This window comes from Vidua chalybeata, chromosome 2 (genome assembly GCF_026979565.1).
Source record: "Vidua chalybeata isolate OUT-0048 chromosome 2, bVidCha1 merged haplotype, whole genome shotgun sequence".
Taxonomy (NCBI): domain Eukaryota; kingdom Metazoa; phylum Chordata; class Aves; order Passeriformes; family Viduidae; genus Vidua; species Vidua chalybeata.
In genome coordinates, this window is record NC_071531.1 from 22,528,056 (window position 1) to 22,672,234 (window position 144,179).

The window sequence follows — 144,179 nt, forward strand, 5'->3', positions numbered from 1 at the left end:
AGTATTCGATACCTCATTTGTTGCTTTGTATTATCCCCCTCCCCTGCTCTATAGGTTTATAGAATGTTAGTCCTACCCTAGATTCCTCGCCTGCCATGCCCTCATTGGTTGGTTGCCCTATACCACTCCCCCTATAAAAACCTCTGCAGACCCCTTAACTTTTGTCTTGGGGTCCCAAGTTGTGGACCTAATAAATCCATCCAGTTTTACCCCAAGTCCTGTGTCGTCATTATCTGTTCCTGCTCCGGACCAAGAGATAACTGGCAATAACAGAGCTCTTGGGGGGAAGGTTGCGCCCCTGCTGTCGCTGCCCAGCATGATACGACAGCACACTGCGACAATACCACATTGTCTATTTATTTGTTAGCACATTCAAATTCTTTGCACTATTGACATTTCCATTTCTTGACTCAATAACTTACAGCTGATGTCTCAGAAAAAGGTTTTTTTACCAAAAGTAGCTTATCATAGAACTGGATCTACAGGGTTCACATATCTCAATATACCAACAATTGTTCCCTTATTCACTAAAATTCCTGTTATTTAAAGCTGTTTTCTGAATACCGAGATATGACTGTCAAAGAAAACTTAATTTTTATTTTTTGAAAATATTTTCCTACCAACAGAATGACATTTGGGAAGTGTTGGGAGTGGGGCAGTGGTGTGTCCCATTTCTTTTTTCTTTCTTTTTTTTTTTTCCCTGCATTTATAAAAGGACCATCCTTACCCCTTTATATTATTATTACAGAGACATTGAATCTTGGTGGAATATTGCAACCACACTGACAGAAATGGGATCAAATTTGTTACCAGGTTATCTTACTCTAATACTCATTTCTTTATCAAAATTCGTTTGACAGTTCCTTTAAGCATAGTGTAAAACTACACTTAAAAATTTAATGAACTAAAAGTATCTTCTGGCTTACATATAGCTACACTTAAATGGAAAACCCTGTTCAACAAAATGTGTTATCTGATTATATACCCATGGTCTGTTTGTGCAGTAAAGAAATTAATCAATTTATTTTATTTAGCTAAATCGCATATCATAATGTAATAGGTCACATTTTCATCACTGACACACAGAGAAAAAATTGGCCCTGAAGGAATTTACTTACAAGTAGCATTCTATTTGCAAGTTAAGACTGACTTTCGAAAGACCTGTTTGTAATAGTGGGGTAAAGTGGTCAGAATTGTCCAGTGTTTCTTTAAGAAGCTGAAAAATTGGTGAGGGTGATTTAGAAAAACAGGAGCCTAGCTCCTTGCTTATCTTACACCTGGCTCAAGCAGGGCCTAACAGCTGAGTGATATCTGGAGAGAAGAGGTTGTCTCTCCGCTTGATGTTGTTCAAGTGAGGCTCAGGACAACACTGCATGTCTGTACCAGCCAACAGCTCCCCTCCTTTCACTCTGAAAAGGAAGCCTTAGTATAAATCTGCTTCATTAAGGAGATAAGGGTGTGTACAAAGACCAGCTGATAAGGTGAGAGAGCCTTTACTGCCACCTCAGGACATGAAGGAGGACCTAAGTGCTTATCCTACCTCTGATGTCAACTACAAATTCTGACAGGACCCTCATTAAGCCTCATTAACACATTAACTTCCATATCCCTTGGGATGCAAATGAAGGGGATTTATTTTATGCTAAATTCCAGTAGCCTTAACACAACAGCAAGCTATTAATACAAGCAAGAAGGACTGTTAGAGGCATGCATCTTGCAAACATCATATGAGTAGCATCCCCTAATATTAACACGTAATTGATCTCAACATTGATTTTCATTGCTAAAAAAAATGTTTGCAATCACTGTCATATGTCATATTATTACCAGATAACATCCTTGATAAATTGAATAGGAAAATAAATTCAAATATCATACCTCTTCAGTATGCATATTGTGCATATACATATATTTTCTATGTAAGCTTTTTTTTTTTTTTTCTTTCATTTGTACAACATGCCTTGTCTGGAGTCTGAATCTAAGAAAGAGATTAAGAAATCTAAGAAAGAGATTAAGAAATGGCACTGAAATCTATACAAGGGAATAATTCATCAGCCACATTCTTATTCCAGGAATCTGTAATACAAAGCAGTACTTTCAAAATGGGATGGTAAACTGGACATGCAATCAAATTTTTTCCTTTTTTTTTCAGATTCTCTTATGTATATTCTTATCTATATTTAAAGCATAGTGATGGCCCATAAGCACCTCTTCAGTAGATTTCTGGAACAGAAGCAGAACAAATGTAATAAAAATCAAAATTAACATTGAAAACTGTGTTAATAACATACTTTTAAAAGTCCTATAACACAGGCTGGTAAAATATAGAACAATTTTCCAATTACTGCTTTCTGAAAAAGAAATTACTCCTGCAGCACTCATGGCTGAACTTTGAGAAAATATGTTGAGGTAATAATAACACATTGGACTAGTAAATTCTGCTCCTCTTGATTTATAACACAGCATCCACTTATAGTTAAATGAATGTACATGTTGCCTTAGCTCCATTTCTGTCTTCTGTTTTGTTAGCCAAATGCCAGGTTGGTTTTTAAAATTTTTCAGTGTTTTATAAAAGCTTCAATCTCAGTTTCATAATTGTTTCAGGTACTTTCTTCATCCCCAATCTCAGTAATGGTAAATTTGATCCAGTTATTTGACATTACTCAACTATAAAGCTCTAGAATTCAAAAGCCTCAAAATAACACCTCAAGATCCAAGAAGCTATTATTTGGGACAACCGAAATAGGTACTTGTCAGTAGTGTATTTGTCTTCTGTCTATTCTAGAACAAGTTTAACCTCATTTCACTCAGGGCATATACCACATCATACAGTGTTTTGTTTACTTCAGGGTGAGTATTTTCAAAAAGGCTATTATTTTGGAATAGCTAATACATCATAATTAGTTATTCCAGGGTAACCTGCTCTTGTCCATAACCTCACTCAACCGTTCTACAAATCTAAGTCACGTCTATCTACTTATCATTCTAATGTGAGTAAAGTTCTACAGCCTTTGGGACATATTTGAGTACTCTTGTATAATACTTCATTCTTTGAACAAACCCATTGGATTCACTTTAAAGACTCTCAAAGACTTCAATGAGCTGTGAAATTAAGCTCTACCCTTGTACTCTTTTCAATCTGAATTTCATCATGGACATTTGTACAGCTGTTTTGTTGTATGAATGTTTGTGGAAGAGCTTTTAATTCACCTGAATCCCTGATATTCACAGATGAATGACCATATTCATAATCCCACCATATAAGCATGAAATTACTAGCAGACTTTGACAAGGCAAAGTTGAATGAAGGTTGTGCAGGATAGAGAGCCCTTATGATTAAATTCAGCCTCGAGGCTCCCTACAATCCAGTTTTTGACTGTTTTGTATGTTTGTGTGTTTTAGTTTGTTTTGCTTTTACCCAGGTGAGAATCTGTATGCACTACATACAGCAGAATGTCATGGTTTTGTCCTTACAAATACCCAATATTAATTGTGAAATATTCCTGAAATCCATACAACTCTGTTAGTTTACAGTAGTTTACAATTTTTCCCTTTGGGTTGGGAAAAAAGGTCAAGATTTGAACAGATTTAACCTAAAGACTAAAAAAGCAAGAAAGAAGTAAGGAACGGATTTGGCTGTTGAGGAAATGCCTTATTTTAGGACAGCATTATGATTTTCAGGGAACATAGTTCTGATTTTTGGTGATTCGCCATAACACAGATGTGTTTGAAGGCCACAGACTGGTACTGCATCGCTGTGATGTTTGCCACACCAGCTGAGTGTCCTGCTGAGTCCTAGTCAGAAGCTATGCAGAGAAGACCAGGGATACCTACTTTCAAGAAATACTGGAGTCAAAACTAGTGACTCTAGCAATAGAAACATTCATGAGAGGGAAGAGAAAAGTTGAGTATGCTAATGACAAATGAAAGGGAATAAGCAAGCTTGTGCAATAGCACAGCCACTCCTTCCTTCAGCACCCATTACTCAACAACTATTCTTTACAAAGCCTGCTTGTATTTTGTAGTCTGGAAGGATGGTGAGGTACTGGATTACGGAAAGATAATCGTACCATGTGAATAAATGGCAGCACATACGAGGTGACCCAGCATGATAAGGTAATAACTCCTCTCAGTCTGTCTTAATGCATATTAGAAATCCTTCAAGCAATTAAGCTAATGAGAAAATAATTGCGTCTCACAACTGGTCTGTAAGGAAGATGAACAGGGAGACAAAAAGAAGGGAGCTCCTATAATAAATACATACTTTGATCAGCTCAGAAATGCAGTGCTAGTTGAATGACTTGTCTGTACTGGTTTGAGCTAAAGCAGAGTTATTTTTCTTTGCAGCAGCTGGTATGGGGCTATGTTTTGAATTTGTGCTGAATATAAAGGGATTATAACATAGAGATGTTTTTTGTTATTGTTGGGAAGAACCTACACAGAGTAGAGGCCTTTTCTGCTTTTTGTACTGCCATACTGGCGAGGAGGCTGGGGTGGCAAGGGTGGTTGGGAGGAGACACAGCCAGGACAGATGATCCCAAATGACCAAAGGGATATTCCAGACCATAGAACATCATGCTCAGTATATAAATTGGGGAGAAGAAGGAGGAAGTGGGGGATGTTTGTTTTCCCAAGTCACCATTGCATGTGATGGGTCCCTGACCATCTGCCTGCCAATGGGAAGGGGTAAATTAATTCCTTGCTTTGCTTGTGTGCACAGCTTTAGCTTTCCCTATTAAACTGTCTTTCACTCAATCCACAAGTTTACTAGCTTTTGCCCTTCCCATTCTCTTCTCAACCCTACTGGGAATCCTTCCTTAGCTACTGGTAGGGGACACAGCTGTGTGGTATTTGGTTACTAGCTAAAGTTAAACCACAACACTGTCCCAGCAAAATTCAGTACTTCCTGATGATAAACAAACAAACAAACAAACAAACAAACAACAACAAAAAAATCGAAGATAGAAGCACTTTCACTTGAAAGTCATCCTAAAGGTGGTTTCAGTAGGCAGAAATAGCAAGTTTTGACTCTTTCAGATATATCTTACTCATAATTTTTACCATATTTGCCTGAACAGATAGTAGGTTAAAGTATAAAGATTGATGAAAAAAGTACATAAGTTTGTTTCAGAGAATTTTTGCCTCATTAGAGACAAAGTCCCCAGCCACACACTATAAAGCTTTTCAGAACAAGGTCAGAAGGGATGATATTAATCCTGACAGAAGTGGATGATTCTTACAGTAATGTTTAGAAGAGCATTTTCTTATGGGAAATTGATGATCTTCTAGCACCTTCACAGTCTATGAAAAAGTCTGAGTATGAACAGAATATATTTTGTTACGCTATTTTGTATATTGTTGTACCTTTAATTTGTAATTTTCAGATTCAGTGCTCTTTAATGCATTTTTTTCCATCATCGGATATGCCACAGGTATTCTTAAAGTCATTATAATGGTACTAAAACACTAGGTAACCAGTGTCCCTTTTTATTTTTGAGAAAGTCAGCATATTTGAAAGCATTAGAGTCAACATGGTTTATTTGTATATTAAGCTTTTTTCATGTATTTTATTGACAAACTATGAATGAGAATATTTAGGCTGGTATGAAATAGAACATTAGAGATCTTTGTCCTGGACATTCAGTTTAGTAATATTATAGAGATGTTGGTGATTAATATTTTTCCCATTGCAATATTAAAAAATATTTTTTAACAATTGAGAAATCAATTTATTATAAGCTGAAGAAGTATGGTCTGAAATTACATTTGTTGAACACACACACCCGTCCTTGCAATCTGAAGACCCAGATTGTCACCATATCAAATAATATTGAATTATTTATGGCCTTTCATTCCTAAATACAGATTTGAAGGGGTGATCTTTGAATACCTATATTGATATGTATAACAAGTATAGCTGAATATTATAAAGTTTTTGAAGGCATTTTTTACAAACATTAAATTTAATTACATGATCTCAGAACACTGAGAGATAATACATGCATGTTATTTGTACTGAAATATTGGCTAGCTTTTCATAGCAGCATGTGTTGCTACAGTAGGTATTAGCAACACTACCAGCCTGACACCTGCACTAAGCAACAGACTCACTCTAATATAATTTAATAAGATGTCTTTTGTTATTAAACCAAGAATTGTATGTTGCCAACTGAGGTGGAAAATAGGTCCCAGAGGTTTTTCTCCCTTATTCCATCTGTGGTTATTTTTAGGGGGTTTTAATATTTAAAAGTCTATTACTAATTTCAGCATTGCCCATAGAAACCTGCTTTGTAGTTCTATTGCCAAATTATCCCTTGAAGGCAAGTGCTGTAAATAATTTCTCAGTTCTGTTCCTAGACACTTGCCAAGGTCATTATCTGGCTTTCCCACAGTCCCTGCATTCTGAATTTGATTGTGAGTGGTAACTAAGAAACAGTTATGAGATGCAATCACAAGCTGTGACAGTCTTATCAAAAGCTGAAGATGGTCCCCAAGCACTCTGATGAAGCCAGTGGCTCAGCTGCTCTTGCTTCTTTAATACTTCATTTATCTTTCAAATTGGTCAATGAAGAGAGCACCAAGAGCAAACATAAAACAGGCACTATGAGGCAGGCATGACAGCCAGAGTGAAAGGAGGCTCCAAGAAATGAGTTGTATGGAGCTGATTATAGAATTCCAACAATTAGTTTCTAACCAGCAATAATTTTTTGCTGTGTTCTTATACCTTGTTTCATCTCTCACAATGTCAAAAATCTGATATATCTTTTATAAATGTAGATAATTATTTCCTGACAAGTTTCTCTTGAGTTGAGCTGATGAGGCCCTCTACAGACTGGAACAGCCTCACATTCACAAGGCCTATTCTACATGGAGGATTTCAACTACCCTGAAATCTGTTGGACAGACAAGATAATAGGGCATAAAAAATCCATGAGATTCCTGGAACTGGTTGATGAGAACTTGCTTCTTCAAAAGATACAGGAGCCAACAAGGAAAGTTGTTATGCTGGACCTCGTTTGTACCAAAAAGGAGGCCTGACGGGGAATGGGAAGCTCAAGGGCAGCCTTGGCAGCAATTACCATGAAATGGTGGAGCTCAAGATTCTTAGATTGGTAAGGAGAGCATATAGCAAGCTTCTTACACTGGATTTCAGGAAAGCAGATGTTGGCCTCTTCAGACATTTGCTTGGTGGAGTATCATGTGACCCAAGAAAGCTGGTTAATATTCAAGCATTGTTTCCTTCAAGCTCCAGATCGGTACTTCTCAATGACGCAAGCAAAGGGAAAGAGACTTGTATGAAAGGGCAAGGAGTTTCTGGCTAAATTGAAACAGAATAAGTTTACAGACTGCAAGAAAAGGGACAGGAAACTTGGGAGGAATATAGGAACATTGGCAGAGTACACAGGGATGCAACGAGGAAGGCTAAGGTCAGTTTGGAAACAAATGTGGTAAAGGATGTCAAGAAGAAGGAATTCTTCAAGTATATCAGTAGAAAAGGAAAGACTAGGGAAAATGTGGTTCCACTACTGGATGAGGAGGGTACCTTGTTGATGAATACAGCAAAAGCAGAGTTACTGAATGCCTTCTTAGATTCATTCTTTCATTCCTAAGGCCAGCCCCTAGAGGCAAGAGAGAAAGTCTGGAGAAAGGAAGATGTTCCCTTGGTCAAAGCAGATCAGATTACAGTTCATTTAGACAGATCCATGGGCTTCAATGGGAATCACTTAGGAGTCCTAAGAGAGACCGCAGATGTTATTGCTAAGCTGCTCTCTGTCATCTTTGAAAGGTTGTGCAGAATAGGAGAGGTGCCTGAGGACTGGAAGAAAGCTAATGTTACTCCATTCTTAAAGAAGGTCAAGAAGTATAATTCAGGAAATAGTAGGCCAGTCAGCTTCATCTCATCCCTGGAAAGGTGTTGGAACAACTCATTCTAGGTGAGATCTCTAAGCCTGTGTAGGAAAAGAAGGTTATCAGGTAGTTCACATGAATTCACTAAGGAGAAGTCATGTTTGACTGCTCTGATAGACTTCAGTGATGGAATGTCTGGCAGGGTAGATGACTAGAGAGCAGTGGATGTTGTCTACCTTGACTTCAGCAAGGCTTTTGATGCTCTTTCCCATAACATCCTGAGAGGTAAACTCAGGGATTGTGTTAGATGAGTGAGTAGTGATGGAACTGGTTGATGAGAACTTGCTCAGAGAACTGAATGGAAGAGGTCAGAGGGTTGTGATCAGTGGCAAAAGGTCTAGTTGGATGTCTGTAGGTAATGATGTTTTCCAGGGGTCAGTACTGGGTTAGTTCTTGTTCAATTAATTTATCAATGGCCTGGATGAAGGGGCAGAGTGTACTTTCAGCCACGATGATACAAATTGTGAGGAGTGCCTTATATACCAGAAGGCTGTGGTGCCATTCAGCAATATCAGGACAAACTGAAGACTAGGGCAGAGAGAAGGAACATAATGAAATTAAGCAAAGACAAATATAAAGACCTAGGAAGTAATAACCCCATGAACCAGTACAGGTTAGGGCTTGACCTGCTGGAAGACAGCTTGGGGGAGGACAGTGTGGGAATCCTGGTGGACAAGAAGTTATCCATGAGCACCAATGTACTCTTGTTGCAAAAAGAGTCCAGTAGTATCCTGGGCTGCCTTAGGAAGAGTGTAGCAAACAGGTCTGAGGGAGGTGGTGTCTGAGGGAGGTGGTGAGGCCACTTCAGGAATCCTGTGTCCATTTCTGGGCTCCCCAGCTCACGAAAGACAAGGTGGGTCTAGCAGAGGGCTACAAAGATCATTAGGAGGCTGGAGCACCTCACTTACAAGGAAAGCTAGGCTTATTTGCCCAGAGAAGAGATGACTGAGAGAGGAACTTATCACTATTGTAAAATATACAAATATTTTAAAAAGAGGGTGTCAAGGGGATGTTTCCAGTGATGCCCAGAGACAGGACAAGGGGCAACAGGCACAAACTGAAACACAGGAGATTCCATCTGAATACAAAAAAAAACTTTAATGGTGACTGATCACCAGAACAGGTTCCCCACAGATGGTGTGGAGTCTCCTTCCCTGGAGATGTTTCAAACCCATGTGGATGTGATCCTGTTCAACCAGCTCCAGGTGAATTTCCTTTAGCAGAGGGATTGGACTAGATTAATTCCAGGCATCCGTTCCAACCCCAACCGTTCTGTGAATCTGTGAGGCATGAGTTTCAGGATCAAAGTGATTGTGGTATAAAGCTTTCCTTGTTTTATATAACTTTATGGTGAAAAAGCACACCAAAACTGTAGTATCAAAGGCAGCTTATCTGTGAAAGTCACAGATTTACCTGCCATAAATGTAGGACAAAACCATGTGATGTGGCTGTGCTAAGTCAGATACCTGGTTATACTCTGAAAAGGAACCATAAGTGTGAATGTGTAGTTCAGATCCTTAAGTTTAGGAACACTCAAGGAGATAGAACTGCAGTTATTCAAGTTCACATAATTAAGTATGTGGCAGAATCTTTAGCAGATCCCAGCTTTCAGCACCACATCCTGACATCCTTCAACCCTTCTGACTTTCAGTAATACTGTTTTGTAACTCTGGGTACTTAGCCTCTACAGATTGACAAGTGAAAATTAAAATGCTTTGCAAGCTCCTGACATTAAGGGTGAAATATGGTCCCAGCAGAAAGAAAAGAATGTTTACCCCATTTCAAATGTTCACTTCAAGAAGTGACAAAAGGGAAAAACAAAAGGAAAATCTTAACATCTTTTAAATTTATTTTGATAGATTAAAAAAACATAGTATTATATGAAAAACAAATGCAAATTCATTACATAAAATAAATAACAATTGTATAGAGCAAAATTATATTCAATCCTAAGTAATGAGTTTTTTTGAGAATTTCATTGAAAAAAAAAAATTAAACCATGCAAACCAATACCAGAATCATATCAGCATAAGTTTTCATTTGCATTCACCCATGACTCAGATTGGAGCTGCACAGTAATTACTTCAAGAACCAATGGTTTCAAGAACCATTTTCATTTAACAGGTGTGGATTATTCATTTCATAATTTTAACCAGCCATTAAACCAAAAATAATTTATACAAGGAAAGAAAAATGTTTTGTACCTCTGTGCTTCTTCCTGCATTACTTTGACGCTAATTAGAATTATTTCAGTAAAAGTATATCCAAGCAATTTCATAATACAGTTGGATAATTAGTTCTTTGTGAGTTTAAAGTATCACATTTTCCACATCATATTTATTACACATTATAAAGATATACATTTTAAATATATATAGCATATTTATAATTTGAATATTCATATAGAAAACATACATTCGACATAGTTCAGAGTTTGGGTTAATTTGTTTCTTTCTATTCTTTTCATTTCTTTCCTTTTCTTCTCTTTTTTTTAAAAATTGAAAATACTTTTATTCGCTGAAAAGTACAATTTTAAACCACTTGAATCAATAAATTCACAAAATATTTCTCTCTATAAACAAGCAATGAATAAAAAAAGAACTGAATTAATTGAGTTATATTTAATTTTAAAAAGTGAGTCAGAAATGGTCACACATACAACAGGGAGTCTTTCCTGTTTCAGTACAACACTAAACTCTGTCTTAACTAACATCCCCCTATGAATCTTGGTTCCTTCTTTACCAATTCTGATGTTCCCCCATGACACACACATGCAAAAAAAAAAAAAAAAAGAAAAAAAAAAAGCCACAGGCCAAAAAAAATAGAAAGTAAACAATCAGCAAACAAATCACACACACCTTTGATAATTATTTCTACAGTTGCAAATAAAGAAAGCTGTGTGGTTGATTTCATGTTGTATGCTGTGTATACTGTATTTTAATTTGATTTGTCACTCAGGGTTTCATTGCCCTTGTACCCCTTCTAGTTAGTAAGCACTGATGAAATCATATTACAAAAGGTAGCAAAGAGTAAGAGGATTTTTTATTATCAGTTAGAAATCTCGTGGTTTGGACTAGGTCTAGCCTTTAAAGATTTTCCAGAGTGGTTGTGACAGCTAAAATTATTAATAAAAAAAAAAATACTCCTAATTTAGCGTATCTACTGCCTACAATTAATACCAGCTCCAAGTCCATAACTTTGATGTAAGTTATACCAACATGAACTCTTTTGTATCTTTCCTACAGTGTACCAAAACCACCCACCTCTCTTGGCTGACAGACAGGAGCAGCCTTTCTCCAAACAGGCTTAGCTGGCATAAGTAGACAGTGTGAAACACCTAATTTTTGTAGAATCACAAAATCCTTCAGTTTGGAAAAGACCTCTAAGATCATTGAGTCCAACTATTAACCCAGCACCTCCATGTTAACCTCTAAACCATGTCCCCAGGTACCACATAAACATGCCTTTCTCATCCTTACAGGAATGATAATTCCACCATTTCCCTTGATAGTGTAATTAAATGCCAGACCTCCATTGGTTTCAGTGAAGAATTTATTCCTAATACCCAAGCTAAACCTCCTCTGGTGCAACTTGACATCATTTTTTCTTGTTGTATCACTTGTTACCTGGGAAAAAAGACTGACCCTCTCTTGTTACAACTTCCTTTCAGGCTCTTGTAGAGAGTGATAAGGTCCCCCCAAGCCTCCTTGTCTCCAGGCTAAAAATCCCCAGCTCCCTCCGTCACTCCTTATAGGACACCTTATGCTCCAGACCCTTCACCAGCCCTGTTGCCCTTCTCTGGACATGCCCCAGCACCTCAGTGTCTCTGTTTTGGAGTGAGGGACCCAAAACTGAACATAGTATTCAAAGTGTGACCTCAACACTGCTGGCTACAGGGGAACAATTACTGCCCTCACCCTCCTGGCCACACTATTTCTGACACAAGCTAATCTAATACCACTGGTCTTCTTGGCCACCTGGGCACACAGCTGGCTCATGTCCATGTTCAGACAGTTGTTGACCAACACTTCCAGATCTTTTTCTCCTGGGCAGCTTTCCAGCCACAGATAAACACAAAACATGAGTTTGACATGTTCCATCTCTTACTTTCAGTTGAAAATAACAAAGATCAGTCATCGTAAAGAACCCTTTGTGATCCAATAATTTTGGGTTCAAACTTGCTTTTGTGCATTGCATTAATTGCATAGAAACTCAATGTCTCATTTTCATATTTTTCAGAAAATTCAAGAGAGAGCCTTTATACAGCAATTTTCAGGCATTAATTGACATTAGGCTATTCTGTCAGTGAGCTTAAAACAATGTCTCTAGCTAAGGAGAAACTCAAATAATTTTTGACGCAAGTAATTATAGGATTGTTTCACATGCTCATTTAATTTCCCACAGGATATCAGGCCGTAAGCTGAATATCATGCAATAAAGGCTTGCCTATAGACTGAAGAAAACATTTACCATTCATTTCATATTCACTCACTAAAGCATATCATACACCAAAGTAGATTTTTAGAAAACTACAGAAACAACCCTGTGTGTGTGGGAGGACATTGTCACATTTCAACTGAATCATTCTACCTATTTCACAGCAAAATTTTTCCTATTTATATTTTTCTCAACAGTAGCATGTGACATAATACATTCAATTCCTCACAGAAATTCATGAAATTATGTCCCCTTAAAAAATGAGCTTTCATTTTTTCTTTCTTTGTATAGAAAAGAGAGGAAGGTTAGTTTCTCATGGTTTAATTTTCTGTGGGGCTTGGGTGGGAGGAGGTGCTTTTGAATAATTATCCTTGTTACCTCCCTGAATTCTATTAACATTTTTGGTCATGATAATTATTCCTTAAAAATTGTTATGTTTCTTTCAATGACTATTTTTGTTCATTGAAAAAAAAAATAAAATTGACAGGTTGTGTCTGCTTCTTCATGACCTGGGCTCGCACCATTTTATTAGTTTGCAGTTTGCAGTTTTAATTTCATTCAGCATTGTTCAGCAAACATTCAGGCATCTCAGTGGTTGTATCAAGATATAAAATAATGTCTCCTCAACTTTGCTAACTCCAATATATCACTGAAATATCTCTTTCCTAAGCTGTACTAGTGCTTGTGCTGTCCCACAGTATTTAGCCAATAATGCCTCAAACTCATTAATATTGAACAAGATTAATGGTCTGTTTTCACTGAGGATTTACTTCATGAAGAGTTCCTTCTGACATGCTGCACATTTAAACAATTCCTCCTTGCTGTCAGATCTGTGCTAGGGGATCCCATGTCCCATTTTAATATCTGTATGCAAACCTTGACTGAATGATAACTTTGCTCAATGCTCTAAATTCAGAGCTGCTGAAAGAATAGCCTGCTTTTGCTACTCTTTAATAGCATAAAATTAGTGCCTTCAAAAACTCACCTAGCATAAGTCTAACCAGAAAACTGCTTCAATGCATGGACCAAATTTTACCCTGAAGCAAGAAATAACTATGATTTGGGAATTCGCAAAAGGGCTATAGAAGAATATGACACTTAATATCATATGCCAGAGAAATTTATGGCTAATTTTGAGATCAACATGACTGGATATCACTCTAGGAACAAGAAAAAAGCTCCAGTGATTCTATGAAAAGGGGTAAAATCAGGGATGTATACATTGCCATTTTATGAGGAGCAGCCCAGCTTGCCCTGAACAGTTCAATTGATGCAAATGCCTCTATGAAGTGTGCTATTACCCTGATGTCAAAAACAGTAAATTCAATACAAAACTGTATAAGCAGTCTTACCTATCATTCAGCCACAAAAATTATTATAGAAAGCATGACCCACATCATACATAATTTTCTGCACAATTAATAGGCAAAAAGAAGAAATATGATGACACTAGAAATTTACACAGAAAATAAATATTCTATCATGCTAAAGAGTTATGAGGATTTCAGCACTAACCCTGAGAAGTTTTACCAGAAAGATGTCTGATATGTATTGAATGAAACTAACAAGATCTCTCTCCAGAGAATAATGGCTACTCAGTCAGAGATCTTTTTCTTCTTACATTTCTCATGAGTAATAAGACTAAGCTTTCATTTCCTAGAAATGAAAATAGTCTATGAAACTTCTAATCAAGGGAAGTCCACCTGCATTCATTCTTAGACAGTCTATATTCACCTATTATCCACTTTCTGATACATGATACAGAAAGTGTTCTCTTACAGCAAGAAATTTTTCACAGTAATGTCTGAGTAAACCACTCCCTCTGCTAGTCTGGGATAATGTCATTACCTAAAAACAGTACAGTCCACCATCACCCCATTTCTTCAATAGAAGAATAAAATACAATAATTCGGTGACAATTTAGACAAGCATGAAGATTCAAGTAGGTCACCATGATTTCCCTTGGAATATTAGTGAACTAAGGTCATGATCTAACAGAAGCAATATTTGCTTTCTAAAGGGAAGAAATGAGAAGTTTTATATGTAATTTTATTTAATTTCTGGGAAATTAATTGAATGTATTACCAATCAAATCACAGTAAAATAAGAAATCAAAAAATTCTTATATCACCTTCCCCCACACCTCCCTTCTTTCTCAACTCATCTTTACTCCCAAATTCCCTACCTTCCCCTTTCCACCCAGCACTGCAGGGAGATGGGGAATGAGGCTGCAGTCAGCTCCTTCCCCTTCATGGGGAGGACTCCTCATAGTTTTCCCCTGCTCCAGTGTGGGCTTCCCAAGAGTTCACATCCTCCCTCACATGTACACAAGTCCTCCATTGTGAGGACCTCCATAGGCTGCAGGTAGATCTCTGCTCCACCACAGACTTCATGGGGCTGCAGGAGAATCTCTGCTCTCACACTTGCAGTACCTGCCCCTCCTTCTTCACCAGCCTCACTATTTGCAGGACTGCCTTTTTCACATGTTCTCAGTCCTCTCTGTTCCTAAATCTGTTATCCCTGAGGCGGTACCACCATCACTGATTGGCTCGGCATTGGCCAGTGGTGGGTCCATTCTGGAGCTGGTTGCCTTTGAATCTGTCAGACATGGGGGAAGCTTCTGGAAGCTTCTCACAGAAGGCACCCTGTACCCAGCCTGTTACCAAAACCTGGCCACACATACACAATTCATTACTCAAGTGTAGAATGTTGACGCCAAGATATACAGAAACCATTGTTTCCTCCTATGAGATGGATGAGTCAAAGCCTATCTACAAACATAGGTAATAATCCCTTCATTTCTTTTTTTTTTTCATGACTTACATGGAAATTGTCAAATTTGCATCTGTATTTGCCATACTCGATGTTTAAGAAAAATATAAAATTCAAACTGAAAACAAAACCTAATCAGTTTTCTGCTCGCAGTGGCATGCCCTCTCAATTTTCTGTTCTACACAAATAACTACGCCTGGCTTTCAACGGCCATGGGATGGAGGTTGGCCGGCTCACTGTCCTGCTTGTGGCTGCAGGGCAGACACGCACGTGGCCACCCCCAAGTCTCTGCCAAGTGTGTCGTGTGTGGCGGTGATTGTTGTGATGTGGGTAGCACAGCAGAGGCACAGGGCATGAGGAAACTGAGGCAAAGGAATAAGGGAGGGACACTTGTCTGAGTCTCCAAACATTTAATGTCGAAGACGGGGCAGAGCAAGTGAACCAAATCTGAACCTGAATGGACTACTTTTATAGGGATGGGGGGAACATGGGGAGGACACAACCTTTGACCAAGAGGAGGGCATTAGGGGAGGGGTGCAGGGTGAGGGCTCCCCAATAGAAGCCAACACAGGAAGGGAGCAAGCCCCACAACCCAATTCAGCCCTGAGGAAGGGATGAAAGACAGGGAACACTCCAGAACCAAAGGAGTGTGCTGTCTTTGACAGACAGGGGTGAGACAAGGGAACAAGGGAGGTATACAGGTGGATTAACATGTGGATTGACATACATTTTGGTGAGGAAAACTGTGGTAAACAACTCAGGACTGAACCATTAGGGAAGCCAAATGGGGTACAGAGACTGAACCATTACAAACTTATAACAAGGAATATTAAAACCTACTACAGAAGAACAAACTGTAAAATAACAGACTACCACAAATAACAAATATTTTATTTTCAGCAGCAGCCTGAGTGACAGTAATCTAAAAACATGTACCTAATATTTTTCTTCCACTACTAAATGGCTTCTGATTTATGCCTGTCTGCCTCTCCATACTCTTTTCCCAGGTTTTCAAGTGTCATGTTCTTATAGAAATTATGTTACCTGCTTAGTGTCCAATTCCAGTGATAGTCATACTAATTACAGTAGGAGCTGGCTACACTACTGCTTTGACATTTCATCCTTGTTGTACTCTTTATTGGTTAATCACATCTGTAAGAGTGTTCTGACATGGACCATTGCCCAATTCATTTTAGCTTTTTATGATTAATTTGTAAAACCATAGAATCACAGAATGTCTTCAGTTGGAAGGAACCTTCTTTCCTAAAAATCTAAAATTACTTATTTTCTATTTGGTGTTTTTTACTTTGACATTTAGCTATAGGTTCATTACCACAGCCCACATATTTCCAGGTTTATTACAAACATGTGGAAGATGTCACACACTTTTAAGGGACCTTAGAAATTTACTTTTTTTGGGTTACTTATTATGTTCTGAGCCTATTTTTTTTTTTTTTTAATTTTATTTCCAGCATTGTGAGATTTTTCATATAGCTGTACTTCTACTCCTGGGCTATCCTAGCAGCATTTGTATCAGTCTTAGAACTTAACAGCTTTGATTTACATTAATCCATAACCAGCAGCTGCCATGCCTACGAGTCTCCCTTTTTTCTTGTACAAGTCTGCAGTATTCTACATCCACTTGTGCTCAGATCATTGATCTGAACATAAATGACTGTGTGGAAAGAGAAATACATAATGATAACACAACTCTGTTCTTGTAAATAAATATTTCTCATCAGTAAATGAGACCTTTCATAATTAAAAAAAAAGTATTGAGTGTCCTGATTCAAAATCTACAGGAATTAGCAAAAATATGAAATTTGAAGAAGGCAATAGGTATACTTTATTTATTGATATATTAGGATAATGATAAGATAAATAATAAAGGAAATATCAGGAAACATCCCCTCTTTGTTCTTTTTCAGTAACACAAAAAAAACAATGAAGAGAAAAAAACAGTTTTCAAAACATAGGTATTTTTCTTAAAGCTATGTAAATAATTTGTGGAATGCATTTATCTGTCTTTCTCTCCATACCTCTGGCAGTATTGCGATCTCTGTCTTTACCATATTTCCACATATTTATATATTAAGGCAGTAAAATAAAAATTAAAATATCACAATCTTTGTGATCATCACACAGAATGATAATTTACAATTTAGATTTAAACAAAGATAAAAAAATTTACTTTTACTTTTTACCATAAAAACGGATCAGTAAATTATTTGGTATTAAGTAAAACTCATATTTTAAATCCTTCTAATTGTGCTTAATGGGTGAAAAACTGGCTGAAGAGCAGAGGCCAAAGTCTTGTAGTAAACAGGTCTACATCTGGCTGGAACCAGCCAGCACTGGTGTCCAAGGTTTGATTTTAGAGACAGTTTTGGTCAGTATTTCTATCAGCAATCTGGATGCAGGAGTTGAACACACCATTAGAACATTTGCATCAAACTGAGAGGTGCTGTATAGATGGGATCACTGAGCAATGATTAATGGGATAACATATAGCCAGTCTAAGGACCAAATTCTGGACTTGGGATGGAATAATGCTGGATATAAGTAGAACTGGGGGAGGAGCAGCTGGAGAGCAATCCTGCAAAAAGGGATCTGGAAGTGCTGGTCGACAGCAAGCTCAGCAGGAGCCAGCAGGGAGCCTGGGCAGCCAAGAGGGGAAACCCCCACCTTGGGTGCATCAAACTCAGCATCACCAGCCACTCAGAAGATGTGATTATCTTGCCACATTCAGCATTCCTGCTGTCTCAGCTTGAGTGCTGTGTGCAGTTCTGGGATGCACAATTTAACCAGGATGTCAGTGTCCTTAAATGCATCCAGAGGAGGGCAACAAAGCTGGTAAAGAGGCTGGCATGTCCTATGAGGACTGAGGACTCTCAGCTTTTGTAGTTTGGAGGAAATGAGGCTGAGGTATGACCTCATTGCTCTCTACAGCTTCCTGGGAAAGGGAAATGGAGAGGGATGTGCTCAGCTCTTCTGCCTGGCATCCAGTGACAGGAGGCATGGGAGTGGCTCAAAACTGTATGAGGGGAGATTTAGACTGGACTTTAGGAAGCATTTATTCACTAAGAGGATGGTCAAACCCTGAAACGATCTTCCTAGAGAGGTGGTTGGTGGCCCAGGAGGGGAATAAAAAATTAGTCCAAGGGCCAATATAGAATAAAATATACATAGACAAGCATAAAAAAATATAGAAAAAATAACCCTTATGTCCTTAGAAAATGGGCTTAAAATGTTTCCCAAAACTGCAACCTTGATTTTAAACTTACACAAATGCTTGTTTACATAAATAGGAGGTGTAGCTGTTTTTAAATCTGACTTCGAAATCTATGAGCTTTTCTTCCTCACGTGTTATGATGTGTAAATAAAGGAGGAAGATATTTAGCTTAAAGGAAAGCTACACAAATTCAAGAATGCCATTTCCCAGAGCAATTTATAGGTGTGGAAACCAAGTTTTTTTCTTGGTTGCACTTTGTCAACCAATTTTAATCTGATGTCATAAAGAGAAATTATAAGTTTTTAAAAATTATTTTCTTTTCTTAAATCTACATTAGCTCTTCTTTTGGTAATAGACCTCAGGGAGACAAATAAGGACTTCACACATCATTAATTAAGAAGTTTCAACCAGCTGCAAATGTAAATATATTTCAGATAAAAATCACTTTAAAATATCACTTGTAAATATTTAAATCAAATCTCTTTTTTTATTATCTTTTTTCCCCCTGGCATTTCCATTTATGATCTCCAGAACTCACTGAGATTTCTACCTGGATATTCTGCAACAGTGAGTGAAACACTTTGTTGTAAAATGAATAGGACTTCCATCAAACACAAGTCAATGCCTTACCTAATCTTCACAGGGACTTGCTGTGCAATTCCTCAGCAGCCAGAAAAAACATACCCAAGTGTGCTGCACTCATACACACACCTCTGATCACCAGCTAGACAAAAGCTATATCTATAGCACAAACCTTATTTTATCCTTATATTGAAAGGTAATTATGAAGTCAGGTTGAGAGATAACTAATAATAAATTTATTTCAGACTATTAGGGCTTGTATACAATTCCAGATCATCATAATATTTCAAAAGAGAAGTTTATAGAAAATTTTCTCAAATTATCTCTATAATTTCAAAACTGTGGACAGCATAATTTTGACAGCATTATTTTCTACTGTATTTTCTACTGTACTAGTGACATTATAAAGCAATGAAGAACAGTAGCATTAATATCTGCCTCTATGAAAATAGATTCATAGTATGTTGTCGTGAGTAACCCAAAACATTATTGTATGCCATTTCTAACTGTGCCCAAAAAATGTTACTCTCTCTTTAAGACCCAACATGGCCAGCTCCAGAGATGAGGGGCAGCTGGGAGGTGGCAGTCCCTTTAAAAGTTTGGGACACCCAAGCTAATTTCCTCTTTTCCCTAGCAGTGTTTGCTGAAGGGGGAGGCTCCACTTTGGTTGATTGATTGTTTTCCTGGCTTACAATAGTATCCAATTGCAAGAACTGCACTTCACATTCAAAACCTGTTCTGGAATGAACTTTGCAACACCTATCAACTTAGGGTTTTAGTGGCTTGGGGTTTTTTTGTTTCATTATTCACTTATTTTTATTGGTCACGTGTATGTTGAGACAAGTGATATGGATCCACATTTCATGGAAAGTAGGCAAAAATGAAAAGACTGATAAAAAAAAAAAAACAACAAACCTATAGAACCATTAAGGTTGGAAAAGACTTCTAATAATATTGAGTCCAGCCATTAGCCTACCAGGGCAGGTTTAGATTGGATGCTAGGAAAAATTTCTTCACTGAAAGGGTGATCAAATATTGGAACAGTCTGCCCAGGGAAGTGGTGGAATCACTGGGAGAGCTCAAAAAATGTGTAGATATGGCACTTAGGGACACAGTTTAGTGGTGGCCTTGGCAGTGTTAGCAGTGCTAGGCTTTAGGTTGGGCTCAACGATCTGAGAGGTGTTTTCCACTGGAAAAAAAACCAAAAACATACACATGATCTCTTCAGAGAAAATGAAATCTGTTTTGAGGACAAAATATCTGTAGAAAAAAAGATGGAACAGTACCTTTGGAGAAAACAAGTTCTTTAACATAGTTTCAGTTTTCTAAAGATGATACACTGCTGCAAATGCTGTTTTGAAAATATCATGGTACTGGCTATAAAGATCACTTTCTCTTGGCAGCTCATAAACTGGGCACAGAAGAGTCAGTGCATAGGTTACTAGAGATCTGGGATGTAAACAGTTTTTAGAAGATGAAAAGCATGAGCTGCTTTGTCAAATGGCGGCAGACTAAGTGTGTATACCAATAGAAAAGGAAGCTCTCTGCAATGGCTGTATCAAAATTAATATTCACTGGAAGAGACAGGAGTTGTGGGCTAAAATGTTATCTAATTCTGTATGCAAAGACTGTATCAAATTGTATTTGTACAGGCAGGAAGATCGAGAATGCTGTCATCCTTAATTCTGAAATCCCTAACTTTTGAACTTTGACATTCTTTTAACATAATTTTTCAATATAGTGTGTAATGTATAATGCATATATGCAGAAAAGGCAGTTCTAGCAGTAACATGTTCTCATTTTATCTGTTGCTAGCTATTTCTTTTCTCAGAAAACTAATCAAACCCAAAAGCTTTTCACAATTCACATCAGAAGGAAATTGACTTTCTTCTATCAGTCTTAATTCTTTGTTACTATTAAAACAGTTATCTGTGCCAGCTAATTTGACTTTGACTTGCATTTATATACTACATTCTTATATTTGATTGTCTGAAAGGAAAAGGAAATCAAGTACATAAAAAGATTCAATCAATCTCTGTCTATTCTGCTCTCACAGGTATGGTAAAAGGGGATACTTTCAAAAGATCTTTTTCTCTTACAAAGATGATTGGGACCAAACTGCATTAAAATAATAAAAAATCCCCTGACTACTAGGAGCAACAATAAGAATTGGCAGTCAGTTTGTATTCCACCAGAACATTTTAGCATGCCATCTTATTTCAGCAAGCAGATGGTGTAGCATTTAGTTCTCAGCTGTTGGGAACATTGATGGACTCATCATCTTTGGCACAGTTTGTGTTGTACTTTTTAAATAATAACACTTTTCAGTAATAGACAGAAATTGCACAATTCAACTATACACCCAATGCACAGCACAGGATGATGCATTATGTGAAGTTAGTGTTTTATTAACTTCAGCTATTAACTTCAGTTTTTTGATAGTCTAAGAGATTTCATGTCAAAAAGCATCAGTCATTTCATGTAATGGATTTACCTGAACTTTGTCTGAGAATAAATATCTGAGATAACTTGTTTTTTGTTTTTAATATTGTCTTGGTTTGGAAAGACAGGTGTCTGCTAAGGAAGCCAGGAACCTCCCCTGAAATGGAAAAAAAATTCCCCTTCCCCCTGAATTGTTATAAATTTGAAATTAAGAGGGGCTCTCAGGCAAAAATATGGGAGCAGGAATAACAGTTCTTTATTAGGGAAGAAAATAAAAAAGAAAAATAAACAATGCAGTGAACCAAAACAACACTGACAGAGTCAGAATACAACCTGACACCCTGTTGGACAGGGTGTTGGTAGCAGTCCAATTGCAATTGTGGCTGCAGTCCTCCTGGAGTGTGAGGTGTGGTTCTGTTGGAGTAGTGATCCTGTAGAAATAGGGTGTAGTCTTCCTCTGAAGAGGCAGTGGAAGAGGCAGCTGTTTCTCTGAGAAAATCCAGCCCAGAAAAAGATGTGCTGGTGGGTCAGAATCTCAAGATTATATGCAGGTGGGAATGCTTGGCTCCTCCCTCTGGGCGGAGCATCTCACAATGAGATGTTATAGTTCTTATCAGTCATGCAGTGACACTCAATGGCCCATTATCAGCAGATGTCTCCCCGGAGGGAGGATTGATTGTGGAAGAGATAAGGAAAAAAGGCCCACTTAACACAAGACAACTGCCATACAGATGGCAAATAGAATACATCTTGCTTTTCAGTCTGGGATAAATATATAAAATATGTAGATTGTCCAGGCACTTTGACAAATTTGCCTTATTTAAGGGAATGATAAAGATTTATATAAATATCAGTAAGAAAATATTGGAGCTGCTGAAAAAGCAGCTTCTGTATTGTTTATGTGATCTTAGAACTTAAAAGTAAGTTACAAATAACTGTTTTGATTTTAACAATACAACTGTTGAAACACTGCATCCCAATTTTTCCTTTTTCTGCTAGGTATTTCCTTGAAATATCAGACTCTTATCTTTTATTAAAAAAAAAAAATCTATTATAGCAGTCAAAGTACAGGATTAACTCACTTCCACTTGGAAAGCCTTCTCAATGATAAAATAGATTCTACTTTCCCCAAAATACATAATGTCTGAGAAAACTAAAGTAGTATAGAACAGGTTCCAATCACGTGTTCAGAAAGAATCATAGCTAAAGTCTGTTTTTAAAATGATTTGCTGATTTTACATACAAGATTTTTGGCCAAGACAAACCATTGTTTAAACAGTGAAACATAAAATATAAAATTGCATTAGACGAAAGAAGAATAAAGTAAGATTATGTTACTGCTTCATAATGCCTTATAATCCAAGAGTTCAAAAAGAGATGGTGTAGCACACTGAGAAATTTATTGTGCAGAAATGACTGTGTTGTTTGGAAAAAAATCCCACAGCAAAACAAAATAACCCCGAACAACTACATCACTTTTCCAGGAGTTGATTCACCTATTAATTAACACAGTAAAATTACCCACAGATAAACATAATTTTTTTCAGACACCAGAATGACATTTTTTTTTCAGAAAGATATTTGGCAGGTTAAAGCTAAATAGACTATAAAAGAGTAGATGTGTGAGCAGACGCAGAGGAGAAAGATGGTGAGAAAGGCAGAAAGAGGAGAAAAAAGTCTTTCAGTGACAAAATGACACAAAACTTTACAGCAAATTTAAAAATGAAAGAAAAAATATTCTCTCTGACTGGGTACACTGCTAGATAGGCCTCCAAGCATGTTTGAAAAGCAAGATTTCTTGCTGAATTCACTATGCAGTTTAAACTCATACTGATTTCAGGAAAAGTGCATGCAACAGAAGCTGAATTACAGCTTCAGGATCAGCAGCCTCTTCCACTGCCTCTTCAGAGGAAGACTACACCCTTTTTCTGCATCAACCAACAACTCCAAAATACAAATTTCTAAACAAAAATTAATATGATGATGGTATGGGTTATGGTTTTAGAGTTTGAACTTTAAATAAATTTCCATGGTAAATTTCCAATTATCCCAAACAATTTCTTAGCAATATCACTTAAAAAATCACAAACATCTGCACCTTGTCCTTTTGAGGATTTCATTGCAAGTCTTCAGAGATTTCATTGGACTCTGAGATAGCAGAACAATGTATTCAGGTTTTAAGAATGCTCAATAAAATGGTATTAGAGGTAAGATAAACAACACTGAAAGAAATTCAGTGTCAGTCTTTCATTGTTTTGTTTATCTTAACAAGATATATGTATCAATCTCTATAGGAATCAAAAGGAAACTAAAATATTTTTAAAGCTTTTTTTCCCTCAAGCTTTTCTAGTCGCAAATTGACATTGTTGTTTGCGGCGTTCTCTCTTTCTCCCTGGTCCGGGGCAGCTCCGATGCCCTCCGGCGCCGCCTCCCCCTGGATTTCCGGGTTGGCTGCTTCTCTCCTGTGTGCTGCTGGCACCGGCACGCCGGTCGGGGTCTGCCGGGTTCTGTTGCCCGCGCTATGGGATCCGAGGTAAAGAGAGAAGGAATTGTCCAAATCACCCATGAGGAAAGCAGGAAGGCTTTATTGTCGCGGAGAGCTGCAGTAGGGGGGTAGTGACCCGCGCTTCCCACTCCACATGGGGGAAATGGCAACGGGACCCAGGAGGGAGCGGGATGATATAGGGGATGTGATAGGGAGGGCAGACGCCGCCCCCCCAATCCGTGCGAGTGATGCGATGATGATGTAGGACAGCGACCAACCAGGGAACCGCAGGGACAGGCACCAAGCCTCGGGCTGAGTGGGATTGTGGGGATGGGGGGGCAGACACGGGGGTTCCACATGGGGGTTCCTGGGGCCGGACGGGGGAGTGGTTACAGGAGCAGCAGAGGGGAAAATCCAACGGCAGGCAGCATGGGGCCAGAAACCACGGCGGGGGGGGGGGGGGGGGGGGGACGGCATGGGGGAAGCGCGGCGGTACACAGGACTCGGCTAGCTGACACAAATAAGAATCCTTAAAACCCAATTCCAGGATGCAGCAATTCCCTCTTTTTCAAAATATAAAAGGAACGGCTGCTTGATCTTCTTCGCTGCCCATCTGACTGCTTCTTCGCTCAACTTCTGCTCTTGGTATTTCAGCTGCTGCAATGGCTGCCCTCTGCAGATGGAGAGGGCCTGCTGCAATGATGCTGGGGTGGTTCTTCCCTGGGTGCTTGGGGATAGGGGAACTGGGACAACTTTATTACAAACATGGGGATTTGGGACACACACAGACTGGGGTGCTGGAAAGTGTTTCTGGGGCTTTGGGGAAAAGCATTTTTTAAGGAGATTGTAGGGTCCTTTTTCTTTTTGCATCGCCTGTGGTTCGATGCAACCCCACGACTGGTGGGGTCATCTGCCACACTCACAGGCACCCTGATGTCTTGAACTACCACCTGCACAATTACTTGATAAATCACAGCTCCCCTTAAGGTGCTATGGCCTGCCTTATTTTTATCTTCACGCGAGGCAGATGCACATTGTTTTTTTAGTTTTTTGGGGGAATGGGGTCTCCCTCCCCACCTCTCCCCCCTCCCACTGTCCCTGGGGGTGCCCTCCCCAAGAATGGACATTGAACGACAAAATGTCCTCTCTGATCGCAGTGGAAACACTGGCATCTTGCTGGAGGCTGCTTCAGACCAGCGTTCTTTGGAGGCACAGCATCCAAGGCAACCACATGGCTTCTAGGCCTTTTAGGGATCTCAAGTTGTGTGTCAGTGTTCATGGATGCTGCTTTCGAGACAGATTTGTCCTGAACCTCCGATCCCTCCACATGCCTCTCAGCTGCCAGTTCGACCCGTTCCACGGAATCTGGAAAATGCTCAGAGACCCACATCGGCTTCCCCCTCCCCCTGCTTCCCTCCTTCCTGGGTCTCCGGGAACCATGGGACTGCAGAGGCGGGGGCTCTTGCTCCCCCCTCCCTCCTCTTCCCTCCCTCCTGGGTCTCCGGGAACCATAGGAATGTGGAGGCAGGGGCTCTGATTCCCCTCCCCATCCTTTTCCCTCCTGCCTGGACGTCCGGGGCCCATGGGAACTTGGAGGTAGGGGTTCCCGTCCCCCCCCCCCCCCTCTTCCCTACCGCCCGGCTCTCTGGGGCCCATGGGAAGATGGGGGTAGGGGTCCCCGCTCCTCCCTCCCCCCTCTTCCTTCCCGCCCAGATCTCCGGGACTCATAGGAAGATGGGGACAGGGTGCGGGGAACAGGACGGGGGCTGCCTCCCTCAGGCAGCGGGGCAGAGACGGCAGAGCTCTCCCCAATGGGGGAGGGCAGGGTCAATGACTCAGCAGGGAGGACATGCAAAGGACTGGAGGGAACGCCCATTCGAGGGAGAACAATGGGTGAGGGAGTAACCTGAACTCCCAAGGGGGTGGCACCCACGCCCACAGGGAAGCAGGTAGGTGTTGGGTTAAAGGTGGGGATACAGGGAACAAAGGACAGAAAGGGGTTGTGGGAAGAAGAGACCCTGCCATGTGGCTGCCCTCCATCTTGGGAAGACAAAGGGATCAAACACATGGCCTCAGCCTCTTCAGGGAGACAAAGAAAGGGGTTTAAAGAAAGAGAGCAGCGTGGGGCGGCTCTAGAAGAGGGATTTTCAGCAGGGAAAAAGGGATTGGAAAAGGGGTTTAGGGTCAGTTCCTCAGTGAAGTAGCCAATTTTGCTAAGGCAGGGGTAACGGGGGAGCTTGGGGGGAGCCAGGAGCACGGCCCACACTTGTGGGGCTGCCTTGCGCCTTAAAACAGCGGAGTACTCCCGCCTGCCCACCCGAGTTAGGGGAAGAAGGGGTAGGAAAGAAAGATGAGGAAACACATTCAGGAGAAACAACATTTTTGTACAATGGCTCTTTCCCCTCCCTGCTCGCTTCTCGTGCGGATTCAGCTTTCACCACTTCTGAAATCCGCAAATGGAGGGTGGAAAAGGAATTTTTCACGGAGGGATCCCTGCATTCGATCTCCTCCGCCAATTTCGCTCCCACCCGCTCCCAGAACTCTTTTTTGTGAGCGTCCCCCACGGTTACATGTGGGAAGGAAAAGTATAACCACCTTACAAACTGTTTAACCGAACTTTTGGAGTAGGGGCCCTTCACCAATAGAGTTCCCTTAAGTAGGGTATAAAATTCCTTCTGGCTGGCAGATAGCACGGTCCCCATGCTACTTCTACCCACACAACCTCACCCCTGGTGCAGAAAAAGAGGGACAAAAACCCAAAAAACCACGAAAGACCCCGGCGACCACCACTCACGCTGCGTGTTCCATACCCTCGGAAGTGCGGTAAAGCCCCCCCAAGTGAAGGAGAGTATAGCCCAGGTACCCTCCTGTCGCTAGTACTCACCAAACCAGGATCTCTGCAAACAAAAGCTGTCACCAGGATCCTCGGTCCCGGGAAGTTTCTCTTCTTTCGCTCTTTGTGGCCGTGAAGAGTTTCATTTCCCCTCCCACGTGGGGAAAAGCATCTGCGTGCTCCCTCGTGGGTGGTGGGGAGTTCACTGACCTACTTCAGTGAGTCTCCTCTCCCGTTTTCAATCTAACACAAAGCACAGTTCCGGTGCAGCTCTGTGCCTGCGCGGCGGTGCTCCGTGTGGACTGCACATGCTTGGCTCGGCAGCGGCACTTGCTGGTCGGTGGCGTGGCCACGCGCCAGCGGTGATGGCTCTCCGCACGGCTCCCAATGCTTTGCGGTGAGTCTCCACCTGCGCAGGGCGACTCTGGCGGCTCAAGCCCCACTGTTAGGCGCCATCTGCAGTGTTCTCTCTTTCTCCCCGGTCTGGGGCAGCTCCGATGCCCTCCGGCGCCGCCTCCCCCCAGACTTCCAGGTTCACCGCTTCTCTCCCGCGTGCCACTGGCACCAGCACTCCAGTCGGGGTCTGCCGGGTTCTGTTGCCCGCACTAGGGGATCCAAGGTAAAGAGGGAAGGAATGTCCAAATCACCCATGAGGAAAGCAGGAAGGCTTTATTGTCGCGGAGAGCTGCAGTAGGGGGGTAGTGACCCGCGCTTCCCACTCCACATGGGGGAAATGGCAACGGGACCCAGTAGGGAGCGGGATGATATTAGGGATGTGATAGGGAGGGCAGATGCCGCCCCCCCAATCCGTGCGAGTGATGCAATGATGACGTAGGACAGCAACAAACCAGAGAACCCCGCAGGGGCAGGCACCGAGCCTCAGGTGCCTGCCTCAGTGGGACCATGGGGATTAGGCAGCAGACCCAGGGCCGGACAGGGGAGTGGTTACAGGAGCAGCAGAGGGGAAAATCCAACGGCAGGCAGCATGGGGCCAGAAACCATGGTGAGGGGGAACGGCACGGGGGAAGCACGGTGGTACAGAGGACTTGGCTAGCTGACACAAATAAGAATCCCTAAAATCCAATTCATGCAACAGTTGTTTTTGGAGGAGTTTTGTGGATTTGTTTTTGTTTGTTTGGTTTGTTGGTTTGGTTTGGTGTTGCATCCCGGGTTTGGGTTTAGATTAAGGGTTCTGATATATGTTAGTTAGCCGGTTCTGTGTACCCCTGTGCACCGTCCATGTTTCCCACCCCCCCGCAGTGGTCCGCTCTGGGTTACTTACTATTGGAGCTCACCATGCCTGTGCTCTAACCACTCCCCTGTCCACTCCAGAAAGTTCGGTGTCTGTCACCCTGCTCCCGCAACCCCATTCGCCCTGGAGTCTGGTCCGCCCTGTCGCGTCCCGGTTGGTTACCCCGATCCACGTCACTCCCCCCTAGCCTGCCCCAACTGGGTGAGGAGGGCTTCCACCTCCTTGGCCTGCCCCCTATAAAACCTCATGCTTTCCTTTGTTCGGGGCCATTTTCATCCACGTGGTGCTGGGAGCGAGTCGCGGTTCTCCACTGCAGCTCTCTGCAGCCATTAAAGCTCTCCAGCCAACCACACAGACAGAGTGGACAATTCCTTTGCCTCTTTTTGTCTCGCCCCTTGCGCCAATGGCAGAACGCGGCCGGCCCACGCTGGTTCAATGCCGGTGCATTGAACGAAGCAGCTCCCGGGAGGAAGCAGCAGCTCCCAGTCCTGCTGAGAAGCAACGCCCTAGCTGGGCTCTCCGGAGCTGCCCGGGACTGGGAAAAACAATGCAATGCCGCAGTTTGGTAGGGGTTTTTTTTGTGTTTTTTTTGTTTGTTTGTTTGTTTGTTTGTTTTGTTTTCTTTTGTTTCTTTTTTTTTTGCTAAGGGTTCTCCAGTGGGATTCAGCGAGCAGCTCAATTACGGTATGTTCTTACCTTAGAGATTATGAATACTATACAAGTCAGTCTGACTAAAGATGCTTCAAAGTAAGTGCTGCTAATGATCCAGTTTTCACAACATTGAATATTTTTAACTATGGAGTTAATTTTGTGTGACAATACAAAGAAATTAAGATGCTTTGGTTGGTAATGTAATATGCAGAAGTTCTTCATGGCCACTTTATATGGCCATCCTGTCAATATATATTCAATCTATTCTTTTATAAATAACTGCATGTCTGAAAACTTGACCTCATTAAGTCTTCTTGAATAATTTGTTAATTGTGTATATTGTTTATATTAATGTGCTTCTCTTCTGTATGTGTTGAATGGACAAATGGTCCAAAAAATAATTAATGTTGAAATTCCATTTATATACTACAGTTTGCATTGCAGCTAGTGTAGTTGAAACATAAAGCTTTTCCTCATTCACTATTTGTTTTCACTTTCTTTTGCCTGAATTAATATTCCAGTTTCCCTCCAAGAACTTCTTTCCTAAGAATAATCTCTCATGTATCTTAATGCTACTTTCTTTTCATGGTGAAGAATACAACAAAAGGAACAATGCGATGTTGCACAGTTGTATCAAAATCTTTACATTTTTCAAAGCACTTTCTTATTGAGGTATTTGGGACATATTATTTCTTTGTATTAGAGTTGGAATAGCTGGAAAGATTAGAATCCAAGTATGATTGAAGTAATTCTATGTACATTTGTACTGATTAATAGCTGTGCATTTTACATCTTGGGAGGAAAAAAATAGATTAAAATTAATTACTGTACATTATATTTCCTAATACCTATCACATATTTCTGTTCTTGCATCTTATTATACATTCTTCCTATAGTTGCATTATAGAAAATATGTCTCAAGATGTTTATATATTTCCTTTGACACTGAAATTTTATCAAATATATGTCTCTACACTTAAAAAAAAAAAAAAAAAAAAAACAACCAAAAAAAACCACATAAGTCCTAGAGGACTTCAGTTTCCTGTGAGGAGAGAGCAGGGCTAAATCATGATCACAGCCCTGGATCTCCTGGATCACAGGAGAGAAGGGACCTCCTTGGAAGAACCCCAAGGAATACAACCATGGAGAGAATAGGGGCTGAGAGACCTAGATGATATGCAAGGATCACCTCCTTCAATCTCAAAAACAGGCTGCCTCAAAGAGCACAAAGTCAAGACAAAGTGGGAAGAGCCCCCAGTGTGTGCACAATGAGTTCCTGACTAAACTCGCACATCATAAGGAAGTATACTGGAAGTAGGCTCAAGTGACCAGCAGCAGGGGCAATAAATGAACACTTTCTGAGGGCAGTAATGGATTTCAGACAGCAAAGCTTACCTGGACCTGAAACTATCAAGGGATATTAAGGGCAACAAGAAAGGGGCATGAAGAGGTACATCATCTGCCAAAACAATTTGGAAAAACACAGGCCTCATGCTGAATGCTATCAGACATTTTCAAATAAGCCTGAAACACTCAGTCACTGTTTCAGGTAACTAATGTAACATGAATTCATTGTGAATTGACAGGCTTGTTTCTTCTAATGTATAATAATTATTATTGCTTTATAATTTATTTGTAGATCACCTGGAAGTTACAAGTGAATATGTTTGGGGGTTTTCTTGTTTTTTTTTTTTTTTTTTTTGTTTTTTTTTTTTTTTTTTGTTTTTTTTTTTTTTTTTTTTTTTTTTTTGTTTTGTTTTTTTTTTTTTTTGTTTTGTTTTGTTTGTTTTTTTGTTGTTGTTGTTGTTTCTGTTTTTGTTTTTTTGGGGGGGAAGGCAGAGGGTAGATGAAATTTGGTTGTTTGGTTGGGTTTTTTAAGGCACAAATTGTTTATTTCTATTTTTTCTATGATCAGTTATTCATATAATACCCATGAGGTTCTTCTTACATTTTCACTGGAACTACTCAGATTACCCACTTCAAGCTTGAAAATATATCAAGAGGTAAGACAGAACATTCTCTTAGCATTAAGATGGAGGGCATCTCACTTAACAGTACATAGAGGTTGAAAGTGATTGTATTTTTGGAGTTTTTTCCCCAGTTTTATGAACAATAATTTAAATCCTGAGGTGCGTTACAGTTTTCATACTCACAAATTCTTCTGGCTTGACATGCCAAGTGATGACAGTATGACATTTTGGATATTCATCTATCTTATTTCAGTGATCTTCAATGTGTGTGGAAATCATAAATCTCTGCTCTGCTCATTTACAAATTTTTCAGGCAGTGTTGCTCAGCCCAGTCTTATTTAATTATTACTCTGAGTTTCATCACAAACCCCATATCTTGAAGCACATATAGTGAAAGAAAAATACCATATTTCTTCTGTACATGTACATTTGGTGTAGTGCATACTGATAGTAATTATGACAATTAAGAGTATAATTCAACTAGTAAATATTGCCATAATTATAATTGGGTTGTATAATTTGACTAATACAGATATTCCAGTCTATCAAATAAATTTTGTGTTCAGTTTTATTCAGGAAAAAAAAACAGATAGGCAGGAGATAGGATGGGGTGAGGGATGAAAATGATAGGCTTTTTATATGGTCTGAAGTAAAATTGGTGAAATATGATCATGTTTTATTGACATAAAATAAATTACATTACATGATAGTCAGGAAAACATAGTAAGTAAAAAGGTCAAAATAAAATAAAAAGTTTTCATTGCTGCCTAACTGAAGTATTTGAATTCATTAGAGCCAAAATTAGCTTTAGCATTTATGTATTCTCCTTTTATGGTTCCTATCTTAAGAGAAATAGTTTTCAAATCACAGAAATGTAGAATATGAAAAAAGAAATCACATTCAATTCTAATCATACTCCATTAGGGTTTCTCCAAAGTTGTGCTGGGGAAAGAGAACCTGTTGCATACTGGGATTGGGTTTTAGGGGTTCTTATTTGTGTTAGCTAGCCAAGTCTTGTGTACCCCCATGCTTCCCCCATGTCGTTCCCCCGCCCCGCACCATCTAGACTCAGGCTGCCTGCTGTTGGGCTTTCCCCCTACCACTCCTGTGACCGCTCCCCCATCTGGCCCCGGGAAACCCCGTGTCCACTGCCCCATCCCCACGATCCCACTCAGCCCGAGGCTCAGTGGCTGCCCCTGCGGTGCCCTGGTTGGTCGCTGTCCTACGTCATTACCACTGCACCCTGCACCGATTGGGCGGGGGGGTGTCTGCCCTCCCTATCACATCCCCTATATCATCCTGCTCCCTCCTGGGTCCCGGCACCATTTCCCCCACGTTGCATGGGAAGCGCAGTCGTTACCCTCCTACTGCAGCTCTCCGCGACAATAAAGCTCTCCTGCCTTCCTCGTGGGTGATCAGGACAATTCCTTCCCTCTTCGCCTTAGACCCTCGTGTGGCTGACAGAACCTGGCAGACCCTGACCGGCGTGCCAGCAGCAGCGGCATGCGGGAGAGAAGCAGCGGACCCGGGTATCCGGGGGGAGGCGGCGCCGAAGGGTGCTGGAGCTGCTCCAGATCTGGGAGAAAGAGTGCAACACCGCAAGAACCCAGAGAAACAATGCCGATATGGTAGTCTGTGCAAACCTAGGTTCTCATGATGACTGCAGCCATGTTGTAATTCTCATAGATATGGGAGACTATTGTCAGCATAGCTGCCTTGTTTCTCAGTACTGAGTAGCTTGTATTTAGTTGTTGTTCCACTATTTTTAGCCAGAAGAGATTGTTCCTCTTCTTCCTTTCATGAGTCCTTATGAAGTAAATAGAGGTTTGGAGAGTGAACCATCTCAAGTACTGCAATGATCGTCTGGGCTGCATTAGCATTAGTTCTCTCCTTGGTTTCTTTGCTAGCTCTAAGCAAGACCTGTGCTAGCCCTAAGGCAACTCTGTTGTGAGAGATGTTGGCCAAGATACTGCTATAACTCTTGGATCCAGAAACGAGTCCTTGACATGAAGGACTTGAATTTTACTTATTTCTCTTATTTAAGGACTGCTACTCCAGGCACTTTCCTTTTTTGGGGGTTATTGGTAGCCATTGTTCATGGGTATCAAAGCTGTAAGGAATTTGGTTCTCTCAAAAAAATAGCAAGATGGTTGCAAGTGCTCAGGTTGTCCCAGATAATTCAGTCAGTATCCTTTTATGTTGAATTATGATAGTGATCCAAGAAAAACTCAGTTTGTTGAAATGAAACTGAGATTTCAACAGTTTTCATAGATAAATATTAATTCTTATAAACAGACATGTGTCTGTGTGCATGTCTGTGTGCCATTGCTTGCCCAAAAAATCAAATATTTGATAAAATAATAAAATATCCTGAGCTGGAAAGGATCCACAAAGATCATCAAAGCTCAGTTCCTAGCCTTGCACAGGATAACCCCAAGAATCACAACATGTTCCTAAGAGCATTTTTTCCAAACACTTCTTGACCTCTGTCAGGTTTGGTGCTGTGACTACTTCCCGGAGGAGCTTGTTCCAGTGCCCAACCACCCTCTGGGTGAAGTTTTCCCTAATATTCAACCTAAACCTCCCCTGACACAATTCAGGCAATTCATTCAGGTCCTGTCACTGGGCACCAGAGAGGAGATCAGTTCTGGCCCTCCTCTTTCCCTAAATAGGAAGTTGTAACTGCAATGAGGTCTCCGTTCAGTCTCCTCCAGGCTGAACAAACCAAGTGACCTTGTTTTGACATTTCATCTGAATGAGAGTGCAAACACTAACATAGTCTCTTAAGTAAACAGTATTTCTTTTAGTCTAAAAATTAGTACAAGTTAGTCTCAATCACTGCATTTGGTCTGCTAGAATGAATGTGACCTCTTCTGTTGTTACATTAATAAGGTTATTTTCTCTAGAGTAATTCTTTGGGATGTACCAATGTAATCTCTTGTCTTCTGGCATTCTTTCCATGCCAAGGAACAATTGTTATGTGAGGACTTTTTTTAACCTCTTTTTTTTTTCCTGTGAGAATGAACTATTCAATCCTGTTAGTTCATCAAGAAAAAATTGGAACATAGGAAATGGACCAGCTCCCAGGTCAATATCTGAATTAATATGGAACATGAGATGTTTCAGGGAAGGTATAATAACAATTTGCATAGAGAATGACAATGATTTATAATTTGAAAGAAAATTAAGAAAAGCAAAAAAGATAAAAAGGAAGAACAAATCCAAGAAAGGGAATGAAAACAGCATTTTGTTGTTGTGCAAAGGTGCTGCTTTAACAGTGACAAACTCTAGTGTAGGGACCTGAGATCAGTCCTGCAAGTCTCTCATGCCAAAAGAGCAAAGTGGAGTAGCAGGCTAAAACCAACACAATCTTGGAAACCTTTCTGATGTTAATTTTAAGAAGTTTTGCCACAGAATCTCTTGCATCACTGGCAATATTGTCAAATGGTCTGACTTCAGTCAGAACAGATCTGCATAATAAATAATTGTTTCCTGACAGACTAATGATACCTCCCTAAATTAAAAGATTTACAAATTTGACTCACAGATGCTTATGTGCTAATTTTAAAATTAAAATGAAATTTTAGCCAAATTTGTAGGAACAGTGGGCAAATTCAATACCATTGTGTGTCTATCCATTTTGTCTACAGATCCCCCTTGTGATAGACTGCAAACAATTGAAACTGTATTTATAAGATATTTCAAAGGCAATTGAGTCCCTATAATCTTATTGAAAATTTGTGTCATCTTGCAGGAGTCTCAGATTTGTGCCTTCACTGAGGAAGAAACCAGAGGAAATGCAATTCATGCATATTTTTTTCTGGCTGTGTCACAAGGACAGCTTATTTTCCTGGCCAGACAAATGCACATAACTCTCACCAAATTGTATCATCTGTTGTCTTTTCTTTGGTGGAGAGAATTTCTGGTGACAGCAGAGAGCAGAAGGGAGAATTAGTGTTACCCTTGCTATGAGGAAAGGGTGGCAGGTAGCAAATCAGGCAAAACTGAAAGTCACCTGCTTCTTGTTGCTGTGCTGCTAATAAAACAAATTACTTCACTGAAATCTTATGAGCACAGAAACATTTTAGAAGTATTTCTAGGATTCATGTCTATTTGCATTAATCTCATTTTCATGTTAGAACAATATAATTTAGTTTCTGTGGTCTTTTAAAGTACTAACCTTTATTATTCAAAATTCCCTCTTACAATTATCACACACATTATTATATCTCTATTAAGAGATATTTTGAAATTAAAATTAAACTGTAGTCCTCTTTCTGCTTCCTGTAGGCTTGCAGTTCATAAAGAGCGGTAGGAGTACATGGAAGGAGATAAATTGTCCTGTCTGTTGTACCATTGCCTATCATGAATAAAACAGAAATTTTCAAACCGATTAAAAAAAAGTCCCTCCAAAAGAAAATCAAACAAAAAAATCTCCATATCCGCCATTGTCCTGTATGTTGAAATCTTTTACCTAAAAAACTCTGCTGCAGCACACTAAGCTTAAATTAAAAAAAAAAGAATTTAATAATTCATATCAGATCATTATGCTTACTTTCAGTCCTTTCTCCAATGAATAAAAGCCTTCTCTGTGGTCTGCACCATTCACAGCTAGCGAAAGGTCTTTCTAATCCCTACATCCTGGCTGTTTTATGCAGAGAGAAAGACCTTTGTTTAGCTTCTAATCACAAATGACTGTCAAAATGAATACATTTATTACTGTGAAACGCTATAATTTCAACACCATGAAAATTGTATTACTTAAAATCAGTAAAAATTTGGCCCATCACTATTTAAGATTTCTTGATCAAATATGAATTGCAGACATTCATATACTGTTGCTGATTTATATCAGGTAACTGTCAAAATCACTCCCACCGTAGGTAATTAACCTTTTGTGAATTTCTTGTAAACTGTTTTCCTGAAATTGCAGTGGTGACAAATGGCTGATGTTCTTTCCACTCTATTCCCTCAAGAAATTGAAATGAACTTTTGTTTTGCAGGGAAAATCTCATTTTGCTTCATAGATCCTTGTTACCCTGCACATGTTCAGTTCTCAAGAGAATGTTTTGATACAGAAATATAACATTTCATATGAAAAAAAAAGCACCACTTTTTCAGACTTCAAAGAAGCCTGAGCTTAGTTGTGGAGGGAATTCTTTTCAGTATTATTGCTTCATAAAATATATTGATTTCAGAGCTCCAATCTGTTCCAAAGAGAATACTTCATGGGATCTTGTTCAGTTCCTGTCCTCCCCAATGCCACTGGCAGAATGTGTTACATTTATTCACAGTACTCACTGAGGGAAAGAAAGAAAAGAGAAACACACAGTTATAAACATTTAGTACAGCTGCAGTTCACTCACTAACAAAGGAAAAATAATGAATGGGGAATGGAGAATGAGTAAACATAAAGTGATTTATAAATAGAATCTAAACAGATGTAACATAACCAAAATCAAAACTGAGACTGCTGAGGAAAACTCCCTCAAAATATCAAGACTATATCTGCTGGAAAAAAATGTATGTTGAGGGATCATATTAGGATACAGTAAAGCAGGATTCATGCTAGCAAGATGAGAGTAAAATACAGCATCATCTCAACCTCCTTCATGGTCTTTTTTTGTTTCTTTGTTTCTTTGTTTGAGGAATATCCTCGGTGTCTAAAATAGAGAAGCCTACATCAAAGTTTCTCCTTTGTGTTTAGCTCAACAGACACCTTCCAGGTATTAATTCTGACCTGTTTTAGACATCTATGCCAGGGTAAGATGAATGAAGCTTTCAAAGTACATAATTTTTCAGAAAAAAGTATCCTAGCAGAAGCAGCTCTGATGTAAGTATGCATATTCAATGAGATTAATTTCCTAGCCCAAGCAACATTCAGCTTTCCTGTTCTGCTGTTCCTCACTTCCATATTACTCTAACCAGCAACCAGACCCTGGTAAAGGTGATCTTAATACACAGGAATACAAAGATGCTTTAAAGAATGATTTCAGTACAATGCATCTTACTGCTTTAGAACTCTGAGGACAGGCATTTGACATTACCACTACTGGCATTTTTCTTTTTCTCTGAAATACTCAGGACATTATAAATTTTGAAATGACACCTTTGGTCAGCAGACTTGCAGCTGAATACTTTCCATGACTGTTAGGGCTTTCTTCTGATGGTTAGGGAGGGCAGAAAGATTTTATTCTTTTTTTTCCTTTTTCATCTCATTATAAGTATAGTTAAACAGGGACTGTTTGAGACAGATGAACTGAACAGATCTGTTGGCTCACTGCCTACAAGAACTGCTAAACTGTTCTGCATAAGCTTAATGGGAGTGAACTTTAGGTAACGATTTTCAAGTGTTCAAAATATCTCATTGTAAACTCAGTTAAATCTGTAAAAACTTCATAGATTTCATACAGAAAATGAAATTATGTCTTCAGAGGATTTTCCTTTCTGATTCAGTCTAATAATAACAGCACTACTGCTGTTCTAAAAAATCTACCTTTAGAAACAAAGGGATGTATTTTTCCAAGCAGCAACTCTTTTTCATTATGTCTATCCAGAATTACAAACTTGGTGATCTTTGTGGGCTACATCTGATGGGAATTCTGGAAGGTGTTAGGAACGACGAGTGACTGAATATCAAGTTTACAGTGTCCTCTCTGGAAAAGATTTTAGTCATGAGGAAAGAATTGCATAAGGACACGATGTCAACAAGCTCATACATTCAGTAAGAACAACTCATTCAACCAATGATAGTATCAAACTGCTGAAGGAAAAATAATCAAATATGTATCTCATTAGAAGAAAACTTGCTTAGTACCAGACCCAAAATTTAGTGAAAATAACGAACCTCTTAATTGCAAAGGCATTTGGTTCTGAAAAAATATATAAAAATGTACTTTAAAATGAGTTTCAAGGTGGCTATAAATAGCTTTTGCTTTCTGCCCAATATCCTCTCATGCAACAATATTTCTTTTACAAAAATGTATTTAGTCATCACCTAGAACTGCAACTAATACGATTATCATATTGTATAACAAGCATCAACTATTCTTTCAAATAATTTATATACTGTAGGAGATCAAGAGATAAAAAGGAAAGTACACATTTTCCTATGCAGAGCCTGTCTCAACATGGGAGCAGGAGAGTGAAGTTCATTCCAGCACTGATTTCTATGAGCATCATGGGTACACTTTGAAAGAAAAGGAAGAATAGTATTGAATATGAAGCTAATGAACAATCTGTCCTCCTTGCAACACATAAAAATGCCATCCTTTGAGGTATCACTTCATTATTTTTTTATGATTTTGTGCTCTGAAAATAACTGATTGTACAAAAGAAAAAAAAGGGAAATCGAAAGATAGGCTTCTGTATCTAAAAAGACAAAAGCAAAAAGAGTCATACTGACAAGGACTGCAAAACATACATTCTTGCATCTGTAAAAATGATACAATTTCTTTTTGTCCTGTTTTTTTTCCTATAACTATACCACAAGGAAGGGATTTTCTGATCCTTCCTACAATCTGACAGTGATGTGACTATTGAGACTATAAACATCAATCTGTTTGTAGGCCATAGAGAAGCTTAATAAGCTGTCTGACAGAAAAGCATTTAAACAAGCCCATGCCTTATTCTAAACACATGCCATATATGTAAGTAGCATAAAAAGACTCCAAATACATTTGCTTCCAAAACAACTGTATTCTTTAATGTAAGAATTAATGTAAGAGAAAAATGTGCCTATTTCAATTAACAGTTTTGTTTGCTTTTTTGTTTCGCTGTGTTGCTTTCCACTATGTTAGGAAATCTAATTTTTAAAAAGTTAACCATCTGTGGAAATATTTAATGAAGTACGGTGTTTCATCATGCCCACAGATTGTTTTGCTTCATATCATATGCATATATTTTGAAAATACGTTTTCTCCCTGAGAGCTTATGATCAAATATGAAACAAGGTATAAATTGTAATGACAGGCAGCTAGATGGTATAGCTCACTAGGAAAACCTCCTACATGAATCTCTCATGGGCAATTATGTACTTATCTTAAGACTTTGCACTTCTTTAATTTGTTTCAGTACATGAAATCTGTAGTTAAGAAGAAGGTTGATTATTCTCTGTTCAATCTTAAAAGAAAATAGAAAAGCTTGAGAGAACTCTGCAGGAAAAAAAATGCATTGAGCATTCATTCCTACAACTTTATTTTTGTTTCAATAATTGAATTTAAAAACACTTTCAAAAAAGCAGGAGTCACTTGTATATCATCTTTTGTATTATTTCTTGTTCTGCTTGTTGTCCATTAAAGAAGTAGTAGCAAAGTATTATAAATATGCTGTTTGATGAATATTGTATTACCTGACAAGGTACTGCATCAGCCTAAACTTTCAGAATGCAATTGCCTAAAAGACCTACCAACGATGGCATGAAACAAAGACAGAAATATGACATATTTCACAATAAGTTCACAAAACTTATCTGGGTGACCAAATAACTTACACCAGCATATAAAAGAAATTACAACACCAATATCTATGTTCTGTTCTTTAGGTTTCCTATGGGTGTCATATATATTGCATGGAGAATTTTATTGAAATGCATGTTAAATAACCACATTATCCACAAGTAATGCTGCTCAGTCAAACTCCTGATGTCAGCTCAAATGACTACCCATAAAACTCTTGACCCCAATCACTTACTGTGTGCCGTAAGTGATGCAGATTTTATAGGAAAATGAGTTAGGAATATTTCAAGAACTTTTTAAGAAATATAACAGTATTTTGTTTTTACTTCTCAGAGTTTAAAAGCAATGTTTTGAAACTGTGGTTTACAGATGGGACAGGAAAAATTTAGCCTTTTAGTAGAGAAGTAATAAAATCATATAAACATAATGTTCCAATTCATTATGACATGAGGGTCTAAAATTTAAAATTTTTCGAAGTTGTATTATTATTAGCAGAGACAATGTGATAGTCATCAGTAACTTGAAACTTTTCTACTCAAAATTACATTTGCAAAAAGAACAAAAAATGGAAATCAAAGGAAAGATTTTGCAAATGGGATTGCAAAGTCACTGTAATTGAAATCCAGCCTGGATATTTATGTCAAAGATGGGTTTACTGTGAATCTAACCTCTATAATTCAGATCTTCTGAAGAACAGAGTTTCCCAGGTGTTTGATTGGATTTTACTCTATCCATGCCCTGTGGGCAATGAAACACAGACTTTAAGCTGTCCTCAGATAATGGCTTAGAATACATTTACACTAAGCAATTGTATTGCGCTTAAAATTCTGTCGCATCACTGATACTACTTTGGTTGGCTTTGTCCTGAAGGGAATTTTATGTACAAAATCAATGTTTTTATCTGAGTGAAGATATGATCAACCATCTTGAAAGTGCAAAGACATTTGTCTACAAAAGTCAATATTTTCAAGAAAAAGAAAAAAGCAGCCCTAAACATTAGTATATAAAGAATAAACTTCTCCTTCTGAAATGAATATGAAAAAAGATACTGAAGGTAGCAAATTATTAATTACTAAAGAAATGGTGAAAGTGTATTAGAGTAGGGGTTTTGTGAATTGTTTTTTAAATAGTGAAATTATACTTTATAGTTCTCACACTGAAAACTAGGTGGTATAAGGGAAGCTGTATACTTAAGTAAAAAAAAGCACTTGAGCTTTTTCCTTTGTGTAAATTTTTGTAGGACTAGAATTCAAGTGAAAAGAGAATGAAATGTGTTTTATCTCTAACTAGTATTCCAAATAACAAAAAAAGCCCTCATATGTCAAATGTATTGGAGACTTAAGCTTAGGTATTCTTGGAATTATTTAATTGGTACTAATATTACAGTTACGGAGATCCATGTTGCCTCCCACTTCCTCAGAAATTTGGATTTGAAAAACAAATATATGAAGGCAACTAATATCATAATACTACTGAGGAAATTCATCCTTTTGTTGCAGAGTAGCTCCTGTTACAAATTTGCTGTACATTCACCCTGATGAATTTAGAAATAGAATTCATGAATGCTTTGAAAACAGTCACCACAATAATAAAAAAAAAGACCAAAAACTGTAAAACATGAGAGAAAAATCCAAGAAAATATGCAGAATGATTCCAGTTCAGACTAGATGGGAACTTTGGTAAAAGAAAACTGAGCCATGTAAATGTTTCAGAGAGTACATCTGTAGTTAAAATGTCATTATAAAGAAGATTTTGTTAGTATATTAACCTTCTCAGAGAGCTATAAATAACTTGGCTTAGAGAGGAATAGCAATTCTGCTTGACTATATACAATGCTATAGTTAATTTATATTTATCTCAAAATAATCCATCTCCACAATAACAGTGATCAGAACACAGCAACTTCTGCAGGTCAGACCCTGTCTTGCAAACAGCTGGATAGCAACAACTGCTCTCTGCATACACATCTCATTATTTGTAAACACATAACCATAACCATCCTGTTCAGAAACAGACTGTACTTATTGAAATACAAATCCAAACAATGGTAATGGGCAAGATCAGACCCTAGAGAAATAACTGTTGCTGAACTTGTAAAAAATGGTTCTGTAGTGTATTATATGAAGGGACTGTAATTTATATCGCTTTATTTAGTTTCATTGCATTAATGCATGAATCCATGATGTTGTTAATGGATGTCACTTAAAAATTTCTCCAGGTTTATAGATATTCAAATATATGAACTCAATTAACAAAATTGTTTCAGATGCAAAGCCACATTTTAGTTGAGAGAACCAATTTTCCAAGCATTAATATTAGGATCTAGTCACAGTTCATTGAAGATTTATAAACTGAGTCTTAACCTCCAGGTTTAAAATACTTTAAAGCTTTAGTAAGCAAGATGTGTCCTTTATTAAAACAGCAACAAAACTAACTCAGAGTTATGGCCTCAGCATATAAAAAGAACCATCAGAGAAAAGTTATAGGAGTTTTTTAATACTAATTGTCAAGTGCTAAATGAATGAAATGTTTTGGTAATATGATCTGAAATGAACAGGGAAGCAAAAATTTCACAAAAATAATGGATGGGTTAAGTACTATTCCAAATTCTTTCCTTCAAAGAAAGCCATATCATGTTTTCCACATATTCTCTCAGTCCACCAATTTAGGAAAATGTCAGAAGTTTAAACTCCATGATGCATTTTCGTTATCTTTATGACCTTTCCTATTTATGGAATTGTAGGAAAAGTACAAGATAACAACTGGGTAACAGTAATATTTAAATTGCCAGGAGAATAGAGTAGGCTCATAGTATTTTCTGTTCTCATTACAGACATTGTCATACAAATGTAGAATTCAGATTTTAATGCCTCATACATTTTAGCAATCACAATTGTAAAATGTTCTTTTGTGACCTTCTCAATGTTTGTTTTCTGATTTATTAGCACCTTTTATAATTCTCTGTCCAGAGCTCTCATAATGTGTAAGGAGAATGTCAAAATGCTCATCCTGTATACATTTAGCACTTTTTGAAAGTTTATATGTTATAAAGAATTTATAGCAGAAGGCAACTTCTAAGTGGACAATATTAAACAATAAGTGAATAAAATAAATATTTAATCAGAAATGGTCATTTATATGCACTTTTGTTTACAAAGACTAGAAAAGCAATTAGAAACTAACTCCAAGATGTAAAACAGCCTGATAAAACCTTTTGACTTTTTTTCCTTTTTAAACTCTTTTAGTATTTTTCAAAAACTCATTTTAAAATAATGATAATAATTTAATGGATTACCACATTACTCACTAATGCATACTATAGCCTAGCTATTGAAATCTACTAATGACTTCAAGAACTAGAAACACATTTCTATTTGCATGTCAAACTACATAGAATTTGCAAGTGAAATTAAACAAGAATTCATAGTGATTGCTGCCTCATCATTATGTCTTGAAAGTAAATAGCAAATGGATACTAAAGCACCACGAGTAATTTAGGTGGAAAAAAAAGTTGCACTTGATTCTTTGAGTATTTCAGGTCACAATTTTAATTTATTTAGATTAAAATAATTTTCATAGCACAGCTTCATGCAAGTAATATGGAAATAAGATATTAATACAATTTTTTAACAAAATAATGCAGGGCAAATGATGCAAATTAGTCAAAGTTACTGATGAATCTATCTATGTTGGAGGAGAAAATGGATGAGCTTAAAACACAGCAGTCACAAATTTTAAAATCTCAAAAGATATTCAGCTTGAATCGTACTTGTAAATGAAAGTACTTATAACTTCTTTTCTGTGTGATGATGATGTCATCGTAACTGCTCTTTTGATGGATAATTTTTTGCTGTGTTTGACCATATTCTGTCTGTATGTTAGACTTAATGGTCAAAATCGTTAGCTTTTTACTGAATTTCTTATGATAGATAGTATCCAGCCAAATTGTTATCACTGTTTTCCTGCTTTTCTGATGCAAACCAGACAATTACATGTAAATATGTACTGTATAAAACTTTTATTTTTTCATGTAAACCTATTATACCCTCAGTGATAAGAAAAAATTTAAGCAACATGGTTGGGTTAGTGGTAACTAAAAACATAAAAAATTACAGGAATGTCAAACTAATCCTTAAAGCAAGTACTAGAAAGACAAGAAATTAAAAGGAAAACAAATTTTGAAAGTAATTTAAATATTTTGTGAAAGCAAATAATAAAGCAAATAAAACAAATCTTTGTACATAGACTTAATTTTATTAGATAACTTCAAAGAGGTAAAAAAAAAAAAAGTAATAGTGAATACTGAGAGAACAGCAGCAATGCCCACACTTTTATTGTTGTCTAAATCATAGAATGATAGCTTGGGGCGACCCTTACGATCATCTTATTCCTACCTCTCAGCCACGAGCAGGGACACCTTCCACTTGACCAGGCTGCTTCATGTTCCATCCAGCCTGGTCTTGAACACTTCCAGGGAAATGGCATCCATAGCTCCTCTGGACAACCTCTTATGGTGCCTCACCAACCTCACAATAAAGAATTTCTTCCTAATATCTAATTTAACCTGCCCTCTTTCAGCTTATAGCCATTGCCTCTTGTCCTGTCACTACATAACCCAGTAAGAAGTCCCTCCCTTGCAACACTGGATCTGCTGCATCATCGCTGGTATAGGGTTGGGGACCCCTTTGGGGGGCCCTTTGATGGGCCATGACACCCCTTTGCAGTGGATAAGCTTTTCCCGGGCTGAAGGGCCTCTCAGCTGGGCTCCTCTGCCCAGCGGAGGATGGGCGGTCACTGCCTCTCACCAGAGGCCTTCCAGTGCACACCCAAAGCCTCTCTCCCCCCATCCTGTGGTGGGAGGGTCTGTGCCAGGCTGGCAGCTGACAGCCCTGAGGCTGTGGTCTCCACCCTGAAGGAGCTAAGCTTGTGCTTTGTGAATGTCCCCAGACCTGAGTTGTTACTTTATTTTATCTTCATCAGTGAGCAGTGTGGGGCCTCAGTCAGGGCATGATGGTCTCCTGTGTAATACAGTTCTGCTATTAACAGAAAAAAGTCTTTCATGAAAATGTGTAAGTCATAAACCATAATATTTCAGTCTCTGGCAGTGAGGTCTCACCAGTGTGGAATAAAGGGGCAGAATAATTTGCCTTGATCAACTGCCCATGCTGCTTCTCGTGCAGCCCAGGACACAGTTGGCTTTCTGGACTGTAAAGTGTGCATTGCTGAGTCATGTTGAGCTTCTTATCAGTCAACACACCCAAGATCTCCTCAGGGCAGCTCTCATTCCATTCTCCGTCCAGCCTGTGTTTATGTATTTGCATCGTGCAAATTCCAGCTATACAAACTGGCCCAAGGTTTTATTGAAGCTGAATTTTGTTACACAGTATGTATGCAACAGAAGAGCTTGGCTGGAGTCATGGGTATTTTTATCCCTCATATTGCTCTCTTCCTTAGTTCTGAAGTTAACATTAGAAGGGCAGTCAAACTATATTTTTTTTCTTCCTCTAACTACTGTTCCCATGTTATTTACAATTTGGATTGCTTTGGATTATTTTTAAATTTTATCAACACCATTTCAAATTAAAGGTGAGACAGGAAATAACTGTTTTGGTCAAACAAGTAAGAGGACTTAAGAGAGCTTTCTAGTTAATTTTGTGGTGTAGAAGTGTGTTTGTTGGCGCCACAACATTAAAGGTATTTTATATTAGGACCAAGGGAGAGACTATAAAGAATCATGTCAAATTAACACTAGTGGGACAGAAGTTGGAAGAATAGAAAGATCTTAATTGAAATATCTTGAAAAAATCCATTCAAAAAATAGATTAATGATGGAAACCTTGGACAACACAGAAGTGACAGACAGAAGGCATTTCAGCTTTATTCCTGTCTTTAATATACAAGCAGATGAATTTGGTTCAAATATACAAAAAAAAAACAACCTATAAATGTGTGTGGAATTTGTTTTACTATCAAACTAAGTGATACAGCAAGATTAAAGATTTTGATAACCACACTTAAAATTAATAACATTTTGCTATAGTCTCTTGCTAGAATATACTACCTGCCAGCAACTAAAATAAAATAAAATATTCAGCCCAGATTTTTCAGTAAACCTATTAATTTTTCAATTTTTAAAATACAGTATCTAACTCATAATTCTTACAAGTATAAAAGAAGTCAGTTTTGAAATTTTATCACTTCACAGTTAAATTACAACTTACAAATTAATGCATACTTTAAATTTTAGAGACACCCCATTTTGTTTGCCAGATTTTTAGCTGAAGTGTGCCATTCTACAGAAACCTCCTGGAGCCTGAACATCTTTATTTTTTAAATATTAGGTTTTCTAGTGTGAAAAATAATACTTTTTCAGCCAACTTCATTAAATGCAATGGCACAATCCCCCTACATTGCAAGATAAGTTCATCAGCTGTATCTGCTCCCAGAGAGTACCAGTATGCAGACAGACTCAATCCTTTATTTAAGAATGGCAGTTTGTATTCAGATCACATATTAATGAACTTCCAGCTTCAGCATCTCTCCAGTTTTAGTAGAGTGTCTATCTGGAATAATAAATACAGATCTGAAAAAAAGAACTCTATACTTGAGTTTTAGTACATGGAAATTTCCCCATGTGTCTTATTTTCCCGTTCAGGAACATAATACATTGTTTCCTGAGTGTGTTTGTCAGAAAACCTTAGACATTTAATTAAACACTTTTACATCTATTTTATGCACAATTGTCTGTACAAGTATCTTGACTATCTTTTTTTTTTTTTCATTGCACTATTTATCTTTGGAGCAATTAACCATATGCACCTATAAGGAACAATTGCTTTTTGCTATTTAATGATTGTTTTAGTCAAGCCTTGATTGATGGCCAGAATTTTTATTCATTATAGCATTAACCTAAGTGAAACTTTCGCAATAGAGAAATGTGTTGCCTTTATCTTATCATAAGCATTATGTTAATTCTTAGCTGTTCCTTAGACAGTTGCTCCCAGTTAATTCTTAGCTGTTGCACAGACAGGAATGCCAGATCCCTCTTTTCAAAAGCAAATAAACAGGAACATCCCTCTACATTGGGGCATTCATTAATGAAACAGCTAAATAATCACATTAACACAGGCACACCAGTATTAAATTTTTTTCAGGATGGGATATGTCTGTAAAATCTCTTCGAAAGTACTATGTAGGTCTCCAATGACAACATAGTCAAATCTGTCTCTGGAGTCTAGAGACTTATTCAACTTCTCTTCTAGCTAATGCCTGCATTGGGTATTTTGAAAGACCTATAAGCTTGAATAAGAGTGTGATGATACTGCATAAACACAGGGGACATGCCAGAAGAGTGATAGATGAAGTGGGCATTAAGAGATGCCACACATGACCCACAGGGCACCCAAGTTCTTCTGTAGGAGGAGAATGTGATTACATTTAGGAAAGTGGTTTCCACCTTATTAACAGCAGTGACAATTTCTCTGCTCACTCTAACAGTGCCACCCACCCTACACAGACACAAGCTTATGTTTATGTGTCTGAATAGAGAACTGAACCTCACCCTGATATTTCTAACAATTATCTTATAGATAATCTGTTTCTTAGATTTAGCAATTACTTCTTTGATTCAGACATTTTGCAATGCTTTTGAATTTGGTACCAAATTAGCTTTTTATGGAATAAGCCTCTACTGAAATTATTTTAAGTTTTTCAAGTCTTATTCAGACTCTGTAATAAATCTTTGAGGGGTGCCTGACTCATATTTAAGTCAGACACTATAATAATTTCTTGTTGCTGAAGACTTGATTGAAAACCTGCTGAAATCAACTGACACAGTCCTATGCCTTCAACAGCTTTTGGATCAATCTCTTCTGGCCTTTTAATAAATATTAAAAATCATCTCGTTTTATATTTAAAATTTAAAAATTATCTTTTGCTTTCAAAATGGACTCTATAGACTCCATTTCATTATTAGAAACTGCTCCATTTCATTATTAGAAACTGCTTCATGCAGGTTAGAAAATGCAAGAACAATGTATTAAATTTTTCAATAATTAAAACATAATTAGGCTGGAAAATATTTTAAGTTCTTAAACTGGTTTAGCATTTACTCTCAGATAAAACTTCAGCATTCTTTAAAAGGACTTGTATTTTGGTAATCCTTTAATAGTGATTTTTTTTCCACAAATACATTCAAAATCTATTGTATTGTGTTTCTAAGATATTAGAACATGAATAAAGAATGCAGCATATAAGACAGTGTTATGGTTATTATGATACAAAGGCAATATTCTGTATTCTTGTTTAAAGCAAATGCTTACATCTTTGGAAAGAAATTAAGTCCATTATTTTGGAATATCTGAACATATTTATTATTTCCAACTTGGAAGTAAAATAGTTCCCTTTTCCTTATGTCTATTTGATATCCTGCCCCTCGCCCAGGAAAGCTATCACAAATAGAGTTTCATTAGGGGAGACAGGACCAGTGCAGCACAGGCACAGCTGTGCACAAGGACTGACTGGCTCCAGCTTACAATCAACAGCCCCTTCTGTCCCCCATTCCCACACCAAGGAGCCTCTCCTACTCCTCATTGAACTGGGTCTGGCCCAGCCTGGAGGCTCCCCTGGGGCTCTCGGGGCAGCGGGAAGGGGCTGGTCCTATGCCTTGTGGGGCTGCCACAGCTCCCCCACCGCTGAGCGTGGGGATCAGGCTTTGGCCACCAGTTCCTGACAGACACTTTTTCTGTCCTTGTTATAAACAAATTAGAAGAGGATAATTTAATCAGGCCACCACCTTTTGGAATGATTTCTGTACTTTGCTACAAGACAAGCCTTGTTAAATAAAGGAACTTGAATTATTTAGTAGGACAAGAGAGCCATGGAATAAATTCTTAATTGCACAGAAGAACCTTGATTTGTTACTTGCAGGCAAAAAAGTGGATGAATATGATTTATTATACAACTAGTGCCAAACTAGGAAGTGTCTTTCTTAAATTCTGAGTAGAAAAATTCTTGTTCCTATCTTTCCTATGTCTTCTTAGATTTCTTAATCTTCTAGTTGGCTTTCTTCTTTCTTCCATTTCTTCTCTTTTCTCTTCTGCTTCTGTCTGCTTATCTGCTATTTTGAAAGGAGCTGATGCATACTATTTTAAATGTGTGTGGATTTTTCCCAGTGTCTCATGCCATTTAAACCAATAGGCAAAAGGTGTTTATTACTTTAATATTGTTTTCTAATTTTAAGTGACTTTTGATCACAAAAGCGGCTCAGTATACTTCTTCTATTCAGTGGAATTTTAATTTAGAGTTTAGCAGCACTGCAGGGAAATGACTTTCTAAGTGACTAGGCCGTGACTTGGGGTACTTACAAGGCATGGGAAAGTACTGGCAGTGACAAACATGGTGTGATCACTGACTAAAATTACAGACAGCACTATTAGGAATAGATTGCCAAGGCAGGAAGAGGGGACCTTTTAAGAGAGAAAGGCTCTAAGTTCATGGAAAACTGGAGAGGAACTTCAGGAAGCAAAGCCATGCAAGGCAAACATTGCTTGGCAACCTTGACAGTAACAAAATATAAGGCTGAAATTCCCCAGGTATACCAGAAATATCAAAATTGGAGGCAAAGGTAGCAAAACTGGGACCTAGGAGAAAAAAGCCTTTGGAGTAGGATGTTTATCTGGTAGGAGACAGTTGCAAGGAAATGAAGGTTCTAAAGTGGTGAAAGTAGGGTTGAAAAATGGAAAAAAGGCATAATGAGGTATGTGAATCCTGAGTCAAAGTTCTCACACAAGCAGGAAAACAGAATTTTGACAAAATAATAACAGGGTAACATCAGCACCTCACAACAAACCCTTGGAACATTCTCGCTAGTTTTCCAGCTCCACTGTCGAAATTGTCAACTCTACAATGACTTCATAATATGAGCATTTAAAAACACTTAAAATTGTAACAGAACACATTATAGAGACATTACCTCTAAACACTATATACTGAAGCTTAAATGTAATTTTAGAAAAAGGGAAAAAATATGTCAGGCTTTGATAATAGTGGCATTTCTGCAGTCTATACTGTGACAAGCCTTTAACCTTGACAAAGATCCATTGAGATTAGCCTCTAGAAAAGCTGGTATCATATGCAGCATCTTTAGCCTCAGGTTAATGGGATATATAATTGAGGTAAGTACTCTGTATAATGAGGTGAATTTTAACATTTTAATATAATAATCAGATCTAACCAATTGTCAAGTCTCTCTACAGGTGTTATCTGTCCTGGGACTTGCTATTTTTAGCACAAAATGTAGTCAGGAATGCAAATTAATGTAGTAAGATGACAGGATAGGGCAGAAGTAGAACATAGCATATATCTCATGTAGTTACAGAAAATGAATACCTGTAATCTGCATCTACCCTTTCCACATCTGTATCTGCCAGAGCGAATTGTAAAAACAGCATCTGTTCAAACCTACCGCCTAACAGCTCCTAATTAACTCACCTCTATAATTCAGTCTTTACTCTGTTTACTACCTACTACCACGAAGTTTAAGCTAATGCTGAACAAAACAACAACAAACATCAAACATCAAATCATATTGTAGCTATTGTCCTGATCACTGGCAAAAGAGGAGTTTTATCCCTTTTTATCTGTTCATGATGGCGTGCAACATGGCCATAATTTGCAACGTGTGAAAATAAGGAATTTGATTCTATGGAAAGCTTCTAAAATATTTATAAAATTCAAACCCCAAAGTTTCAATATGCACATTATTATTCATTTTGTTTGTTATACCAATGTTTCAGAACAAACTCCGATAAACAAACTACATTGTTCTAATTTGTTGTAGCTACTGATCCCCCAGAGTAGTCTCAGGTGAACAGGTTGCTAAAGTTTTGACAGCACACAACAACAAACCATAATTTCTGCCTGTTATGCAGAAGAGACCTGTGGCATAGGGTTAGCAAAAAAACAAAAAAAATGCAAGTATTTCCAGCAGAAGGAATTTATCAAGAATTGTAGATAAGCCTTGCAATTACTGTGTGTTAATTAAGCTTTTACTTTTCATAGGATAGTAAAGCACTTACAGATCTGACAGAAAGTAAAAGCTGTTTTGTGCTCTTTCGATAAAAAGAGGGAATCAGAATGGGTCCTGACCTAATTTGTATAGATACAAATTAAAACATCTTGTGCATTGTTCTGCAGTAGAAACATCATAGATCCAGAAAGAGAATGGATATATGTATGTATGTTTTTATTTTTTTGTTAATGCATTAATCTACAAACAAGAACATCTGAGTTGTAATCCCTGCTTCTTTAGATGCTTCATCTTTGGTCGTTGATTTTTTTTCCCCTTAGTTTGGTGGTGTTTTTTTTGTTTTGTGGTTTGTTTTTGTTTTTATTTTTGTTTTTTTTTGTTTTGTTTTGTTTTGGGTTTTTTTGTGGTTTTTTGTTTGTTTGTGTTTTTGTTTTTGTTTTTGTGGTTTTTTTTGTTGTTTTTTGTTTTTTGTTCTTTTTTTCCCTTGGCCTTGCTTTGGTTTTAATTTGTTTGTTTTACATACTGAAAACTACAAAAGATACTATTATAAGTCTTAGGAAAAAGGGACTAGTTATGGTGCCACACTATAGCTAACTCAAAACATTAACTAGTAGACTTTTTTTATTACCATTCTTCCTTCATTTTTTCTTCAGTCTCTTTCTGTCTTGATATTCTTTCTCACAGAAATCACTTATTGCTAGCTTATATTGTCACACTCTGCTAAGACAGACTCTGGACAATTTCTACACTTGGTTAAGAGATTCAGTCCTCCTGAAACAGACCAGAATTGCAACTCGTGGGCAACAAATATATGCCAAGGTGGCCAATGAGGCAAACAGCATCTCATCTTGTATCAGCATAGTGTAGTCAGCAGGACCAAGGCAGTGATCATCCCCTTATTCTTGACATTGGTGAGGCTGCTCCCCAAATCCTGTGTCCAGTTTTGAGTTCCTCACAAGAAGGACATTGAAGTACTGGAGCGTGTCCAGAGAAGGGCAACAAAACTGGTCAAAGGCTGGAGCCACAAAGTTGATCAGAGGAGCACTTCTCCTATGAGGAAAGCCTAACAGAATTGAGATTGTTCAGCCTGGAAAAAGGAAGGCTTCACAGTGACTGTTATCAATCGAGTGAAGGTGTCAGACAAGCCCTGCCTTAGGTTCAGTTTTTTGGCAGCAGCTTTCTTCAGGTGACCTGCCTCCAAACCACTTTGACTCACAAGTTCTTAAGAATGACTGATAAGGTCTGTTATGAGTTATTTATTGAACAGGCAAGAGATTAACAGACAAATGGCCTCAAACAGAGTTACTTACTACACAGGTTAAAACAAAGAACAGCTAGTAGATTACATAAGACAGTGCATGACATAAAGGTACCTATGTTATAGCTAGCAAATAAATAGTATAGATTAGGAGTCAATGTAACTTACCACTAAACTGATGATGGGGTGCACAGATTCCTTTCACTCAGCTCTGGAGAGAGTAATCACAATACAGAGTCCTGACTTTGGGGAAAAGCCCCACACAATTCCAGGGAAGAAGACTTCTACTTGTGAAAGTTTGGAGTATCTTTTATAGTTTGTAAAGTGAAGTGTTTGTCAGCCAGAAATTCAAGCTCAACTTCCTTCAATCTTGCTCTTAAGGCAAGATGTTTATTATCAGCTGGGAATGCCACCTCCATGGTACCAGAAATAACTCACTAACAGACAGGTGTCTGGCTTGAGATATTTCACCAATTAGCAAATTCATGGGAGGGGGAAGATACCCTGAACTATTGCACCAGCTGATAGGCAGAACAGATAAGCCCTCCTGTAGTGGTGAACACCCTGCAACAATGACTTAATTGCAGCTTTCCAGTACCTGAAGGAAACTTACAGGAAAGATGGAGCAAGATGACTATTTACAAAAGCATGAAGTTACAGGATAAGGTGGAATGGGATGAAATTAAAGAAAGTAGTTTTAGAGTAGATATTAAGAAAAAATTCTTTACTGAGTAAAGGTGGTAAGGCCCTGGAACAGGTTTCCCAGAGAAGCTGTGGATGCCCCATTCCTGGAGGTGTTCAAGGGCAGGTTGGATGAAGCTCTGATTCATGTATGTGTGATTCTATTTCTTCTTGATAAATTTCCTCATTAAATTGTATTCTGAAGCTGTCTGTTGAAAGGTTTCATATTTTATACTTACGTGAGACAAAAAAAAATGGTCAAAAAAACCTATGGAACACAATGATGGAAGAAAGGTTTAACAGTTTTACAATTTAAAATTATATAATTAATTTATTTTGGAAATAAATAAGAGATATATTGCAAATAGGAGAAATCTATTCACCTTAGAATATCACTGGAGTCCAATGTTTGCTACACTGAAGGAGGTAATAAATAATTTTACATGTGCATTTAGTTGAATTTGGAGATAGACAAAGCAACTTTTTCACTATCTGTAATTGATTAAGGAAGTATTATTAAAATGTGCTGAAACTGTTCTTTGAAGACTATGTATAGGTTCAATCTCTAATTTAAAGTATTTTGTTTAGTCTCTAAATTTAAAACTAGTCAGAAAGAAAAAAGTTTTATTCTACCTTGTTGACTCCTATTTGATTACTCAGATGTAAGCAGTACTTGAAAGTCCAATTCAAGAATTAGATTTAGAATTCAAAAGAATATTACAACTTTAATAATATGGTACAATATTCAAATTAATTGAGTTATCTATTATTCTCCTATAGACAATGCAAAAATATACAGACTCCCTGATAGCAATTAATGCTATTAATCTGTGAGGTAGAGGCAGCCTCTACTCCAGCTGCCTACAAATATGCATCTGGTTCACTGAGAAGCTTTTAAATACCTGGACAGAGTACCTCTAGTTGCTGTGCAAGGAGGTGCCCAGAGGTTGTGGCACAGGAAGAACCTCATTGACACCTCACACTCAGCCACCTGGGGTGGCTCTAAGTGTCTGCATAAGGGCACCTAAGACAAGCTCATGCTTTAGGATTGGAAAGCCCATTGGCAATGACTAGAGGTGAATGATTCAAAGTTTATTTTTAAGTGGCTAAATTTTGGGGCAGTTAGCTTTATGATGAGAAATCTGGGCATGTTAAATAAACATTTAAGAGCAGTGTGATGGAATAATTTGTATTGTAACCTTTTATTACCTAAAGAAAGAACACCGGCAGTATTTTCATTAGAAATTAACTTTATCTTTGTGTCCCTGAATGGAAAGGGAGGTGGGAGAGAGTTCAAATTTAAGTCTTATTCTCCTTAAGAAGGGAAATTTAATGTACAAAAAATATTTGCTGAATGGATATCTCTATGAAGAATAGTAGTAATTTTGCTATCACAGTCCTATCAAAAAGAAACTGAAATAATATTTCTATCATTCTCTCATGTTATCACCTAAAAATAAAAATTAAATGTAGTGAAACATTCTGTGTTCAGTTCATAATCCATATTTTGGTTTCTATGTTTCTGTTAGGGTCAGGTAAATTAACAATTCCAATTTTGTCTTGTGCTTTATTTCCCACCTGAAAACACTGAGTTAAAAATCATCAGTTTTACTTAATTTCCTGCTGAATTCTTTCGGCATACTACAGAAAAAAAAAGCATTAGTCAATCCAAATGTAGTCTTAATAACACCCTCATGCATAAAGTTTAAATCTCACAATGCTCAGAAGACTTGCAACTCAACCTCTTATCTCTTCTTCCCCTCTCTGCCTTGTCACAAACTAAAACAAAAGCCACAATGCAAAAGGTTAAAAAAGAAATAAAATAACAAGTGAAGTCATAAATGTGACAAAACCAGACAAGACTACCTTTTACTACTTTTCTAAAACGCCTTTGTGGAAAATAGATGAAGGCCATCAGGAAATGACAGTAAAAATAAGGTTGCGGTACCCCCTAAAGGAAGTTAAAAGCAGCTTTTTTCTTCTTCTTTTTTTAAAAATTACTTTTTTTTTTTTTCATTGACAGGGAAAGTCAGTTCACTCATCTCCTCATGACATATAAAAGGAAAAACTGGTAAAATTTTTATTATAATAGTCAAAGAAAAAAAAATCATTAACTAATAGTTTAGAATTTCCTGATGATTGTTTTAATGGGAGAATAATATAGCTGAAGGTCTGTATATCTCTGCATTTTAAGAACATGCATAAAGATTCAGTCAGTGGTGAACTGATTATTAATATTAAACAACAGCTGGAATGCCTTTAGTATCACTATGCTTATAGAATGATTATATGCAAAATTTAAGAGCAAGATCACTGAAATAATTTTGGAAGATAAATAAATTGGATGGCAGGTTACTGAACTGTTTTTATCTTGCAAATTCACCTTGTGAGACAAGAAATTGAATTCCATTTTATTATTTTCTTTTATAAGTACTCAAGTGCTATAAAAGAACTTTCATGGCTGGAGTGGGAGGGAACTACAGAAGAAGCTGGGTATGCCATAGTACATCCAGTCACATTAAATGTTTATTCATCCCCACATCTCATCCATGTTTACTTTGTCCATTCTCATTGTTTCCAAATTACTCACCATTCAAAGCCTGAATTGGAAGTACATGAGGTAAAAAAAGGCAAGCCAGGAAGAAGAGAGATAGAGTGAGAAGAGCTTTAATAAAGTAATGGCAAGTAATATCAATGCTTAAATTTTTAGTTGCTGTGGAAAAGAGTCTATAGCAATTAATTCTTTCACCAGTCGTAGTGTACCCTAGACATGTAAATGGTGCCTACTGGACATGTCTCTTTAAAACAATATTTTACCATCTATCTGTATTGGGCCACAGACAGACTAGCAGGTACCAAAAGACATAAGTGGATTTCACAAATGGATAAATAGTATTGTTTCAGAAAAGTTTATATTCAGCTTCCTAAAAACTTTGTACAAACACTAAGTTCAAGTGCCTATTCTGACTCTTTGGTAATTTCGTCAATTAAAACTACAAGTGATGTAAGTAAAATCAAGTCCTTTATGTAAAGGACAAAGTTTGTTTTCTTTAGCAACAAAGTTTAAAGAAATAAAAGGAGTGAAGTAAATTAAATTGATACTTGCATATAAATACATAATACATTGAAAAAAGTCACTGCTGTATGTAGATATCAGTGACTCAAACCGCTGAGTATATCAAATGAAGTTCAGTTGAAAATCAAACCGCTGGACCAACCATAATTAGGTGCTAGCATGTGTATGTTGTTTGAAATACTTAATTAGCTGTTAAAAGGGATTTTTGGCATTGGAAACTAAATGAGAAGCTGACTTATGAATAAACTCCCCCAAATACACACTGAATTAATGCATGGGCAACAAGAAATAGATGTGTTTATTACACAGTAGAAAGCTATTTCACCGGATTATTATTAGTATTACTACTAATTAAGATTTTCTAATAATTTCCTTCTTCTCATTTTAAAAATTAAGAAGGATTGGCATTCCAAAAAATAAATTGATTTTGTGAGTAAGTATTTTAGTTTGCTGGGTTATTTGAGAGGCATTTGTTACTATTTAAAGAAGCTACACATATCAGTAACTTAAAGACTGTGGATTATGGCATTTATACATGGCCCTTCCTTATCTTAATTTTCTGTCTTGTATGAGTTCTAAGGTAAAAAAAAGGAGGAAAAAAGATCTGTTAACAAATCTAACAGACACGAGGTATTCCATGAAAGGGCAAGCTGTTACTCTGCTTGTTCAAAACCTTTTAGTTGTTCTTTCAGGAAACAAACAAACAAACAAAATTACCTAAAAGCACTCTCTGAAGTAAAATAAATAAAAAATAAATTAGCTTTTGTTCTTACTGGGTTCAGCAGGTGTTTATGAAAATAGTGCACTTTTCATATCAAAGTACATTTAACTGAACTTCTGAGAAAGGTCTTTTCCGGTGTTCTAAATTTCTGGTGAAATATGGAGGAACTGGGGTGGGGTAAACCTTGTCCTCTTCACTTGTGCATAAAAGTCTACAGAAGTACCAAATAGTAGGCAAATTAATAAAAGCAGAACTTAAAAGAAATCTTTAATGAAATTTAGGCATGATTAAATAATAAACAAGATTTCCATACCTCTGTCTCTCTAAAAGCACATGCTAACCAACCAACTAAAAATACCAAACCACAAACCCAAAAACAAGTGCTGTTCAAGTTGTTACTACATGGGGATCTCCCACTTCTTCTTATTCATCCAACTTGTGTGAGCAAGGTGGTTCAGCCTGCTCTCTGAAGGTCAGGGATAGAGATCCAGGTGGCAACAAAGACACAAGATTGATTTGTTAAAAACTACAAAGCACCTGAGAATGTCACATTGGAATTAGGGCTGCTTCCCCAAAAACAAAGGGATCCATAGCCTGAGTATAGTGTACGACAAAAAGAAATAGCTTCAACTTATACAGAGGGAGGTTTAGATTGGACAGTGGGAAAAACTTCTTTACCAAAAGGATTGCCAAACATTGGAATAGGCTGCCCAGAGAAGTGTTTGAATCACCATTCCTGGAGTCACCATTTTTATATCACCATATAAAAAACATGTAGATGTGGTGTTTATGGAGATGGTTTAGTGGTGGACTTGGCAGAGTTGGGTCATGGTTGGACTTGATCTTAAAGGTCTTTTCCAACCTAAACAAATCAGTGATTATATAAACTACCACTAATATCCAGCTCTTTGGCAAAGCTGGGCGATATTTTATGATCCAGAATATTTTGGAAGGATTTTAGAATGTCCACCTAAGGTCAAGAAGAATTTTTGGCTGTTGCAATTTTTCACCAGAAGTAACAATTGCTGTTAGAACCTAAGAGGTGAATTCTGATGACCTGATAATAGCAAAAACCAGCAGCTGATTGTGCCATTCAAAGTTATTTTAAAAAATGCTTTGCAAAGCGAAATCTTAAGATAGCTATTGTCTTCTCCTGTTACTGTAATCTGAGACCAAATAATTCTGTATTAAATTAACTGAGTTCCATACTATGTTATTCTGTCAGATTTCACAGATATTGATCCCATGTCTAGATAAGTGATGGATTTTCTTTCTTGTTAATCTGGTGATATGCTGCAGGGTAATGACAGTCTCAGCCGTAGCATGTTCTCAGCAAGTTATGGGAATGTGTAATAAAATATCATCTCTACACAGCCAAAGAGCACCAAAGCGGTTATGTCTCTTTCATCTTCTCACCTTCTTTGTACTTTTGCATATTTTTTTTTCTCTTTGTTTATCATATTTTAGCTATTCTGAAATGAGCAGTTACTATCATGAAGAGCTGTATGAGCAGCACTTATTTTTGCTTTTCTTGGGAATCCAGAGGGAAAAGTGAAGACTGCTTATTTGTGCCTTTTTTTTTTTCTATCTTCCACTGTCTACTTGTTCTTCTTCCTCTTGTATTTAGAATTGTCTTTTTGAAAACAGAGGGAGAAAAGACTATTTTTTTGTTGTTGCTTTAGGACTTTTCAGTAATTTTGATTTCTGTGATCTTCAATGAAGTGTAGGGCTGTTGGCAAACTGCAAACCATTTTTTTTGTGACAGCTATTAGGCAGAATAACTCCTATATTATTATGTCCATACAATGAAAGGTAGAACAAAAGACAACTCCAATATACCTTTTATTTTACTGAAAAAAAGTTATACTTAATTTTCTAATTTCTCCCACAAAGATCAGACTTCCAAATAAGGTATTTGATTTAAAATTTGACTGCACATGACTGTTACTAAATGGCCGTCTCCAGAGTTTGCTATAGCAATTGAAAAGGTCTAGATTTGGAGGTTTTGCAGCCAATAGTTTTCTCAGGAAGCAAAACCCCCAAATTCTGCAGCAGTCATCATGAGCAAAATACACTGTAAATTTTTTTGGTTGGGATTTTATGTCCACTAGTTTATATGTTAATAAAATTTTAACTAGCCTACTGGTGTCAACTATAACTTAAATCCTTGCTCAGTCTTATCAAAATAGTGAAAATAAATAAACAAAGCAGACTTCGTTTTCAAATGTCCACAGGAAAGGCAAAGGTATCAGTCTTTTGGGCAAATATGAGAGATGTAATTCAATGTGATCAAAATTATGTCCCCACATGTCCTGTTACTTGACAAGTGAGCGTAATACCTTCCACAAGACCCATCTTACCTTCTCTTTAGTCCTGTGTCCATGTATGACAAAAATGCAATTATAGTCATATTGCATGTAAGTTTTAAGAGAAAATTAAGATTACAACTATAATGGAATGGGATGTCTATTTTAATGCATTAGCAGTGGAAGTACAAATAGTATATTAGTGATGTAATTTTAATACTTTTGTGCTTAATTGCCTCTAAAGCAGCTGAGCAATGCCACAATGTTTAATGGTGGGAAGAAAATAAATTTCTGAATTGGTAAAATGAACTATGTTAAAAGACTGAATCATATATGTGGACTATAAAACCTTAATTTGCTTTTCCACTTGACTAGGGAGGCAACTGCTTTGGTAACCACAGCTGTAGACCATGATAAATAACTCATTAGAAGAATGTCTGACTTCACTAAGAAATACAATTGGTATAGATTAAATATAGTGTAAAGAACTACTTTTAAAAAGAAGAGGCATATTCACTTTGAAATCACAGAACTCAGTATTGAATTCAAAACCAAATAAAAGTTCAACCTAAGTAAACAAGATCAGCTAATTAATCTAATAACATTGTAAAAACCACATAGCATAATAAAATGTTAATTTAAAATGGAATGGCAATCCTCAAGGCACAGCAAAAAGAATGAAAACCTTGGTAAAACTGACTTTTAATCAAATTTGCCATTGGCTGGATGCGTGAACTTTATTGCCTTATCTGCTTTTGAGCATTGATGCATTAGGTACTGTAAATGCTCCTGTATTTCATGAAGTTACAATTCAAAATGCTTGAATTGTGCTCTGTCTGCCTTCACTTATGGTAGTCTATGATAAAAATAACATGCCATCATATCAGTAATATCTTTGCCTCACTGCATTACAATAAAATATTTCACTGATTATCTAATTCCATTAATGTTTACCTATTAAAATAGTTTTTTTCCACTTTTCATTGCTCTAGGAAGCAGAAGTTTTAAAATATGAGTTATTTTGGTTTTTGATATTTCATTTTCCATATTTATTTTTAATAATTTAACTTTTTTTTTTTTAAGGGCAGCTCTATGCCACTTGTGAGAGGGGTCCAGATTTAAGGACAACCATCTGTTCTTTTCATCCTCATTTTCCACTATTTAAAAAATTATTTTGGCATTTCTTTAGCAATTTGGCATTATATAAGCATCTCCCAGTCTTCTCTGAAGTCTTATTTTAAAACTGGTCTTGTCAGTGAGCTGATTGATCCAAGAGGATCCAAGAGGAACATGTTGACACCAGTGAAACTTATGTTTTTCTTTTAAAAAAAGCTCAAATTTTATACACATGGAGAGAAAATTCCGATAAAATATTCAATTTTGACCTGTTTAAACACAAAACTCTGAAAATACCCTGCATATCCTATTTGAAATAACAATTTTTGCTTAAGTAAAAATACTATTGAAATGTAGTTGTTTTCTATAGCCCAAAACAGACATTGGCTCTGAGGTCCTTCATATGTTCATTGAGTTTATTTGAGATATTGACATTTTGATAAGCTAAACAGAGAACATGAGTTATGTCTTAGGGGGGTATGCTGGTAACTTAATGTGAAATTATCTGCATGACATTGAAGAGACATAGACTACATGTCACAAGTCTCCAGTGGCAGAGACAATAACCAAATGGGGACAAATATCAATCCCTGGACACAGAGATGTTGCACGGCTTGGTTCATGTCCACACTGCTTAGGACAAGCTAGTTTTACAGGAGGTTTATCTTAACACAATCTAAAATCAGTTCAGGCCAAGACTTTAAAGTCAAGGGCTGAAACAAGTCCTACATTATTAGATTGACACAAAGCCTGTGGCCTTTCAGTAGTAGTGAAATATCCTAGTAACTGGATTGCAAGAAGAGCAGAGAACCAACCTCCAGGTCCCAACAAAACTTCTGCCCTCGCCCTATGTGAATACGGACCATCATTGTTTTATGCTGCCCAGAACGATCTTAAAAGGGAGCTGGTTTAGAAGAACTTTTTATTGAATATGTGCATAATCTGAGTTAGGTTTCCTTCCTATTCATTTTCTTCTATGCAGTTAGAGCAAGAGACATGAGGCACTGTTTCCTACCTTGATTGTGTACCTGTGGTTTGAATCACAACCACCCACAAAAATTACATCGTAGGATGGTGAATAGTGAAGTCTGCCCAGGAGGCGGAGCAGGACAGTGAGGTGCTTCACCCCACATGTGCAGTTTAAGGGTACCTCAGCCATCGTTTATCTGTCAGCTGGATAAACTGCTTGTAGAAAGCTATCATCTGAGTGCTGCACTAATTTTGCTTTATGTATCTCTATATTGACAATAAAATGAGTCTTTAGTAACTATTTATATAAAATACTCATATCCACAGAAATACAAAATAGCAGGGAATCAGAAGTTATGCTTGTTTATATAAAAACATCTCAATCATATTTTGAAACATTGTGTGATAACAGCACTGTTTTATAATTTTTTTCCTTAACAGCAGAAAACAATCTAGCAGAATAGTCAGCACACCAATTTCCTCTCTAGTTAATTTTCTTAATAATCTTTAAAGATTTAAATATTAAAAACTTTCAGAGATATTTTTGTTGTTGCTTATTGAAGATACTTCATATTTTTCACATTTGTGAGTGCAAATTGTCCTAAACCAAGGCACTGTAATTGTAACACTATAGATGTATGTTTTGAAGTACTAGAACAAATAACATTAAGAGATTTGTGGAACAGACTAAGAAGAATAGGTGACAGAAAAACTAAGCTATATGCTTCTGAAGTAAAACCTCTCTTTTAAGAATAAATTCTTTTGACTGTATGTTTCAGATTGCCTATGGTTTGTTCAGCTGCCAACAAAGTTTGTTCTTGTAGCTATGTAGATGACTAGACTCAAAAAACTAATTTAAACTCAATAATAAAATGTTGTAAAATGGCAGAGAGATTTTACAGTCTAAATTTAAGCACCTGCCTTTATTACTAGGTTCATTTTCTGGACGCATCATATTTCCTTTTTTTTTTTTTTTTTTTGATTCCTATTCACTAAATGAGGAACATTAACTTCTAACTTTAGGATCTGAGAACTGTTTTTAAGTTTGGTGCTAGAAGAAGCCAGTAGGTGAACAACTCATGCACTGAATTCTGCAAACCTGTGTTTAACCTTTCCTTCTATACACAGTCACACAATTTGACTCTTTTGCTCCTTCTACTATGGCATTGCCATCCATGGTAGGAAGGATTCACAAGTATGGCTGTTTTTAAAACACAGAACAATTGTTCAGTTATGCTCTCTGGAAAATACTCTGGTGCACTTATAGGATTCCTTATTCCATCTTTTGCACAATCGTTGTGTTTTTAAACTGAAAAATACACCCAGAGGTGTATTACTCGATTGGTAGTTTATTTATCTTGGATACTATTATACAAATATTAAAAACTTTGGACTGAAGGACTCTGGGACAACACAAAGCTTTTGTATCCAAATATATTTGTCCCTATTTGACCCATGGTTGTGGCAGGTGACTGGAAAGTTAGGGAAGATTTTACAAATTTGTACTTTTTCAGCAGGTTTTTGATTTCCCTTTCCAAAATCTAAGACAGTAAAAAGTATTTCAGTGCTAACTGCATTTGGTGTTTTGTTCATTTAGAGGATTTCTGCACACTAGGATAAAAAAGAAACTAAGTTTGTCATATGAAGGCCATATTTGTGCATTACCAGTCTTCATATCTTACACTAAATACTGAAGTAAATATATATGGCAGTTTAAGGATGGCAGTAAAGAACAGATACATTTTCAAATGAAATTGAGGTTTTAAGCCAATATCACAATTAAGTCTCGTGAATGTAGTAAGAAGTGGTAATTGAAGGGTTCTAAATCTGAAATTGGATGAATCCAAGCAGTCCTAGTGTCAACTTTAGCAGTGAAGAGCTTATTCATTTGCCAATAAGAACAGACATCTCGGTCAATATTAAATCTTGTGAATTGACCCAACCTGTTAAATGAAAAAGTACCTTAAATGTGAGAAGTGACTTGAATAAGGTCAATGACAGTTCTCATTATCTACTAGAAGGAGGATATCTAACACTGTGTAATTGAGACTAAAATTTCTTTTCCTGGTCATTACTTGATTTCACTATTGTGTCATTTATGTTTTATTGTAGTGTTGATGAAAATAAATATATTATTTATTTTAAATGTTACATCAGGGAATTATCTTTCTATGTTATGTAAATCGATGACAAGTATTAGGGAAAAAAAAAAGAATAAGAAAGTAAAGGTTTAATTGAAACAGAAAACCAGTACTATTACAGACCTAAAATTCTTGTTTCATAATCAAATCACTTTGGCTTTATATCTGAGGCCAAATTTAGAATGCCTGAAACACTGTAAGCTTTGAATAAATGAACAGAGATTTATAATAATAATATCTATTATTATCATTATCATTAAAGTAGAAACAAAACAAAAGGCCTTATGACATTTTTTAAAAATTGAACCTTTTTAAAGGTTTAAACATTTTTTAAACCTTTATCTTTTCATTTCTATTATTTGCATGTTAACTGCTGGAAATGCATTCCTTAGAATTAGTATTTACAGATTGATTCCTAATAATTAATTGGAAATAAATTTCCAAAACTATAATCACAATGATCAGCAAGGTTAGATATATAATAGAGTTTAGATTTGAACTAAAAGCAATGCTAAAAGATTTCACAAAATGAAATCTTTTTGAGGGCACTGTTTTGTATGCGTAGACCAAGTATATTTGGAATATACAGATTAATATCTTGTCTCTGCTGCTTACCAAAGATAGAAGAATATATCTATCCATGTTAAATCCTCCTCTGCAGAACTTAAATGTGTAGAACACTAGTTCACACATAGAATTTTATTAACTGTTTCTGTGATTTAACTGATGGAGAAGATGAAAACAAAAGCAAAAATATGGGAATATGCAAATATGGAGAAGTATTAACTGAGAGTTAAATGTCTTCATCCTTTTAATATATGAACCATATGTGATTTTAATATTAAAATCTTGGGATGTGGGAGAATTATGTTAGTTAAATAAGTTCCCACTGGTGTACCCACTGAATGCTTTCTCACTGCACTGCCAGTCATGGCTGCTGACTCAAGGGGAAGATGTACATTTCTCTGTGTGTGAAGTCTGTTGACTGACTGCAGAACAAGAATGGTTGTGTCTATATTGGCAAGAACTGTCCATCTTTAAAGCAAAATGGGTAATGGCTGCTGCTGAGGGCTTAACATCCAAGTGATTCAGGAAGGTCTTTGTGTTGAATTCACTCTGTGGACTGCTCTTGTACCATGGACTCAATGGCTGTTTGCAGATAATTGTGCCACTGGAATCCATCTGCCAGGTTATCTTCAACTGAAACTATTTTTAACTCAGGATTGTGCTACATTCTCGATGCATGTCATAGCACATCACAAATCAAACTGGATTTGATTAGATCCACTGCTTCATACATGTTCTGAATGAGTGCTTAGGTGACTTAAAGAATTGTCATCAAAGGTATTGGCAAAAAGCAGGTTTTATGTGAATTTGTGGAAGCATAACTTTAACAGAGTTTAATGGCAAGGTTCACTCTATTACTTACTACATAGAGGAAGCATACAAATGAAAATTGGATTAGAATCAGTTTAGAATTATTTACAAGAAGACAAGGAATGCAAAAGGGTAAAGGTGCAAAGGATATGATTACAAAAGATAAGGGCACAAAAGGATTTATCAACACTTAATCATTGACTAATATTTATGAGGTGATTCAATAGAGTTTACTTGATTTACAAAAATGACTTAATTATAGATTCACAATATTCATACCTTAATCAGTGCACAGATGCAGACAAAGAGGTGTATATATCTATATCTATGGCTGTAAAGGTACCTGTTAAAATTCCACTCAGGTTCAGTGAAATACCTCAAATCCCTTAGCATTTCTCAAGAGGCATGGGTTGCACCTTGAGGAATAGTGAGCTGGGGAATATCAACCTAGGCCTCATCATCAGTGATGGTCTTTTCAATATCACAAATTTGAGAGTTCATGAGCTCCAAGAGGTGTCCCACTTAGGGGGGGTATGCTGGTGAAACCTGCTGCAGTTCAGGACAACTCAAAGGGCTTCCCTTAAGACCATTGTTTATAGGGTCACAAGATGATTGTCTCTAGTTATCAGCAGTTTCCATTCTGGCCATAACACAAGTGGGTAACTACTAGACATTTTTTATCTATGGTAGTGTCCCACTCAGGCTAAAATTAATTTTTTCAAAATATCTTTTAGAAACAGGAGCATTTCACTTGGGCTATACAATTCAGGTGAATGATTTACCAGGGCTAAGAAGGATAACTGCTTATTCTTTGTGCATCACCTGCGTCAGGCACTTGATATTCCTGTTATGGTCAGAATCATTCCCACTTTTATCATGCAAGAGCACAGTCAAGGGACACTTGAGTGACAAACTGAAGGTGCCATCAAGGAGTGCTTCACTTGGTGGCTCAGCTGGTTCAGTCAGGGCTTATCAGAGAAAATATTTTCCTGAGAAAATAGAGCAGGACGGAAGAGGAGTGGGGAGAGCAAGGATGCACCACTACAACAAAACACAAGATGGTGGAATAATCATCCCATCCCTCATGATCTCACAGTGCCTCTCTGTATGTGGTGGTGGGTATGTATATGCAGTTCAAAACATGGTCATATAATTCAGAGAGATACTTATCATATATATGCTTGAGCAATTATTCTTACAAATAAATCATAAAAAAGTCAACTTTGTAGCATAATGTATTAAATTCCTTTGCAGTTTGTATTTTTTTTCCATTTCTTTTACATTTTAGCAATGCATTTTGAATTTTCTTCAAAGTAGCTCAATATGGGCTGTGTGTTCATTAATAAAGAGGTATCGTAGATGTGATACTAAAATTCTGGTTTTTTTCATTTATTAATGGAAAATTATTTTTATATCAGAGAGGCTACTCATGGAGTAATAAATAATTCTCAGAGCACACAGTGTTCTAATACTTTACATGATTACTTTTCTAATTGTACATTAGCAATTCAAACATAGACATAAATGTTCTGTCAAATCTGCCCAGGTAATGAGATTCTATTTTTAAAATTATAATAAGTTAAAATCCTATTTAGGCAGATCATTTCAGCAACCTAAGCTGAGTTTGATTAATTAGTTGTCCCAGCCACAGAGCAATGAAGGCATCATGAATTAGCATTGAATTCTGATTTAAACTAGGTGATTTGCTCCACTGTGCCATTTAACTCTTGTAAAGGTATTAATGGGCTTGCCTAGAGTTGTTAGTTTGCAAGCAAGCTCATAAGGAAATAAAGATATCCAAGGTTTTTCTCCCTATGATGACAGGCAAACACTGAGGATTATGTCCATCTTCAGATATATGACAGAAGATATTTCTTAGTTTCTTAAACAATTTGAAAATCCCAAAGCAAAATATAAAAATTTGAATGGATTCTATTGTTTATTAAAACGTATGTAGAGTATATAAATTCCAATTGCAATTTAATTAAAATCTGACTTTTGTTTGTTCGTTTTTTTAAATATCTCTGTAATGGAAGCACTAAGAGAAAACATTAATGTAGAACCCTATGGAAGTGCACAGATATCTATTCAGGTAATTGCAAAGTAATAAGCTCAACATTAAATATCATATCAAAGAACAAAATAACACGTTGTTGAATAGATTGCACAAAATTACACTGGTTTGCAGTGTTTCTACAGGTTTATGACCTGTGACAGATCTGTGACATTTTATGCGACAGATCTGTTCAATTAAGAACTTATGTACTCTGCCCTGGTGAAGCCACACCTCAAATCATGCTCAGTTTTGGTCCCTCACTTCAACAAAGACATTGAGGTACTGAAGCACATCCAGAGAAGGGCAAGGGAGCTGGTGAAGGGCCTAGAGATTGTCATATTAGGAGCAGCTGTCAGAGCTGGGGTTATTTAGCCTAGAGAAAAGGAGTGTCAGGGGATATCTTACAGCTCTCTAAAGCTACCTTGAAGGAGGTTGTAGCCAGGTGAGGGTCAGCCTCCTCTCCCAGAGAGCCAGTGACAGGACAAGAGAACACAGCCTTAAGCTGTGCCAGAGGAGATTCAGGTTGGATACCAGAAAGAATTCATGAAAGAGGTTATTAAGCATGGGAACAGGCTGCCCCCAGGCTGTCACCATCCCTGGAGGTCTTCAAGAAACATCTAGGTGCAGCATTTAGTGCTATGGTCTAGTTGTCAAGGCAGCATCAAAGGTTGCACTCACTAATCTTGGAAATCTTTGCCAACAGAATTATTCCATGATTCTTGGCAAGACACTGTACGTAGGTTTAAGGAGGTAAGTTAGCCAACTTATGAACACTGATATTTTATGATACTCTATAATGTCAAGAGTGTTACATGATTCTGGTGAACTTTACCACGAAGTTATAATTTATATATACTTCTCAATGAGGAGAAAAGGTGGAATCAGATGTGGCCTTTTGTCTAGGAGGGAAAATCTAAATAAAATGCAGTGTTTGAACAGTAAAAAGAGAAGTCAAATGTGAAATTAGTTTTCATGGTTAGACATAATAACTGGAGAAAAAAATTACTGATGAAAGTGGAGGATTTTTCCCAATTTCATTGTAGCCAAGAATGTTGTCCTTTAGAAAGACACAAGCTATTCCTTCCTTTTACTTCTAAACTGTATGACTGATGAATATAGAGGCAAGCTGTCATACATTGAATTAAGAAGTTGAACATCGAGGTGTTGCTATCATGAACTCCTGAGTCCATTAAAGATAATTGGGATTAGCAGGGCAGGTGATTGCAGAGTCTGGGTTTGCTCTAAGAGGTGTTCTTGTACTTAAGGAAACTGCAGAACATCTGCAAAGGAGCTGTATACAGGCTTGACATTTGCCAGTATGCACACTAGCAGAACCTCTTGGAATCATGTTCCCTGATGATTATTAACCTCACACAAATGCCTGGTAGTAGAAACTGTGATATTAAAAACAAGGCAGTGGTTGAAACATGCTATCAAAGTATATGCTCAACATCCTAAGAAACAAAAAAATTTCAGTGACTTTATTTAGTTCAATCTGAAGCTCAGACACTCGGGTTTTTTTAGACAAAAGCAAACCAAGGATTTTTAATAAGACAGAGTCCTTAGGTTGTTAAATATCTCACCTAAATCCTACGTCTTCAAGTAATCCTGTGGAAGGCACTGAATGAAATGATAGGGATTGCCTGATCTGATTCAAAAGCTGCTCTGTGCTGAGCTTCCTGGTAACAGCTAGAAAGCAAATATTTGCAAAGGCAATTGAATTGGTGTTCAAATGACAAACACTCAATAAAAATACTAGAACCATTATTGCTACTAGAAGAAACACTGCTGAAGCAATTACATTGTAATACAGCGCATATTGTAAACATAAAGTAAACAAATTTTAATACATTCCTGTTATTTTACTCTGGCTGGGATGATTTCCCACAAATACCTGCAAAGCAACATCATTGATCTGCTTGAAATCCCTCTTGAAATCCGTTTTTTCACCACAAAACAGAATCTTCAGAATAGCTACTGTCCTGAAGGTGAATGCAGTGATCCAAAACCAGACCCCTGTTATTGCCTTATGACTTTCTGATTCTCTGAACTCATATGTCCTTATTACCTTGCTCAAATTAATGCAAAATTCACAATACCTTCACAATACTCATATGTCCTTATCACCTTGCTCAAATTAATGCAGAATTCACAATATCTACCTTAAGGGTAGATTTTTCTTCAGCTTCTCTACAACATCAACCACAGTGGGTTTAAGTGTTTAGTTTCTGAATTGAACATTAATCAGGTAACACCAAGAGAAAAATGAAAGGTGACTGAAAAATAAGTTTATTTTTGACTGACTTAAAATTTGCTATTCAAATGTTTGCTTCTCCAGTGGAAATATTTTATCTATCTGCAAATTTTAAAGAGAAAGAAAAAAAGATTGAAAATCACTGGTCTAGCAAAATAGTATTCTATTTGATACCTGATTTGTAGTCTGCAAAACTGGGAAGAAGTATGTGAGCAGACTTTGTGTAAAACATCTTTATACTGTATGCATCAGACTTTTTATACACTGGATGCTCAACTACACTGGGCCATAGCAGACAAATGTTATGACATTTTCAAACTGGAAGTCTACTTTCTCGGCATCTTAAATCTGTCCTTTAATACTGTGCTGATAGGCATTAAACTAATAATTGGAATAATTATTGGTGTTACACGTTCAGATATCAACACTTCTACTATAAATAGAAATTAGTAGTCTTTATTCACCTGGAAATTGTGACATAAACAAAACATAAAAGCAGTCTAAAATATTGGCTTTTTCTATGTTCTACATGGAAGTCTCTTGAAAACTTTAATATAGAAGCAAAAACATCAAACAAACAAGACACAATTTTTTTTTCAAAGTCACCTCTGCTATCCTTTAAAATCAGGGAATCTTGGTTGCATTATAACATTTCTGCAAGACTGGCAAAGAAATGCAGTGCAAGGATTATTTTGTTTTATAATGCCCATAAAACAGTTAGTAACTATGAATTATTACCTGAATTATTTTGAATTCTGGAGTGGATATATAAGAACTGACCACAATTTTCCACAGTTTTAAGTGAATAACTGATAAGTGCATCTTAACCCAGTATATTCTGGAAAGTAATTCTGAGTTAAAGATTAATGTCATGATTTTGCTTACCTTTTTGCACTAACACAATCACCATTTTCAGAAAACATTTTGTTACCCTGGTTCCATTTTTCAGAGAAGTTTCTTCTAAAAATTGCCTCATTTGTTTGGTCAGAAGAATGTTAGTTCTACCACCAGCAAGAATACAAGATCAGGAGAGTACAGATTTCTGGTTTGAACTGTGACAGAACTAGAACCTTATAAAGCAATTAACGGCATGAGTCAGGATGAATCTTTTTGGATAAGTAGTCATATGTACTTCAGAGCTGCTTTGTTATGCAAAACCATAGGTGAGTTATTGTTTTTTTATTTATTTATTCTTATATTAGCCTTTTTAAGGTAAAGTGAACACTTACAGACCTAGAAGACATTTTTTGTGATTTCATTGCATTTGGTAACTTAGTCACCTCTTCTTTCCCCAGTTGTGTATGTAGGGTTATACTTAGACATCTTTTACCTACCTTTCTTCATATCAGAAGGCAGAAAGGAAGTTTCAGTCATTCTTTGGCTATGGCCATTGAGAAAAAGTAATTGTGGTCATTTTAAGCTACTTGAACTGCTTTCCACCCTTGAGACATTCAGGACCACTAGAAGATTGTGCATGCTGAGAGTATAACACCATATTCACTGAAAGGTTAGTTTCTGTTATCTTTAGTAAACAGTTGCCAGATATGGCTAAAACAATCACAAATTATTGCAGCTTTGCTGCACACTAGCTGAATCTGCCATATGGCAGTGCTGTGGAAATGATCCAGACATACTAAGGAATTATTTATTTTTTTAGCTTCCTCCTTACCCCAATAAAACATGTTTATTTGTTATTTTCACTGGTTTTGTTGTTATATAAATATGGTGGGAAAAGCTAATGAGCGTTATAAATTATGTCAGCTCTGAAGAGAATATTCTATTAATAACTGAAGCAGTATGAAAATTTAACTTTGTACTCCCTTGGAATTTCTAACTCTAATCTCTCATGGGTCTGAGATATCTCCAGAACTAGATCGTGTCATAGTTGTTATTAAACTTATTCCAGCAGATTTTCTTTAATTTTGTCCTAAATTCAATGCCATTCCTCTGCCTCAGTATCTTAGAATAGTATTTTTAATATAAAAAAAATCAAAAAGGTAAAAGATTTCCTGCCTTTACTACTTAGCTCTCTTGAGCATGACATTATGCCCAGTAAGCCCCTATGCATTTATTCTGTTCAGTCAGATAAGTTTTTCAAACATGCCAGTGATGCCTCTAACTGCTTGGCCACACACAGGAATGTTTTTGGAAGTTGTCTGGAAACTGCAGTTTGGAATCAATGCAGGGCTCAGTCACAGACACCACACATTTTTCCCTAGGTTTTTTTTCTGCTGCTTTTATTCAAAGCGATTCAAAGCGACTGCCATCAAATGTTAATTTTCACATTCAGTGACCATTTTTCAAAATTTTATATACTCTAATAGGTATAGATTTTAAATAACAGTTCTCCCTTATAGAATGGAATGCTTCATTCAAATAGTTCAGATATTTTATGCAGTGTCTCACCCAGCTTCTTTTACAAATTCTACAACTGTGATTGTTTATGTCAGTTGCTGCTATCAACTGAAAGTTCAAACAAATAAGAAACAATAACTGGATATTTAACTAAAATAAAACTATATTAGTACATAACTATTTTGAGGATGGAAAGGATAAATTCATCATACCTTCATTTGATCTGCTTTGTTAGAATTGTTGTTGTCCTTGTTAAAGTGAAATGAGAGAAATTTATAGAGTAAATATAATTCAGATATACCATGCTTATGTTTTTTACCATGCTTTTTCAAGATATCTGCTTCCAAAAATATAAAAATTGTTAATTTAAAACATTTAAAAAAATTTGGAATCAAATTCCATTGCCCATAATACTCATTAAAAGATGATATCCACAAGGTAAATAGAAAAATAGCTGACTTTTTAGACATGACACATCTGTCTTTTGTTAGATTTTGGGATTATTTTTTTGTTGATCAGGAGTCTTTGAACTTCCAGTAAACTTACACAATTTAAATGCAGTCCATTTAGTTTCTTTTTACTTGTTTATTTCATAACCAGCTTAGACACATTTTAGCATTTTACTTATATGTACTCTCTGTTTTAAACTCACAGTTACTAAAGATGTTCACTTAAAGGATCAAATAGCACAGGTGTCACATTTTGTGGGTTTGTGGGTTGTTTTTGGGGTGTTTTTTTTTGTTGTTGTTGGTTTTTGTTTTTGTTTTTTTTTTTTGTAGTGGTGGAGCTGCAGGGGTGAGAAGCTGCCAGAAGCTTCCCCCTTACCTGACAGAGCCAATTCCAGATGGATCCAATATGGATCCATCACTGGCTAAGGCTGAGCCCATCAGTGGCAGTGATAGTACCTCCGGGATAATGTATTTCAGAAGACAGGGAAAATCTGAGCAACTACAGCTGAAGAGAGGTGTGAGAACATGTGGGAGAGACCACCCTGCAGACACGAAGGTCACTGAAGAAGGAGCAGGTGGAGGTGCTTCAGGAATTGGAGATTCTCCTGCAGCCTGTGGGAAGACCATGGCGAAGCAGGCTGTCTTCCACAGCCTGTGGAGGTCCACAGTGGACCCAATATTCACCAGTGTTATATTCTTCACAAGTCTATTGGGGTAATTCTAATCTCTGTGATACAAGAAAAACAGCAAAGTAAGACAATCTAGCAGAGAATTCTTCACTTGAAACCAATCTGTCCAGCACTTTAGAAATACAATGATGAAATACAATCTTATGTTCCATTTGTAATTTATTTTGCACCAGTAAAAACTCCCAAATTTTTGTGTTTTTTTTTCTTTTTTTTTTCTTTTCTTTTCCTTTTTTTTATTTTTTTGATTATGTGTTTTGTGACAGTACCAACTTGGTCCATTCAAACTTAGTTGATATTTCAATAACCTTTTAGGACATATCCACTATTCTTTTTTCCTCTACTGTGGCCAGTTACATAGAGCATTCAATTCAGAAAATAAAACTTGAAATGCTATCATTTTAAGGGTGTAATAAAACAATATTATTAATTAAATTTCAAGGACAAATTTGGTGACATTTCCCAAAACAAAAAGTTAGTTGCTCAATAGGATTCATTTATCATAGGTAGTCTGACCCAAAACTCACTGAAGTCAATAAAAATCTTCTTACGAACTCACTAGACATTAGTGCAAGACATGAAGCTGTTTCACCTGCAGAGAATTATTCAAAAGAAAGGCAGTATTCAAAGGAAGCCATTATTCATAATAATTTTTTCTCTTAAAAGAAGAAGTAAAGACAGGCACCTTATCCAGACTCAAAAGCAATTCAAGATGAGAACTAAAAATAGAATCCAATCTTAAGTGATCATAGAAATAGTAGAAGCATTAGGGACAATATTGAATAATGGTAGAGAACTGCATAATAAAGAAGGAATAGATAATTGTGTGTATTGCTCCTGAAGATATATTCAGATGAAGGAATAATTTATATTGTATTTTTATATGCAAGTCTCAGATTTTGCCATGGTTTTTATTGGAATTCTGCTTCATGTTGTGAAATAAGTGCATGAAGTCTAATCTGCCTTTATAACAACAATTTTATTTTCTACATTTTATTCAAGGAAAATCAATACGAAATAATCTTTGTATATGGTTGAGTCCTGTATTCATTAATATTATGTAAATAACATTTTTCTTATCATATCATTCTTTAAAGCAACTTACAGAAAACTACACTGCAAATTTATTATTCTTTTTCTACAAAAAAATATCTTGTAGATTGCCACGGTGCCTCCCCGGAAGCTCCCTGGCTTCGCCTGCCCGGCCGAGGCACGGTCAGCAGCAGGGGACATTCCCGTGTTTCTCGAGGAGATTCGGAGAGCGGCTAAGACAAAGCGCTTTGCTGTTTGCCTTGTTAGGAGGAGAGGCGGCGTCCGAGGAGGTAATGAGGGAGTCAACTCAAGGCCAGGGAAATGTCTCAGGTTTAATGCAAGCTCCGGGGAGCTCTGAATGCCATTGTCCCGGTGGCCAAAAGTGGCCTCGAGGCTCTCGCAATCATCTTAAGTACCGGGGCGGTGACAAGGGGGAAGGGACGCCCACCACCCAATGGGGGAATGCGGGGGAGTGGAAAGCAAAAGGACAGACAGACACAGAAACCAATGGGGAAAGTATAAGGGAGGGACCCCTGGCGCTCATCCACTCACTTGATGCCCAAGGTGGAAGATTTTGGGAGAGTGAGATTAGGAGCTGAGTGATGGACAAGGTACCAGGGAGGGGACAGGGGAGTGACTGAGCATTTTAGGGAGATTGGTGCTGGGCGAAGGGCGGGAAAGCTCAGAGTGTAACCATTGGGAGACAATGCGGGGTGAAGGGGCAAACCATTACAGGGCTGTTACAAAGAGATAAAAACACAATACAACAGTAGATGTGCATGAATATGCATCATCTGTACTGATTCTTCACACCTTTAATTCTCAGATCTTGCATTTCCATTCAGCTGAATTCTCCTTGCTATAGATATAGGACTGTGAAGTCTTCTAAGTCCAAGATTTCTAGAAAATGAAAGTATCAAATTTCAGTGCTTCAAAAAAGACTTGCTAGGTTTTTCATAGACGTGGACATATTTTCAGTTGTAGATTTGCTTGTTTATATCAAAACTGTCTTTCTGTCTGGTGGGAATTTTGTGGATGTATGACAACTGACTACAATTTTCCACACCTTTAAGTGGCTAACTGATGAGTGCACCTTAACCCAGTATATTCTGGAGAATAACTATACTAAGATTTGCAGATAGTTTCTCAGTGTTCAGTTTTCTCCAGCACATGGTCCTCAGCACATTGAGTGAGGATCACTGTTAGCTCAATTGGCCAGAAAACTGAAAAACTTTTTTGATCTGTTTACCCATTGATTCATAAAGGAAGTTGGCAAGAATCCCTAACCAGAAGATAAATTGGTATTATGGCCCTCACCACACCTTCAAAGCCAAGTAGAACATACTATGACATTGAAGGGCTGGTTTTATTATACCTTATGTATTGTGCAACTGCAGGATACATGAAGTTAATTCTGTTCTGTTACAAATAAGCAAAGTTATAAATAACTGAGATTTTATCAAATTTTCTATATTTCTGTAGGTAATTTTGGGATTCTCCTTCCTTGGGTCTTTTTGCTGTTTCTTTATTAAATTAGTGCAAGCTTTCCTAAATTATATTCAAAACTAATATTTTTATTATTTCAAGGGGTTCATTACTTTCATTTTTCACTGTCAATACTCATTTAAAATCCTTCTTACTTCTGAGCAACTTTGAGAAATTGTCTAATGAAATTTATATGTTCTTTCATACATGATCCAGGTAATTAACATTCTTTGTTACAAGGTCAGGTACTCACCATTACACCACCTATAATCCTATCACAGTTTTTGAGGCACTCTGTGTTTGTGAGCATGTGGGCACAGAAGATTTGGATTTATAATATTTAAGAGAGGCACATGCATATTATAAGAAAATATTTCTTGTATTCTGTACTAAATTTATATTTTTTTCATGTTCTCATAAATTTCAATACAGAGAGGTAGTCTACTGTAATGAAATTGCTTTTCCATATAGCCTTCTTTTTCTTTTTAGAAGACATAGACATTTTGTGTTTTAGCACTCCATTGTAGCAAAGCAGAAGAAAATTTAGCAGTATTTTAAGATGGAATGTGAGGATCATTTTAACTGAATGAAAGCAGGAACACTGTTTTTGCAGTGTAATTTGCAAGTTGACCAAATGATTTCTTTGTCCTTGTAGGCAGACTTGGGAAACTTTCATGATTCCCCACCAGCAGAGCTCTACTTTTTGGGAGGTGAAAAGACAAGCAGGGCAGTATATAAGAATGAATGTTACACTGGACAGCATTCTATATGCTCTGATGTTCCTTTCCAGCTATTTTTATCTATCTCCATATTTGAACCAGAGAATTTCCCCAGTGCAATGGTTTCAAACCACTGCTTTAGAGAGCAGTTGAGTGAAGGACTCCAAAAAAAAAGGAATTCAATTTATTGTGGATACTTCTTTTTCTGAGTAGAGATTTTTTATAGCCTTAATTTTCTAATTATGGAGTAGGACTACATGCTTAATTTATAAAATCAGTAATTACTATGTACTATGGTTTGTGAAAATTCATTAATTAATAATCACACTATTCATCTTCTACTGAAGAAAAAATGAGTTGGTAGTGTGGATGGGAAGCATTGTGGAAGATACAATATACAAGGAGCTGGTAGTCATTAGTAGGCCGTATCTACTCTATTTGGACTCATAGGTCTTGAGAAGCTAGGATGCAAATAAGATAGTCTGTAACTTAGATTTAGGAAAGGTAGGGATATAGATATAGGGAAAGGTAGGCAGTGTGTGGCAACTGACCTGAGAAGGCATATGCCTGTGCTGTGCTGCAAAATGAGTACAGCCAGTCCACCACAACACAGCCCCTTGAGTAACTCCTACTTGCTTGTGCAAGTATGTCACCTGTGTGGCCTTGCCTTGGTCTGACAGTGCAGCAACAAGTCCTTGTGAGAACTTGCCTTAGAATAGTTTCTTTATGAGGGAATTGGATAGTAGCTCAAAGGACCAAAAGGGAGAGCTTCCCTGCTCTCATCTTCACTGTGCACTAGGAGAAAATCCAAATGGGCCCTGTTCAACGCTACACCAATAGGTGCCCATAGTGAAAGAAGGTTTACTCACTAACTATATTCCTTCTCTTATTCTGTCTTATCAAAACACTTACCATATTAAGCCATTTTTGCCTGATCTTTCCTACTGAGATTCATAAAAGAGTCCAGCTCAGTCTCACCTCACCCCCTGTCCCCAGTACATAACAAAGTGTCTTTACAAACCATAGGAAGAAAGCAGAAGACACAGCTGTGTACTTTATGCTTTTGAATATTGAGTGCATAAAAAAATGTACTTGTAATGGCTGCAAAGAGAGAAACAAAGTTGCATATCATGAATTTCTGCTTCTCAAAGTACAGCTCTCTACAATGTTCACTAAACTTACTCATTCTCCAGATGTAGCTCCATAACAAAGTCTATGGAAAATGTTGGGTCTTGCTACTCTTTCAGTTCAGATGAAAATGGCCACATTTGCAATTTACATTTAAGGAAAATCAATCTTAATGACAGCAAATATTTAAGAAATTTAAATTTAAATACATCAGAAAGATTAAACCACAAAATATACTCAACCATTTCTGGCCAGGAAATTTCTGTTGTTAGAAGAAACAAATTTCATACTCTCTAAAATGGAATTATGTTTTGCAGAGAAGTGTGGTCTTAGCTCTCACTAGAGGAATAATGATAAATAAAATGAAGTAAGTAGTGATGAGATTAGTTTTGTCCTTTTGTTTGTAAGCTAAAAGTCAGGTAACTTTTAAAAGACAATCCATACTGGAGACAGAAGTAGGATTCAAAGAAGCACTGAGAAGATCCCAAAATACAAATGACATCTGAAAAATCACAGAGTCTCTTTTACACCATATAATTCTATAACTCTAATAAATCTGAGTACATTGATCATCTTATCAAGGAGTTATTTCAATGAAACAAGTAGTGCTGACCTTTTCATCATTATGTTCTACTGACATAGAATGCTATGTAAGTAATTTCATGCGTGTTTGAATAGGTGCTGAGTTTATGGAAAAATATTAAATGTAAAGGTTATAAGATTAAACAACATATAGGCAATGTAAATGTATAAGTAAACATTGAGAAATTAATTAAGTTTTGATTCTTTTATGCTTTTAAAAAAATATAAATGTAGAATATTTTCTGTTCAGAGCTTTGGTTTGATATATGGACTTTTTGCTATGTTATTGGTTATTTCATTTTCTTGTTATTTACTTGATGGCATTTGAGTAGAAAAGTGTAGCAGTTATCTAAACATAAATATTGCTGACTGTTTTCTTTTGAAATGGCTTCTGTTCCTCTGTAATCACTAATGAAACGTAAATCAGAAATTGTGGATCTGCAAAATTAGACTTTTTTCTTCTGCATTTCCGGGCACACTCCTAAGGCTGCTCACCTCTTCCTCAAACAAATATAACTGATGCATTTTCTACACACATCTACACACACATTGAAATTTATATGTTGATACAGAGGAAGGAAGAAGGGAGATGGTCAAGAGTAAATTCTAAACTTGCTCTCCTCTGATATCAGAGTTCCTTTTCTGCACCTAAATGGAAAAATCTGCTCAGATTTTCAATTCTGGAAGTATTTTTTTTGCATTTCTTCTGAATATATGTGTGTTTTAACATGTGTTATAAAAGCAATCTCTTTAGTAAAATATAGAGAAGTTACAGAAAATTCTTTTATATAATTTGCAAAGAAAAGAGGAACGGGAGAGTGGACCTATATTGTTATAATTGCAGACACGTCACTGTCCTGTAGCAGTCAGGGCAGGAGGTATGTGAAGCCTCTCTGATGTTCAATACTATATATACTCTACTTATCAATACGTAGTTTAATAACACATCATGTGATAAGAAAAAAAAAATACAGACCAATACTTTATATTCATCAACTACATGTTGATGTGCCTGTTATTAGGAATGTTTATTTATCTAAGTGACAGTGCTGATAAAAGTAAAAACTTTAGCTGACAAGTACAGGTTTAAACTCAGATTTCTATGAGTTTATTATCTATCTATTACTGATGTCTATGGTATGAGATTTTTTTTCCAAAGGTATGTAAAAATAAAAAAAAAAGAAGTATGAAACTAGTATATACAATAGTTACACACCAGTTATACACCTGCCTGTTTATACAACTGGTGTATAAACATAATGTATGCCCTACTGACATAGCAAATTTTAATTAGTGATTAGAAATTGTGACTCCACTAGCATGCATTTCCTTAATGGATATTTTCACTCTTCACAATAGTGTCAAGCTATAATTATAAAACATGTTTACTTTAAAATTTTACTTCAGAATCTTGTTGGAAAGAATCTGTTAGAAGATAAGCAAAACAATAGAACAGATATTTTATTTTGTTGGTCGATGGGATGGGGGGGATTTGCTGATAAAAGTGGATTACATTTATATGATGGGGAAGTATTATATGCAAAAATGTAATTCCTTGTAATAAGATTAGTTCCTTAGTTTGATCCAATGAGTGAATATCTTTAAAGTCAGCTGCAGGACTGATTTTGCAAGTTGTTTATGACAATACAACCGCAGAATCTATGACTCCTCTTTGCTCAAGTTCAGGTAAAGTATATTTAGATTTAGACATTATTTCATCTTCACCAACACTGGACACTTCCCCAGCATTGAACAGATGCTCAGTGGGTGGGGATGGGGGGTGCAGGGCCATCTTGTCTAGATTACTTTTCACAACAATGGATGAAGCATATGACCCTTGATGTCCCTTCCAATTTAATCTTCCAGGAATTATATTCTTTAGTGTCTTTTTTATTTGACATAAATAAGAACTTTATGATTGGAAGAAAAAACACAGCAGTCTATGTATTAATTTTGATTTAAAATTACTACCGAATGTTGGTATTGCAAATCTGCATAACCTTGGATATGGTAATATTACCATTCAATTAATCTCTTTTTAAAACTAAAATTTAATTGGTTTTGGTTCCCTCTGCAAGGTGTCTGATAACATGTTATGACCTTTTCATTATGAAATTTTCAATGTTTTCACAAGACTGCAAGTGTAATTTCTGGCAACTGCTTCAGATAAATTGATATTTGACCTTCTGTTCAGTGTTCAGAATATGTTTAGAAGTAACAATGGAGCCATCTTTGAATATACTGATAATAAGTGTGATCAACAATGAGGTGAATTAATCAAAACTGATGAAGGTGAGTTCAATAAAAGCCACCAAAAATGTGATGATACATGGCAGCCATGCAATGTATCCCATAAAAACACTTTTAATTAAATCAAGTGGTTCCAGACAAATTCCCTGATTGCTAGCCTTAAAGTCTTCTTGGCATATAGTTCCGTGTTATTTTAATACATATTTTGAAAACTAGAATTTATGTATTTCAGAGGACAATCATTTCCACTGGAAATGAATTTTATGTATATTTCTTAATTTGAAGAGTTCCTGAAGGTTCCATGATGGCAACTCATGACCTGTTCTAATGAAGTGGTGTCCTTGAATATAGAGGCTTTCCTTCAGCTGATATAATTTGCCTAAAGTGAAGATAATTCAGGACTTAAAACAGCTACAATTAATCCTCTTGAGTTCTAGAGCCATCAGAGGGTATAGAGGGTTCTGTTCTTTTTCAAATAAAAAAGTTGAATAATACTTACATTAAGACAGTGCTTTAAGTACTGGAATCTCCTGCCAGCTGTTAGGCTTAAAAAGAGACAGTCTCATATAAAGGTGAGATTAAGATTTAAATTTTATCTGAAACCTGAGCTTTATACAATAAGGAATCAATATGATACTTACATTAAGCTTACAGAAATAAAAGAAAAACTGTATTATCAGTCCAGTCAGGATAACTGTTTTAATTAAAAATTAATGTCACATGCATTTTGTTACTGTTTTAAGGCATTGATTCCATTTAAGTTCTGATACCTAATTTAAATCCTTTTTAAAAATACTAGGAAAAAAAACTTATTTGAAATTAGGATGCACTTTCATAAATATTTAGGAAAACATGTAAAAAAAATTGAAAGTTTAAGATAGTAGTATTTGTTCTGAGTAATCATTAGATGATTTATAATGAAGTATATTCTAAGAAAATAATTTCATTATAGAACTTTCCACATAATACATAAATGTCTTTAAATGAAATAAAAAATCAATTGCATTTTCATCTAAGCAAAAGAACATGACTGTCAAATACATGGTCAGCAAAGAAAATGAAAGGTTTATATTTTAGTGGAAAGGGTGCCTTGGAGTCTCTTTTCAGAACTTTTACATATCAAAAGAGAGTAATTAACTCAGAAGGGCCAGAATTACTCTAAGGGTGCAGAAAAGGTCTACATTACAGAACTGTGCACCACATTCTTCCAACAGTCATGAGGCTGATTGCCTATTCATACAGATAGCTTGTGCTACATAACACAGTTTCTCAGGAAAATGCCTCTCTTCCTTATAAGAATGGCATTTTAACTTCTGGGGGTTTTAATACCCTTTTTGCTACTTTATTTTATGCTCTGCGTATTGATTTTTCTAACCTTTTGACAGGAGCTTTACTTGCCTTGTCTTTCTGCATAATTCTTTTAAATTACATTCAGACCACACGACAAATTCTAATCTCCATTATACAAAAATACAGTATATCCATTGAAGTTAACAGAAATGTATGAGATTCAAAGTCTGATTCTGATCAAAAATAGACTTATTGGCTTTTACTAGTCCAGCTTTTAAGCTAAGGAAAAGCACAATGGGCCAAGTTAATTTCCAGTAGAACTACAATAATTTCTGCTGACTTCTATTAGAAGAAATCCAACATTTTCTTTAAAACTTTTACTTAAACCCATTTTCCTTTCTCTAAAAAATGGATCTTAAAAGTTTAAATATTTTGAAGGTATGATGGTAATTACTGTCATGAGTTTGCCAGTAACTTTTAAGGACCTTCCCTAACTGTGAGTCATCTGCACATAATTTTGTATCCCAAGATTTGGTTCCTTGTCATGTAGTTCAAGTGATCTACTGAATGTATCATTTTGCCCTTTTCCTTAGCATGTCCTTTTCCTATTGGAAAAAAGATCTTACAAGTCAATATGTGAAGATCCATCCTGAAACTCAAGCAGCAGCCACTCAGGATAAGCACTTGCATTCAAAACCTGGAAACTACACCAAATATTAAAGGCTCAGAGAATGCCACTGAATTAGTCTGGCATGATTTGCCCTAAGTGAAACCATACTGACTGTCTCTGCTCACTTCCCTGTCTTCCATATGTTTTGGCACATCTTCCAGCAGGATCTATTCCATGTTCTTGGAGGACACAGAGGTGAAGCTGACTGGTCAATATTACCCAGGGCCCTCCTTATATCCTTTTCAAAAATTATAGTGTGACACTCCCTTTCTCCAGTCACTGGAGTCTATTTGCCATGATTTTTCAAACATGATAGACCAATGAAATTATTGTAGGCTATACCTACAGTATCTTGCTTCTTTCTAAAAATAGGAGAGATGTTGAAGTTTTTGGAGTCAAGAATCAGAAGTTTTATTGAGACTGTCAATGCTTAGGCTGTATTTTAAAACTAATATACACACTTGGCAATTCCACAGCAAAGAAAGAGTAATCCCTTAAAATTTTATATAACATTTTGTTATCTCATATAATTACTGATTTATGCAAATATAATTCTTAATCTTAAAACCACTTATAAGTTATTAACTTCTAGAATTTCACTTTCAGCATGACTGCACTTCTCTGGGCTTAATAATTCTGAAATGACTAAAACTGTAAGATTAAGTTTCAGGGATCTTTAGTACAAAGAACAAATGAACAAATTGTTTCACTCATCATCAGTGGAACATTTAAATCAACCTTAAAACTCCCACTATTTCAAGTCAAGGCTTATTTGGAATTGCAGTTATTATTACTTATCTTTTTATTATATTTTAATCTGGAGGTATGCATGCCAAGGAATTTTCATGTGGAAAAGATTTTTTCCTCATCTTATAACTGGTATTCATCATAAGCTTTTGCAGCAGATATATTCTTCTGTACATGAATATAAATGGCCTTTTCCTTAGGTCTTGCAAGTACCCTGTATTTAATTTAGGAGAATACTCTCTGGGAAAATAAACAAAAATAAAAAATCAAAACCATCCAAACAAATGAAATCTATGCATCCTTGAATTATTTTAAAATTACACTCTCTACAATGGCTTGAGCCTCTCTGCTGAAACAAATATGTTTTAGTATTTAACAATTTTTAATACTTTATAATAGACTTTTTTCCTCTTCGGATACACAGTTGCATTGCAGAGGATGTTTTTGCTCAGGCCTATAGTGGTTGGATGAGGAACTCAAAAAGGGAACTTATCACATTCTTGACTGATATTTTAACTAGATATTTGTGGCTTATGATACACAGCATTCCATCATTACCTCAGATTGACTATAAGATTGAAAATCTCCAGCATATCAAACCTTTAATTTTTCCTCAGTTATGCAGTTAAACATTTTTATTTAGATGATTTAGATTGCAGAATATAAATTTCAGCACAATTTCCAGTGATTCATTAGTAGGTTAATATTAAACTTTTGGTACCAAAAAATTTGATGTCTTTTCACATAGGTATCTCATCTAAGACCATAAAACACCCTCTAGGAAGTGTAGTAGGAAGTAGACAATTTTCATTCTTCACTTGCTATTTTTTTTTTTTTCCAAAGCTTTTCGGGAAGTTCCTGAAAGCTTCTGGTTGAATGTCTTGGGAAATTGTATGAGCCAGTGATAAAAAAACCTCTATCTCACAGAACTTCACTAGGATATTTCATATGTGAATAGACAGGTGAAAGAAGTTGGTTTAATTTCTGATGAAGAGAGGTTGATGTGTGCCATTTTAGATTGGCTGTGCAATTTCCATAAAGATGTTGCCTAGTAAACCCTTCTAGAAAGTACTATTCTACCAAATGATTTTGAGGTCTCTGACAAAATTCAACCAATAAAAAAACAACCAACCTATGCAAACAGCATAAATACAGTTTCAATTTATTATGTTTCCATTATTAACCAATAGCTCCAGTAAACTATTCCAGAGTGATTTTGCTGATGGTTTGTTATAGACATAGTTGGAGATACTGATCAGACTTTTTTTTTTTTTTTTTTTTTTTTTTTTAAATATAGAAAAACTTTTAGAAAATCCTTTTCAGAGCTTTTCTTACCAGATAGCTGTGTACCACAGAATGATCATTTGTTATGTTCAGTATTTGGACTTTATATTTCCCAAAATCTAATTTAGTTTCCAAACCTAAAACTTCTCACTGAACTGGAACAGTGAAACAATTGCTCCAAGCTAAATTAGATTTGTTAACTCTTCTCAAGAGAACAAGAATACAAATGATGTCTTAGAAATGTGTGCAGAGTCGAGCAGACACCATAACATAATTTAAAAATAAAATGTTACCAAATTCATTAGCATATGTTTACATATAAAATTGTAAAACAATTCAAATGCTTAAATTCTTAAATTATGCCTTTTTTTTTTTTTTTTTTTTTTTTTTTTTTTTAAATAATATGAAGACATTCTGGTTTGGGAAAAAAAAAAAACACAATGAACATTGCATTTTGTAACCTTTCTATTGATTTTTCCAGCTTCTAGCAGTACTGTTTCTTTTCAAATGTTCACCCTATTATTTCAACATCTGTGTGATAACTGATTTAACAGCCAGAGCACCAGCTTCTAAAGTGCCCTGAATTCATAGATTATACAATTTAGGATTGTACTTTTGGGAGAAAACTCATTTAAACTGTCGTTCAGGGATGGACTTAGCTGCCAGAATATGAGAAGCCAATAGGACTGATATAAGCTGTACTGGTTATCTTTGCTTATTGTATACAAAGTGTCTTTTCTACATAGTGGTTTGTTTCATACTGTCTGACATTTTGATCTGTGTTAATGAACCCAATTTGGAAACAGGTTTTCTGGAATGGAGAAATGAGAAACATTAAAGCAAAATGGTGTGGGTTGAATTTACAGGCTGAAAAACCGTTCTGTATCCGGGATTCTTTTCTCTGTTGGCCTATTGACTGACTACATGAGTAAATCTATGAGTGTGCTTGTGTATCTCAGCTACACTAGTATCATCTAGACAACTCTTTCTATTCCCATTATTTATAATCAAGTGCCATGCTCTGCAATAGCCCAAGGCCGGTTTACGTAGTTGAGCTCAAAATTATGATTATTCAGCAGATGTGCCTCGTGTTCTGTGTGGCTCATGCTGACGTCTTAGATTTTAATGAATCACCAAGCTTGAAAAGAGTCCAGACTCATCTAGAGAGCAGTATAATGCACAAGTATAAATAGGGACAAATAAAGGGAAAGGGGACACTTAGCAGTGATCTGGCACCATAGCATGGAAGAGAGGTTGAGCTGAGTTATGCCAATGTTAAGAAAGATAAAGTTAAGAGCCTTGCCTGAGGCTTGAATGGCATTTTGGCAGAGATATGATCACTGAATTTATAATCACTTTTAATCCGATAAAAGTCATACAGCAGTTCTTGCAAACTGTTACATACAGAGATAGAAAACTCACAGCACCTTTTAAGAATGGACACATTTTAAGAGTTAATCTAAGTTATCTGCATCAGAGTGGGGTCTCTCAGATTTGAGCAAGTATGTGAATTTAAAAATATGCTTTTCTACTCTGTTTGATTTGTCTGTATGCAGAAGATATCATTTGATGGAAACAAACTGCCCATAGATGGCCACAAAATAATCATCCTTATTAAATATAAATCAATATGCTATATATATATATATATAGGATGAACAACATATGTGTATGTTTTTGAAATAAGATCAAAATAAAGAATAATTCTATGAAAATCATGCAATTTTTTCTCTCAATTATCAATCCAGCTCCTGGGAGCTGTGATCTTTTCAGACTATTGCAGGATTCCTGAGTTTTCTTAAAGCTCTTACAGGTAAGTAGGATGCCTGAAGGTCTTCGGCCCCACAATCTCTCTAAGCTACCAAGGTATATATTAAGCTGTGTAATAGGAAGGGTCTGCAAGGGCCCCATAAATTCTGCTTTTCAAAGTCCAGGGGAATTTTTTTTCTATGCCAAAATTTGTAAAATATTTCTGATGGAAATATGTTTAGTTCAGAAGTCTGAAAACAGTCCATGGATAAGCAGTCCACTCTAGGTAACAGGTGTTCCAGGTATCCTTCTTTTTGCTACAAAGAGAATCAGAAATGCTTCAGTTATGAGTATGAGACACTCTTAATGTACCTTAGAGTCTAAAAAACCCCCAAGCAGACAAAAACTCTCTAGGTTATTAATATAAGGATTCGGTAGCAATAAACTTTGAAGATGCCAAAAGAGAACAGTCCAACTTACTGAAACTGGAGTTGAAAGCAACACCTCTTATAAAAAACACAAGGCAAATATTAAAACTATAAAAAATATGCAAGATCAAACCTTATGGCTGGTAAATAAGAGTAATTAGTCTCTACACTATATTTCCTGAAATGGTGGCATTATTTTTCATTGCAGCTTAACAGGCCATTTATAAAAAGTCTCTTTGCTACAAAACCTCCCAAATATATTCTTTCAGTTCTAATTGTTATTGATTTCCATACAAGAAGAGAATCAAACTTTAGCATATATCTTTAATGTACAATTCATATGGTGTGTCTTATGCTCACAATAATCAATTTGGTATTTTTTATTATCCCCATGCTGACTGGGTGAATCTCTTTTTTAGCTGTAAAGGTGACAATGAAGATTTTTTGCTCTCTTAAACTCTAAAGCACACATTAAGAGCATATGATTTTTGAATTAAAATTTTTGTCACTATTTACTGAAATTTATTTCAGAAAGAGGTCAGGCTAAAGTCTACAAAAAAAGAAACAGGATTTTTTTTTTTTCATGTTAAATAATAAATATACAGCTCTAAGGATAATCAGGATATGGAACAAGCTTCTAGAAAGTTTATCGTTACTCAAGATAGACTAACATCTGTGCAAAGGACATTAAACTCATCTGTTTGATTTAATCATATTTAGTCTCTTTCTCATACAACAATTATAAAATGTTAAAGACAGTTGATTAGGTCCTCCAGTATTTGCTAATGCAACATAAATTTATTTCTTACTTTTATAGAAAAGAAGGTGTTATGGAGAGGACCAAAAGTATCTATACTTGATGGCAGGCATTGAACTAACTGCCTAGGTTAGTTTTCGGGACTGCCTCCCTGGCCAGTCCCCCCACCCCCACAGAAAACCAAACCAAAACAAAACACAAAGCCAAACAAACAAATAAAAAAAAAAAATAAAACAACCAGCCCAAAAAAAAAAAAAAAAAAAAACCCTGCAAAACAAACCAACCAAAAAAACCCCACCAAAATCAAAAACTAAACCCAAGCCAACTGCAAAACCTCCAACAACTTAAACAAAAAAGATAGAAAAGAAAATGTTCTGCAATGCCCTGCTGGAAACACATGTACTATGGTCCCCACAGAAGAGTGATTTTTTTTCTGGGAATCCTCTTTATATTTTGTGAATTTTATTAGTCTCCCTACAGGCTGCAGTTGCTTATTATATTGACGGCATTGATTGCAAAATACTTTGAGAGGGTGAAGAGGTTGCATATTCTAAGCTTTGTGTGTAAATTTTATATAAACATTTCTTATTAGTTATTTAATCTTATTGGCCGTTTAAATTATTAGCAATTGCTACTGTTATCTGCTAAGCTTTATGTGAGTCCAGGGGTATGAGGGCATGAGCACTTTAGATACAGGTATATAGCACTGCAACAGAAGACAAAGAGGTGTGGGTTTACAAAATAGAAGTGAAAGGCATGCTGCAGTATTGCAAGTGGTGGGCTATGGAGCTGCACATGGAAGGAGAGCAACCCTTGCCTTACAAAGGTTAACACCACCTTCTTTACAGAGATGTCTTACAGATGTAGTCATTAATATTTCCAAAGTACTCTTTAGTCCTCAGCAATCTTGCCTTAAAGATTAGGAATTGTAGATAAAGAATACTGATGTTACTTGAGCTCTACTAAAATAAAATTTAAAGGTCTATCTTGACATAAAAATCTATCCTGTAAGTGGGTTAAAGAATTCCTTTAAAAGGTTCTCTGAAATGTGTAGACATGGAATCACAGAATATTCTCAGGTGGAAGAGACCCATAAGGATCATCAAGCCCAGCTCTTAAATGAATGGCCCACATGGGGATTGAACCCCAACCTTGGTGTTATTAGCACCATGATCTAACTACTGACCTAATTTCAGGGTTAAGAATTTGTTTTTTTTTTTTTTTTTTTTTTTTTACATCTAGGAATTTCTTTGTTGTGTTTGTTTATTTCTTACTCTTACCTATTTCAACATATATGATACCTGACTCTTCATACCATCTTTGCATCTTCACCTTTTTACGCATGTGTTTCTGAGAAATACAGACAGATTAAATTTGGGAGGGATTTTTGGAAGCCAAGGCAGTGACAGCTTCAAATTTGGTTCCAGCTACAGAGACAGATGAGGTTGTTCAGTGCCTCATACTGCTGAATTTTCAGTACTTCCAAGGGTGAAGATTCCATTTCCCATCTGGACAGTCCATTCCAGTATTTGTCTGGCATCATTGTGAAAATTACTTCCTTTATTTTCAAAGGGAATTTCCCTTATTGCAATTTGTCTTTGCTTCTTTTATCTTTTGCTGTGAACTTCTGAAAAAAAAAATTATCTGTGTTTTCTATGAGCATTCATTATGTATTCAAAGGAAACAAGTCCCCTTAGGTCATGCTTCTTCAGGCTGACTAAACCCAGTTGTCTCAGATTTCCTGACATGCCAAGTGCTCCACCCCCCCTAGCTGAAGCTGTAAATGCCCTGCTGCTTATAAGAACTCACTGTGAGACCCTGTAAAGCCCTGTCAAAATCCTTATGCACTGTTCCAGATCTTTATATGAAATGGTATCTTCAAGGCTGGCTCGTTCTTGGTTTTTCTAATTCTGTCTGACACACTGTAGAGCTGGCTTTTATCCAGAGATGTAATGGTGCCTTACCATTTCCCAAGACGACCATGGAAGATTTCACTGTAATGTTTGTATATACCTTGAAATCCTATATGCTGTGGTTCACCTATCGCCCAGATCTTCTTTGTATGTCTTTTTTTTTCTTTTTATTTTTTTGTTTGAATCTATCTAGGGGTTAATTAGATATACATTTCTATTTATATCTGTGTCCCAGGTGGCCTAGGTGACCAAAAATATGCATTCTGTATTTTTTCTACATCATTCAGTCTGTTTTACTGTCCCTTAAAGACTCGGGGCTGAAGCAGAACTGAAGTGTTTTACCTTGGTTGATGGGAAGGAGGAGGTGTGGCGTCCCTTTAAAAATAAGGAACACACACACAGCAAGCTCTTTTGTTCATCCCGGGCTCCCACGGGGACTGCTTTGGGCAGGTCTCTAAGTTACAGCCTGAGAAGTCGAGGTGGCACAAGGGAGAAGCTCTTCTGTTCTCCCCAGGCTTTGAAGAATTTTGCAATGCCTTCACTGCTGCTGCCACCTGCCATTTGTTGATGTTGTGAGGAGGAACCCACTTGACCAGTTCCAGCTGCTGTCTGCAGACTCTGCACCACGCTGGGAACTTGGATCCTCTCTCTGTAAGTTCCAGCTGCTGAGAGGGGGTTGGTGCTACAACATCTGGGAAGTTTCTGTCAGAAGCCTGGCAGCATTGACTCATTTTGGGAAAAAATTAGTTCTTCAATGGTTTTGTTTTGTCCCTGTTCTGTATTGGTTGTTGTTTGGGTGAGGAGGGAGTTCTGGAACGTCAGAGGCTCAGTTGCTGTGCTGTTTTCCTTTGTTCTCCCTATTGGCCACATGGTCCAGAGTAAGGGGCTTCTCTGTAATCTTGTCTTTGTTTTCTGGGCCACACAGGCTGCTGTGTTGGCCATCATCTTGGAAGTTGGGAAGGGGCTTCCATGCCATCTTGTTTTCATTGTTCCTGGGGGACCATGCATTTCAGCACCTTTGTATCTACAAGTTTTTGCTGTTATCTTGGTCGTTGCTATTTTCTTTTTAGTAAACAGGTTTGTTTTTTTTTTTTTTTTCCCACTTACATTCTCTCACATCTGTCTCTCCATATTGGTGAAAGGGGAGTAGCTAAAGCAAAAAAGGAGGTAACTAATTTTGGAGTCTCCACCCTGTATAACTGTTTTAAACTAAGACAGTCTGCTATTCATCTGATGCTTTTCTAACACTCTGCTATGCGGAGAGTTTTGTATATGAGCAGGTTTTTTGCCATATGAGAACAAAATGCACATGTTGCAAGAACAGGCATAAAGACACAATGATGACTAGGAATTCTTTATCTCAGTCTTTTCCTGGGCTATTGACCATCTTTCTCTAAGCTTGAGGTAATATTTTATCAAATCTCCCTTCTTAACCGGAGCTAAGTGCTTGACCAATGATATGGTCAAGCTTCAATGATGTTCCAAGTGCTTGACCAATTATATGGTTTAGCTCCACCTAAAATTTCAGACAAATCTTTGATTAGTGGAACAGTAAATAGCAATTTGATCTAAACAAATGTCTTGCAGTGCCATATCCTTCAGCTGTTCCACTGGTTATACCCAGCTTGCCTCATGATCCATTTCTGTTGGTTACCTTAAACTTTGTAGTGAACATATCTGAACTATCTTGCTTACTATAAAAGACTCTCCTGTCTGAACAGTTAGTACATTAAAACCTTTACTTTCTTATAATGTCATTCCCTGATTCAAGGCCAAGGTCCAATGACCTTGCAGCCTTGGTATTTGTCTGTTCTGACTTCTTTCATTTGCATTGCTGAGGAACATGGGGCTTCACAGTTCTCTGTTTTCTAGTCACACACTCCCAATGTCCCCTGGCTAACACTAGGGCTAAGCACCTCTTTCAAATGGTGTGAAAGTTTGCTCCAGGCAAGTAAGCTTTTGATCCACAGGATATGACCTGTAGTGTTTCCCTTTCCATTTACACCAGAGTTATACAAATCCTTCTGATCAATCACAGAGCTTTCAGTGAATCCACAAGAAGAGTGAAATCGAGTTACTTGGGTTTTACCTTTTTATTTGCCAACACTATTAATAGACTATAGAACAACCTTATCTCATGGGGCTCCAATCCTAGAGGGTCCTTCCTCTCACTCTCTTCATAATGCAGTAAGTCTGCATGCTTGTCAAATTTTGTGAAAATCAAATTCAAGAGCAGAGGAATTTGGGAGTAAAGCACCAACAGGAACCATAGTAAGGGCTCTTATACCTATAAGAATGTAATTTTAAGACAGATGGAGAGATTTGGAAAAGCATATTGTGCTTCTTTTTTGTTATTGATCTTTTTTCCCAATTACATGAATATCACAGCTAATTCTGTTTAAAATTCTGTATTTACAACCTGGATTTTTTTTTGTTGTTGTTGTTTGTTTTTTTAGTTTTGGGGGGTTGGGTTGTTTTTTGAGTTTTTTTTTATAAAATCCATTGTAAACTTTATTATTATAACTACTAAAAGATTGCTGTTAAAACTTTTCTACAAGTCTCTTTACCAGTATGCTGATTTATATGTTAAAACTACATAATTCAAATGATTATGCTTCTTTTCTTTAAATGCAGTAGTTCTCTGAAAGAGAGTATATAAAATAATATAAGAAACTGTGCCACTTATAAATCAGCAATGATAAAGCCTGCATAAATTAATGGCATTAAATCCCAAATACTCTCTTTTGGTGAAGCTTAGATAGGTATCTCCCCAAAGTTATCTCTTTCCTAGACTGGGAAATTGATCTACTAAGGAAAATATAATTTGCTTCAGTAGAGTTTCACACTGTGATCGATGAGCTTTGGCTGTTAGACTAACTTCTACCCAGAAACTCACTCACTTCCCCTCCTTCATAGGAAGGAAGGACACAATTGGCAAAAAAAAAAGGAATTAGAAATTTGTGGGTCAAGATAAATACAAGAAATTGCTTGTCATATCTGCTGTGGATAAAACAGATATGAACTTGGGAAAATCAACTATTTTATGTATATAAACACTTAAATGAGTACAAAGTTGGTAAAAAAACCATAAAAAGCTGTGCATGTGTAGTGAGCCAGTAAGGTTTAAATTAGGAGTTCTCATCCATCTGTTAGCTGTAGAAGAAACTTACGCACCTCAAGAAGGTAACACAATACACTAGATTAGATGTAGTCTGTCAATTCCCTGAAAGCACAGAGAATGTATAAAAAATGCAAATGTTCTTCATTGACTTTAGGTAAGTGTTTATTGAAATATCTGGCAGCTAATTTTTTCTTAATAACAGAGTGGCCAGAAGACACGGAAAGGAAATGAAATATATCAAAGATTTGTAGCCAGTTTCCATTACTCCGTACCTTTAACCCTTGTTTTTTGTAACCTTCTTGTGCACATTAGTCATAAGTCCTGTCCTTATGAAAGTGAGGTTCTTGATTAAGCAGAAAAATCAGACAGCTAAGGAGATGATCCAAGTTTGGCAATTTGAATGCTTTCTTGGGAGAAAAAAAAATATATATTTGAATACATTTACATTACTGGAATAAGTATATCAACAAGGATAAATGCTGGAGTCCATTAACAAGAATATCTTTCATACAATGAGAGGCTGCACAAGCCGGGAGTGTTCAGCTTAGGAGAGGGAGAGTACTAAAGGGAAATCCTATCCATGCATATAAATATGTTATGGAGTGTAGAAGAGAAATGGCCCTGATGGTCTTTCCAGTGGTGCCCAGTGACAGAGCAAGAGGCAATAGCTACAAATTGAAATTCAGGAGACCTCCTCTGAACACAAGATAAAAAAATTACTTACCTCTTGCTATTAACATATTTTTAAATGTTCTTATTGTCTGATACAACACTGACCAGTTTCAACTCTAGATGATCTTTGGCCTTTCATGTCTCCTCCCTCTATATATCAACCACAGCTCTATTATATTCCTGTGAAATTCAGCTTCACTTCCAGAGATCATGCAACTTCATTTTGCTCTTGAGCTCCATGAGGAGCTCCCTGTTAAGCCAAGCTGGTCACCTGCCCCAATTGCTTGACTTAAGACACTGTGGAATTGCCTGCTCCCATGGTTCTAAGAAGTATTTCTTAAAGACTGACCAGCACTCATGAACTCCTAAGCCCTCAAAACCAAACTCCCAGGGGTACTCTAATGAATCCTCCCTGAATAGATTAGTTTGCTCTCTTGAAGTCCAGTGTAGCAAGTCTATTGTCCTTTTTCTCTTTATTGAAAAAAAAATTAAACTTGCTTATTTGATCATTTCATGATCTCCATGGCCATGAAAGCCACCTACCATCACATTCCCCTGGAGTCCTTCCCTATTTAGAAATAACATGTCCTAAAAAGCTTATTTCCTGGTTGGCTCACTGGTTACTTTTGACAGGAAATTATCCTCTACAAACGTAAAGAATTTCCAAGACTGGCTTTTTAGAAAAGCATGCTCAATGCTTTCAGTTCATTCTGTCCATAGATTTTAGTACAAAGCCCAGATTCTAGTTTAAGTGAGAAAGGACACCTTGAGATCATCTAGTTCAACTTCACTGCTTAAGTAGGATCATTTAGAACATCTGTGTCCAGTTGGGTTTTGAACATCTCCAGAGATGGAAACGCCTAAGCCTGTCTGGGCAACTGGTGGTCTGACCACCCTTAAAGATAGATTGAACTATTGCACAGTGCTTAATGGGTTGAAATTTAAAAAGTCCAAATGCTGGATTCTGCATCTAGGCACAAGTATAAATGAGGAGAGGAATGGCTGGATCATTAAAGAAGGCTGACCATCTGAAATACATGTAATACATTTTGCAATGTTTATACATGAAGTTGTAGGAAATACCCAGTGAGATATGACCTGTTGTTCTGGTTTTGTCCAGGATAGGGTTAGCATTTGTAGCAGCAGGAAGGGCATGGCCAGAGTGCTGGGCTTATTTGATACCATCTCATGCCATGCACAGGGAGGATGAAGGGGAGTTGAGATTTTTCTGGTTTGCCAAAGTGTGTGGTTGGGTAGCACAGAGTCCTGTGTGGTAAGCAATCATGTGTGAATCACTCTGTCTTGTACATTTTAAACGTTGTTTGCATTGTTCAGTTTCTTATTTCATTTCTGTTTCTAGTAAATTGGTTTTATCTCAATTGATGATAATTACCTCTTTGTGCCTCCCATTCTCCTCTTCATCCTGCTGCTGGGGGAGGGGATGGGGAGAAGTGAGTGCACAGCATAGCATTGGGGTGTTTCAGTGGGAGCACTAAGTTGGGGAATACCATGCCTAAACTACAACACCTGTCCTCATTCTGATGCTCTAATGAGAGGTGGAGACTTCTTTCTGATGCTGAATGTGGGGCCTAAACAAACTATTTTTAGAATAGGCTTGTTTAGAGGAAAGATGCTCCAGTTCAAATAAGTTGCAGAAAAATTTAGAAGGTGTCTGCAATGATATTATTTGTTGGCAAAACGGGGGCTTCAAATGTTGAGGTTTTTTAACCAAATCAGACAGCATATAATATTTTTCCTTCACTAATATACAAAGGTATCACAAAAACCCAAGAGATTAATTTTGTTTGTAGGTGTTTGTGAATAGAAATTGTGGGACACCAAGTCAGTTTTTCTGTATTACAGTTAATATACACATCAGCATACTTGGATGGTGCAAGATCAAGGTAGAGTGAAGATGAGAATGTGAAAGCCTTGTCTTGAAATAATTTGTACCACTGCTAACTGTTGCTTAAAATCTGTGGAAGGTCTTACCAAAACTTCCTCACGATCATAAATGCAAGAGAGAAAGAGCAAAGGTTTGAATGCTTTGAATTTTGGCAAAAAACAGGATTATGTAAGAAGACGTGCAGTGTTTATAAATCTCATCAGAAAAAAAAAAAATTCTCAAACTGAATCCAAATCCCTGTGTAGTCCATACATCCCTTTTGGACATGGAATTTCTAACACCTGTCTGTAAGATGTCTTATTCCATTGGGTAAAATTTTACTTGAAATGTCTATTGAAATGATAAAAATGTAAGCCAGTGACAGAAAACTTAATGCATATTTTCATTTCTTACTTATTTTCATCTTACCCAGAGGGCAAATCTAATGTAAGCAGACAATACAAACAGAGGTATTCAAATGAGTCTGTATTGTAAAGATGCATGACGTTTCTCAGATATCTCCCCTGATAAATTCTGTTTCTTGAATCTAATTGAAATTCAACAAACATAAGTTATTACTTTATTTTGAAGAAAATAACTGCTGAAGGGAAAAAATCAATTGAGATTTCTGGGCAACAAGAAAATGTGCAATTGTTATACTATTTGATTTTAAATTAAAACTTTCATCTTTAAAGGATTTGTTGAACTGTAGAAAACACATATGGATTACAGGGAATTAATTTATGGAAAATGCAATGTCTGAAGCCTCTTCATTATTTTTACACACTTGCCAGCAGTTTCTATTAGCTGTATTCCTCCTATGTTAGGGTAGGCAGCAATGGCCAGAAGGTTCTGCAGAACACTATCATAAATGAAAATGTTATGTCTCAGAACTATTAGAAAATACATAGAACCAAACATATTTGGTTTGGAAAATGTGTACTTAGTCATCTCCACCTGTCTCTATGTAACTATTGCAACTTTTATACTGACATCCTTCTATTTTACAGTATTAAAACTTTGATTTCAAGACCTATATATTCTCTTATAACTCAATAAAATATTATAAGGACGGCTACAGATAGAACTATTGCATCCTCCATAAGCCTATAACTTTTTGTGAAAGGATCTAAAATAATGACTTTTAACAATTGAAGTTAGTACTTGTTACTGGGAAACGCAGTGGGAAAATCCTCTCTGATCAGTGAAGTAGGAAAATTAGGTTAGAGTAGAATACTCAGACAAGCAGGCAAGTGATTTTTACTGCAGAACAAAGTGTATTTTGTTAAGCGTGGAAGAAAGATACTTTAGGCACTCTCTGAAATTTCACTGTCGGTGTGCAACCAAGTTGTGATATTTTTTTTTTTATGAGCCTTAGCCTATACGTTAGTACAAAGAAAACAAAGAAATTTCAAAGAAAGCAGTATGGTATGACTGTTAGTTCTAATCTAATAGTTACTTCAGCCTGATTGAAAAAAATAGATCTATCTGATTAAAATTAGAAAGTAATTTAAAAAATGTTGAATGAATACTTTTTCTGCTCACATCAATAGAAAATTTGTTGTTGATTTCAAGACAAGAATTTTTGCTTTGTAATTTACATATCATTTGGAAAAAACATAGATAGACAATGTTGCTGGGGTTTTTTTAGTTCCTGAAAATCTGAAAACTACAGAAAAGAATAGTTGTCTGAGGAAATGATATTAAAATATTATGTTAAGATGAGAATATGTAATATATATTTTAAAGTGCATATACACATCTATGTTAAAGTAGTATATAACAGCAAATTTTAGCCTCATATCTCAAAATTTCACGGAAACATAGAATATATGTTCTTAAGGTTATATGCTAATTGCAGTTTTAATAAAAGGCCAGTAACTTTATACTTTCTTTATCAAACTGACTATTATTTTTAAAGTAGTCATGGAAAAACTCTTTGTCAGAGATTACATTAAAAGTATGGTTTTAAAATAAGGAAAATATTTCTATTGCAAATAGATTGATTTAATGAAATGGAATTCAATATCAATATTCCTTTTATACCACAAAAGGAAAGGTTTTTTTTTTGTGTGTGTGTGTGTTTTCTGGAGATGAAACTCAGGCCTGTAGGTGTTAATTATTTAATCACACTATTACTTTTTTCAGATGGTTAAGTGAAATTCCCCCACAGAAGTCAAGGTCATCCAAGCAACAACTGCAAAGCAGGTGATCCAGGTGGCAAATTACAGGCTCAAATGTTAAATCATTAATCTCATGGCAAAAGTAAAATCACAGTGAGCACTTTGTGAAAGCCATGTACTGGTATAAGTTAGAATCAATAATTCTGCACAGTAAATAAATCTCCAAATAATCAGTTCTCTTTTTCCATGAAAATAAGTAAGTAGATGAAGAACTGGAATTCTGGGCTGATAATTTGTATTAGGATTTGAAAATAGGGATTATAATGAAGTTGTAATAAAATGTTATCTATAAATGCACAAACAGAATTTATTTCATACATTGATACTGCTAAGATTGAAATATGGTTTTATACAACACTTGATTTTTCATTTCATAAAAAGAGACTTTCTTAAAAATATATTGTGAGAAAAATAATCCTTATTGTTTGGTCTGACTTTTGTTCCTTCCTTCTTCTTAATTTTTCAAATTCAGATTCTCCTTTTAAAGTTGCATAAGATAAGAGGCTTAGACTGATAGAAGTTTACAATGGCAGTGAGGCCATATTTTGCACAAATGAAAATCTGACTAAAGTCTTCTACCATAAGAGATTTTGGAGAAAACTATAATCCTCTCCTTAAGCCTGAAGCCTTTCTCCTTCACAGTTCTGACATGAAAATTCAACCTGAAGTCTCTAAATCATGAGAATTAGGAGAAAAGAAAACCTGTAATACTTTTCTTACTTACAAGAGCAATACCATCAGCTGATAGATAAGAGTGTCTTCAATACCTTATATATTTCTGCCTCCTGAAAAAACCAAAATGCAACATAATTTTACTTATTAAGAAAAAATATAAAATTATGGACACTTATTGAAAATTCCACACAATTGTGCAAAATCAGCCCACCAGGCTAACCTCTGTTTATTTTTTCACAGCAGATTTTGCATCTGCTCAGACATATTTTCATATAAGAAATAAGGAAAGTAAATATCTGTGCAATTAACCACCTTTTTACACTATAGGCACAACATGCACGGTTTGCTTTATACTAAGGCATTGTCATAAGAAAGCCACTGTTATGTTGGTTTCCTCCAACTGTTCTTTACTGGAGGCTGATACCTGTTGCCTCTGGGGAGAAGATGTAGTCCTCTTGTTGTCATGAAAAAGTCTGTGCACATACAGTTCTGTACATTGCGACAGGATTGCAATGTACAATTACTCCTGAATCATTTTGTTCCAAGTGGACATGGATTGGTTGAAGCTGCAGGGAGCCACTACAGTGCCATAATGTTCTTCCTATTAAATTTTATTGTTTGATAGAATCCCACACCAGTGTTTTTTTCATTCCTAGCAACTAGAGTTCAGTCAGGAGCAAATGAGGTTCTGTCTTTGCATATCTGGTAATAAATTATGGTACTTCTTATTGAAGATGGATAGGGTAATAAAAAAAATAGGAAAGAGTAAAGCATATATCTCAGCAAAGTACAAAACTATAGAAATTAAAGAAATAGGTGTAAACTGTTGGCAACAACAATAACACACCGCCAAGGGCAAATTGTGCTAATTTTTTAAAAAAGTAACGTAGAACATGTATTTCTCCTTTGACAGTGATATTCAGGAATATCCCCCGCCAGTCTGATAGGAAAAAAGTTGAATGGTAGAGGGTGTCAGGATTGCAATATATGCATGGAAAGTATTTTGGGGATACCTACTCTATTTGGAAATTATGGAGATGTAGTTCATGTTTTTCACCCCGTTTCTGATAGTTTTAAGTTTCAGAGGTAGTGATGGATACAACTCTGTATGAAATGCCAGACTTTACAATAAGAACTGAAGCACGATAGTAGCCTTTCTTCAGCAGATTGCAGTTTCTTAGGTTAGACACTTAGTGCAGGTGTCTGAGAAAAGGGTGACAGCAGCAACCATACACTTTTTTTCTTCCATCTCAAAAATCTCAACCAGTCACATTCTAGTAAGAGGAGCAGTTCCAAAAACCTGGACTAAACAGAAATTCATGGAACTTTATTACCAAATGATTTGCTTTAAGATTGAATTAAATTCATATCATGTATCCATCCTCTGACTTAAGTGTCCACATATATCTGTCTACAAAATCCCTTCAGTAAGAAGTTGGACAATATTATTCTCTGAAATACTTCTCTGTAGAACCTAGATAGGCACTGGAGATATGGCTTCAAATCTTATTATTAAGGACTTAGAACTGCTGCCTATATCAAAGCCAAATCCTATCGCTAAAAGTTTATGATGGCTAAACAGGCTACTCAGGCTACTTGACTACTCTTTGTAATACCACTTATAGGTTAGTACTGGGATTTCTTGGGAAAGTGCTTCCCAGAAGCTGGCTTCCTCCACAGAGAAATATTTTTAAGGCAATTAATAATCTAGTATCAGGAATATCCACAAGAAATTTCTAAACAAAATGTAAATTACCATTCTTTCCTTTTAATGTACACAACTCCTGAAGCATGAATTAGTCATCCTCACACAAATTAAAATATTGAAGTGGGCCAATGAGCAGTGACAGAATAAAAAGTTAAAAACCTAGAATCTGAAAATGAGAACTAACTTTTATTTATAACACCACGTTGAAACATTCTTTAGTTTGACTATATGCAAATTAAAATAGGTTATAAATATATGTTTCTCACTAGTTGATAAAACTTATGAATTACTCTAGACCTAAAACCCTCCACAGTATTTTTCATCTTTATCTACTTTTTTAAGTAGTAGATAAACTATTTGAAATTACATGAGATTCCTATTTATCTTCAAATTGAAACCTGTTCTTTATAAACACAAAACATTGTTTCATTTAAGAGTTTAATTTTTAAACAAAGATTACATGAGAAATCCAAGAGTATTTTCACAAGTGTTCCATAAGGTTTTTGTTCCAGTTTGATCTTTAAAGCCATATAACTTTTTAAAATTACTTTGAACTGAGTTATAAATAATGAAATTATTTAAAATGTGACAAGAGAAGAAGCAGTTGCTTCTAAATTTACATTTGCAGTTACCTTGGGACCTTCAGATGGTATCTAGTCCATCTCTCTATCCAAAGAAAACACCATTATTGCATCCTGGGTTTGGGTTTAGATGCCTAATCTATGTTAGTTAGCGAAATCTTGTGTAGCCCCGTGCACCCCTCGTGTTTCCCCCCCCCCCACACGGTGTCTAGCCCCAAGCTGCCTGCCGTTGGATTTTCCCCCCTGCCACTCCTGTGACCACTCCCCCGTCCGGCCCTGGGAATTCTGTGTCCGTCTCCACGTCATCACCACGGCACCTGCACCGATTGGGCGGGAGGGCATCTGCCCTCCCTATCACATCCCCTATATCATCCCACTCCCTCCCGGGTCCTGGCGCCATTTCCCCCATGTGGAGTGGGAAGCACGGGTCGCTACCCCCCTACTGCAGCTCTCAGCGACAATAAAGCCTTCCCGCTTTCCTTCGTGGGTGATCTGGACAATTCCTTCCCTCTTTGCCTTGGACCCTCGCATGGGCGATTGAACCTGGCAAGCCCCGACCAGCGTGCCAGCAGCAGCGGTACATGGGAGAGAAGCGGTGGACCTGAGTGTCTGGGGGGAGGCGGCGCCGAAAGACGCCGGAGCTGGGAGAAAGAGCGCAACACCACACACCATGTCATTCTTGGCAGGTGTTTGTCTGATGTATTAGAAACATGTTTTGTGATGGAGCTTGCACAAAAACCTGACCAGCTTTTTCAATGTTTAATCTCTTCACGTTTTCAGATAATACCAATATTTAAAAATGTTTTCTACTTTAACATTATCTTAATATTTTTGATACCTATTGCTTTAATTATTAGAACTGTGGGCATCACTGGTTACATTTTCTATATATTTAGAAATACAACCTGTTCAGGTGGTGAAATGTACTAATAAGAACTACTCTGATTTTCCATTCAGGCATTTTATCATTCATGGAGCATATAATCTTATTTTCCAAAGTGAAGATGCATATTTTAAATATCAATAAAACAAAATATTGTGAATAAGCAATATGAGTTTTCCTCATGTGTTCAGTTTCACTGATATTAGTGGCAAGATCAGATTCACATTCAGCAGAAGTAAGGGGGAATAGCCACATTGCCTTCTCTGGAGCTGGACGTGATCATCACAAATAGCAATTTGGCCTATTGTCTTCTGAATAAAAAAATGTGTCTTTTCCACCATTTTTAATCTTTTAAAAGTGTGCCTTCATGTTGAAAATAGAATTCCTCTTTTGTGGGAGGAGGTCTCGCAGGAGATCTGCCAGGAATGCCATGGGAAACTGCTGTAGTGTAAGGAAGAACATGGTAACAGAGTTCCCACCTTTTCCCATGTCCATCACTAGATGTACTCTCCCCAGTTAATATCTGTCAAACAGTTATGCCATGCCCGGTTCTGGAAAGTTCCCTGTTCTATGTTCTGTTATTGGTTCTTTCCCTGTAACCACTCCTTCCCCTGCCTCCCATTGGATTATACCATCCTTACTCCTCCCTCTAGCCCTAATCCCATTGGTTCGTATGTACCCTGATCCTGCTTTCTCTCTCCCGGTTAGAAGCCCTGGCCCCTCCTTTGGAGAGCAGAGCTCTCGGGACTCAGATCTCCAAGCTCAGGCCCTCAGAGTTGGCTTCCCTCTCGAGAGGTGGTCTCCCTGCACTTTTCCTGCCTTTCCCTGCCTCCTTCTGTCCTCGTTGCTCCTGCAATAAACCCTCGAGAACTGCAGCGCTCTGAGTGTCATCCCGTCTGTTGATGGATTCATACACCTAGTCAGCTGGGGCTCCTGTAGATCGGCCACCAGGGGTTTCCCCGCTGGACCAAGGTCCAGGACACCTCACTCTTTATCGAACAAATATGTTGGTAAAGTAAAGATTTTGTTTGGCCTTTGTTATAAAACTAAAATTTAAAAAAATCTAGAGGTTTCTTTTTTTTTAATAAATATATAAGTATATATAATTTATTTATAACTAATTAATAAATATATAAGTAAATCTTTAAATCTTTGGACATTTTGAATGGTAACTGAGCATTCAGGTCTCACTGTGTAACTACCTTCCATGCATAAAGATTGCAGAGTCTGGGCATGTGATCTCACAGGATATTTACTTCAGGGAATGCTGATTTATATCCTAGGGATTCTCCATTAATTGCTAATGTATATAAATGGTGATGTTAGATGTAAACACCTGTACACTTGTGAAATACAGATATATGACAGTATTTCATCATCTAGAAAACTATGCCAGTCACTGAAAGATACACAAAATATTTCATGTGTCAACTCTGGGACATGACATTTACGCAAAAAACCAGTATAATTTGGCATTAAAGTGCATACAGATATCAAAATGTTCCAGTATAAGATCTGTGGGAAAAATTCCCTCAGAAATGTACCTGCACAGTGGTTAATGTAAATGTAACCACTCTGACATGTGGTTTGTGCATAAACTTATTTTTGAGGAAACATTTTACATAGCTACATGGTAAAAATAGTTTTGACAATGTTAGGTCTATGAATTGTCTATATGAATGTTCCTCTTGTATCCCTGGGACAATGAGGAAAAATGGAAGAAAATCAGTAGTAATGGATGTAATTGGAGAAATAAAATATATGAGAAATTGCTCATTAGCTTTTATTGAAAATGAAAATAGTGATAGCAACTGGTTTGATAACTTTAAATAAAAGTGACCTGACTTTACACTGTCTTATATCTGTGATTGTGTGCCTAAGAATGCGTCTCAAGACAAGCAGTGACAGGAATTTCTCCTTGTATATTAGTACTGCAACCTTGAACTTTAAAGTAGACTGAAAAAAGCAATTTGGAATACTGTATAAATTACACAATTTTACTAGAAACTGCATACTATGAAACCGATACTTATTTAAAAGTTACCTGATTTTTCTCTTCAGAGAATAATTTCAAGATTAATTCTATTCATCTACTTCAGTAATTCAGTGATGTCTCATCTTCCCATTGTCTGGTATGTATTACTTATGATTCCTCTCTGTAATAAAAAGGAACAATTTGTTGCTAGGAGCTTTGTAAGAGAAGGATATCTGCATCTCTTATTCAGCAAATAAAAAATGTGGAGAAAAATAATTGCAGGATCCTGAGAGGTAGTAGTTTTTTAATAGCAGTATTTTAACTTCACTAGAGACCAAGTGAATGTCAAAAATTTCCCTTTACTGTCAAATTCAGTTTCCTCATCACTTCTTAAGATCCTAGGAAAATGTCAAGTAAATCCAACACAATTAGAAGTATCCTTGACTGAAAGGCTATTTTCCCTGAAGAAGTTATTAAAAGAATATTTTAGAGGCAGTTTGCTCAGTACCTGTGAAGAATTGATAGTTTGTACTTCCCATGTTCTTAAACTGAAGGAAAAAAAAAAGGAAAGAAAAAAGAAAAAGAAAGAATTGCTCTTGGCAATGAGAACCTAGAGGCTGACACCAGTAGAATACAATGATGTGGATGCAAGAGTGCAAGCATGCTGCTTTCATCTCTAACCATATTTAGGTGAATTATTTGCAGCTAGCACATTAAACCATCAATGGCATATATACCTACAATTCTGCTGCTTAAATATACTTTTAAAATGGGAGAAAAGAGAGAAAATATTTTTTAATTCAATCTGCTTTTTAAAAGATACCAATACAAAATATGTGCTTATCTTTTATAATTATTTTGATGGCATAGCATATGTTAGATAAATTCCTTCATGGTTTCCTGAAGAATGTTGTGATTTAGCTTGAGATGTAGGTTGTGATTGCATCCTTGTCCATGGCAGGGGGTTTGAAATTATATGATCTCTAGGGTCCCCTCCAAGACACACCATTTTATGATTCTGTTTTGTAACTTGACATAGCAGCATGAAACTGTCCTATCCTGAGATTTAGGTATCCCAATCTTTCAATTAATGGAATACCTCTAAAGGGCATTAGGCAGGTTATGATATGCAAAATAATATCAAAATATGGGTCATCATAATACTGTCAAGAAAAAAGTTATTATAATTTAAGATCTGCTATTGTCATAGAAAATAGAGAAAACCCAAATCAAAACAAATTGAACCAAAACATGAAACCCCAGCTAAAATAACTGTGGCCCCTCTCACACCCTGCAACCCCTGTCTAAAGCACTATTATGGTATTTTGTAGGTCAAAAGTAGCTTGATACATATCAAATGGGTTTTAATAACTATTTGGGCAGAGGAATGTTAAGTAGGATATCTTAACTAGCAATAAAATGTTTAAAATCTATAATTGAACATTGCTTCAATTCTATGTATGCATACATATGTACAACTTTAGAACAACAGTAAATATTCCTGTTTAACTGAGGTGTGCTATACAAAAATTAAGTAAAAGGAGTAAGCGCTTCTTTGATCTATATTTGATTAATAAGCAGAAGTAAACGTAAATTCTAGCAATCTTATATTAGTAATGTAAGTCACATGTTAATAGTGAGAATTCTTTTATGACCATTCCTACTACATTACCCATAGGTAATAAATAATACTTTATTAGCTTCAATAAAGACAATAAGTTGAATTATTAACTTACAATACATAAATGCACTAGATAGATTTTTTAGTACGTTATAAAATACCTTATATCTTTGGTACATTTTCTTTATCTTGTCTGTTTTTATTTCAAATCCAAATTTATTTGGTAAAACAAAAAAGAAGGAACCAGACAAAAAGAATTGTGGAGATTTTTTCAGATAAGCTGGTACATCTTAATGTAGACAACTATCAAATAAATTAACTGCTAACACTGTGCTAGTGCTGCAGATTCATATTATATTTGCCATATTAAAAGATGCCTAATCTTTATTTTTCTCTTAACCTATGTCTCAATCTTTTTTCACAATAATACCTCTCTAATCTGTGTCTCAGAAGAAAAGAAGAATCAATGTTATTTTAGCTCATAGACCTTGCCTTCCCTAAAACATTTAATCATCTCTGAAAAGAATTCTGCAATCAAGTTATTTGACAGAAGTCAAGTAGCACTGTCAGCTCCTCAACAGAGAAAAATTATGGTCAACCTCATAAGCCATTACAGCTTTCACTGGAATTTACACTTGCAGGTTCAAGCCCCTGAAATCAAATGAAGGTATGTGTATGGAAGCAGATGTGCACTCATGTATTTTGTTTCCCTGGTGGCTGACTGTTAGATAACCTTTAGCAGCAATGGAAATCTCCAAAGGAGTCCACAGTTTCATGAGGTAAAGACCATCTCTACATGTATGATGATCGTTCTTTCAGGAGGGAGCAAACCAGTTGCATTCTTAGTTCACACATTTAAGACCCACAGAACACATTTTCATGAATGAATTTCACTTAGTCAGGAGCATCTGAAGTACATCTCTTTTCTTCAAAATGGCTAGACTTCTAATTACCCCTTCTCCTCTCCCTCTGTCCTTGCTAGTCTAGTATTTTACATTTAAGAACTCCCTTTCTAACAGACTGAATCACAGTAACAAACAGGCCAGGTTAATAGTTCCATACTTAAAACAATCTTCCTGTAGTTTAATTGTGGTTATTTCCCCCAGTAGTGGACAAATAGGCCTAACATTTTTTTTTCTGTTTGTTTGTGTGTGTTTGTTTTTTAATGAAGGAGCTCAGGGATATTTTTTGTGCTTGCACCTGGTATTCTTTTAAACCTGTTGTTTTCCAAAAATGAAAACACTTTGAAGAAATTATGGAACTTTTTTTTTTTAAGTAACAGGAACAATGCTGCTGCCTGGAATTTTTTATGAATGATGGGCTTATTGCTGGGTTGGACAAAAAGTCTCCACATAGCACAAGCCTTCATACTGTAGTGATTGCAGAGAAGTCTCAGTGACTTCACAATAGTTATTTGGAGCTTTCAGATGAGAAGTTGCACAGCACTAGTTTCAGTATCACATGTTTTTACCTGTAAGCTTTGCGTTTTATTTGTGAGGTTTATTTTACAGCATATAATAATAATTTAATTGGACAATACAATGTAATGACAAATTCACAGTCTATGCATTAATGTAGAACTCTGTGTTCTTATGCATCTGCAGAATTCTGCAGTACGGATCAGCTGCTCTCTTTCATTCTTTGTAGAAAATATCTAAAAAAATTAAAAGAACAAACACACAAACAAAATTCTCTAAGACTTTTTCACTGTAAAAAACTGTATAAGCAATATATTATACAGAACAAGTGGAATTTCATTAGGTAGAATTAATATTTATCCTCTATTATGTGGGTTTCAGATGCACCCCTATGACTATGAGTTAAATGGGACATTAAGCTAGTAGAAATCCGATCAATTTTATAATTGAACAAATATATGAAAAGTCTAAGAAAATATTGCTGCCGCTTGAAATATCTGAAACTGGCAAATATACCATGAACTGCCAGTATTTGGAAAATTTCCAAAATTCTTACGCATATTACAATATTTTTATTAACTTTTATTCATGTGGAGAATTTTGCAAAGGAAAGGAGTGACATTAGTTTTGATTAACAGATTGTGTGTTTATTCCCTTACTTCACCTAAATTAAAATACTGTGATTGTAATTTAATTTTAATGAATTATTGACATTCTGTTAAAGTTGGGAGCTGGAAATGCTAATGGATTTTAAGTGAAGCTGAACAAGGGCATTAGTTTATATTCAAATTAAGTTCAAGTCTTCCCTTCCGCTCCCCGGCATGGATTTGCACTCACGAGAATTAAGACAATCTCTTTAGTTCTTTTGTTCAGCTAAAACATATATCTATTTAACATAAATCTGTTACAGATTCTATGTTTAATCTTACATGTTAAAATCTATTTCTCTATTTATTTTCTGATTTCCTATTTAATACTAAAAGATCTGAACCTGAAACTAATCTTGAATATCTGATTCCTATCATTACAAGAAACCAAATAACTAAACACAATATAATTTCATGAAGGCCAGTTCCGCACTTAGAATCAAAGTTTTTGATCCAGAGCCCTTTAAAACACTGATGCCAAACAGTCCATTGGAAAAGAATTTGTTTCAAACCCAGGCAAGGAAATTATAAATAAGAATGAAAAAAAATCCCAAAGTAAGGAAAGGGTTTTCCTAAACATCCATGGAAAAGAAAAAATACTGAAAATTTTGCCAGTCTTTTTGGTTTTAGCTGATCATGAATTGGAGACAATTCTGCAGCAGCAATTACTTGCCTTCTGGTGTGATAGAGTATGTCATGCCATCAAAAGGTCATTCACTGTTATGTCTAAGATTTTAGGGTTTTTTTTTTGAGGATTTGCTAGAAGCCAGAAAGGTAGCTGGTTTGTCTGACTGCAAATAAATTGGATCAAACTCTGTGAGAATACCATAATGGAGATTACTCAGCTATCCTTTAAATAATAGCTCCATTAGGATGATACTGTACAGGACCATGTACAGATATTAATCTAGGTCCCTAGGAACCAACACAATTTCCCTCCAAATGTCTACAAAGTATCTATTTCCATTGATTATATTTCTAATTTTATGTGTTTATTTTTGTACTTAATAGCAGTTAGATGTTTTGTGCAGCACTTCATATTTGGGCTCAAACTTGGTAGTGGATAATCTAAATCCATTAGCGGTAATAGCAATCTGATAATTTTAAAGTTATCATGAAATTGGTATAAAATTATTACTGTAACCATTCTGTTACTTTTTATATGAGTATTGAAGGTTCACAACTAAAACTGTATGCATATTCCTTTAATGATCACAGGCTAGGAGAAGTAATCCTTCATAAAATATGCATTGAGCCTTGACCATTTCTCTAACAATATCTCATTATCTATTTGAAAGTATTATGAGCTTAAAACTCAAATTATATAAAATTAAAATAAAAGACAATACTATTAGAGAAATTGTGACCTAATTTAAGTGAAAATGAACCCAGGATTATTTGTGGAAGGGACTAAAAGTAGTGGAATAGACCCTAGAAACCTTGCTATCTTTTTAGGTCAGTTCTAGAAGAAACCTCTCAATACTCTGAAGGGAATGACTCCAACTTGAAAAGAAATCCACTCCATTCAGGGTTGGGAGTAGGGGAGAGGGCAGTGGCAGGATGTGTTTGCTTGTTTAACTTTAAAATACAGTTATTTCACTAAATATGCATAAAAGGTGTAGGTCAGAGTCTGAGACATTTTCACTGATTCCTGGTCAGACAAAAAGCTCACAAAATTATCCTGATCTGTTTAAAGAACTTGTGTTAGCCTTGCTCAATCAGTGGACATTTTCTACATCCCTAGCTATTATAATTTTACAGTTATTTAATCTGTGGTTTGAATATATACATAAAAAAACCCCAACATATCCTTTTTGGTACTGGGGCATCCCTACTTAATTATAAAGGAACTGGACTTCAGTTTATTTTTTAAATAGACACCTGGAAACTTGTTTGACCCTTCTTCCGTGTTCTGCTCAACAAAGGGAAAAATGGAGATTTTGATATGTAAACATATCATTAGGTATAATTTCATGCCTGTGAAAGATCATATGTCTACATAAAAAAGTGATAACAAATCTTCCCAAAATATCCAGTGTGAAAAAAAACCCTTGTGACTAATTACATTCTAACCTGTATTTAAATTTAACAAGATGCATATTGCTGACTATCCTGAAATAAACAAAACCAACTAAAAATCTATCATATGTACAGTTAAAATATTTCAAGTAGTGATAAAATCCCCAAAGTTTTCATCTCACTTGGTAGCCATGGAAATTATATGTATTTTGGTGGCTGGATCACACTATGTTCTGGTGCTGTGTTTTCTGTTCAGGAGTGATGTTTCTTTTCTTTTTATGGTTTGCTAGTTGATTTTTTTTATTGCTGTTGCATATTAAGCCTAATAATGACAGCTAGGGCATCTCCAAAGAGTGCTTCTTTATTACTTATGAAGTGTGTCTTTTTACTCATGAAAAATGCTGTTAACAAGGTCAAAACTAGCAATCTAACAGGGACATTAGATATTTTTTATATATTTCAGAAGAAAAAAATGCTAAAAGGCAAGTTTTTTACCATGGCAATGAAGTGGGTTCACAAGGACTGTTTCAGAGTATGACTGCCACCATGAGCTTTTCATTAAAAGAATGACAGAATACTTAGACAAAGCACTGCTGCTTCCTCAAATAAAACTCAAAGATATTAGCCAGTTTACCTGTTTACCAGTTCTTTGTCTCCTGAGGTTCTTAACATAGTGCAGTAATCATTAAGCCAGCACACAAGTGCTGTAACAAGGGGGCTATAAAACAAAAGAATAAAAGAAGGACCATCACCTCAAATTCCTGCAAAGCACTGAACTGGCATCTACATATTGGTAAAAAAATATGAACACTAACATAACAATAACACAGCATGACATTTGTCTGCATTTCATAGGTCTTCTAAAAGTTGATGGTTTTCTTTTGTGACAGCATTAGTCTTTGTAGGTGTTAGCTATCTTACACTGCTCCTAAATTTGTCAAATGTGTTTGCTGCTTCGAAGCCTATGAGTATAGTCTTCTGGAAAGTCTTCTCACCTGGCAGGACTAAAAAAAATAAAATTAATAGCAAAAAAACCCCCACAAAACCTTCGACCAATAAATCATTGACTCCATTATATATATAATTCATTATATATATAATTCATCATAATTCACTGCACCCAAGGGAGTGTCCCAGATGTATCTGAGGTCATCTTCCCCTTGGGCCAGCTCTTGGATGTTGTAGTCTTACCATTGGGACAGTGCGGCGTGGGTTTTTGCTCTCCCCGGCTGCACGCGGCTCTTGGGAGCCCGGCTGTGGCGTAGCTTCCACGTGCTGCCGGGGTTTGCTGCCGCGGGTTCCCGGACACGGCTCCGTGTCTCGGGCGCGTGGGCTGGCCAGCCGCTGTTACCGTGCGCTAGGGATCCAGCAAAGGGGTAAGGAATTTGTCCATTTACTCCGTGCTTGGCAGGAACGGTTTATTGGTCACACGTGGCGCGGTTCGACGGAAAGACGCGACTGCTCCCGGCACTCGCATAGGAGAAAATGGCGCCTGACTGCCGGTGGGATAGGGTTTTATGGAAGGGTGGGGCGAGAGGATCCACGGCCTGCCGGCCAATAGGGGCGGCTGCCGTGGCGGTGACGCCAGCAACAGCGACCAACCAGAGAACCCCGCAGGGGCGGGCACCGAGCCTTGGTCTGAGCGGGATCGTGTGGCTTGGAGTGGCCAGCACGGGGTTTCCCGGGGCCGGACGGCAGGGTGGTTACAGGAGCGGCACAGGGGTAAGGATCTGGCAGCAGGCAGCATGGGGCTAGAAACTGCGGCGGGGGGAACAACACGGGGGGAAACGCGGGATTACAGAACTTGACTTATTTTAACATAAATCAAAAACCTTAATCTAAACCCAAACTCTGGGATGCAACAGGACAGCTCTTCGTCATGTTCATCTTCCCCTTTGAAAAGCTCTTTGTCAGGCTTGTCTTATTTAAAACAGCTCTGATTTTATACAAAAAAAAAAAAAAAATCCCAAATGGTATACCAGAAACTGTTACCAATCAAAAACTTTTGTACCACTGAAAGACTCAGTTTAAATCTATCACTTAATCCATAATATAGAGGTCTTACTAGAGCTGCAACTCCTCCATCTATATCCTGTTTCTAGAGCCCACACTGAACTTGACCAGCACAGAATGTTACAATAATAATTTTAACACATTTTTTCCATGTTTGGGTTTTTTTTTTGAATTATTTTAAAATAGTTTCACATCACTTCGGTGATTGTATCATCTACAAAAGCGCAGACATTCACTTATTTTGTGAAAACTTGAATCTCATTGTCACTTTTGAGAAGGAATAGGCTTTAAACCAGTCAGAAGAATATTTTGTTCTAACCTCTGTTTCACAAAGGCTGTTGAAGTGTTAAATACCCTTGACAATAAACAAGAAAGAAAAATTTCTGGATCTCTGTCATTGACCTACTCTAAGTATTACAGAAAGTAAGCTAGCCACATTGAGTTTCAGATCAAACCATAGTTACAGGAATTTAACAGATTTTAAGTAAGGATAATTTTTACTGTCTTTTAAATTTGTAAGCCCTTTTCAACATAGTTCTTATCAAGCTGTGTTCATTAATCCTGAATATGTCTCTTTGCTTTTTTTACTTTTTCTTCTGCAGCTTCACTTTCTTTTTCATCTTTAATAATTCATGGAATTTCTCGTAGTTTGGTATTGCCTCTTAATGTGTTTCCTTCAGACTTCAAGGTGCAGTTTTGAATATTTTCCAAAGTTCTTCCTATTTGTTTTAGTGCATCATACTTTGCTCATAGGCTATTTTAATTCACTCAAAGTTAATTTCCTGAAACTGGATATCCTAGTATTATATGGTCCTACTTATTATTATTATGCTGTATGAAAATAGCTGGTGGTAAACCAGGATTCTTTTTAAACTACTGCCCTTTTCTTTCTGTTGCAAATAAAAGGCCTTTTATGTACTCTTAGTTATATGTTTCAACAGATGTCATTCAGTGATATTCAAGACGACAGCAGTTTCTTCTTTTGAGTAAAAATGGATCTATATAGGTCAAAAATATCTCCCTGCTATTTGTCTGTGTCAGGTCTGACAACCTAAAAGCTTCTTTTATATTAATTTTATTTTGATGAAGTCCCTTATACAATATGTAATCAGCTTTTACAATGATATTTCCTTTCATTTCATTTAATTTCCATTTTGATTTCAAAACTGAAGCAGAAGCTATTAAAACAACTGAAATGAGGACATTGTTTAAATTTGTTAGTGTCAAAGATATGGAAAACAATAGTACAAATTGTTGTTAGAGAATGGACCATGTAATTTTTTGTTGTTCATACTTAGAGGAGACAAAACAAATTATTCTGTCAGTACAATTCAAGTGTTTCTGTCTAAGCCCCTTTGCATAATTAATTTGTGATGAAAGCACAGTCCTTTCTCCCAGAAAATGTTGGCTTATAAAATGCATGATAATTTACCTAAGACAGAAAAAAAATTAGAATTTTCATATCTTGGCTGTTTGTAATGTTATTTGGAACAGTTTTCTAATTCTCTGTTGATGATGAAATTACTCACAAGACAGTATTTAACACCACCTTCCTTCATCAGCCAAATTTACTTATAATTAAGAGTAGAGTCCTGAAGCACTGAAGTTTCTAGCTATCCATTTTTAGAGGCACTTGGAAGAGATTGATGGAACCTGGATAAAAATAGGCAGACAAAATAGCTGGTATACAATGTTTAAATTTCCCCTATCCAGCTGGCATTTCACTTTTGACCTAGAGTGAAATGCCTTTTCTCCCTACAGAGTTGTTCAGCTACAGTCTACATATTCCCTAGTGGTGAAAAAGCGATTAAGAGTAGGTTTCACATACCCTTTCCATCAGTGACTTCCCACTGCTTGCTTTCATCTTACGAGTTTTCTACAGGGATGACAAGTGCTCCTGTAGGTCATTTCAAGACCAACATGTTCTAGATGTGCACAGGCTACAGCCGTGGCCCCTGCAGTTGCCAGGGTCAGGTCTAGATTGGTCAGGGCAAGTCCTGCTGAAACTGAGCAGTCAGTCAAATATCCTGCTTTTTGGTCTTTTGATGCAGTGGTAATCTTTATCAGAGAGGTTCCTATATAATCCTCAACATCAGCTATGGCAGTTAATCCCTTGTTAGCCCTAAGAAAAAGAATGAGAAGAAGGAAGTTCGGAAGTTTGGAAGGAAGTTTGGAAGTTTGGAAGTTTGGAAGGAAGTTTGGAAGGAAGTAAGTTTGGAAGTAAGTTTGGAAGTTTGGAAGTTTGGAAGTTTGGAAGGAAGTTTGGAAGTTTGGAAGTTTGGAAGTTTGGAAGTTTGGAAGTTTGGAAGGAAGGAAGGAAGGAAGGAAGGAAGGAAGGAAGGAAGGAAGGAAGGAAGGAAGGAAGTTTGGAAGGAAGTTTGGAAGGAAGGAAGTTTGGAAGGAAGGAAGGAAGGAAGGAAGTTTGGAAGGAAGTTTGGAAGGAAGTTTGGAAGGAAGGAAGTTTGGAAGGAAGTTTGGAAGTTTGGAAGTTTGGAAGTTTGGAAGTTTGGAAGTTTGGAAGGAAGGAAGGGAGGGAGGGAGGGAGGGAGGGAGGGAGGGAGGGAGGGAGAGGCAAAGAGTGGAAAGGAAAATATAAAGAGGAAGACAAAGAGAAAAAAGCTTACTTTTTTAACAATGCAGTTAGCTCTATTGATCCACTGAGGTTTATAACATGATGCAACACACAGACAAAATGAGCAAGAATGGAAAGGGAGTGTGGGAGGACAGTAGCATGGGACTGTCTTCTCCATTGTCCAGGAAGCACTGGAATAAACAGCTTTCTTTATAGCTTCTTTTCATTTTGACAGATGAAGAAGTAGATTACATGACAAGGAAGACTACCAGAGACATAGTTTTCCAGAGATTCTCACAAGTTGATAAAGATTTAGAAATCCTCGATTTTGAAATTATTTTTGTGACTTAGAAAAAGGAATATTTACAGCATAAATGCTTTTAACACAAAGCTTATACATTGCAAAGACTGGGATTTCCAGTTCAGATATGCAGAACAATCTCATGAAAGAACAAACATGCTTTATTTTAGATTGTATAAAAATACCTAAAGAACATAAAAAGTGTACCTATCTTTGGCTTGTTGTTAATGTTTCTTCACCATTTGAAAATATTCCACATGCATAATTCAAAATCTTTTCAAAAGAAATAGTCGTTTTGGAATAGCAATTCACTCTATCCTTAGGGGAAGCTAAAAATGACATTAGAAAAATGTTTCCTTTTAGACCCATTTTCCTCTCCACTCACTATAAAGCATGTATTCTTTAAAGATTGTCCCCAGTTGTCTAAACCTTGGCTTGGTTATGGATTTTTGGTGGTGTTTTTTGTTTGTTTGTTTGTTGCTGTTTTGTTTTGGGTTTTTTTTTTTTTTTTTTTTTTTTCTTTTGGTCTTTGAAAAAATAACTCGGGGTTCTGGTCTTCACAATACCATTGTATTGCAAATTGATGATTTTCCAGCATGTCTTCAGTGCTAGGCAAACACATTCCATCATCTATACAGCATGGAAGCACAATAAACCTCATATTCACAGATTTCTGACCGACAATGAAAAGCCTATCAGATCGAAATAAAGGGATTGCACAAGTCACCACCATCATCATCATAAGACATCACCATTTCTATTTGTTTGATCTCTGATGATCTGTCAGAGATATGAAATGGAGGTCACTTCTATTTATGTCCCCTGTCCAACATTTCCAGAAACAACTTGCATTTCTAATTTCATTTTGATGACTCATGATTTTTTCCCTTATACAAAATGTGCATAAGCTTTATGGGATATAGTTATTATTTGGTTTCTTTCCAGACATGCTGTTCATCTGATATGCTGCCTTGTAAATCATTTGGAAACCAAAAAATAATTATTTAAATTAAGGAATATATGTTTAAGTATCAGAACTACTCAAATAAATAAATTGAAAATGTAAATCATCAGGTGCCTATTTACACTTGTTTATATTTGTCATTATTTATAATCATCTCTCATAAGCTTGAAAATAAAATATTTTCATTGTCAACTTCTTTTTCAATTGAATAATTAACATATTTTAATTGGAAAAATACATAAAATATATAAATATCACTATTTTCATTCTGCATGGGTAAAATGGTTGCTCTAAAGATGCAGAAGAAATTTAAATAGTAAAAGTTTGCTTTCTAAAGATGGTCTCTTCTGTCTCCTTCCCATGACCACAGAATGGATAACACTTGTTGCCAATATACTCCATAATTTTCACATAAAGATAGAAACAAAGCATCAGACCCACAGTGGTTTAGGAAACAGGATAACTAGGTAAAATGACTACCTATGGGCATGTTTATAGTGTTCTAGTTGAGTAGGATATTACAGTAACTGTCCATTATACTCTTAACAGCCATAATCTCATAGAGTGCTATTCACCAAATGGCTCTCAGCTCCCATAATTGCACTGGGCAGGGTCCTACGGCTCAGCTCAATTAAAACCACTCTGACAGGGCAAGACTATTTTGGCAGACAGCGCTATTGCTCTTTCATATAAAAGAGCCCTGGGAACACAATAAGCAATCTCTGCACCATAATGGATGAACTGGAGCTAATGTTCAGTGATGCAGTACAGATTTACTAAGCTAATGCAAGTTGACTGTGCTGTGACATACCATACTCAGCTTTCTAGAAATGGTTACACATTTTAATACTATGCTGTCTAGATATCAGTTTTGCTGCTTCAGCACTGTAGTGCTTGTGAAATAATATATGCAGAGACAAAATGCTATCTATAGATTACATGTAAAAAAGGGTTTGAAATAATAAAATATCCAACAGAATGAGGCAACAGTATTTATCGTATTTTCTGGTTAGTATATGAACAGATCCTTTTTATATTCCTTCCCTATATCTGAAAAAAAAGAGATGCCTATGTCTATATCCATAGCTGTACTTATATCATTTCTTCTTAATCCTTATATAATTTCCTATTTTATGTACATTTATTATTTATAACCTGTATAAATAAACTATTTATTTGTTTGTTCTTTGCTTGTGATTCATGTGTGTTTTCCTCAAAAACTGAACTGGATTTCATAACAACAATTTTTTTTACTCCAAGGCCAAAATCATCAACCCACAATCACTGTCAATGGTATTTTTACATAGGAGTGGAATGAGTTAACACTAATTCCACAAAGGTAGATATAATGTATATAATCCTGCCTCTTTTTATCTTTCCTAAGTTAAAATATAGGTCTGAATAAAAGTGTTGTAATCAAAATGTAGTGGTTTCAGCTGTGACCCTTTAGGAACAAAGATGTCAAACAGAACTCAGAGGGAAAAGAGAGTCTTGTGATAGATCTCTGGTTTATTTCTTGCAAAATTCACATTTATTGTATGTAGACACAGCTCTATATGTTTGACTATCATGTTCTTTCATCAGCACACACACAGTTATGTCTTTTAACTGCAAGCAGAATTCTGGAAATATGTGACAACATACACACATGAAAAGTCAGTTTCTATTTGCTATTTCAAATTTATTTGGAGTAATTTCTATAATTTTGGTCAGTAAATTTGATGGTGGCCATATACTTTATATGATCACATGGGGGTACTAGTGAATAAATAAGTAATCTCAAAACCACATCAGAATCAGTAGCAATCAGGATCAATTGCACTTCAGATAAATTATTTGCAGCATACGAATCAGTCATCTACTAATTCTGACAACTAAATATGTCACCCAGTGTTTCTTAATGGGATTTGAGTAATAACCTAAGTGACTTTTCCAGCTCCCATTACTGTTTCTGAGAGATTTAGTCCTAACCACAAAAGAATAACCCTAATTACTTATTCACTGCACATCAGAAAGGCTGTGTTGTTATCCAGAGTCTAATAAATCAATACAAACAAACCCATGAGACTGAGCAGACTTTAAAAAATGTTATGAATAAAGTGTTATCTCTTCTGGACATAGGTAGCTTTAATATGATACCAGGAGAATACAGCAGACGAGCCAAGGTGGTCAGAAAGGAGACAAGGTTTACTCACAACATTGCTCTGCCTCATTGTCCATCCAGTGGAAATACAAACCCAGCTGCTGACTGGACATAAAGATGCATTTGTACTGACATCTCTATAGTTTCACGGTGGTTTTTGGAGTGAAGTAACAAAGACAAGACTGTCAACAACAACACAAGGAAAGGCCAGTGCCTTTTTTCCAGGCAATGGAGCAGGCATTAGACATTCTGCCTGATGTTTTGGCTGAAAATTGGCCAGATGCATCCCAGTGTTTTCATATGTAGTTCCACAAAGAAGGCCTCAAAATCAACAAAACTTCCATTCCCAGGTGGAATCCCTGTATCATTTTCCTCTTTTGCAAACACTGAAATCCAAATTGTCATTTGGTATGACAGATATTAGTTTCCAAAGTGACACTAATAAGCAGTGGTAATAGCTGTGTTGATAAAAAATGTTAATTAATAAATTATGTGTTTCTAAATATACCTACATACATGCTACTACATAATGAATGTGCTTTATTCTGTGTAAACTAGGTTTGTATGTACAATTTTGACATCTACTGAGTACTATCCTGAAATATTCTGCAATTTTCCAAATAAAAATTAATTTATTTTCCTATGAAATATAAATTTCCACTTGTTTTCCTTATATTAGTAAGAGTTCTGTGGGCTACTTTTAAGACAGAAGGAAAGGTAGTTTGCAGCAGTCATATATAACCTCTTTGCAATGGCATTAAAAGGCATTCCATGTCTCCCTCACCAAAACTGATTTGACTATGTGCCTAAATCAATATACACTTTAATAAGATAAATTACTGTAATATTGGGCATGCAAGTGAGAAATTAAAAATACACAGTTTTCCTGTTTCAGTGTTTTAAATTTGTTTTAAAAACCACACTGCTAGAGGATATAAGAAAAAGCAAAAAAAAAAATCCACAAAACTATTCTAAAATAGAATATATAAAGCAACAGCAAGAGTAGGGGAGTTTTAGTCTTTCCTGGAGGAAAACGGTTGTAATATTTAGTGCAGGAGGCTACCTTTAGTGCTTAAACTTTACTCTTTACTTTAAAAGCAACTGTAAAACCCCCTAAGTATCCATTGGCCTAGCACCCATCCTTTCCTGCACCCTGTCTTCTTGAGGTTACTCATCTGTTAACTATGAGTGAGCATCATGAATACATCTAAAATGTCATTGAATACTTTGGGAATGTTTAAATTGTTTCCTAAATCTAAACCAAAAATATTTTTTCATATCTAAGAAAGAAGAAAAATCTTTCATTTCAATGAAGTAAGTTACAAGATTGTCATGAACTCATAGAACTATAGAATGATTTAGGTTGTCCAATCTAATCCTTCTCTCTTTCAGTTTAAAACTGTCACTCTTGTTCTGTCACTATAGTCCTTTCCAAAAGGTACCTCTTTGTCTTATAAGCACCGTTTATATACTGAGAGGCTGCCGTAAATCTTCCCTGAAGCCTTCACTTTTCCTGGCTAAACAACCCCAGCTCTCTCAGCCTGTGTTCATTGGAGAGGGGCCATGTCTTTCTTGAGCTGTGAATGCTAGACCTGGGCACAGCACTCCAGACAGGGTCTCTTTAGAGCATAGTAGAAGGAGGAATCACCTGCCTTAACCGGCTGGCCAAGCTTCTTTTGATGCAACACAGGATTTGGTTGGCTTTGGGATGCAAATGTATCATGCTGTCCCATGTCCAATTTTTCAACCACCATTATCTCCTCAGGGCTGCTCTTTATTTATTCAGTTCCAGTCTGTATTGACATTGGAGACTGATTGCCCTGAACCAGGCACAGGATCTTATACTTGGTCTCATTGAACTTCATGAGGTTCACAAGGTCCCACCTCTCAAGCCTCTCAAAATGAATTATCACCTGGAAAAAGAACAAACAGGATGAGTTTTGAAACACATATGAAAGTTTTCTGGACATTTTAAATATTTGGAATCTAGAAATTTGATAAAGTTATCTTTATTAAGGTGTATTTTGTACATAACTTGTATAAAGCAAGTGTTACATAAAGTGTTTCCTCACAGATTCTGTAGCTCAAAGGCAAGACCAAATGTGTAATCTGGTGATCAGATATAACCTTTTCAAAAGATATAAAGAAAATGATGAAACCTTTACTATCATCTCTAGTAGGAGAACAATGGTAAATTAGGGAGATAAGGTAAATTAAATCTTCCTGATATAATATTAAGACAGCTATGCGTATATATTGTGTCACATTTTCTTGGGTTTTTTTGCTCAGTGTCTTTTTTTGCTTCTTTGTATTAGTAGTATTAGTGTTAGTATTAATATTTAAATTTCTGCATTGTTTATTTTTGTTGTTATGACCAAATGCTTTGATTGCATTTTAATCTATTATTGGCATCACTCAGGTTGGATTTAAGATGGACAAAACAGCAGCATTGCTTAGCTTGCTGTCAAACTGGTAAACCCTGAGAAACCTTAACAAATGTATCATTTTCCAGCATGTTTTCAACCATGTTGAGAGTCTTGGAGGGACTGACTGTCTCATGAACAGGACACAGAAAATCAGCTGATATCAAAAGGTCAGGGGAGGAGGTGCTTTCTTTCATCAATCACTGTAATGCTGGTAAATTTATGACAAATATCATGATTTTATTTGAATTTTAGTTGGGACCTTTTACTTTAAATATGTTATGTTGACTTGAATTTGTCCTGTCAAATATCGAGAAAAGCCACTAGCAGTGAGTACTTCTGGAGAAGCTGTTGATTCAATTTAGTGGAAATGCACTGACAAGGCCTGGCCTTGGTTTTGTAATCTGCAGATGAAGTCTATAATCTGTTGAATGGAAAATTGTTTCACTCAGCATCTACAACTAGGGAAATAGTGTTACAATTAGAAACAACAATGCTTTCCTTTTTCCTGCACTTGTCTGAAGTCTTGCAGAACCACCTGTCAAAAACATAAAGCTGATGTAGAGCTAAGACCTAAGAATTACACAAACTAGAATTTAGATTTAGTTCCTAATCGACTTAATAGCATCAGAATAACAAACCTATAATATGCTCAACATTTAAAGCAAAGTTGAGATCTATATTTATATATCTGTATTTCAGTGTGAGCAGTAGAACCTATGTACATGTGAAGCCCATATCTAAACACTCATTGTTACAAATGCAAATCAATCAATATAGTTAGTAAAGTTTGGCCTACTTTTCCTAAATAGACTCCTGTTCATTCAGTTAAATAATCCTGTATATTTCATTGTGATCAAGAGGACTAAAAACTTCCTTTGTCTTGGAACCTATAAACAAACCAGAAATGATCCTTTTTGTTACCAAAACTCACAGCTCTGACTGTATTAATAGGTCTTAGTGGCCATGATCTCAAGGCGAGGTCATCTTGGCAAGATTGGGAAGAATAATATCTTATGATTCAGCAAGGAGGTAGAAAACTATGCTGAGGTGTCTAGTAGTGGGTTGAATCAAAACCTTAATCTTAAACTGTCGACCAGTTAACAAAGATGTAAACACCTCCAGACATGTATCCAGATCCTAAAATAGGTACCCAAACTATGTGGAATAAAAAAATTTCTGTAGATGACAATATCACCCTATTCACCAGCTGTGAAACCTGGATCTAGATTTAATTGCCTAAACACATATTTGCAATGTCATTTTAGGCCCTGTGGTCCTATAGCTGATACCCAGGCAGGGCTCTAGGACCCCTAGTTTTTATTGTGTCTTGGATCTGCTGGAACTGTGGAGATGACTAGGATACCCTAAGCTTCTTCAAATGGCTCAAGGAGATTTTTTTTTTCACTAATAAATCAATACTGACGTAATTGTCTATGTAAATCTACAGGTTTCTGAAAAACTAATTTTAAATCAGGTGAACCTGATTTATATTCACAGAGCATGAGTATTCCTTGGAACACATTAGGAAAATACTTAAAGAAGGTTTTAAGAAACAGATCAGTACTGCATACTGGTATAAATCAAAAAGAGTCATCATTCTGTCACTGTGTTTCAATAGAAGGATATATCTTTTAACTTTGTGTTCTTCTGCAAACACACTATGGTTTTCCAGTCGCAGATGCTCAACAGAGATTTTTCTCAACTTCTGTCTATTTTGTGGCATCAGAATTCATGTGTTTGTCATCGGAATGTTCCAGAGCAGAAGGGAAACACAGGCTTTTCTTGCCTCTCAAGCAGCTCCCATAAACCACACCGCATCTACCTATTATTCAGCAACTGTTGCCATCTATCACCAAGGCCAGCTGTCTGCTGTGATTCTGTGGGGTTGGGAACTGCTGTAGATTTTTGTTATTATCTTTGCCTGAAAAATACCACAATCAAGAACAAAATTATCCTTGGGTGATTATAAAATATAAATATAAATTATTATTACATCCTAACACATCTTTAAATTTTATGAGAGGAAGCTTTTAAAGATAGCCTGAAATGAATTGTGTAGCAACTGCAATATCTTCCAAATATTGGCTAATTATAATTTAAGTCTAATATTTTTGTTATTTTGGATGACTAAAGTGTGTTTATTACTTGCTTCAAAAATCCCAGTTAGATATTTTGTTAAAAAATAGCTTCATAATATCTTTCAACTACTCTGAAATTTACATTTTTTGACATTTAAGCAATTTAAAAAATAGTACCTGTTTGAAAATTTCATGTTATTTTCTATGTTGAAAGGTTAAATACTGTGGGTTTTGTTCCAGATCTTTCTTTTTCCGTTCAAATCCAAAAGGAATAAGCTGTTTGCTTTTCTAATACTCTTTAAAGAGAGAACAAGGACTAGCCTTCACCATGTATTTCAGGCAGCACGACTCTTAGCCCAGTGCTGCTCCAGTAGTTCAGCATGCTTCTGGCTGTGTCCCCTAGGATAGCAGAACTGTGGATGAACCAGAAAACCTTCACCATGCATTAGGAAAATAAAAGCACTTGTATGTCTTTATCAACATCAAATATGGGTGCATTTGCCATCACAGCCAAGATTTTAATGCCCCGAAGAGAGAGTTGTTCCTAAAAATAATGTAACTTTATATCAACACAATTCAAGTTTCTCAACTTGAATGTTTAGCCCAGGGCTTGAAGAGGATAAAAGTCTCATGTGACCACACTGCTCTGTGTTTTGGAAATAAAATTCAAGCCTTGTTTTAGGTATCTGCGTTGTTGACCTTTCTCAAAATTCTGACTGTTAATTTCCTACTTCAAGGTATAAAGCAGAAAATAATTCAAGCTGTAGAATTTTTAAATCTCTGATCTGTATTTAAAAAGCAATTAATTTTCATGCCAGCTATATAAAATAATACATAATTCTTTACAATTTTCATTAACAGAAAATCTCATAAAGTGCCCTAATAAAGTTGCTGCTAGAGAGATGATGCACATGATCTCACATAGGTCTATGGTTGATCCAAATGAGGTGCCAGACTGATGAAGAACCCCTTCTGAAAGGGAGCAGTTGCCAGAATATATAGTCAGAAGATCTTTTTATACTCCTGGGACTTTTATGAAGTACATTATTTAGTTCAGCTAATTTTCTTCACCTCTATGACAAGGAGTTATCTGCAGAATAAACATACTCTCAAAATTTGGGCAATATTTTTGCTTTTGGCTATCACACAGATTATACCAAAAGTTTAAATAAAAGACTTTGACACAACTGCTATATTTTAGACTACAAAGGTTGGGCAACATGAATCCTACCCGAAGTGATGGACTGCTGTACTCCAAGCTAGCTGTTCTCAGAATTTGAATTCTGCCTCATTCATCATATATATAAGTGAAATTATATGTATAAGGTCTGGGTGTATCCTTATTCTCTGCTTGCTCTGAGACACTCTAAAGCCTTATGGTACCAGGACATCTAAGTTCGGGATAGACTGACTAATAATTTAACAGTAAATTTTCACTGGCTCAGAAAACTGGCTTCTAAGTATATGTAATTAGACACTTGCATGTACAACACAGTCTCCTTAAAATCATTATTTCTTGTGTTTTTCAATTTAAACCAAAACGGTACAATAGATAGTGCACGAAACAAAGAAAATCTTTGGAAACAAGCATAAATTCATTGAAAAAGTAATCCTATTATGGCAGAATCTGTCGTTCTGTAAAATCTCCTCCTACAAAAAATCAAACAAAAAACAACCTCAAACCTCTTTATATATAATAAAAATATATAAAACATGACAAATCTACTTGTTAGATTTTATTTTCCTTGCCAAGTCTCACATTCAATATTTTTTCATTAAACTTGAAAGAAGTAGTGATGCCTATTAAAAGTTGTAGCTAAAGTTTTTGGTTTTTTTAACACTTTAAAATAATACAAAATATTGGAGAACAGATACTGAGCTGGCATTAGTGGTAACAGTTACACTGATATAAAATTTACTGGGTTAAGGATTGCATCTAAATCCTGGAAAATTCAACATAGTCTAGAAAGTTTTACAAAGCCAAAGCAAACATAACATGGATGTGATAAGCAAATTTTACAAACATAAATGTTGTTCTTCTTTTATTTTATTTTATTGTATTAGCCAAGTTACATGAATAAATGTGAATTTAATTACCTTTTTTTAAAAATTGTGTATCTATTCAGACATATTTTTGCTGACACAACCTGAACCCAGAATAGCTGAAGCTATGATTTCTTCAAATCTCAAACTTTGTATCATTAGGCTTGCTCAGCACTTTGATGCAAGTCCTCTAGGGAAAACTCAAAAACTGCAGAGGATACTATTAACGGCTTTGTAAGCTGTGATCTTCCCACTAAGAAAAATGTTGACAAACTGGTAATTATTCTATGGAGATATGAAGAGGGCTTTCTTTCAAAGAATATGGGTGACTCTGGACATGGATTTTGACAGATTATTAATATTTTTGTCTTTATCAAATTCTGAGTGGTTGGCTGTAAGGTTATTCTTGTTAAATTTTTAAGGGTTTCAGTGTATAAACATTCTCCTAAATCATTACAGTACACACCTGCTATATAAATACATCACAGAGGGACTATATGAATGGAACTGGATGTGCTCCCATTCAAAGATAGTAGGATGTTTCAAAACACAAATAACAATGGAATTGCCCCATTTTATTTTAAACATAGAAATAAATAAATAAAAGATAAAATAGGCAAGGATTCAAACCAGAAAATTTTTCCCCATTAGCAACTCTTCTCACTTTGTATCTTAGATTCCACACAATATGTTTATTATATGCCATTGTGTGTATTTAAACTTCCTCCATAGTCTTTGGGGTTTGTTTCTATTTTCAGAACATTTTTCTTTTACTCTTTACTTGGTATTTAGATTTTGTGCTGTATACTTGCTGATGTCTGCTTTATTCTTATTTCCAATTTGATCTTCTACTTTTTATTGATATATTGTATGATAATGCTCCAACTCATGACTCATTGCTGAAGATGGGTTTGGAAGGGGCCCTGAGCAACTAGCGGGTGGCACCCCTGCCCTCCATAGTGTTTGTGTGTTTGTGTGTGTTCAGCTAGATGATCTTTAAGTTCCTGTGGTTCTTAAACCTTAGGAAGGAGGGACCACCCATGATTGATTCAAGCCAAAGAAGTCAGAGTCCACAAAAACTTACAGTTTTATTAGGATATTATGTGCTTGGCATGGAAAATAGTATTAATTAGTTCTCTATCTTCTGGTATAAACACACAACAGTGAATTTTGAGAAAGGAATGGGGGGTGGGGGTGGGGGGAAAGAGAAGAGAGAGATTAGAGGGAGGGAGAGAATAAAGAGTAGGAAAAGAAGAAAGGAATTTCACCAGTCCTGACTTCAACATTGATCTACCTGATGCAGTGTCCAGTGTCTTTGAAGCATGCACCTGGATTTTGTGGGAGTATCTATTTATAGACAAGTTTTCTTCACCCTGAAGATAAGTATCTTACTTTCTATGCAAATTAGTTATCATGCACATCCCATTCTTCTAGACCTTCTTGGAAATGCCTCTCTAGGCTTCTACAAATCCTTTTCAACCCAAAGATTCTCCAGCTTTCGAACATTCTATGATTCCATGACATTATGCTATTATGGAAAAACTATTTTCTCACATGTGCAGACAAAGCACCTTTGTCAAGATGCAAAACCTCATAGTAATTTTAGAAGTATCAGGGTATCTTTCTCTTAGTTATAATATGCATATGCATATGAGCCTATGCATATTTGATATTGAAGTCTTTCTATAAATCCACCAAAGTACTTACATATTATTCACCATGGAAAGAATATCAGAATATTAAATTCTGGTGGAAAAAAACTGTGTGTGATGGGACTTAATGACTATAGATAACAGTTATAAGGAGATATACTGATACACACACACATACACTCACATATTTTTAATATATAAAATATATGTGTCTAAAGACAGAAATAAATATGAAGAATACTTGTCTCAGAGTCAATTGTTCCATGCTCTTCCTACTGCAGTTGTTGCCTTCTGCTGAGAAGGCAGGCTACTTGGTTTCAAGACACAGCACGGCGACCCGGCCTCGCCCGGGTCACTTGGGCCATCGACATGCACAGACACCAGTGTGGTGGATGGTCAAAATGGCGTTTATTATCTCATCTCGTGAGGTTAAATAGTCAAGGGGGTCTTACTATGTCAAAGGGGGACGGTGGGTCTGGCTAGGGTTAGTAGGGAGTGGAGGACTACTGGTGTTAGGAGGTGCTACATGTCTCAGGGGTGATTGGTTACATATTGCAGGATGAGGGGGGAAGAGTCTTGCTTTCCGTTACATCCCGAAATCTTCTGTTCGCCTGTCCCTATCTACCACAGCAGTACAATGAAAATAAATCTTGATTAAGGGTTGTAGCTCGCAGCCACAGGGCCACTCTGCAGACAGAGTGAAAAATGAGTACATATCTACATGTCCAATCTAATAGTGAATTTATGAACTGCAGCATAACCACACCTATTCCTAGATCTAGAAACTCTTTGTGTTACTACTCAAAGAGAAACAGCTCTTTCATACAGAGTATTAAAAAAGATGATATTTCAATATATGTTGAAAAAGAAGCAACATATGAAAAACATAAGCCTTTTGAGAATTTGCAACTTCCTTCGTGATATGTGTAAGCCAACATTTAACAAGTAAAACAATCCTAAAAGCACCTAAGACACCACTTGTAACTTTGATGTCATTTATTTCAAATTGTCTGTCAAATCCTCAGCAAAATAATTTCTTTGTAGAAATGCCAAAAGTACATCAGCCCCAGGTACAAGAGAGACAGAAATAAAAATAAAATTAAATAATATATAAATTAAGAGATGTGTTTATGCTTGTGAGGCTATAAAGCTCTGTCAGTGGCACACCTTGTCAACTTATTCCTGTTTGTTATTCAGGGTAAAATAAATCTGTTTCTTTTTCCTTCCATCATTCATCTTTTTTGACAGGTAGCATTGCAAGCAAGTGTGTCAGTCAAGGAGGATGGTATATGTGTCTTGTGACTTCACTGAAGCTCTAAATAATATGGTGTTTGCAAGTAAAAAAGATAATTGCCAACATTAGTATTTGGATATGCATAACATTAAATATAGGTCAGGGATTTAGACAGCTAGGAACAGTATGAAAAAATCATTTGTGTTACACTCATAAGCAAACTTTCTAAGTACTGTAGCTGGAGTAAATTAAAATCTTGTTGCTTAATTAAATTAATAAAACACTGTATTTTGGGGTTTGTTTGTTTGTTTGCTCTCACCAGATCTCAAGATTAAAAAACAACTGAAATTTCTGAAGTATCTTGGTAAAAAGGGTGTCAGAAGCATAGGAATCAGGACTGTGGGCATTGCTGCACACTGCACAAGCATACTTACAACATTTACTATATGTACACCAAGAAATAACAAAGACAGGATGCTGGTTACATAGATATTGACCTGATTTGATATGGTTTTAATTTATATTTATATAGACATATAAGGACTAGAACAAATATTTCTGTAATTATGTCCTTATGTTATTCCTTTAAGTAGATTCACAGACCTGCAATAATTTAGGAAATAACTAATATCATCAAAATATCAAGAAATAGCTAGTATAAATAATTTTCATAGCATGCTGTTACAAAATTATGTTTATATGTAATCTTACATATGATCGTGTCTACTATGTTAGTTTTATAACTGATTTAAGCCTGTAGTTTGAAATTAAGTATTTATGCAACAATGGTAATGTTCTTTGTAGTTTGGGTTTTGGTGGAGTTTTTTTGGTTTGTTTTATTTTCCATTCAGTACCTTTTCAGTTTATAGCAAACTGTCAGCATCTGCAGTAAAAGAGATGGATGTCATCTGGAGAAACTGAAAAATTGTGGGAATAAGAGTACTCCTGTAGGGGAAGCACACATTGTATGAAAAATACTGATACAAGAGACTCTAATAAAATAATTTAGAAAAAGAACTGCTACATACAAAAAATGCTACTATCTAGTTTAATTATCTAGGAAGTTTGTTTTCAAGCATGTTTTTTGTATTGTTTTTGTTCAGTAGTCCAGGTTTAAAGAAAGAAATAAGTAATTTTGTAAATACACCTTTCAAAATCCCTTCTCCTCTTCCTCAGACAATATTCAGACTCACTGTATTTATTGTATTCATATTATATTGCATTTTTTAAAAAAATCTAGTATCTATAGAAATCTTTTCAGATGTTTTTGTGTTATTTGCATGAAATTTGAACACCTTACCAACACTGTAATAAAGTCCATACTTTGTTGCTCTTTTTCATGTATGCACCATCGTATTTTTCAAATATCTATAACACTCCACTGTTTTCTCAAGACCCTTTTCACTTCCGTTGTTTCTTGACCATGTTTTTTGTGCTTTCTGAGAAAGCCTGAATACTAATGCAAATAGCAAACAAGTTTTATAAGGGAAAGAGAAAGTTTGTGGCTACCAATGAACTCCCAAGTACATTATTCCTAGGCAGGATTTAAAATTCCAGAATCACACAGTTTGATCATTCAACAATATTTGCAGATTCAGTTACAGCTTTAAACATTATTTATTTTAAATATGGTGTGGAAGGTATCTGAGAGTTTCCATAAGACTAAGAAACTCTGGTTTATTAAACAAAATATTCTAAGTAGCTGATGTTATTGAAAATAATACTTGCAATCACAGATGATTTATTCTGTTCCTGAAGGTGTTTTATATCTGTCATTAAGCTATTTTGCATCAATAACTAGAAGCAGAAAAATTCTGTGATCTCAGATTCTTCCTTGCCATGATGTAAATTGCCAGTGATTCATTACACAACTGAAGTACTCCTTCAAGGAGGAACTATGCATATCCAGAATGCTAAGTACTAGGAAAGTATTTGAGGTATTTTAAAATTATGAAATGCAAATTATATTGACTTGTGGCAAAAAAAAAAAAAAAAAAAAAAAAAAAAAAAAAAAAAAAACCCAAAAAAAAACCACCCAACAACCAAATCTCAACCCCCACAAACCATCATTAGTCAAAGACCAGAAATGAATAGGTTAACTAATTTGAGAAGTTCTGAAATGTCACAGCTCAGTGCTTGTTGCAGTGCTTGTTGATTTTTGTGGCAAAGTGTGATAAAACAGGCAGCCTTCGATTTTTTTAGGTTCAGTGCATGCCTTCCACTTTGATTGCTAAGTAGAAACAAATGCAAACTCTGTAACTTGATGACTAGCTCTCAGAATCTTGAGTCAGAATAGGCAATAATTAATGAATAGTGGACGTTTTCAGAATGTTCAAACATTTTCTTAATTTGATAAATGTAGATTAATTGAAACATTTTATTTGTAAAGAAGAGGTACAAAATATGCAGCCATATGATCCTTTCAGATGTAATTATAGATCTCAGGTTTTCTCACAGGTCTCTCCACTAAAGTGTCACTTTAAAATCATTCAAATGGGGCCCAATTGTGAAAATCTAATCAGAATGTATGGACTAAATTCACCAATGCTTCTCTACTTCACAAAATCATATACGGATTGAACAAGAATGCAACAAACCTGTCCTGAGAACAGCAACATATTTCAGTATTGTCCTAATTAGCTATACACTCTCCTGCACAACTTTCAAGTATCATTCCTATTTATATCACAAGGAATGTAATCATGCTGGAGACCATGTTCCTTATTAAGATCAAAATTCTTTATATTTGCATGTCTAAGTTTCCAGTATTGCAATTATCTGCTCAAGGCCAAAATTAAATATTAATTTCAAATTAGTGTTTAAAAGAAATTCTATAAAAATTATGAGATCCTTACAAAGTTTAGTCGTGTTCTTCATAAGTAGTATTTAGTGAGAATTGCCTTTATTTGACCAGTGTTCCTGAATATTACTGGGATTGCAACCAGTACATACCACTTCAATTCTACTGTTCCTTCTTCCTCACACTCTTCTTCAACACCAGCATTTGGTTCCTTCCAAAGAATCTAGATCTTTGTGAACTCCTCCAGTGTGAGTACTTTCCTTGGGGAAGAGTACTTCAGGGACAAACTAGTTCAGTATGTGTTCCTCTATGGGGCATATTTCCTGCCAGAAAACCTACTCCTACATATGGTGTTTTCTATAGGTTGCAGCTTTTGCCAGGACATTGCTCCACTGTGGGCTCTCTATTAGTTGCAGCTTTTTTCAGGGCATGGCTACTTACTCTGCTGTGGTGTCTTGCAGGGGCTGCAGGGTTCTTCTCCATGGGCTGTAGGAGAATCTCTGTTCACATGTGTGGGGGGAGAAGTCCTCTCCTTCTTCTCTGATCTCAGTGTTGGCAGGAATGTTTCCCTGACATTTTCTCACTCATCTCTCCCAGTTGCTGCATACTGGTTTTTACTATTTCCGATATATGCTATCTCAGAGCCACAACCAGCATCACTGATGGTTTCAGCTTTGGGCAACAGTGAGGATTGGTTGGAACTAGTTTTGTCTGACATGGAGACAGTCCCTGATCTCCTCTCACAGAGGCCTCCCCTCTATAGGCCCCTCATTATGTAAACCAAATACAATATTTTTAAGGGTTATAAAAAAAAAAAAGGTGATAAGCAATAGCATTAGGATTTTTGCTAAGTAGAGGCTTAAGAATAGTTTATTTTTATTTTTTTACTATTTACTTTTTTTTTTTTTTTACTATTCTTTCTTTCCATAAGAATATATGTCTTTCCCTTAATTAGTTACTAGCAAATAAGCTGTTCTGTGACATACCATAGCAGCCACTTAAAGTGTGGTTGCTATTATCGTAATTTCAAGTTAATTGCATATGGTAGGTAGACAGTATATCCTAACTCCTTTGTGGTCTATCATAAACGGTAGACTTCGCATTAACCAGGTATTTTTTCATACCATATAGCTAATTATGACCCTAAAGCATTAAACTGGATGAATTTTTGTTGGTAGAAAAAAAAAAAGTTCATATGTACTTAGTAAAGTACTCTGTGACTCACAGTAGATTTTAATGTATTAAAATTTTCCAGTCATGTATCATTTTGCCTCTAAAACAAGATTGAAAATAAATTAATTTAGCACTTTAATAAAGATTATATTCAAGAAACAGAAAATAGTGCTATCATGCACATAAAAATCTGTGTTTGAACAAATACCCAAAGACAGAAAAATGCAGCACTGACAGTTAAATGCATACACAAAAGAAGTTAGTCGTCATAAATAATAACCAAAAAAATTAATATAAAGTTATTGTTTTGATAATAAGATATATCTTCTAAATATTTAGAGTTTCAGTTGGTGTGACAAAGCTTGCTTCAAGATTATGATTGTTAAAACCTTAACATTTTTAAATATAACTTGCAATAAATGGCATCAGGATTCATAAGTTAAAAGGCTGAAGAAAAGAACACAAAAGTAGAAAATTTTGAAAACAGATGAGTCTGTTCTATTTGCCACATAGTCTGCTTATTTCATGTCAAGCTTATTATTCTGCAATTACATGAATAGATAGCTGTGCACTTCCATAGGGTTTTACATTAATTTTTTCTCTTAGTGCTTCCATTACAGGGAGATGGGGGGCCCAGTTTTCCCCTGAGGCACCCATGCAGATAGTGAGGATCTCTCCCAGCAAGGGTTGGTGCCTTGTCCAATGTTTGCTCCTGTGAGCAGCAGCCCACCAACGGTAAGGAGAAACAGCAGAGAAGGTTCAGCAATTGCAGCAAATCCTCTGGGCAGGAGAGAGTCCAGCACCAAAACCCATAACCCTCTACCCTCCAAGCTGAGCAAAGACTGACCCACTCTTAGCTAAGAAACTGCCAGTTTCCCCCCTCCACCAGAACCATTCCAACAGTTCACCAAGGCATTGGATGCATCTTTTGACTCTTGAATCAAGGCCCATTTGCCATTTCCACAACAGCAAATGGGAAGAAAATTCCCTTAAGAAACCTAACCCCCAACACCAAGTATTTTACACTGAGTCTTTTTCCCTACAGACACTGAGATGATGGCTCTTCTGACATGGACAAGCAGGGACCTTTTCAAAAGAAGCAGAGAGGAGTCAGAAAAATATAAAAAAGGTGGAGGTGCCAAAACCTGGAACTCATCCCCTTGTTTTCAAGAGCATGTAGGTGCTTCATTAAAATGTGTTTCTTTTGGGAAAAAAAGAGCAAAATTTGTAATAATTCTCACAGTTTCACTTACTATTTTTTGTCTGTTGTTTTAACAGTCTGTCTAGGAATTTCTTTCCTATGAGAAAAAATGCAATTTTTGCAATTATTTGGCCTCAGAAGCTAAAACTTCAAATCAGGAAGAAAAATTAAGCATTATTAAAAAAAAACAAAAAAAACCAAAAAAAACCAAAAAAAAAACAACAAAAAAAAAATTGGGGGCAGGGAGGGGAAGACCAAAAATATACATTTATGTATATACTCTCTATCTACATATACAAAATATATACATATCTTCTCTACATGCTCTTAAATTCCTAAGATAAATTATTTGCTTTGATATAGAGTCAGGGCCCTGAATTTTTTTTTTTTTTTCCTTTTCCAATTTAGTTCAATATGCCTTAACAATACTGGAGAGGAACACATGTTGCAACAAAGACTGGGTATAAAGAAATTGATCTCTTAGTGAGTGAATAATATAGGTACAATTGATCTCACCATATTTATTCTGCAGAAAAAATAGACTGTTTCAAAGCTTAATGCTTGTTACTGAAAAGCTAACAAGTATAGTTCATTCCAGGTTTGGAGAATTATTCATTTTCTCCATGGAAATTTCTGATTCATAGGCAATTAGCAGAGAATAAATAGTTTTATGCTCATAACTTTGTATATGAAAACAGAAAGCATGCCCTATATATTAAGTCAATAATTTATTGTTAGCATAATTGATATCTAAAAGCCGAATCCAAGAATCATAATTAGTAATTATCTTAGATATTGAAATAATACATTATGAATTTTTAGCAGCAAAAACAACATAATGGAAGTGGATAAACATACACTTTTGCCTTTTATCTCTCTTCCTGATGTTCTGTAAGTCTATGCAGGGTATAATTTCTGAAGCCCTCTACCATTTTAACATACCTGTATTTGTACAACATTGTTAGAATTGTAAAACCATGATGGTTCATACAAAGTTAAACAAAAGTAAATCAAAGTAGTCACAGAAATAGAAAAATCACTGTTACAACTAACCCTCAGTCTTGAGACTTTGCAAACTGATTACAAACATTACTTCCTGCTACTAGAACACCACCATATGACAGTGCTATGTGAATAACGGTGGGTCTAACAAAAGAGGTCACTGTTAATGACTCGCTCCCTGGGCTCTAAATCTGAAGAAACCTAGACATGTATTGTACTTTCACATCCTCTCATGATCCTTGACCAAAATCTAACAAACATTTTCAAAGCTTATTCTTGACATGTGCTTAAGGCCCATGCTTCTATTTCAGCTTTTGGAGTCCTTAGACACCAACAGAAGCTCAGACACTGAGTCTTAGCTGCAGCGGGGAAGCAGCTGCAGTACATCAGCAGCCCACTGCTAGTGTCTCAGATGGTGAACTGCTAAAGCAGTTCCCAATAGTGCCTGATGCAAAAGGGATCCTTTAATATAGCAACTTTACACTTTAATGCAACAAATTACATGTGCTTCAAAATTTATTTCTCCACGTTTTCAAAATACCAGGAAAAAGAGTAGGATAGCTGTCTGGCTCAGGTCACAGCTTACTGAGGAACATGTAGCTCTGTGTTGCTGCTAACCTGTGCATCTTCCTGCCTTCAGCTTTATGTCACAATATTTCCCTTCTGTCCACACAGATACCATTCACCAGGCCAAATAAGAGTTATGGAGACAAAGAAGTTCACTGAGCTGAAAATTTATTTTGTTTATTCTTAATTTCTTTTTAGTGTATTTTTTTTCAGTTCCCTCTATTCCTTGGTCATGGAGAACATGGTTTCATGAGTGCTAATCCTACTGCAGGATCAGAAGGTGAAATATATTCTTTCACTAGACATAGATGATATACATTGAATTTGGACTATGATACTTTGTTCCCAAGGGCAGTGTGATACTCCACAACAACAAGTGTAAGTTGATTACAGTAAAATAAACAGGACAGATTTCCTTGTATCGATGTACATTGCATTTAATGATATGTGTGGCTTCTGGAAAACAAGAGTTGTAAGCCTTTTACCTGGCAATGTACTCAATTGGTACTGCTGACTTGACAGTGAGCTGTTAATTTTGTCAACAAAGCCGATACTTCAATGTTAGATGTTGCCTTAATCCAAACTGTCTCCTCTGTGTCTGCACCTCCATAATGAAATTACTTAAAACAATTGCTGCTTGCCAAGAGATCAATCTGAATAACACAAATCATGTCAATGAGCTGAAGGAGACCTTCATGAAATTCAGGGAATTTTTTCCCCTCAACTTCAATCATATAATCATATAAGGTAATATTGCTGGATGTAGAGAAACATAGTGCCTAATTGGTATTCCATTTATGCTTTCAGATGCAACCAGACTTGTTCTTCTAAAGAATAAGAACAGATTTTTTAAACAAATATTTTGACGACATTTTGCTACCACTAACTGTCTTTTAATAGAAAGACCGCAGTGAGATATATTTAAAAAAATGCTAAAGTCAGTATAACTATGCATTTCAATTCACAAATGAATTAAGCACTTCCCACCCATCCTAAATGGATTCTTTATTTTTTCCCTGTCTCCTTCAGTTTTTGCTTCAATAAAAAGTGTGAAAATGATAAAAATTGCTAGGGCAGTTCCCTACAAACTGTAGTATCTTCTCTCTCAGATTACATTCTGAACTGAATTCAGCCCAGAAGAATTTGTTGAGGGTTCCTACCAGATCAAACCCTGTATATCAAGTATGGTATGCATGTAGCTGTATGTCAAAATTGTCACAAAACATCAGGGAGGGTCATCCAACTCTACTTGTTTGAATGCAAATACATTATCAAATCTAGAAACCTTGATTCTCCACAGAGAGCAATAGACACTTCAAGGATTTTATTCATCTAGCCAAATTTAAGTATTTAAGGTGAAATGAATCATGTTTGAAGAACACTTGATTTGTTCACTGACTGTTGGGAGAAAAGGGTTAAATGCAGAAGAGGAGGAAGGAATAGTTTTGCTTAAAGTAACCTTGCAGCTAGGAATGCTAGAACTGTCAGAGTCGGAAAACTACATTTATTATGCCTAATGTTGTTCATCCTCTACCTGTTTTGAGAAGTAGAAATCCTGTGGAGAGATAGAGCACTCTCACACAGATGCGTGAATCTTTTCATCACCATGAGGACGGCAGCGAGCCCCACCTCTGCCGCGGTCCACGTGAACTGAGCTGAACAGAACCTGTGTCCCCATCAGCCTCTGCTGGCACTGTTAGCAAGGTAATGAAATAAATCTACTCTCTGCCTTTTGGCTGTACTTTGATGGTTGCCCTTGGTTACCCGTATGTGTCAATTCACACACCAACTGCTAAAGGGTATCAAGGGTAATGGGCTCAGATGTAGATGCCAACACGGACACAGTTGAATTCCAAAGCTGGATGTCCAGATTGGGGACCTGCTCCTGTAGGAATCTCTTCACCCTGGGGACCCTGGTAATACAATATTTAGACTTTGGTAGGGCTTAGATCCATCCTGACATTGGGTTGTAAAGAAGACAAAGTAGACAGTATTGCTTTTAAAAGCATAAAAACCACCAGACTCCTAAAGTGACCTTAAAAGTATGATTTAAATATAAACTGTCTTTGGAAGTTATAACAAATTTAAAAAGTTGTACACACATTTTTTTTGCTCTCTGATAATATTCAAAGATTTGCATTCTCACTGAAACTTTTGAACTTTTTGGGTTTTGTTTAATAAAATGGATTCTCTACAGTTTCCCATGGATACAACTAGAGAAAAATATTGTTTTACAACTACCTGTTTTTTAGAGACAAAAAAAGTCTTTGCTAAATTTTATCTGTCATAAATTGACAAATTCAAATACACACTGACTTGAATTATACTATTTGGTAAATGTAAGAGCCTTCTAATGTTTGAGCTTTTGAAAAGCAGATTTCTACTGTGGTAAATTCATTGAGAGATATTAGTAATGTCTAAAATATACTCGGTTCCAGGAAATCTATGCCGCATGTTTTATTCAAATGTGAGATATTTCTACTGCAAAGCATTAAACTGATGTTCTAAATACACATGATAAGGAAAAAGTACACATGGTAGAAAAGTGGCAGTCTAATCATAATCACTAAAGCCATAAATATACTGGAATTAAAATACTTCAATGTAATGAGGAACCATTCAAAATTTTTATTAGAAAATTGCAGATTGTTCGCTGAAACTGACTCCTGTAAAATAGCAGAGCATCAGAGGTCTGAAGTCTCTCTTTCTTGGCCTATAAGGTTTCCACATATAGAGACATACAAATTAGCAAGGGACATCCAAATTCTGTTCAGCTCTTTGCAAAATACTGACTAGCGTAATACTACTCTATTTCACAGTTCCTTATTAGTTTACTTCTTTCACTAATTCTGATTTAGCTGACCTGAAACAACACAGTTCTCAGTTCCTGTAGTACTGATCAATCTGTTTGTACACTCTGAATTCACTGTTCAAGCACTTAAAGCTTTCTTAGATGCCCATCCTGCCCTACTGCTCCTCAGCCTCCTCACCTTACAGGCTTGAGAATTGCTGAATCTCTGAACCCAGCAGATCACTGACACAGCATTAGATGAAAGGCTGGAAATGCAGTCCATACAGTTTTCTTTTTAACATACATTGGGAGTGTTTGTTTCCATATAATGCAATGGCTTTGCCAAGTCTTTAATTTTCCTGTTTTCAAACAGAAATCTGATCTAAAAATATATGTAAAGAGTGTATGTTGGCTCAGCTAGCCATCTAAAAGTTAAATGGTTGGTCAGAGTTCAAAATATAGCTCCCCCGATATAATTACTCAAGAGAAAGAGGCAGCTCACAAAAAATAATCCATCTCATCTTGGTTGTGTGTCTGAGATAAGGGCATGAATTTTCTGTGGCAGAATCTATTTCTCTATTGACTAAAAGGAGAGGGAGAAGAGCCCTAGACAAATAGTTTGACTAGATGCCCATTTTTCAGGCAGCTGGAGTTAGGTGAGATGCACTTCATCCAGGAATGCCTCTCTCTGTGATGTCAGTAGACCATTGTTCTCTATCCGTTGGGTATGCAAAAAATAAAAATATCCCTTTAATCATGCAGAAACACAAAATATCCCAGTTTCACACCACATTAATGCCCACACGGGCATTTACAGCCATTCAGAAAGTAATTCTCAGTCTCCAGGACCTTAAAACATGTCTCTGGTACAACTCCTTTGCCTAGAACTACAAACACCTCTTCAAACAAATGTAACACAGAAGGAGTTTCATATCAACTCCTTCTATCTCTTTAGCTCGTGACTGACCTGCATTAATTAAAAGAAAAATCATTAAACTCTTAAATAAAATGTCAGCAAGCTAAGTACAGATTTTTAATTACAACATGGAAAGAGGGCCTAGAAAAAAAATAGAATATAAGAACAGGATGGGAAACTTCAAATAAATGCTTATAAGTGAGAAACAAACAATTTTTAAATATTATGTAAGTTCTCTTACAGTTTTAATATGATAGCAAATATAGCTTGGTTTTTGGTTTTTTTTTGGTTTTTTCTTTATGAAATGTTCTGCCAAAAAATATCTATAGGTAAAAAGAGTGTGAGTAGTGTCAAAAAAAAAATATAATATCTGAATTCTGGGGTATATGACGTACAAGGGGATGCTGAGATACTGCTGACGTTTTAGAACTTGGGAATTTATTCTAGTGAGAGCTTAAGCAATCAATTCCATCTGCCAGCAACTGAAAACCAATCGTATATCCAAAGCATTGCCATTCTTATTTATTCACCTAGTGTGATTTGAAAGGATGCTTCACTAAATCCAAAAGATCTTTGTCAGTGAGGAAAAATTACTCAAATTTTGTACAAGTTACTCTTAATTCTCTGTCCTGATATGACATAGAGAAGTTGTGGACCTACGAGTATTTTGCAGATCATGCAATGGACCCTGGGAGATCTCTAGGCTACTCCTCTGCCAATAAAAGGGCCGCCTCTGGGGTCAGACAAGGCTGCTCAGGTCTTGGTCCACTTGAGGAATAAAATCCTCTGAAGGATGAACGCCTCTCGGGACAACACAATCCACTGCTGAATGTCCTCAAAAAAAAGAGGACTTCTGTTGAGGTCTTCTTTTTTTTATTATAAAGAGGTCTTCTTTTTTTCATCATAATATCCCATTCAATAAGGATAAGAATTTGAGAAAAGTTTAAAACTGAAGGAATTTTAAGTAGCTAATTTGGTAGCTAAGTAGCTAATTTAAGTAGCTAATTTGGTCCTTAACAATTTCAATTAAATTTCCCAGACTTATGTCTGGGAAAAGAGCAGAACCAATACCAGGATTTAGGTTATTTAAGCTCAAGTTACAGAGGAAAAAAAAATCTGAAATGCAGGAACCAAAAAGCAATCTGTCTTCTATAGTTACTATTTGTAGCTCTGAAATGTAACTATAATTGCGCCCTTTTGGTTTGAAACAGCAACACAAATGACACGTTAACATTTCCAGCTTCTTTTGGAAGTTGGTATCTGATAGGTGTCCAGTTGGTATCCAGTCCTGTTACCTTAACAAGTATCCCAGAATAATTATTAATGGGGAATAAAAGAGAAAATGTTTTTACTGTGAGTTTCAATGCAAACATTGACTTCAGTTTTAAAAACTAATAAAGTGTTGAAACTTTTTGGACTATTACTTGGAGAGGTTTATCCTTAAAATGTCTTCATTTCTCAATATGTCCATGTTTTCAACAAATTCAAGCAGCTATTTAACCTATGGAAATATGGGTTATTTTCTCAACAATCAAATATTTATTTATATGCAGATTGGATAGCACCATTTGTGTTTATATTTAAACACTGAGTTGAGATATTAATTTATCTCAATTAGTATAATTTCCCTTACATTAATAGTTAGAAAAAATATATTATCAGGGTTATTTTTTCATTGCCATGCAGCGTGTATGCCATTGTTGTTATATTAAAAATGTATTTTAATTATCAGCCTCTTTCTTCAGAAGCAAGGAAAATGCAGAAAACAAAATCTTACTTCTTTTTCCTGTGCAAGCCAAGGAATATTTTCATGATTGGGCTTCTCCTTATAGGATTTCATATAGACAGCATGAGTCATCCTGAGTAGACTGTTTTCTGCAGCATTTAGTTGAGAGGTGTCTTGAGACCCCAGAAATCATGGAAAACTTTTTAAGTCTGATTCCTTAATATTGTTTAAAACACATAATAGCATTTATTTCTTCAAGAAATTTAATAAATATTTCCACTGTATATTATAAATAACACATTTCTGACTTTGGTTACTTTTTTCTTCATGCACAGTACCAAAGACAGCTTATTAAAGTCCTATAATTCATATTTTGAGAAATTTTATATTCCCAGTCTTTTTACAGATTATATAATTTTTCTCATCAACATTTTCTTTCTGTTTCTGTGAACATTGTGTAAACATCCAATATGATTCCACAGCAAGTGCAAATGGAAACAGAATAACCTGAATGATGTCTTTCACATTTCTATGTTTTTACTGAGTTGCTCCAGAATAATATTTATGAGAATCAGATAGATATGCTATTATATAATCTAATTATCTGTAAAAAAAACCAACTCCTTTTAATGAGCTTGTCAGTCTCCTGACAAGCTCCTGATTGTTTGTTTAGATTTTTGTCATCATTAAGGGATGAATAATAAAATTCATAAATATTGTGCCATTTTAGCAGTATTAATCTGTCAACAAGTATAAAAATATTAAAAATTTTTAAGTATTGTTAAAGTAATAGAAGTTTTAGTAATGATAATTGAATTAAGTTCACAATAAAGACACATGTTAAATTCTAGAAATTATGTCCTTATTTGTTTTGTTCTCAAAAGAGAATGCAAAGATATTTTCTTCTTCACCATATGCTAACCATTATTACTCCACTGACTTATTTTTCTATTACATAATGTCTATTCTATCGGAACTAATTGCTGATGATATGAGGAATAGATGAAGGCAAATAACTTCAGGATGACCTTGACACAGAATTTCCTGAAGTTAAGGACAAATCATCCTAAAATGTATAAATTATCTTCCATATGAGAGAGACTATCGAAAATAAGTGATCATTCTTACCTTGATTACTTTCTAGTGACTTACTTTTTTTAACACTGTGACTTTTCTATGGAAATATCTCTGCAAAAAAGCAGTTAATTTTAGTAGTAAATCTAGTAACAGATTTCAGTCATTAAAATCATCAGTGTTCCCTCAAAATTTTCTAGGTATTCTTTTAGAAATTAAAACGGGTAAATAGTGATATATTCTTCCACTAGTGCTACAACAATCCTTGCATACCTTCATACTAGTCATATTTAAAATTTATCTAATTACTTTATTAGTTGAGATATTTTAAACTATATTTTGTCATACTTAAAAAACAAAGAACTACAAAAACTAGATTAATTGCAAAATATATCAATCTAATAAAATTCTCAATTAACAGTATCAGTATGCCTCACTGGGTTTATTAAAATTGCACCACGACAGTAGAAATTCAGTGAGACAAGACATAGATAATGGTATTTTAAAAATCTTCAACTTTCTTATTAAGACTAAATGAAAAAGAGAAATAATACATATTTAATTATGTCCTGAGCCTGCTAAAACTTATGCATGTTTCTAACATAGAGGCAACAGTTGCATTATTTTCAATATCACCATTGTTAGCAAAACATTAAACAGATGTATAAGCTTTGGCAAGGGGAAAGTTTACAAACTGGCTTCCTTGAGATAGTGAGTCCCAGTTTTTCCTTCTGAAATCATGTAAAAAATGTCTTAAAGGTTTGTAAGTATTAGGAGTACCCATTCTTTCTTTTTTTTTCTTTTTTTTTTCTTTTTTTCATAAATTAGATGAGCTTTAGCAACAAAATAAAGAAAGAAGTTAACAACCTTGGGAAATATGATGAGCAGAAGGCAAAGAGAAAGGTGATTAAGTAAAGACCATAATAGGTGCAATACTCTCACAGGCACAATAGCATAACACTTGGATCTTATATTCCTTGTGCAGTAGCCATCTGACTATGAGTAAATTTCCTTTTCCTGTAATAACTCCTTCCAGTCTGTAGGAAGTAATTATTAATGATTCTGGAGATAAGTGTTTCTATTGGGAGAAGTTATAGGAGAACTGTGCATATATAGGAGAAATCTGATGGGAACTGCTATTGAAGGAGTTATTTAACTTGAAAGAAGAGCAGCCTTGGGTTCCCTTTATAGCCAAAGGAAGGATGTATTTATTTTTCATTATTTGCGTTAAAGAGCCCAGGCTACGTGCTCTTCTGATATAAATGCTTCTGTGCAGCATCTAACACTGTGTAGAATACGTGCAACAGAAAGAAGGGAAAAAAGAGATTGTCATAGAATTGTTGAAGGAAAACAAGTCTGAAGGACACTTAATGAACACAGCTGCTTCCTAATCTGCAGTAGATTATGATTTCAAACTTTTTTTGTCAATTCAAAGTAATGACTTGGTCTGCTACATGTTTGACTGAATGGGAACCAGTGTGCCCATGTATAAAGTAACAATATTGTAAGAAAATCTCCCTTAACTTGGAGTGGTATTAATTGTTGCCTAGGTGTATGACTTTATCTTTCCTCTTTGATCAGCTTTTAATGCACATGAGTACTGCTCACCTTTGTACATGGCTGTCATTCTGAGAGGATTTTAGCCTTTAGAAGCTATTGAAAGTGTAAGCAGAACCATGTAATTGCTCAATGGTCTGTTTTAGAAAGAGACTCTACAGAACATGAGAAAATCTGGACAGAGAGAAAACCAGTGGTTATCAAAAGCTTTCCTTCTCTTTGTCCCAGCTACTTTCTATTAAATGTAAGGTTAGAAAACACTTTTACTATAATTTAATAGGTACAGTCTACCTATAAAGAGTCAATTAGCTCTCAGGACATCTCTATTAGTCACTGTTACACCTAGGTATTAGGATGACTCTTAAAAGAGCTCCAGCAAATAACAAGTGAAAATCACTGCAAACCAATGTTTAATGTATGCTGCATGAAAGTCTTATTTGTGAACTATTTCCCTATGATGCTTTAAAATGGTAAAACATGTGATTTCCTTTTAAATCTTGTAGTCCTAATGTTTAAATAAAATAACAAAAGTAATATAATAATTATTTAAAATTAATTAAAAATTAACTCCTATAACCAAAGGCATATATACACAAAAAGATGTAGGTACGTAGAGCACGAGTTACTATTTAGCTTTCATAACTGCAAGAAAATGCCTGAAATTATAACCAAGTTTCATCCTGTAGTCTCAAAATCCAAGAGAATAGTAAAAACATTTCCATTTTATATACCACTAATTTAAGGACAGCTACATCCTGGCAGGCATTACCACACAGCTTGGAAAAATATAGGGAAAAGTTCTTCTAGGACAGTTTGGAAAACAGTCACCAGAAGAGTGGTAGCAGTGATGTGTCCTTGGCTTCCCTGGGCAACCAACACTTTCTAGTCTTGTCTGTGTTAGTCCCTGGCACTTTTCTCCTGCAGTTGCCTTCAGCAGCCCAGTACTTCAAGTCTTTGGCACAAAGACCAGTAGAAAGTTGTGGCAATAGTTTGCTGTGTCCTGACACCCACAACAGTGATATCTGCCTAAAGGTCGCTCAAGAGACATGGATTTCTGAGTTGCTATGTTTGATAAATATGGGGTGCCTAAGTTTGGGCAACTGGAGGCAATATAATTCTGCAGCGATATTAAAACCAAAACCAGACATCATTATCTATGCCTCAGAAACTGGTTCATATCATTTGTGTGCTTGCACAGGATAACAGTTTGTCCTACCTCTTGAATAGTTGCAAAGCCCTGAGTGTCATCATGGCAGAAGTACCACAAAGAGGAAAATTTATAATTTGTAAAATTTATGTTAGCCAAATGAAGAATAATGGGATTGGTCTCATTCATCTCAATAACCCTTATTGCCTTCAACATTATAAAGGCTTTATTTTTTACAGGTCCCTTTATTTTCACTTACATTATTTTAAAAGCATTGTGGATATGTGGGGAATTTGTTTGTATTTCAGTAGTGAAGCTGCTTTTGTGCACCACAAAGACTTAAACATTGACTTATCATTATTAAGGCCCAACCTAGCAATTAAGTTTTATCATTTGAAAGCAGAAACTATAGGTTTCTTCTCTTATGGTAGCAATTAGGGAGGTATCTGTCAGTTGTTTCACAAATACTCTTCTAGCATAGGTTTAAAGATGGAAAGTCTAAATCTGCCTTAAAAAAAAAAAGCTTGCCAAATTTGAAACCATTAATTCCTTCCTCATAATTTTCCATGGAGTTTTATTAAAAACATTTTAATAAGTGGTGTTATTTTAATTAAATTTCCTCTACTAGAAAGTTTTTTCTCATTACACTGAAAATTGTCCTGGAAAAAATGTTTTTCTTTTGTGAATGTCACCATTGGAAAATGTTTTAATTTACCTACATAAAGTATAGACAAAAATTAATTATCATACAAAATTTAGTCTTTTGATACTAAGACATCTGTATCTTTTTCCCAAAATATTTAAAGATCTTAGTCCAAAAAAATGTCCTTGAAACAGCATGGGGGTTTGCCTGCAAGTTAGGGAATAAAGCCTTTATGTGATAAAATCATACAGCTAGATAGCCTATTTTTTGTGTTTCCTTGTCAGCAGATTTGACCTCATACTAACACTCATATTTAAATTATTTATTTTAAAAAGTAGTGTGCTTAAGGAATATATCTGCAAGTTCATCAAGCAAAACATGTCATTGTTAAGAAAACTTGCTGATCTTATATTAAGTGCTACTTCCTTCAAAACATTACTTCTGACCAGTAGGAAGAGGGGTATTTCTTATTCAACAGAAATATTGAGTTCAGCACAGGAAAAGTCTTTAAGGTACTGTTGACAAATGAAGCATTATGCAAAAATATTTCTCCTCGACTTTACATTTAGTCTTTTGGAAGTTTCTTGTTTTGCCTTTCTTTTTTAATTTTTGGTCTCAAAAATGTGGTGGATTTCAACACACTGAAAATCAAATAGTCCTCACGAGGCCCTGCAATAATGTTTATATTTTTTATTTTTATATGGAATAAGAGAAACATATGTATGCTTCATGCACATAACAGCATGCAACAGCAGCAGAAATTTAGGAATAAAATATTACCATAAGCCATTACTGAGAATATAGTCTCAAATACAGGGAGGTGATTCTTGGTGGGGCAGGGTACATCAGATCTGTGTGTGTGTGCAGGTGCATTCACGTGTATGTGAGTTAGAATAAAAACCTTTGGACAGAAATCACTGTGAAGAATCCCATCCTGATGAGTATTCCCTGGTCATGTATGGTTGGACAGTCTGATGCTGGTGTTGTTATTGTCCCACCTAAACTCCACCTTGGCAAATAGTGATGTAACCTCTAAAAGACTCAGAGGTTGTCTAACATAGCCCTTTTCATCCTTCTGTACAACACCAAGCATTTAACAACATTTCTAGTGCTTTCTCACAGTACAGTGAACACAGCATTGTGCTTATAAGATGCTGTTTAGATGCTTAAAAGAAGTAAGATGGCGACAGTATTACACAGCAAATTATAACATCTGAATCTGATCGAAATAGTCATTGGACCAGACTGATTTAATTATTGGTCTTGTGGCTGTAATTATAGATACACTAATTAAAACTCTATCTTCTTGCTTATAACCTGCATTTCCTCCTTGACCCAGAGGTCACTCTTAATGTTTTGAAGACCAGGCAGATTAGAACATCTGGGCAGTTACACATAAACAAAAGGAAGCAAACATTTTATCGGCTCACAAGATAAATGCATCAATAAGCCTTTCCAAAAGCCACCTAGAAAAAAATGACAAGCTTTGAGTTAAAATATGATCAGCAAGTGAAGAATAGATATTAAACACAGAACTAGAAAGAAAGCAAAAAAGATTTTGCTCGAGTGAAGCTGCTAGCATCTGATCTATCTGAGCTAGAGCACAGCCCATAAGGTATGAAATGGTTTTCTGAAGAGTTTGAGGGGCAATTTTTAAATTTTCTCGCCAAAATCAAGAATATTTAATATCATATCTGTTCAGTTATAATTTAAAAAGTAGTTTTCACAAAAGTATAGTCTTATGTAAAGTTTCTCAGCTTTCTTCTGAATAGTTTCACAATGAACGCAGAAAACAAGGATTGTTTTCATGGCTAGTATTTGTATCTTTTAGTTTTGAAAATATTCTAATGGTTTTTACTTATATATATTCTTGTTTTGTATAGGAGACAACTTGTTTTAGAAATTCACATGCAGCGTTACTTTACAAATACTAATTAATATTAAAAAAATAGATATTTTTAGTCAATCAGAACTGGAAAAAATAAAATAAATCTTAACTGTGTCTTTCAGGATTAATCCATTCATGTAGAATTCTGACATGCAATCTAGCTTTTAAAAATTTTTATACACTATTCAAAAGTGTGAGAATTTTTTCCTTTTTTATTTTAATTGTAATGTGTTGGTCACTTTATACTAACACAGCAAAGCTCATACATAAGCAGTTATAATGGAAGAATTAATACAGTCTCCATTGATACACAAGCAAGCTTTAATAATAACATCACAAATTATCATGGCTCTATGCTGTCAAACTACCATGTCTCTATACATTCTAGTCTACAATAAATATGTGATAGGTCATTCTTCTTCCACCACTAATGTGTTTTATATCACAGAATATTTACCAGCTGTCTTGCACATGGGCAGCTATTGCCAGGTATCTAACTTGCCATCTCTGTAGGGATGCAGATTTTTACTCGAGCATAAGGAACAGATGATGTGTTCTACATTGTTATGGCTTGTCAGAAGTTACTATATTTGTCTTGCCCCATTGCAGAAAGTAGTTCACATATTTTTATCCATTATTAAAAGGCACCTGACATACCCAGAGATGTCTGAAAGGACAATCAAACTCACTCAGAGGACATTGATGGCTGAAATGGCAGAACACCAAACATTTAACTTAAATGAGAGAATGTATTAAGCTGGAATTATCTCGCCAGTATACTTTCTTCTTTTCTCAGGGAAGAGAATTCATTGAGAAACAGACCCCAGCACAGAGAATTCACTCTGCTGAACCAATGAATTAGAAGTTTCCATAGGATGAAGACACAAATTCAAGTGTGAGCCAGCTGTATAGCTAAATAAGCAACACTGAATTCTCAAAAGTCATACAACCTCTCAGAGGAATGTTTGTATCTGACATTATAATATTACCAACTCTAATGAAGATACTCACCTGAAGCACAGTGATGGAAGCTGCCCCTTTCCAGTTCTGCTGTTCCTGATGTGCCTAAACACACTTTTTTGTCATTGTTAAATATATGAAACTATCTTCTGCATTGCTCTTGAGTGTCTCTGAATTAGACACTGAGCATAAACACAGCTATTGGTGCAACTCAGCACAACAGCATACATCTGTAATTTCAGAACTTAAAGTTAAAAAAAAAAACATACAACAGCTTCTGTTCTTGAGTTGAAAATAAAAATATTTTCATCTATATTAAACCTGTTCTTATAAATTTGCATGTGGTTATAGCATTTGAAAAGCCTAATTTGAAAGCCCTTCAGTGAATTCCC